This window comes from Podarcis filfolensis (assembly GCF_964270895.1).
Source record: "Podarcis filfolensis genome assembly, chromosome: 6".
Lineage (NCBI taxonomy): Eukaryota > Metazoa > Chordata > Lepidosauria > Squamata > Lacertidae > Podarcis > Podarcis filfolensis.
The window spans coordinates 7,798,937-7,943,115 of NC_139609.1; the positions used below are offsets into that span (position 1 = coordinate 7,798,937).

The 144,179-nt window shown below is 44.9% G+C and overlaps 1 protein-coding gene and 2 long non-coding RNA genes across 6 annotated transcripts; all 3 read right to left on the reverse strand.

Annotated features, from left to right (window-relative positions):
• Positions 1–3,113: 3,113 nt before the first annotated feature.
• On the reverse strand, positions 3,114–91,491 carry PRRX1 (paired related homeobox 1). Of its 4 annotated transcripts, none has more exons than XM_083621667.1 (5): positions 90,668–91,490; positions 31,908–32,083; positions 18,051–18,232; positions 9,628–9,699; positions 3,114–4,381 (listed from the first exon to the last, which is right to left on the reverse strand). In XM_083621667.1, the coding sequence occupies exons 1-4, from the start codon at positions 90,909–90,911 to the stop codon at positions 9,645–9,647; spliced, it is 657 nt and encodes a 218-aa protein (XP_083477793.1). In that variant the 5' UTR covers positions 90,912–91,490; the 3' UTR covers positions 3,114–4,381; positions 9,628–9,644. The 4 variants fall into 4 exon arrangements, with proteins under 4 accessions (XP_083477793.1, XP_083477792.1, XP_083477791.1 ...); XM_083621668.1 differs by having other exon boundaries at positions 4,243–4,378; positions 90,668–91,491; XM_083621666.1 differs by lacking the exon at positions 9,628–9,699 and having other exon boundaries at positions 3,114–4,378.
• Positions 12,597–18,044, reverse strand: LOC310766001. The gene is made up of 2 exons (XR_014549916.1): positions 13,504–18,044; positions 12,597–13,008 (listed from the first exon to the last, which is right to left on the reverse strand). It is a non-coding gene; the product is annotated as an uncharacterized lncRNA (long non-coding RNA).
• A 33,447-nt stretch (positions 91,492–124,938) lies between the features above and the next one.
• On the reverse strand, positions 124,939–135,169 carry LOC310765993. Its single transcript, XR_014549908.1, has 3 exons — positions 134,626–135,169; positions 133,614–133,798; positions 124,939–125,178 (listed from the first exon to the last, which is right to left on the reverse strand). It is a non-coding gene; the product is annotated as an uncharacterized lncRNA (long non-coding RNA).
• Between the last annotated feature and the right edge of the window lie 9,010 nt (positions 135,170–144,179).

The window sequence follows — 144,179 nt, forward strand, 5'->3', positions numbered from 1 at the left end:
AGGACACATCACCCAATAACCCAGTAAGCTTTATGACATACATATTGGACCAGTTCCTCCATCCACCAGTACCAGATAGCTGCCCATGAAAGGTGAGTCTTCTTCACTTGTTGATCCTCATGCTGCTCATTCACCAACCTCTTGGTACACTGGGCCAATCATCTGGGGTTGCTGATTTTTTAATTATTATTATTTATTTTTGATATCCCGCTTTATCACTACCGTAAGGAGTCTCAAAGCGGCTAACAATCTCCTTTCCCTTCCTCCCCCACAACAAACACTCTGTGAGGTGCGTGGAGCTGAGAGACTTCAAAGAAGTGTGACTGACCCAAGGTCACCCAGCAGCTGCATGTGGAGGAGCAGGGAAGCGAACCCGGTTCACCAGATTACGAGTCCACTGTTCCTAACCACTACACCACGCTGGCTCTCCTTTTTGATGGCATAAATATTTCCTTGCCCAGACAGGACACAAATCAGAGCCTGAGGGTACAAGGCATAGCCATAATAGAACTTGGTGGTCTGTAGGTATCTCAAAACGTGACTCAGCAGTCTCTAGTAATGCAAGGGAACCAATAAATGGAACCCTATAAATCCTCAGGGATGCGGGTGGTGCTGTGGTCTAAACCACTGAGCCTAGGGCTTGCCGATCGGAAGGTCAGTGGTTCAAATCACCGCGACGAAGTGAGCTCCCATTGCTGTGTCCCAGCTCCTGCCAACCTAGCAGTTCGAAAGTACATCAAGGTGCAAGTAGATAAATAGGTACCGCTCGGGCGGAAGATAAATGGCGTTTCCATGTGCTGCTCTGGTTTCGACAGAAGCAACTAAGTCATGCTGGCCACATGACCTGGAAAAACTGTCTGTGGACAAACGCCGGCTCCCTCGGCCAGTAAAGCAAGATGAGCGCTGCAGCCCCAGAGTTGTTTGCGACTGGATTTAACTGTCAGGGGTCCTTTACCTTTACCTTTTTATAAATCCTCAACCTCTGGCCTGTTCTGGGCAATTCAGCTTTACTGACAAGAGCATGTTGCTGTCAGAACATATTTCCCGCTTACCTGTCAGAGATTAATCTATACTTCTTTGTCTACTAAGTGAAAACCTTAATGGGTCCTCTAAAGGTAAAGGTAAAGGTAAAGGTCCAGTCACGGATGACTCTGGGGTTGTGGCGCTCATCTCGCTTTATTGGCCGAGGGAGCCGGCACACAGCTTCAGATATCTTATAAAATTCAGATAGTTGTTTATTTCCTTGACATCTGGTGGGAGGGTGTTCCACAGGGCGGGTGCCACTACCGAGAAGGCCCTCTGCCTGATTCCATGTAACCTCACTTCTCACAGTGAGGGAACCACCACAAGGCCCTCAGAGCTGGCCCTTCAGGTATACTGGGCCGAGGCCATTTCCCTTGAGTGGTCAAAATGACTATCTTAGAATTTTAGAATCATAGACTTGTAAAGTTTGGAGGGATCACGAGAGTTATCTAGTCCAACCCCCTGCAATGCAGAATTTTCTTGCCCAACGTGCACTCTAACCCACAACCCAGAAATTAGAGTCTCATGCTCTACTGACTGAACATCCTTAGTGCTGGACTGGCATGTAGCTTAGTGCTCCTGTATGCATGTTCTACCATAAGGAAATACCATGCTGGGGATACTGTGAACATCACAAACATGGGATAAATGGTGACTTCTACCTGGAAATCAAGTCAAGAGTAAACCAGCAGCCCTATATGTTAATAAATGTGCTAATTGAAAGTATAAGGGGGAAAGGAAGGCATTTCTTCCCTGGGAGATCTGATGTGACCTTCAATATTAAGAAATGTGCAATATTAAGGAATGTGACAGTGAAGATCCCTCAGGCAAGCTCCATTATAGTTGGAGTGAACTGAATGGCCCTGAAGGGGATAGCGTTTGTTTTGTCACCTTACACAGAGGGAAAGTTTAGATTCACGGAGGGACTGCAGGTGAGCAGGGAAAACGAAGGCCTGGTAGGAAAAGTCAGGAGATGCAGAAAGACAGGCAAAGTTACAGAACTGAGTAAGGCAGGGAGTCAGGGAACAAAACCTTCTAAAGGAGACAGGGGACGATGGGAGGGCTGGTGAACACAAAGACATCAAAACATAATCTGAGCCACTGGCTCCTTCGTCAACATATGAAACTGAGTTAGACCATCTGGTCTGGATTGTGCCGTGTGCTAATATGGGTTGAACTAGTGGCATTGATTTAAAACAAACAAACAAACAAACCAGCAGCAGAGCAACAGAAGGAGTGGGAGAGATTGGGTGCAATGGAAGGCAATGTTCCTTTATATAACTAAAGAAGAACAGCTGATAGCTGCACCTGCCAAAATTCCCCCTTTGGAGAACCAATAGAGGTGAAAGGTGGCTGGCTGCAGCTCATCACCCTGGAGCAGTGAATTCATTCACACCTCTGGGGAAAGAAGCCTGTCCTTCCACCAGCAGAGGAGAGGAGAGGTAAGGGAGTTCCAGAAAGTTCACTATTTGCTCTGGCCCTGCCCATCCCCAGCACGTGGCCCCTAGCAGATCATCCTGGAGGGAATGCAGCCACCCATAGAAAAAGGTTGCCAATAGCAAAGGATGGACTTAACCTGGAAGGTGGGTGGAATAAAAGTGGATCTCATGTTACAAGATGGAGTGAAGGTTGGATCTGAGAAGGCTGAAAGGGAGACTCCCCAAGGCCTTGCACAAAGACAAGGTCTTCCTTCCTGGTCCTTAAGAAGATCCTTCCTTGAAACAGATGCAAAAAAGGGACTCAGCCTGGGGGTTCCGACATATAAAGCATGTTCTCGTCCACTGAACTACAGCCCTTTCACGGTGTGGAGCGATGCACTCTCAGGTAGGTGATGAGAGCACAGCTGACCATCTCTCCTTTCTTCTTGAGGAGGGAAATCCCCAACCCTTCAGCAATGTCCTCACCTCCACCCAGGGCGAATATTCTTCCAAAATAGGCCTAAAAGGATGGGAGTGTCAATGGTCAGGGCCCTTGGGTAGAAGAAAAGTATCTGTTGATAGGAGCATGAGGGGGTTTTGGGGAGAGAGGGACAGCCTACAGAACGTCCTGCTATGTTTTGCAGTTTGCTGCATGACCACTTACAACCAGAATGCTCTCTCAGTTCATTTTATTTTGTTTAATAAAAAAAAAAGAAAACTCACAAAGCTTGCATGTATATTTTATATATATAAATATATACAGTATATATAAATCAAATGATTCTGGACAACACTGTTGAATGTGGCAAGAAACAGAAGTAGCAAGAAAGTTACGTGGGGCCACAATCCAACAGAGGTGCACACATTTAAGCCCACTGAAATCCAGGGATGCAAGCATGTGTAGCTCTGTGCCAGATTAGGCCTCCAATTTTTAAACAGAAAACTAATTCCCATGGACAGCACCTGCAAATCTGGACTCTGCTCTTCTTTGGGTTTTCCAAGAAGCTGGAAGCATACACAGGCTTTTGAGTGCCTCAAGTGCACACACTTACATTCTCATAAAATGAGTTCTATGTGACTTGAAAACTTGCATATTCCTACATCAGTAAAAATTGGTTCAAAATAACATACTTTCATATCTGGCGTTTTTAAATCTCCTGCAACCAACATAACAGTATCAAAGAGACTGTGGCAGAACAAACAGTGACACACACACAGACACACACTTCTAAATCAAGATTGGCCTCAAATTACTAACAAGAAGAAGTAAAGAAGAAAAATAATTTCCAGGCAATGGATATAAAGACTTGAACACGAAGGCACCCAGGTGTGTGCTGGCAGTCACAACTTTAAATGGTGATCCACTATTGCTTTTGAGTGATGGAAGTGATGATGAACAGTGGGGTCTTTGGTTCCAGAAATCCAATTTTTTCCCCCAAAAGGCCTATGAACAAAAGGGGTGAGTGGCTGGCACAGAAACTAATGGTCCATGGGGCAGGTGGGGGAGGAAATGGATAAGTTTAAGTGCAGTCATAAGCCTTGCATCCTTCACTGAAGAAGCTCGTGCTATATTGAGCTACAACAGACTTGCTGGTACTTTAAGTGGCAATATTTTCCAGGAGAGAGAAGAGTCACATTTGAAGCTATTTCCTTTGAATTTGGATCCTGCTGTTATTCCCAATACTGAGTCCTAGTTTGGGCTGCCTGGCTTTCTGGGCATGGATGAATTGCCAAGCAAGATGGCGGCCCTTCCTGTTGCTTTCCTTTCGGCAACGGAGGCCACACTCCACTGCTGTCTCTAATTCACTGTTGGCACCTGGTTCCTCTGTAAACTGTATTCCTTTGCCTTCAGTCTCAGGTTAGCAATGCTGTTGGCCATATTCATGCCCTGAGCAGGGCTGGCATTGGTACAGGAGGCAGAATAAGAAGCCATGGCACTGCTGGAAGAAGAAAAAAGGGGAGAAAAAGAGAGAAAAAGACATCAGAATATGGCCTTTGTAAGCCACCAGGTTGTATTAGATGTCTTCAGGTAAAGGAAAATGCGCAGCTAGCCTGATCTTGTAACTTTTAACTGCAGTTCGATTTTCAGCAGGCCCAGCTTTGCAATGCAAATAGTCATAGATTAAGCTACCGTATTTTTCGCTCCATAAGATGCACTTCCCCCCTCTTAAAATCTAAGGGGAAATGTCTGTGCGTCTTATGGAGCGAATGTGTGGTCCCTGGGGCTTGCGGGGGGGACCCGGGCTTCCCCCGCCAGCCCCACAAGCCCTGAGGAGGCTTTGCACGGCTATCCCTGGCTTTTGCGGGAGGTGGGGGAAGGGACAGAGCGAGGCTCTCTCACTTCCCCCACCTCCCGCAAAAGCCCCCAAGAGCCACGCTCCCTTTAAAGAGCCGCGCGGAGTGTGTGTGTGGCTCTTGGGGGCTTTTCCTGCTCAGGGAAAAGCCTGCAAGCGCCGCACATACGCTCCACGTGGCTCATAAAAGGGAGCGCTGAGCAGAGCCTAGGATGCATACCGGCTCTGCTCAGCACTTCCTTTAAATAATATTTTTTTCTTGAATCCCCCCCCCCCAAAAAAAGGAGATGCGCCTTATGGTCAGGTGCACCTTATGGTCAGGTGCGCCTTATGGAGCGAAAAAATATGAAAGGCTAAAGACCAGGGGCAGGTGGAAACGTTTGCAGATACTTGGCGATTGTATCTGCCAATATTTGCAAAGCTCGGAGCGGGCTCATGATTTGATGCATGGAAAGCAACCCTGGAAAAAAAGTAAATATGGTTTCTGGGACACTTTACACACACACACACACACACACACACACACACACAACTTTTCACCATGTCTGGGTCTCAAGGCAACTACCTGAGAGCAGGAATAACCGAAGTGGTCCTCTACAGGTGTGGTGGACTATAGCTTCTATCATCCCTGGACCCTGACCATTGGCCCTGTTGTCTGGGGCTGAAGGGAGTTGGGGTTCAAAGATTTGGAGGGTGCCACACTGACAACCTCTGCTTGAGAAGGTGGGGATTTCAGGAAGCCGGCTTCATATACTGGGCCTCTATATTTCTGTGTTGGATAGTCAGACCAGTGTGGGTTAGAATGGGACCACTCACTTACAGGTGTGAGGCTGCACTACCTGTGCACACCTGGAATGAGAGCTATCGGGCAGCTTCTGTCTTCACTTGCTGAAGATAAGGGCAGGTAAGTTGATTAATCTCTTTTAAGGGCTCTCTGATGCCATGGCTAGGACAACAGTAGGAACAGCACGACTCCTGAACAGGTAGGATCTAATTTAAATAACTACTGGGGGGAGGGAGGGGGAGATATCACTGAGCCTAAACAGCTGCCACTCCTTAGACTCAGTGACAGCCTTCTCCTCCCACAACACACTTCCATGTGGTAAGGAAATGCATATTGTTATAACAGTTGAGATGTTCCTTCTGCACATTCAGAAGGATAACATGGCGTCGTCTCTCTTGGGTCTGCCTGATTTGGGAATACACAATACAGGTGATAGACTCTTTTTCCTTGAAGGCTTTTAAGCTGAGGTTGGATGGCTATCCGACAGGGATGCTCTAGTTGAGATTCCTGAGTTGCAGGGAGCTGGACTACGTGACTCTTGTGTCGGGATTCACAGAATGCTGTGTGAGATAGTAAGTCTGCAGGCTTGAGTTTGCTAGCTGATGCAACTTGGCAGATGCAATCAGCCTGCAATACTTTCTATGGAAGTGCTGGGTCAAAAAGACTCAGCAGTAATGTGCTGTCAGTTGATTGGCTGTCATTAGTTTAAAGGGGAAACCTGTCCAGCAGTAAGTGGGTGGTATAGAAGAGTATAGTCAGAGAGAGAGATAGATAGAAAGGTCTTCCTATTTGCCTTAAGGTGCAACCAGGTACTCTGTTTGACTGTATGAACCGCTCGTGTATTATAGCCTGTAGATTATTGTATATATTTGTGTATATATATAGCTCACAATAAATATACTGCACTGCACTGAAGAACCTGGAACTCTGAGCAGAGAATTCGCGACAGGGTTGCGGGGTCCCTTTTAACTGTACAGTTCTATGACTCTATGTTCCACTGTTGTGTGTTGACATTGAAAATCAAGTTCTAAAGCAAAGCTTTGGTAGAGGTAATCTACCAATCAAAGAGAATAGAAGTTGCAAGTAAGTCACTGCGGAGTCCATGGATACTTATGGACTGCATTGTTTAATCCCTCCCTTGCTGATTCTGCTGCTATTATTTACTTTCTTTATTAAATTCAAAGCATGTCACGGAATCTTTCGAAACAACACTTTTAAAAATGAAAGGATCAAGCCACTAACAACAACAACAAAATTAAACCAAGCACTAAGTATCACCTTTAACCATGGGCACTGATTACAGTCATACCTTGGAAGTTGAACAGAATCCGTTCCGGAAGTCCGTTTGACTTCCAAAACGTTCGAAAACCAAAGTGCGGCTTCTGATTGGCTGAAGGAAGGTCTTGCAGCCAATCAGAAGCTGCAGAAGCCCCATCGGACATTCGGCTTCCAAAAAGAGTTCGCAAACTGGAACAGTCACTTCTGGGTTTGCGACGTTCGGAGGCCCAAACATTCGGGAAATAAGCTGTTCAACTTCCAAGGTACGACTGTACTAGGAAAATCGCTTCTTTCAGTTTGTACATGGAGTTTGGCTAGGTATTCTTCAAAATAGCCCTATTATTCAAATTTTATAGATCAGATAAGCTGAGTAATGATGACTTGCACCTGGCTATTATAAGACGGGAAGACAGATATCACATATTCGTAATATTCAGAGTTTCACTCAAGCCCCTGCATGTTAATGCATACCGTATTTTTTGCTCTATAAGACTCACTTTTTCCCTCCTAAAAAGTAAGGGGAAATGTGTGTGCGTCTTATGGAGCGAATGCAGGCTGTGCAGCTATCCCAGAAGCCAGAACAGCAAGAGGGATTGCTGCTTTTACTGCGGAGCGATCCCTCTTGTTGTTCTGGCTTCTGAGATTCAGAATATATTTTTTTTCTTGTTTTCCTCCTCCAAAAACTAGGTGTGTCTTGTGGTCTGGTGCATCTTATAGAGCGAAAAATACGGTAGTTCTTTAGAGCGCCCCCACCTGCTCAAAAAAAAAAGGAAAGAAGGTGGGAGTTACATTCTTGGCTCTAGATCAGGCATCTCCAACCGCGGCCCTCCAGATGTTTTGGCCTACAACTCCCATGATCCCTAGCTAACAGGACCAGTGGTCAGGGATGATGGGAATTGTAGTCCAAAACATCTGGAGGGCCAAAGCTTGAAGATGCCTGCTCTAGGTCTTTCCCAATAAATTTATATCTACAATGCATTTAGCCAGGGTAGCCCTAAGGAACAGGTGAGAGTTGATGAATCTGGGGTGATATCAAACACGGTTGATGAGGATATAGAGAGATTCCACATGGCAACAATCTGCAGTTTGGATTAATGATGTAATAAAACGTTTGGAACTAAATTGGAAGGTATTGGAAAAAGCAGGTGTCTTCCTTTTCTCCTGAAGCAGCCTTCATCAATGTTCTGCAAAGTGTACAGACCCATAACTGCTGTCTTCAAATGTGTGGATTGGTATATGTTACAAATCAACACTCGCTGCAAAGTTGGAGACGAACTAGGTGTACACATCAGCCCTGTGCAGGTGTTGGAAGATAATTGTCTTATAACCGGATGTCTGATGGTGTTTCTAACTGGATGTCGGATGGTGTCTATATTTTAGACCAGGAATGAGGAATCTGTTCCCCCCCCAAGTTTTTGGACTCTGGTTCCCATCATCCCTGACCATTGTCCATGATGACTGGGGCTGATGGGAGCTGGAATTTCAGAAGCAGTGCTTTTTTCTGGGGGGACGCATACCTCTAAACATTTTGTGAATCTTTGTACTTTTGTCCATTTACTGTATTTATTTTTCCCAATTTGAACTATAAAATGGTGATTTTCTTGAGTCAAAATGAGAGCACCCCTAAACATTTTTTTTAAAGAAAAAAGCACTGATCAGAAGGGTCTAAGGTTTGCCACTCCTGCTTTGGATGGTAGAAGGTTCTGATGGTATCTAACTCAATCAGAGGTCCCTTCCCCTTGCTCATTGCAAAACTGTTTTTGGAATACACAACATCTTTGGGTAAGAGTGGCCATTAAGCTGTGATGCTATCTGAAGCCAAATATATATGGAGCTGGCCCACACATTCATAATATAATCACTCGGTTGCCTTTCTCTGAATTCCACAATGACTGGCAAGTTGAACATGTCAGCTGTCTCCATTTTGAAAAGCACAAAGTCTTGAACTGATATAAAACGTCTATTGCCTGTTTGTTCTGTGATGACTCAAACAAGAATCTTAACTCCACAAGTCTCTTAAAATGTTCTGGGAAGGCTTCAGTAACTGAGTAGCATTTTGCAAGGCTGAATTTAGGCAGCCATCATTGGAGGATAGGGTTTTGACCAGGGTGTGGATAGAGAACGCTTTGACTGCCACCGCTGCCATAATCCTTTCATATTCCACAAAGCAGGGGAATCAAAGTATGAAGAGGTGAAGGCTGCTTCTACAAAGTTCTCAGAAAACCGAGCTAAGCCTACTGCCATTGATCTAGATAGGAACTTTGACGCAGTCTAAGGACTCAGCTAGATTGGTTTTATATGCATTGTATATGCATATACACCACCAGATGGCACTGTGGAGTCTTGTCTTTCCCTACTGGATTCCCCTGTATGAGTTTACAATGCTTCTAACTGAATCACTTCTTTGACATGTCTAGATCCAGCCTAAGAGACTAGCAATTTGTAACGTAAACTGGAGTTAATGTCTTCACATACATGCATGAAGGACCTAACTAGTGAGTTAGAAGCTTGCTGGTGGTCTGGGCAGGACAAGGGGGGAATCGTTCACTAAACCCACCCTCAGGGGTCATTTTATTAGGCTTTTTCCTGCTTTTATCATTATTGTGCGTTCTGTTGCGGTGATTCATTGGAGGCTAAGGCAAAGAGAAGGTAAGCTTGAGGCTTCTGTTACACACTCCTCTTTTGTATCTCCTCATCCTGTCTAGCACCTGACAGAGTCGAGAGACCCTACAAAATTGGCCTGGGAGTGGAGTTGGCACCCTTTTCCCAGAAGAACTCCAGGCGACTATGGACAGCCCCACAACCATGACACTTCTGCCCAGAAAGTTACCTTTGTAGAGTCTTCGCTTAGAATCCATTAGGGACCCCCTCGTGCAAACAACATCTTAGGAGGGATGAGGAGCTATTTTAGAAAGTGTGAAAGGAGGGAGAAATAATAAGGCAAGTGAGTTCATCAGATACCTTGTACTTGAGGGCTCACCCACCGTGACATTAAGGTGCCCTTGCAAGATGGTGGCACAGTCCAATGGCATTAAAGTATGATGATGTCACCCGCCACTTCTCAGTATGACTTGGGAGCAGCCAACATGGCGCTCTTTAGATGTTGTTTCCCATCATCCTTGACTATTGACCATGCTGGCTGGGGAGGGTGGGAGTTTGGTATCCAGGAACTTCTGGGGGGCACCAAGCTGGCTATTCCTGGTCTAGCAAGAGAGTGCTGGAACTATATGTGTTATGTACTGAGTTGAATAGGATCCAAAATGCAGCAGTCTGATTGGTCCTGGAACAATAGGATTCAGAATGCAGCAGTCTGATTGGTCCTAGAACAATAGGATTCAGAATGCAGCAGTCTGATTGGTCCTAGAACAATAGGATCCAGAATGCAGCAGTCTGATTGGTCCACAGGAGCCACCCAGTCCAGCTCCAGGTGGAAGTGAATCCGCAACCTGATTGGCCTACAGGAGAATCCTGGAATTAGCCAATCACGTGGGGCCCATTGTGTAAATAATGTATATAAAGCAGACAGTCTGGGGGGACTTCCATTCCTCCTCACCACTATGAGCTGAATAAAGAGCATGAAATCCACTCTTGACTCCGAGTACCGTATTTTTCGCCCCATAGGGCGCACCAGCCCATAGGGCGCACCTAGTTTTAGGGGGGGGAATAAAGGGAAAAAAATATTTCCCCCCCCAGGCACGGGGCTGGGGTGGGGGAAGCCCGAGCTTCCCCTGACCCCAGCCCCCAGAACAGGCTGCTATCCGCAAGCCTAGGGAGCCCGGCGGGAAGTCGTGCCGGTCTCCCCAGGCTTGCGGAGAGCTGCCCGAAGCCTGGAGAGCAAGAGGGTTCAGTGCACACCGACCCCTCTCACTCTCCAGGCTTCAGCAAAAGCCTGCATTCGCCCCATAGGACGCACACACATTTCCCCTTCATTTTTGGAGGGGAAAAAGTGTGTCCGATAGGGCGAAAAATACGGTATATTTCAATATGGGAGGGAGGTACTGAACTGGGGCTCTGCAGAGGGTAGACTTTAAATGAATTGGCCGTGCTTCTCTCTTGGCCCAAATTAAGGCCAGGGCCGTTTCACACCAGCTTGCTATCAAGGGCTTCAAAGTTAGGACGTAGCTTGTTGAAAATAAGCAAAAGTGAGCGAAATCAACATAGCACACAGGAGCCTTTTGCTAGCAGAAGCAATGAGGAGAGCTGACAACAGTTTAAATGAAATCAGATGAGTCTGTTTGAGCTGAATGACTGTTGAGTCATTCTGTCACTCCGCAATGCTAAGCAGGACCCCAAGGCTTCTTCACTAGGAGCAAATGAGGCCCTGCAGCCCACGGCCTCCCTGTGTTACTCACCCCGGTCACTTTTCCCTACATCAGCCCAAAGGTGGATGGAGGGCTCCTGTAATTGCCACTGAACGTCAACAGAAACTTTACTAAGTTCCACTGTTCTTTCCAACACACAAGCTAAGCCACTAGCAAGTGGAAGTGAGAAGCTGAGAGGCACAAAGGGAGAGCTTCTCTGAAGTCTCTTGCTGTGGTTCGCACTTAGAAGAAGGAGGTTATTTCACCATCTTGGCTCATACCGAAGTGAGGGGATGGAGCCAATATTGAAGGCTTTTCGGTCATTGCTCAGCTCTAATTATGGCCTCTCTCAGATATTAGTTGCTCACCAGGATGGTGTCTCTTTTGCAAAATACCGTATTTTTTGCTCTATAAGACTCACTTTTTCCCTCCTAAAAAGTAAGGGGGAATGTGTGTGCGTCTTATGGAGCGAATGCAGGCTGCACAGCTATCCCAGAAGCCAGAACAGCAAGAGGGATTGCTGCTTTCACTGCGCAGCGATCCCTCTTGCTGTTCTGGCTTCTGGGATTCAGAATATTTTTTTTCTTATTTTCCTCCTCCAAAAACTAGGTGCATCTTGTCGTCTGGTGCGTCTTATAGAGCGAAAAATACGGTAGCTATTCGCGACTTCCGGGTCAGCGCCATCGATTAATGGCGGATTCCCTCTGAGGAATATACCTTCCTGAAGAAACCAGAGGCCTTCCTTCTGGGCATTGTTGGCCAATTGGTGCCAAAGAAGGACAGAACTTTTTTTATGTACGCTACAACAGCAGCAAGAATACTTATTGCAAAGTATTGGAAGACACAAGATTTACCCACTTTGGAAGAATGGCAGATGAAGGTGATGGACTATATGGGATTGGCAGAAATGACTGGCAGAATCCGAGACCAGGGAGAAGAGTCGGTGGAAGAAGATTGGAAGAAATTTAAAGACTATCTACAGAAATATTGTAAAATTAATGAATGTTAGAATGATGTTGGATAGAAATTAAGTGGTTTCCAGCTGTAATGCTTTAAGAGAATATGAAAAAAAGGGTTATAAATAGGTAAAAACATAATTAATATGATGTTGGATTGGAAATAAGTGGTATTAGCAACAAAGTTAATAAGAATATGTAAAAATGAATTGATAATGGATGAAAATACAGAGTTATAAAATGTTAAGATATAGGAGTTAAGATAAATGAAAGAGGCTAAGGATTTGCTGATTTGATTATTTAAATGGGAATACAAGAAGGGGAGGTGTGAGGAGGTCAAAGAAACAAGCAAATGAGTTTTTAGTTATGAAAAATGGAATTGTTTTTAATTTTTCTTATTTTTTCTGTGCTTTTATATGTTGTATCTTTATTTTTCTTTTTTCTTTTATTATGTGTTCTTGTATTTATGTTTTTGTAAAACTTCAATAAATATTTCTTTTTTAAAAAAATAGCTATTCGCTATCTTACTATATAATATACAACATTATAAAGATCCTTGTGAAGCATCCTGCCTGAATTTAGTTGCGGGGAAAATATTGTTACATCAAAGGAGTGTATTTTTTTGCTCTGGGACCAGGAAAATGAGGTTACCTTGTTTCTTTCTCTATTTGTGTTGGCTGCCAGGAAATTAAAAGCCAAATTTGAGGCTCAACTCTGGATGTTTTTTATCTTTGCTATGACTTACAGCTAAACAAATGAAATAATTACTACTACTAATGGTAACATTTCCTAAACTGCCCAACTCCAGCCACTCTCGCAGACCAGATTCTTGTCTGTGTGGACCATTGCTTGACTCATTAGAACATCCTTACATCCTAAGTCAGAAGCCGCTATTCATATATTGAAGATATCCCCATCCTCTTTGACCTCAGTACCCCAAATTGTACAGCACTCCTGATCATGGCCTCGGACCCTCGTACCTACGGGACCGCCTCTCCCGGTATGCCCCACGGAGGACCTTAAGGTCCATAAATAGCAACACCCTAGTGGTCCCGGGCCCTAAGGAAGTTAGATTAGCTTCAACCAGAGCCAGGGCCTTCTCAACACTGGCTTTGGCCTGGTGGAACGCTCTGTCTCATGAGACCAGGGCCCTGCGGGATCTGATTTCTTTCCGCAGGGCCTGTAGGACACAGTTGTTCCGCCTGGCCTTTGGCTTGGAGCCAATTTGATTCCCTCCCCCTCTTTCTTTTTTCCTTTCTCCTCCTGTGAAGAGGCTGCTTTTTAATATTTTAATGTTTCAATATTTTAATGTTGTATTTTAATTTTGTTTTTAAGTTGTATTCATTCAATTTGTTTTTATTATTGCTTGTTAGCTGCCCTGAGCCCGGCCTTGGCTGGGGAGGGTGGGGTATAAATAAAAATTATTATTATTATTATCCTCGACATCACAGGGCTGTTGTAAGAATAACTTGTGTTGGGCTATTGTTTAGGGGTGTTGGTTGTGGGGCAGTTGTTGCTGCTGCTGATGTCAATTTTTTGCAGCTTTGTTTTGGATCTTATTATTGATATGAAAATTGTTTTATTTGGTTGTGTACTTTTTGATGTTTTGTTTATGAATACTTTGGTTATGTTTGTAGTTATGTAATTTTTTTATACATTGCAAGCTGCCTTGAGCATGGGTTTTACTTTGGAAAGGCAGCAAAAAAAAGAAGGAAAAAAAGATTGGTTGGTTGGCTTGCAAAGTCCTTTCACTTATAGAAGTGAAAATGTGGTTTTACATCAAGTAGATGGTGGACTCATTGCCTCCTTTTCTAATGGAATTGCAAGAAGCCAGATTGGATAGAAAGCCTCAGTCTGCTTAGTTCCACAGAGCTTTGCTCCTATGCTTGAGACAGCTGTAAATGGCTAGGGGAAAGTTTCATATCTTGCAGCACAACTTGTGTCTCCTTCCCTCTCCCTCTTGCCTATGTTGTGAGGTCCCTAGGAGTCCATCGTGTTGGTTTAGATCAGGCATAGGCAAACTCCAGCCCTCCAGATGTTTGGGACTACAATTCCCATCATCCCTGACCACTGGTCCTGTTAGCTAGGGATGATGGGAATTGTAGTCCCAAACATCTGGAGAGCCGGAGTGTGCCTATGCCTGGTTTAGACCAAGCTTATACATGTGATGTCTATGCATACGGAATATCTCTGGGAAGTGGTGTACTGAACTTGAGTTTCAATGGTTCAGGGTACTTCTTTGAAGAGGAGTAGCCATTAAGTTTACAATGCCCTCAGAATAAACCATGTAATTCAAAGAGGCTGGTACAGGAGAACTGGTTTCTTTTTAAACATTTGGATCCTGTCATTCTCCAGTATAGAATACAAGAATAAATCTATGTGGTCCTTTAGCCAGTCACCCATTCCGGCACTGACAACAGCCCTGCTTTGCTTCTGCAAGACAGTGGAACCCAATGAATTTAGCCCTCTGTGTGATTGGCCCAGCCAGTGCAACTTTGGGAACACATGCCTTGTCTTTCCCCATTCTTGCTGGAAATTAAAAAAAAAAGGTAATTACGTACCAAGCAAAAGCTTTTGATTTCCCACACGGTCCACATTTGTTATGTTTCACTCAATTGTACAGGGTTTTGCCAAGAGAGTTTCCCACAAGTTTTGCGCAATTTTCCCATTGACTTTTTTTTGTGTTGTTTTTTTGGAAGAAATCAGAAAAACTATTTCAAAGGATGACCTACAATGGTGGCTGCCAGTGATGTGGGAGGAAAAAACAACAATGCTTAAGCCTGGGAACAATCTTCCTTTTGGCATGGGTTGCCCATTGCAGTGGACATAGGGAATTTGCTTATAATTTGGCAGTAATTAAAGGAGATTGTCAGATACAAATATGATACTGATGCTGGGACCAAAAGGAAGAAGGAGCCGTTTTGAAAAAAAAAAATGTTGATGTGAAATGAAAGATTGTGCTCCTCATCTTTGCAATTTGCCAAGGGTTGTTGTAAAAGTACTGAGAAACCGATTCTTAGAGTGTGCTCCAACTGGCTAAACTCTAAAAGGCTTCATTTACCCTCAGCAATGTCGGCACATAGCTAAATATTTTTAAGTGATTTATTGGTTTATCTTTTTTTGTAAACCACTTTGAGGTAGTCTACCATCAAGTGGCATATAAATTTTATGAAACCAATAAATCAATCTGACTGGTGGTGTTTGATTCAGGTTTTGAACTTCCCTTGGGCAAGCTGCTACAAGCTGCTTTTCCCACACTGAGTTGACCTCTACACGACCATTATCACCAGTTACCCCTCTTCTTGTTCCTCATCACATCTACCACCGATTGCTCGCTAGCTCAATGCAGCCAGATGATCATGAACTACAACTCCCATAATCCCTCACCAGTGGCCATGCTCACTAGGGAGGATGGGAGTTGTGGTCCAACAACATCTAGGATTCAAAACATTTAGAAAGGCTGAGCTAGAGAGTCAACAGCCAGCCAGACCGTGATGTGATCCCCTGCTTCTGCTTCTCACCACCACTGTCGTCTGGGCCAGAGCAAATGGCGGGTGAACAAGCAAGCAGGCTTCAAAGGTCCAGGAAGCTCTTGCCTGTGGCCCCCTTTGACAGCAGATACTCAACCATGCCACCCTTTGACAGCAGCTCTGCTGATCATCTACAGGGCAATGTGGTCTAGTCCTGCCCAGGATGAAATTCCTAACTGGCTGGGATGAATTGAGGGCAGATAAAATTGTGGGAATGTTCAGGGAGGCAAGAGAGGGTATATTGTTTATTAATATCCTTCCTAACTTGGCACTAGGAAGTTCCTTTACTTAGCCAAGTTTCACATTCCGCTTTTAAACACACAGCGGGTAGCTGGTTGCAGGCTTGTGTAAGCCTCTCACTATTAGGTTCCTGGTAAGTTCCCTTATATCCCTCTTAAAAGAATAAACATGCCACCATCTTGTGTAAAGTATATAAAAGTAGTTTACTCACATTCTCTTCACAGTTGGATCCCTGAAGGCAGACTTAGTTACAAAGTATATACATGTGGAGCTATCCCATATGGAGATAATTCCAGTGTCCTCTATTGGCTGAAACCCAATAGAGAGCATCTCTAGATAAGAGCTGCTTCAACGACAGAGGAAGTCAGAAAGAGAGAGGGTGCTGTGTACCTTGTCCCCTTTGTTACCTGGACAGGTAAGGACACATGCAAAGGAAGTATGTCCCAGCCAGGAGGAAACAGAAAGTTTTCAACTGGCTGGACCAAAAATTTTCCTGCATGTCCACTCTAGGAAAACAAGGAATGTTGTACTTGACTGCTACTTACGTATCACATCCCACAAAAACAGGGAAATGGCTGCCAAAGCAGCAATGGGGAAATGAGTGGCTGTGAACAGCATTCCAAATCCCCCCCCACCAAAAAAAAAGTAGGATCAGGTGTTTTTCAGACGATGGCCCCCCATTTCCCCAAACCACTACTTCTAGAGGGGGCGGAAATAAAATATGGAGAATGTATCTTAGTCTATGGCAAAGTGACACTCATAGGAGGTTATATATGTGAATAAATGTTTTTCAGCCCCTGTTATTCATCTCTAGCAGCTTCACCCTCCTCCCCTTGGTGGCTCCAATGTCTGAGGTGAAAGGGAGGATTAGCCACCTTTCCACTCTCTCCTGGATGGTAGATGCTTGACTTTGTCTCGGATGGGATTCACTGAGAGTGCGGCAGGTAGACAAACCTGTCCATTTTGGCTTCTCTCCATTTCTCATTTTTCCAACATTAGATTTCTGCACTAGTTTGTGATATACATTTTTAACAAGTCCTCACAAACCATCGGCCTTTTAGCACACATTTCTCCCAATATTCACGATTCGTTCCTAATATTTCCTAATATAATGTGTTTTTGTTCATTCTTTTCCCAAATACATGCATCTTTATGCATACTGCCTTCTAATTTGTACATTTGTATACTTTTTCTTTTCTAGGATTGCATTTCAAAATTAAGTACAAATTTTGAAGGATAGCTGTGATTTCGGTTCACATGTTAGTTTGGGACATGTGAATTAGATTGCACTGAAGTGTGGACTGAATCTGCACGACCCTGTTCTTTGTTTGTTCTCTCTCTCTTTCTGTGTATGAGAGACAAAGTGAGTCATGATGAAGTATGATCCCTTCTGAAGAAAAAGTCTCATCATCAGGAATGTGTTTATTTCATCCACAAGTAGTAAGAATGGATTAAAACAAAGTAATTTACTTAAGCAAATGCACATCATGTCAAGTATTCCACCTGAAGCTCCAGCTCTGCCACCATCTTGTCTCTGCCTTCTTGGTTTTCCAGAAAAGGCTACCAAGGCTCCTTAGGACCACATTTCTTCAGGGGTGATTCTGTCACATGCACAGAACAGATTTGGTATCTGGGATACCATCTTTTTCTAGCTGCCCCAGTTGCTTTGTTTTGAAGAAGTGCATTTCCTGGTGCTTTAACCACCACCCCAGCCCTCTGGATATAACTAATCTACAAACATATGTTGTTTTGAAGCTAGTTTGTTAGCCATGGCTTTCTCCAAAGAATCCTGGGAATTATAGTTTGGCGAGGGTGCCGAGAAGTCTATCAAAGATCCATCTTCCCCCTTCCACATGCACGTACAGAGAACAACGTCCCAGGGCTCCCTGGAGAGAGAATGAATGGCTTGAACACCAGGTTGACAATGCAATCCTATTCACACTTCAAGAAGTAAGTCCAACTGTCTTAAATAGGGTTTACTCCTGTGAGCAAGCATGGATAGGATTGCAACTTTGGTGTGTCCCTGTGTCTGCATTGCCTACTTGCTCACAGAAGAGTTAAGGAGATCATGTCTAAACCGTTCCAAATAGTTTTCTTCTGAATAGATGAGAGGCAGTGGAGAGTCTTGGCTCAGGCCTTCGTTCCATTCCCTTTCCTCCCTAGAGGAAACCGGCCAGACACGGCAAGAGAAAAACTGGCAGTGTAATATGGATGTGTTAGGGTCACCTGTAAGGAGAGGCAGTCCCCCAGGAGAGATAGTCGGTGGGCCTTGGAGCTGGTCGAGGTACAATCGGCTGCTCCACTGCGGTCACATCTCCAGAGTAGGACTTGAGGAGGGATGCGTTCTTGTTGGCCAGCATGGCTCTCTCATTCCTGCGAAACTTTGCCCGTCTGTTTTGAAACCACACCTAAGACAGGAGGACAAACACAGTAGTGTCAGCACCGCAGTCAGTGTCAGGCGGCAGGGGGACCCGACCCCCACGGCAGGTTGCCAGGAACGGAGAAGACAAGGAAAAGTCCTTACTGTTATGTACTGAAGTTCTCACCCTGGGCCAGCAGGGGGATACTGTAGATAGTTATGCAAATAAGGGATCGAAAGTGACGTTCAGTGATTGGATGGTTTTAGAAAATTGTTACAGTTACGTTGTACTGGAGCTCTATATAAGCAGGCTGACTGAACCCTTCGGTTCAGTTCTGTTCTGGCCTGTGAATAAGCAAGAGCTGTTTGAGGAATCGCTGTGTCGTCTGATATGTTCACCCACAACCTAACACTTACCATCTGCTTTTTATTCAATATCTACAGAGAGAGAGGCTTGAGAATGCAGTCGCTTGGATTAATGACGTTGTCCCAAGTAAATCTCTACCCCCCCTTTTCTCCCGCTTCCTCATTCATCAACAGCACGCACCCACCCCTACAGTTGCCTCTTATAGTCATCTGTCTCCGAGCTCTTTGCTCTCCTACTTTTATTTATATATATATATATATTATTATTATTATTATTATTTTCTTTTTTAAACATAAAATATACGAACATTGCAATAACAATTCATACACTTTTGCTCCGCCTAGCTTGTGACTTCCCTCCATCCCTTCAACTGGTTTTTTATTTCCACATAGATTATATGCGCACTTTGACTGTAAGTTCCTGACCTTCTTTACACTTGAAGATACTATTTTCACATTTCGTTCCAAGGTTTATTTCAATCCTGCTAGTGTCTTCACGTTTTTACAATGATCATTCAAATACCAAACAAATCTACTCCAGTCTCTTTGGAATTTCTGGTAACTTTGGTTCCGGATCCTGCCAGTCCGCTTGGCCAACTCCGCATAGAACATCATCTTTGTCTGCTACTCCTGCTCTCCTACTTTTAAGGCACGCCAGGTTCTGGGAGATGGAGGGGCTGGAAGGTTTTCTAGTGATAAAGTGTCAGCCAGCTGCTCCAGCTCTGCCTCCTCCTCCTCTCCCATTATTTCCCAACTTTCCCCCTCATCTTCCCCTGAGCTGTGACCTACCTCAAACCCCTGTTGTAATTCTGAACTGTCTTCCTCTTCTCTGGAAGGGTCAGGCCAGGGAGGCCATCTCTCTCTTTTTTTTAATGATATTTATTAGAAGTTTCAAAAATTACAGAAAAAAGAAGAAAAGAAAACAACAAAAGATTTAACAAAACATACATAACAATACATTAAAAAAGGGAAAAAAACATAAAAACCAATACAACAATAACAATAAAAAACACACATCTAATATTCCATATCTTTATCTTTCATTTACTTGTTTCATCGACCTCCTCACACCTCCCTTTTCGTATTCCAGTTTAGTTATTTGTTTCAGCAAATTTTTTCCATCTTACTCAATTTTTATTAAGTAATTTATCTTAACAGTCTAACCTATTAATTAGCTCAGCAAATCCTTTCCATCTTTCACTATATTCTGTCGTTCAATTTACCTTAATTTATTTTAACCTTATCTTACCATAAAATACCTTAAAGCTTAAAGCTTAATATTTATTTGTACATAACTCCTTATATCATTTCTACTAAAGCCAAATAGTTTCATTCCAACATTTTTCCTAATACTCGTTAATTTTACACTAATTCTCAAAATAAATTTTTTAAAAATTTTCTTCCAATCTTCATCCAACGTCTCTTCTTCCTGGTCTCGGGTTGTGTCAGTCCTTACTGTCCATTCCATCTAGTCCATCAACCTGGTAATCTTATGTCCGAGGCTCTTAAGTCTTTTCCATGTCCCTTCTGCAGATCTTCTTCTTGTTTATACCTGCACTTTACCTTGTCTTTTGTTGATCTCTTTCTTAATTTCTTTCCTTTCTCATTGAGGAGTAGGTCTCGGGGAGACTCCAATTCAAAAATATCTCCATCTCTCCTCAGCAGATCAGCCCATTCCCCACAGTCCCATTCCCCACAGTCAGCAGTGTAGTCCAGAGAGTATTTAAAAGCATGTTCCAAAGTCCCTCCAAAATTAAGGGCCCCCACAACTCCAGACCCCCCCTGGCCCACTCCAAATTCAGTCTTCAAGAACAGTGGCTTATGCTCCTGCAGGGCCTCGGGTCTCTCCATTTGTGTTACTTGAGGTTCAACAGCAACCTCCTCCATTATCTTCTGCATTTGCACTTGCCCTGTCAAAACAGGTTCCTGGGTTGGTTCCTGGATAGTTTCTGTATAAATATTCGCTGTTTGTCCAAAATTTTTGACTGCAACAGTCATCAAATCCATCTTCTCATGCATCTGCTCCAACAAAGCGCTTGTCTTGCAAAAAGCAAGCACCAAAACTTCTTCCAAGCACATTTTTATTCAAGGTCAGAGTCTGGTCCCACGATCCTAATCTCCACAGCTGTGAAATCCCCAGATCGACTCCAGCAACAATTTAACAAGCTCCCTCTAGAGGAGACAATTTCTATTTGTATCCATCTTTTGAAAGCAGGTCCAACAAAAGAGAATTACTTTCATTTTTCAAATTTTTTGTTTCTTTTAAATGCAAAAGGCAACATTGGAATCAATTTGTTTCTCTTCTTTAACTATCTGTCAAAAGACGTTCCATTCACAGTTAATGAACTTCCCCAAAAATCTCTGTCTCTGACACCCCGTTCCCAGGTTTGAGACGGTGGAAATTTATCTTTCTTTACTCTCTCTCCTGCAGGTTTGAACAATCAAAATTCCCCCTCTTTACTCCTGCTTCCAAGAGGGGCTTTGGTGGTTAAAACTGGAGGAATTTTAGACCTTTATATACGACTTTCCAGACTTTAGCTTGCACAATTTTTGCTTCAGTCTATTTACAAAAGCGGAAGGCAGACTTCCTGTTTAGAACCTTCCCGCTTCAGTGCCAAATTAAAATGTTGCTTAATCCAATTTTCTGTTCTACTCATGGGTACTTGTTTAGAGTCCAATTGTCCACAGGAAAAAGTCAGCGCTCTCCGGCAACGGCTGTGCAGCTTCACTCCGTAAAAATAGCGGTCGATTCAAAACACCACGCCGCTCACCCCACGTCGCTTCAGATCCCCGAAAAAGGGGTTTCCCTGCGAGTAGTGTCAGCCGAATCCCACATTCCCAGGCTTCCTCCGCCTGGGATTTTTGAAGGGTCTCCGCCTTCGCCGCGGCGGCAAGACCCGATTTTCGCGGAGCGGGTTCCTCTCAGTCAGAGGAACTCCGCCATTGGCGATGGCGCTAACCCGGAAGTCTCAGGCTGGGGAGGCCATCTCCACCATTCCTCCTCTGTCCAGTCCCTGACAGTCAGGTTCCATGACATGGGAGGGGCTTCTTTAACAGCCAGTTATTTTAATTATTTCACCCATTAGGCACAAGCAAGAGCTAACATACCAAGGCAACAATTAAAAGGCAAATAATGGCAGAACAAGAACTAATTACAGTGGTACCTCGGGTTAAGTACTTAATTCGTTCCGGAGATCCATTCTTAACCTGAAAGTGTTCTTAACCTGAAGCACCACTTTAGCTAATGGGGCCTCCCACTGCTGCCGTGCCGCAGGAGCACAATTTCTGTTCTCATCCTGAAGCAAAGTTCTTAACCCAAGGTACTATTTCTGGGTTAGCAGAGTCTGTAACCTGAAGCGTATGTAACCTGAAGCGTATGTAACCCGAGGTACCACTGTATAACAAAAACCCTGCCTAGAGACAGTGGCGTAGCTAGGTGCTCAGGTGCCTGGTGCGGGGGCGTGTCCTGCATCCGGGGCGGGGCTAGCTGTCCGTGGGGGTGGGGCGAGACTTTCTGGCACTTGGAGCCTCTCCGCTGCCTCCCCCTCAAGCTGCAGGGTGGCTGAGGGAGAGGCAGTAGGCAGACGCAAGTCCCACTTTGCCGTTTCAGGTGCCTAAGCCACCACATCACTCCTAAAAAGTTTTGTGAGACCATTTTTTAAAAAAAATTAATTTTGTCACCCCCTTCAGTGATGATACCCGGGGTGGTCCGCACCCCCCACCCCCTTCCTCCGCCACTGCCTAGAGAAGCACATCCTGCAACTGTAACTGAATTCAGTTAGCATCTAGCCACAAACGTCCAGATTGCTCTCCGCTACACACAAATCAAAACGGATCTGTTATCACTTTGAAAGTCAGCAAGGCAAAGGTAGCTTTGGTTCAAGTGGCCTCTTTGCATTCACTGGCCATAGGAAAATGCTTAATGTTGTATCTGACTAGAGGTGATGATTATTAAACGATGAGTAAAGGGATCCTGTACATTCATTGGGCGAAATTAGATGGGCATGTTCTGGCTCATGCGGCTATAAATCAGAGATGTGGCTGTGCTTCTTATATTGCACTGAGCACTCAGGGGACAGGAATGAAGCCCAGCTCCTCCCATCCTCTTCAGCAGGTCTACTCTGAATAGGGCTAGAACAGAATACAACCCAACATGGACAAATATACCAGAGGGCATGTCTTGTTTATTATGCAGGTATGCTTCTTGCCAGGGAATTGAGAGTTCGCAACACCTCGCTGTTGAATAATAATAATTTATTTAATAAATTTAATAATTTATTTATTTATACTCCACCCATCTGGCCGGGCCTCCCCAGCCACTCTGGGCAGCTTCCAACAAAATATTAAAATACAGTGTTTGCCCATCAAACATTAAAAGCTTCCCTAAACAGGGCTGCCTTCAGATGTGTTCTAAAAGTCTGGTAGTTGTTGTTCTCTTTGACATCTGGTGGGAGGGTGTTCCACAGGGCGGGTGCCACTACCGAGAAGGCCCTCTGCCTGGCTCCCTGTAACTTGGCTTCTCGCAGTGAGGGAACCTCCAGAAGGCCCTCGGCGCTGGACCCCAGTGTCCGGGTGGAACAATGGGGGTGGAGACACTCCTTCAGATATACTTGAAGTGTGTGCTAAGAGCTTAGCTACACATTGCATACAGCTGGACTCACATACAGCTGCTTATACAAAGGTCTCCCTCGTACAACTACCCCAACAAAGGGACTCATCCAGACTTCCTTTTGTTCTGCGTTTCTAGGCACAGGTCCGCATTTTAAAGCTCCGTACCCAAGCAGCTTCTTTGTTTGTTTTTGTCTGGGAAAACTCGCATTTTGCTGCTGAATTGGAGCAAATGGCGATCAAGTTCCCTGCAGATTGCTGTTTGCTCCAATTCAGTAATAAAATGTGGATTTTCCCAGGGAAAGCGCCAGGACAAAAGAAAAACCTTCTCGAGCAGAGAGCTTGTCCATGCTTTTCCGCAGGTCTTGTTGGGTTTTCTGCTTCTCTCGTGTTGTCTAGAGACAGGTCCAAGCCTTTGCCCCGGAAACCCTGCTTTGTGCCCGCTAAATCAGAACCAGCAGCAATCTGCAGAAAACCCAATTGTTTTGTTTTTTTCTGATTCAGCGCTTAAACTGCAAGTTTTCCCTGGGGGAAAGTGTTGGGACAAAAGGAAGTGTGGATGAGCACACAGCTTTAAAGTGTGGACCTGGAAAAGGTAAAGGGACCCCTGACCGTTAGGTCCAGTCGTGACCGACTCTGGGGTTGCGGCGCTCATCTCGCTTTATTGGCCGAGGGAGACAGTGTACAGCTTCCAGGTCATGTCGCCAGCATGACTAGTCCGCTTCTGGCGAACCGGAGCAGCACACGGAAATGCCGTTTTGCTTCCCGCCGGAGTGGTACCTATTTATCTACTTGCACTTTGACATGCTTTCGAACTGCTAGGTTGGCAGGAGCAGGGACTGAGCAACGGGAGCTCCCCCCGTTGCAGGGATTCGAACCGCCGACCTTCTGATCGGCAAGTCCTAGGCTCTGTGGTTTAACCCACAGCGCCACCCGCATCCCTGGACCTGGAAAGCACGGTGCAAAAAAGAAGTCTGCATGAGCCCAGGCAGGGAAGGCTAGAGTGTCTTGAAGTCTCACTCTTCACGAAGGAGAAATACTCTTGGTTAATCAAAGGAATAATAGCTCATGGCCCAAGGATTAAAGGAACTATGCAATGATATGGATGCTTGTGTGCACACACACACATCCTTACTGGGGAAGATACGCAGTTTGAGAGTTAACCACTCCTTCTCTACCAAGTTATGGAAAGCTTGACTCCTTCCCTCAAGCAAGTGCCTATTTCTGCTCTCTTAAGTTGCTGGGGCTTTTCCTGGAAAGAGAAGGAGACAGGAAAAGCATCAGGGGTGAGCCATTTCAAGCCTCTCCAGTCTCCCCTGACTGTCAGGTTAGCGGTAGGAAGGGGACTCTTGGATAAACAGTCAACCCTGTCTGCTTTATACATGAGCAACTGCAATGTGTAGCTAACTTTTGGCATACGCTCCATCCACAAGGAGGCATGGGTATTGTATTGTATTGATCTTTATTACGGCCATTGGCCCATCACACGACAGTTTCCCATACCAACATAATGTACTTAAACCTCCAAATTTAAAACCGCCAAAACTTACAAACAACAGACAAGAACCAAAGCAAAACAAAAACAAAAGACCAACATCATACATTACAGTAAATTTGTAACATAAACATCGCCCTCTGCTCATAAATTAGTAGAAGACATCAATGGTGATATCACCTAATTACAACCTAAAACATAGATCATAGTTTAAAGGGATTATCCGAGCCGCACAGGAGTCCGTTTTTCTTCTTTAAGGATAGGACGCTGATCAAGAATCTGGCAACCATGAGTGATCTTAGGGGGTCATCATCATTTAATAGATATCTCAGTTTGGCTTCATTCGTATCATCGGCAATTCCCTTTAGATATTGAGCAAGAAACTTGCTCCTGGCCGATGAGTGAAAAGCACAGTCAAAAATTATGTGATGCAACGATTCCGGTGCCCCACAATTACAAGGAGGCATGGGTAATACCTGCTCCCAGACAACTTGGACTTCCCTGCTCTCCCACTGTCACGTTAGACTTCGAACATCAGAACAGGGTTGAAGTGTGAACCAGTCAAAAATACCGATCCATGACGGGTGAGGGGTTCTGTCTCTCTCTCCACCCCCACCCCCTGCCCAGGGTAGTTAGGAAAATGCATCTCTTACCCCAGTGCATCCGTTGCTATTTTGACTGCTGTACGGATTGTTCCTCTTGGCCTCTGTCCCAATTTCCTAGCAGTTCCAGAACGTTTTCCTGCTCCTTAAGACAACCGGTATACCATTTTTCCAGCACATTCAAGAGCCATAGCTGTCAACTGTCCCTTATCTGGCGGGAAAGTCCCTTATCCCAGCACCGTGTCCTGCTGCTGTCCCTTTTTGATGATGTCCCTTAAATTTCCCAGGTTTCAAAGGAAGCAGCTCCTCTCCCTCCCTCTCTCCCTGCCGGCCAGGGAGGAGGGAGGCTCCAACTGTGTTGCTTGGCTGCGTTGCTCACCCAATAAGAAGTCTAAGAACGACTGGGGGGTGGAGCTTGCATGCCTTGTGCCGATCAAGTCGGCCGCGTTGCCTGGGGACTCGCCTTTGCTCAGCGCTTCCCAGCAGAGAGGTGACGGTGGTTTTCCTTGCTGCATCCCCTTTCCCGGGTTGCTGCGCTGTGGGAACCACCGCTTGAGGCTTCATTTGGCTGCTGGCTGGGCTTTCTGCCTTTGGTTCGGAGGGGCTCAGAAGTTGAACATACCTGTGCTGGGAAAATCCCTTATTTTGGCTGCTGATCCCTTATTTTCGAGGCTGCTGGTCCCTTATTTTCAAATCTGTGAGTTGACAGCTATGTCAAGAGCCTCTGCTACCTACTGCTACTCAGTTGAAATCTCCTAGATGAGAAGCCAGCTGTGATCTGTTCGAGTCCATGTTAACACTGCATTGACTTGGGAAGCAATTGCAATCAGGAATTATAAAGCCTTGAACGGTGCAGGGGCACAATATCTCAAGGACCCCTCACTTCAGATGAACCTCCCCAGACTTTGAGATCATCCTCAGAGACCCTTCTTCGTGTGCCTCCTCCACAAGAGGCTCGGAAGGTGGCAATACAACAGCAGGGCCATTTATGCGGTGGCTCCACACTTGGAGAATAGCCCTAATATGCATACTAAAGGACCCCTGACCATTAGGTCGAGTCGTGGCTGACTCTGGGGTTGCGGCGCTCATCTCTCTTTATTGGCCGAGGGAGCCGGCGTACAGCTTCCGAGTCATGTGGCCAGCATGACTAAGCCACTTCTGGTGAACCAGAGCAGCGCACGGAAATGCCATTTACCTTCCCGCCGGAGCGGTACCTATTTATCTACTTGCACTGGCATGCTTTCAAACTGCTAGGTTGGCAGGAGCAGGGGCCGAGCAACGGGAGCTCACCCCGTCACGGGGATTCGAACCACTGACCTTCTGATCAGCAGGTCCTAGGCTCTGTGGTTTAACCCACAGCGCCACCCGCGTCCCTAATATACATACTATGCCATTTTAAATGTGTTTGTGGGAGGGGTGGGGGTTATTGGATTGTTTTTAATTTTTAATGTATTTTTATGTTTTGAACTGCCCTGAGATCTACGGATGAAGGGCGGTGTATTATTATTATCTTGGAATAGGACGTCCCTATTTTCATTGGAGAAATGTTGGAGGGCATGCAGTTATAAAACGGTGGCTGCTGGGTCAGGATTCATGCTGCATTGGCAATCTACAGGAAATAGCTCCTGTGACCCGCAAAGATGCTCGCCTGCCCACACCTGCAGGCAGACTTTGTCCCCCTTCTTTAAAATATAGTTGACAGTCTAGGGAGGCCCCTGGCTCTCACCTTTGCAAGCATATGTTTCTATGATTAAAAATAGATAGGGCACCTCTATGGGAACTTCAGCAAAGTCCATGGCCCTACAAGATTTGTTTTGGCAGCCTTACTTGGCTTAGAACTTTGCCTATGCCGTAAATTCAACTCAAAAAAAAAAAAAGGGCATAAATTTTCTATGCATTTTTCCTATTTCCACAGAGTTTCTTCTGATTGTTAAAGCAGAGAAAACCCGCAGCTGCTTCTAGACTTTAATAGCTATCCCCCCCAACTCTGGAATTTCATATGTTAGATTTAAGTCTGCTGGAGAAAAAACACACCTCTCTGAAAAAACATCAGGATTGTCAGTTCCTGAGAACAAAGACTTGGAGCGCAATTCAGCCCAAACTAAAGACCTTTTCATTTCCAGTGGGACTGATCTAAGCATTGTTTGATTTTGCCTCACTAAAATCACAGGGGACTTGGGTTGGATTGCATCCTCTGCAAGCCTTGCCCATTTACGCATGAAACCTCCCTCCTAAATGGGTCGCCTGAATTGTTATACAAATTCTTTTTTATTATTATTAAAACAATTCTTTCTTACAAAACAATTTACATATAACATAGACAACAACAACAACACATAAACAAACATAGACACTAACTAACAACGTATCATTAAGTTCCAATTCACCTAATTGTACTTTTTACACCTTATTAATCTATATGCACTTCATTATTATTATTTTTTCTGTTACTTATCACAAGAATTTTTACTTTTATAGTTTCCTTATACTTCAAGATTCAATCTAAATGTGTCAGGAGATTTCCATTATCGTAATACTTTCTAAGGTATTCTTTAAATATTATCCAGTCTTTGTTGACTTTCTGGTTTGAGTTTCCTCTTATTCTCCCAGTCATTTTCGCGAGTTCTAAATATTCTATCATCTTGGCTTGCCGGTCAGTTTTTGTGGGGATTAAGTCTCCTTTCCAATTTTTGGTTATCAAATCCTAGCTGCCATGGTTATGTACATAAAAAGGGTTCTTTTTTTTGTATTTCAGTGGACATGATACCTAACAGAAAGGCTTTGGGTCTTTTTTTAAATGAGGATTTAAAGAGCTTTTTGAGTTCAATATATATTATATCCCAAAATTCTCTTCTCTTAACATAGTCCCAACATATGTGCATAAAGGTACCTACCCCTTTTTTACATTCCCAACAGGCATCTGAAATTTTATTGTACATCTTAGCCATTTTGGCTGGAGTCAGGTACCATCAATACAGTATTTTCATTATGTTTTCTCTCACAAGCTGTGAGCCTTATGTCTTCCCTCCACAGCCTTTCCCATTCATATACATATATATATATATATATATATATATATATATATATTCCAATGTCTTGGGCCCAACAGACGATAACCGATTTAACCTCTTCCTCCTTGACTTCCCAGTCAAGGAGCAGATTATACATCTTAGATAGATATTTTCCCTCAGGCTGTATTAGATTTTCCTCTAGTTTTGATATTTCTCCAGCAAACCCTTTTTTCTTGTCTGTACTTTATCTTTCATTCAGTTGGAAGTATTGGAGCCAGGTATACAAAATTGTTATACAAATTCATTGGTTAGGATTGGTCTGGTCTGGTATCGACAAAGTGCTATTATTTTTAAAAAGAAATTTATCCCTTCACTTCCAGGTGGCCCATCCTGCTTTGCCACTTGAGGCAAAATGAGACTTTGCCACACCATGCCCTCCCTTCCCCTCCCCCCCCCCGCCTCTCCACTTCCATCACCATCGAACTTGCCCAGGGGCCGGGAAGGTGAATGGCAATACTATGCTTCCCTCTCAGTGAAACTCACCAAAAGTGGGGCATCCCAGCAGCAGCAGAAGCGTGGGGTGGGGTGGGGTGGGGTGGGGGGAAGTACCACTTATTGCGCTTCTGCCACTGAGGCAACTTGCTTCACCTTAACCCATGGGTGGGCCGGCTGTGCTCACTTCATTTTTATTTTTTTAAATATATCTTTATTGATTTAAAATAAATACATTTATGGGCATAGCTGTCAAGTGTCCCTTATTTGGCGGGACAGTCCCTTATCCCAGCGCCATGTCCCGCTGCTGTCCCTTATTGATGATGTCCCTTAAATAAGCTACTGAAGGTAATGGGGCCCTTTCTATGTCCAGCTGTCCATTGTCAACAAAAAATTGTTGCTGTTTTTTGTGTTGAATATATGCTATATGGTAATTTATGGACCTAATAGGTATCTAAAGCCATTTGCACGCAACAAAATATGTATTTTATCAAAGTAATTGTTGATCCCTTATTTTGGCTGCTGGTCCCTTATTTTCAAATCTGTAAGTTGACAGCTATGTTTATGGGAAAACAGACAAACGAACAAATAAACAAGCATGCAATCAAACAAATAATGAAGAAGTCAAACAAACAACCACCATATAAGAAACAACAAAATTAGTATAACTAACATCATTTATACTCCCGATACTGAAATCAATTATAAAACTTATAAAGAAAGAAATTAAAAATGACTTCCAATTAATCTCACTGTACTTTATCTATCCTTATACCGCACAGTTGCATATTACTTATATAGTCTCTTTTTATCTCCCTACTAACTTAAATTTATACAATACAAGGATCAGTCCAGTTCTGCCAAGATGTTTCCTTTTATACCATAGTTTTTAAAGTATTTTTTAAAGATTCTCCACTCCTTATAGACTTTTTGTTTTGGTTGGCCTCTTAGCCTTCCTGTCGCCTTCGCTAGCTGCAGATATTCTACCATTAGGTTTTGCCAGGCTGCCGTATTGGGTATTGTTGTATTTTTCCAATTTCTTGCTACTAATATTCTGGCTGCCGTTATCCCATGCATGAACAATGTTCTTTTCAGTTTCCCTATTTCTTTTGACAGGATGCTTAATAAAAATATTTCCGGCATTTTTTAATGTAAATTTAAATTTTTTTTAAGTTCTTCATATATATTATTCCAAAATACACAAATATCTGTACACTTCCACCACATATGCAAATAAGACCCAATTTCTCTGTTACATCTCCAGCATATCACTTCAATAACTATTCTGTTTGAGAAGAACATTGGCACGATTATTGTAATAACCTGCAGTTTTGTAAGAGTATGTATTTAAAGTAGATGAATAAATGAGGAAATTAAGTTAATTTGGATATGCACAAAAAAAATTTAAAAAACAAATTTAAGGAACTACAGAAAGAGGGGGAAGGAAGTCAAGTTTTGAATTGTTAAAATGATTGTGGAATTATTCAAATGTATAAAATTGAAAATAATGAAAAGAAGAAGGAGGAGGAGGAGGAGGAGGAGGAGGGAGAGAATTTTTTAAAAGACAAAGAGTTCCAAAGCTAAGTGTCCTTTTGAAAGAGTGGCTTTTCATCTGTGACAGAGGGAGGGAGGGAGGGAGGGAGGGAGAAAGAAAGGAAGGAAGGAAGGAAGGAAGGAAGGAAGGAAGGAAGGAAGGAAGAAAGAAAGAAAGAAAGAAAGAAAGAAAGAAAGAAAGAAAGAAAGAAAGACTGGGGAGAATAAGATCCATCAGATATGTTACTTTCCAGCCTCACAGTCCAGTTTTAAAGCAAACCCAGAAAATTACCATCAACAGCAACCTTGAGTAGAGAAACTAAAATTATTTTTATCCTTTCTTTTCTAAATTGCCATATCTGTAGCTCAGGGCTTGTCCGCACTTCCACTTCCCCTGGGGAAAGCCGCTTTTTGCCGCTGAATCAGAGTAAATGTCCATCGGGTTTCCAGTGAACTGGAATTTTCTCCAATTCAGCGGTAACTAGCAGGTTTCCTGGGGGGGGGGGGACAGAAAACCTCTCGGCAGTGGCGGAGGAACTTTCTTCAGCACCTGGGGTGGGGCAAACCACCTGGTGATGCACAATGGACGTCCGTACAGACTGCGCATGTGCGGCATCCCATACGGTCGCCATGTAAGCAGCAGCCCATACGGACGCTGCTCGAACCACGCCCATACTGACTGTGCGTGCCCTTGGCTGCTCTACAGCTGGGGAGAGCCAGGGGCCACCTTGTCACCCCCCAGAGTGGCACCCGGGACAGACCGCCCCCTCCGCCCCCCACTTCATACACCCAAGTCTCTCGGACCTGTGCTTTCTAGGCATGGGACAAGTGTGGATGAGCCCTCAGTTGCCAGGAGAAGAGCCCTACTAGAACGGATCAAAAGCACACTCGGTCCAGCATCTTGTTCTTCCAGCGACCAATCAGATGCCTCTAGGAAGCCCAAAAGCAGGACCTGGGTACCACAGCCTTTCTTCCCTCTTCTGATTCTCAGAAACTGGTATTGGGAGACACAGTGCTTCCAAGAGTGGGGGCATTGCAGCCAGTACCAATGGACAGCTTTATCCTCTCCTTAACACATCCACATATATAAAGGCAAAGGGACCCCTGACCATTAGGTCCAGTTGTGGCCGACTCTGGGGTTGCAGCGCTCATCTTGCTTTACTGGCCGAGGGAGCCGGCGTACAGCTTCCAGGTCATGTGGCCAACATGACTAAGCCGCTTCTGGGGAACCAGAGCAGCGCACGGAAATGCCGTTTACCTTCCCACCGGAGCGGTACCTATTTAGCTACTTGCACTTTGACGTGCTTCCGAACTGCTAGGTTGGCAGGAGCAGGGACCAAGCAAAGAGAGCTCACCCCTTCGAGGGGATTTGAAGCGCCGACCTTCTGATCGGCAAGTCCTAGGCCCTGTGGTTTAACCCACAGCGCCACCCGCATCCATCTACATATATGAAATTGTTCAAATATGATACTAAATTAAATGCAAAACATTTGTAGTTATTAACAGCATCCCCCTGAGGGTTCTTTATCTATGTTACCACAACTGTTCCTATAGCCTATCACCCTGATAAGCTATCTCTTGGGTCATGTGTGTTGAAATCAAGGCTAGATTAATTACCTGGACCCTGGCTTCAGTGAGGTTGACCCGGCGTGCAAGGTCTTCTCGTACAAAGGCATCCGGATAGTGTGTCCGCTCAAAAACTCTCTCCAGGGCCTGCAGCTGACTGCTGTTGAAGGTAGTTCGGTTCCTTCTCTGCTTTCTCTTCTTCTTCTCTTCAGAATTTAGCTGGTCACCTGGCAAAACAGAGAGCAGAGAAGATGGTTATCCTGGAGGGGATTTTACAGGTCAAAGGGTCTGTCTTCATTGGGAGCAGATGGTTCATCATCCCTCTTAATTACCTTATTTTTCGCTCTATAAGACGCACCAGACCACAAGACGCACCTAGTTTTTGGAGGAGGAAAACGAGGAAAAAAATATTCTGAATCTTAGAAGCCAGAACAGCAAGAGGGATCGCTGTGCAGTGAAAGCAGCAATCCCTCTTGCTGTTCTGGCTTCTGGGATAGCTGCACAGCCTGCATTCGCTCCATAAGACGCACAAACATTTCCCCTTACTTTTTAGGAGAGGAAAAGTGAGTCTTATAGAGCAAAAAATACGGTACTTCTATTTAAATACATTTGCCTGTGGCTTGAATAGATACAACAGCTCTTTATTTCTCTACAGCCTTCTTTATCTGAAGAAGTATGCATGCACACAAAAGCTCATACCAATAACTAACTTAACCAATCTCTAAGGTGCTACCGGAAGGAATTTTATTATTATTATTATTATTTATTCTATTTTATTTTATTTTGACTACAGCAGACCAACACGGCTACCGACCTGTAACTTTCTCTACATTTGTTAAATATCCTAGCATTGGGAAGACAATTGCATGTTGAATGGACACCGCAGCAATGTTTATGACATTATTACAGGCTGGACTTTTTGCATTGCCCTCTAACCTCACTGCTGTCAGTGTTCTGCCCCCACAACCTTGTATAGATATTTGTACCAATTTGGGCAACACATGTATCTCATAAAGCAGACTGTTCTCCACCCAGCAGCGGGGGAAGCCTCTCAGGCAACTGGGGTGGCACGCCCAGGGGCGGGGCAAACCGCCCACAGGGACAGCCCATCCCTATGGGCACCATGTGCCCCATCCCATCCACTGTCCACCTGCCGCCTCCCCCCAGCTGTAGGGCGGCTGAGGGTCCACGGCGCACCCTAACTCTATGGGCGTCGCACTTCCCGTCCCTATGGGCATCCCTATCGTCCCACTGGCGATCTGCCCGGGGGGGATTTTGTCAAAAACCCCTCAGGGATGACACCCAGGGTGGACCGCACCCACCACACACCCCTTTCTCCGCCACTGTCTCCACCAAAGCTGGTTAGACTTCAGGGTGCTGCAGAACTTTTTGCTCTTTGTACGTGCATTTAGGATCTCTGCTTTTTGCATGTTCCCTGACTGCAGCCAAGCTGGTGCCAAATGTATTGCTCTGCTTTCCTTTGGACCACATCAGCCAGGCCAAGAGTCTTGTCATCTGGGCAGCCCAGGATCTCCATACATATTGGCAAAACCTATTGATGTTTCGCAACTTTCTGACTAGTTGCAGGACCTTAGCCAGACCTAGCAGAGTCAACGCAGAATCCACGGAAGCAATTGGCAACTTGGCTGCAGGACAGATGAAGCAGGAACGAGGAACTTGTAGTTAGGTGTTTATCATATACAGTGGACTAGTTGCAGGAACAGAACACGGATATTTAGCTTACTCTCCTATACAGTGGTACCTCAGGTTAAGTACTTAATTCGTTCCGGAGGTCCGTACTTAACCTGAAACTGTTCTTAACCTGAAGCACCACTTTAGCTAATGGGTCCTCCTGCTGCTGCCGCCGCGCCACCAGAGCCCGATTTCTGTTCTCATCCTGAAGCAAAGTTCTTAACCTGAAGCACTATTTCTGGGTTAGCGGAGTCTGTAACCTGAAGCGTATGTAACCTGAAGTGTATGTAACCTGAGGTACCACTGTACACAACTCACAACTCCTACAGTGACACAGAACTCTGAACGCTGAACTCCAAACACTAAACTAACACATTCCAGTTAGTAGGCCGTTAATTATCACTCCCTTGAGAGAGCTTGACCAATCAGGGAGCTGTCTCCATGCCTCTGTTATCACCAGGCAGACTAACTCCTTCACATGGCTGGCTGCCAAACCTTAATTGACTCTGTGTGAGTAGCTGCACGTACACAGTTTCCCAACAATACATACTGCCCAGGCTTGTGCCCCAGGGAGGTCACTTCAGTGCTGCTAGCCCAATGGTTTGACTTCACCCTCAGAGGTGCACTCCATTGTCTTTTGAGATAGATGGATGCCAACAACTCAACAGGCCAGTAATGCAGCCTAAGATTTGGCTGATTTTTCAAGTCATTGTGTCAGCTTGAACCTTCTGTCGGCATGCAGAGGGCTGGGAGGCCAGCTGGCTAGCCCCGGCTGGGCCGTCTCCTTCCAGCGGCCCTGTGAGAAGACCATCACCTCTGCTCCGACGTAAATCAGCAACCCAGGCTTACTCAGTCAGGGCACACTATCAGCAGATCAAAATGCGCACACAGAATAGGCGTGAGGCTTATGGAAGGATACTACAACTACAGATTTATTAATCATAAATCAGGACAAATAAACATGTCATCTCTCTCTCATGTCGTCTCAGAGAGAACAGCTAAAGCAAAAGCTATACACACAACAGAAGTTCCCAGCATACCGTGCTGGAATGTAAACAGACATGTGACACATAACAATCCCATGTCTGTTCCTTAAGGTGCAACGGAATTCTCAACATCTTCCTCCCCACTCAATCCTTTTCCCTCTGTCCATTCTCCCTCCCATGGCTAATTTCTCACCCATGACTGCATTGTAGATTTGCCCTTAGAAGTCATGAGGAATGCACTGACAGCCAGATTTTATACTTTGAGCAACATCATTGCTATTTTCTCGGATACTCATGCTTTGTGTACTGTAGTCTGACATAAGGGACCACGAACATTTATGACAGGGGAGAATGCCTAGAGAGGGCAAGAATTAAGACACGAAAAGGTAGTGATAAAAATATATATGTGATGCTTATTTAAGCAAGTGCCTTTGCCTCCCCACCTCCCATAGTTAATTCCTTATTCTGTTGAGATGCGGGTGGCGCTGTGGTCTAAACCACTGAGCCCTGGGCTTGCCAATTGGAAGGTCGGCGGTTTGAATGCCTGTGATGGGGTGAGCTCCTGTTGCTCGGTCCCTGCTCCTGCCAACCTAGCAGTTCGAAAGCACATCAAAGTGCGAGTAGATAAATAGGTACCGCTCTGGCGGAAGGTAAATGGCGTTTCCGTGTGCTGCTCTGGTTTCGCCAGAAGCGGCTTAGTCATGCTGGCCACATGACCAGCTGTACGCCGGCTCCCTCAGTCAGTAAAGCAAGATGAGCACCGCAACCCCAGAGTCGTTTGCGACTGGACCTAACGGTCAGGGGTCCTTTACCTTTGAAAGGAAAAAAAGGCTCTCTGATACAGACACCAGCTGATCTCAGAGGGAAAGCAGAATCCATTCATTCTTCTGTTTGCCAGTCAACTAAGAGCAGATATCAAAGCACGTCGTTGTGGGTTATCAGTCGCAAATAGCATTTCCTGGCTCACAGCTATACTGTACATCTTGCACTAACACCTGGGAATTTTGATGCATGCAACATGTGAAACAGTCTTATATAAAGGTCACTGGTTCTTTCTTGTTCAATACTGTGTACTCAGACTGGCGGTGACTTTCCTTCCCAGTCTTATCATGCAAGATCCTTTAACTGGAAAATATGGGTTCAACCCAAGGCTTTTGACTTGGAAAGTTTCCTAACCAATGCAAATACAGTGGTACCTCTGGTTAAGAACTTAATTCGTTCCAGAGGTCCGTTCTTAACCTGAAACTGTTCGTAACCTGAGGTACTACTTTAGCTAGTGGGGCCTGCTGCCGCCGTGCGATTTCTGTTCTCATCCTGAAGCAAAGTTCTTAACGCGAGGTACTATTTCTTGGTTAGCGGAGTCTGTAACCTGAAGCGTCTGTAACCTGAGATACCACTGTACTAGCTTCAGAGGAAGAATTTTCTTCAGGACCAAAGCAGAGGAGGAAAAGGTTAAATTTATTCTCCATGCCTGTTCTCATCCTGCTATCAGCCACCCAGCCCAGATCCTGCCACTGATGAAATTTGCAGTTTTAAAAAACAAAACAAAAAAGAACACCTGCATGTGAAATGCAAAGATGCAGATTTAGTGTCATGTCTAGTTTGGTCTTGAATCATACTCTGTAAGTCTCAGGTTGTCTTTTGCTGAATTGAGTTTTCAAATTCTTCCAAAGAGGAAGACAGCAGAGGGATGAAAATAAATTTTAAAAACACAGAGAATCCCTGCCTTGGAAGGGTCGCCAAAATTCTCCAGCTGTTAATAAGCTTTGGTTTTGTTTTTTTAAAAAAAAAAATTAAAATCAACTGCAGCTTCTGGGGAAAGTATCATGTTAAAAAGGCACAGCTCCCTGAACTGATCAAAGCCTTATGTGACTAAAAGAAATTACTAAGAAGCAAAATATAGTCAATTGGCCCCACATTTGCTAGCAGAGAGGTGTCTCATCTATTAGGCAAATGGGACATTTGTCCTTGGCATCTGTTTCATACCCGCAAGTCAAATCCAAGTTTCAAACTGCAGAGACATGTTCTGCAAGCTGCTAAATAAAATACGAAAATTATACAGTTCATGCAAGTGTTTGGTCTTTTAATCTAATAAAACTACCACAGTTGATTTTTCCAGACATTTTTTTTACTTTCATCGTCAACATTGCTGGAGTGAATGGAAGTGTTTGAAAATCATTTGGGTGGCTTTCCTTTCCTTTCCTGTTAGAATTTTTCACATGGATACTCTCTCTGGGAGGGGAATAGCTCTAAGGGAGAAAGTTTGACTAAGAAGGCAAGCAACTAGGCACATTATGTAAGCCAGCTGTTTGTTTCCCTATACATCTGACACTGGGATGCGGGTGGCACTGTGGGTTAAACCACAGAGCCTAGGACTTGCCGATCAGAAGGCTGGCGGTTCGAATCCCTGCAACGGGGTGAGCTCCTGTTGCTCAGTCCCTGCTCCTGCCAACCTAGCAGTTCGAAAGCACGTCAAAGTGCAAGTACGGTAGATAAATAGGTACCACTCTGGCGGGAAGGTAAACGGTGTTTCCATGCACTGCTCTGGTTCGCCAGAAGCGGCTTAGTCATGCTGTCCACATGACCCGGAAGCTGTACGCCAGCTCCCTTGGCCAATAAAGCGAGATGAGCGCCGCAACCCCAAAGTCGGCCATGACTGGACCTAATGGTCAGGGGTCCCTTTACCTTTACCTTTACCTTACATCTGACACTGCCTATGCCGCTCAGCTCCACTGGACAGTAAGCCCGCTCAGCTAGAATAACTGGAAGAAATATATGAACTATTTGAAGAGCAACTGTAATCAACCAATTGCACTAGTAGGACTACAAGAAGTTTTGTAAGGAGAAATATATGAAATTTTGCAAGGTAGAGAAAGAATAGAGATATTAGTTATGAGACTTAAAGGTAATAGTGAAAGTAAGAAATGTATATTAAGTGAATAGATTGGAAAATTTTCAGATGTGATTGATGGAAGTCAAAAAATTGTATGAGATGTAACAGTATGTTTAACTATTGTTGAAAATGATACGTTTAAAAAAACTAATAAAAAATTATATTTTTAAAAAAAGAATAATTTCATTGAAATGGTGGCTTTCACATTCTAAGGGACTTAAATCCGACCACCACACAACTTTATCACTTCCCAAGACAGGCCAACAAACCTTTGATCAATCTTCCCATTTACCCCCCATCCCCACCACTGCTATGTCCCAGACACACGTTTATTTGCGGTTTTCTTAAACTTTGATTGGATTTTATTTTATTTTGAAAATTATCATTTAAAGATTTGACTTTATCAGGTAGGGCAGAGTGTGACTTGCGAAATGGGAGGTGTTATGTACTGAGGTTCTCACCCTGGGCCAGCAGGGGGATACTGTAGATAGTTTTTTACTCAGGTCCACATATGCAAATAAGGGATCGAAAGTGACGTTCAGGGATTGGATAGTTACAGAAAGTTGTTACAGTTACGTTGTACTGGAGCTCTATATAAGCAGGCTGGCTGAACCCTTCAGTTCAGTTCTGTTCTGGCCTGTGAATAAACAAGAGCTGTTTGAAGAATCGCTGTGTCGTCTGATATGTTCACCCACAACTTAACAGGAGGAAAAATACAGAAAATGGTTGAGAATATTGGAACACCATAACCAGCAAAGGGGGTAATAAAGATTATCCCAGGAAAAATTATACAGGTATCCGGAAGTTGGGGAGGGATGCAGCAGTTCAAGGACTGATTTATTGATGAGTCTAACTTCCAAATCAAGGGTGGGAAAACTTCCTTTCTGAACTACAGGTCCCATCATCTCTGGCCACTGGCCATGCCTGCTGGGGCTGATGGGAGTTGTAGTTCAACAACATCGAAAAGGCCAAAGGCTCCCCACAAACCTGTACTAAAACAGGCTTTGCTGGAACTTCTGGTTTCCTCTGGTGATGCTATTTGAGTTGTATATTTTGTCGGAAGCACTGACATTCATTTTTCTTGCTGTCAGTTTAGGATATTTTTTCACGGATTAGGAACAGTGATCATATGCATATAGAGTCATACCTCTTGTTACGTTCGGTTCAGGTTACGTCTTTTCAGGTTGAGTCCCGCGGCAACCCGGAAGTAACGGAATGGGTTACTTCCGGGTTTTGCCGCTCGCACATGCGCAGACGCTCAGAATGACGTCACACACATGCGCAGAAGCGGCAAATTGCGACCCACACAGATGCAAGTTGCGTTCTGCTCATGATGTGAACAGGGCTCCGGAACGGATCCCGTTCGCAACCAGAGGTAGCACTGTAATTTGCTCTGAAAAAAATCTCAAGTACACTTTTTCACAAGATTAACTTTTTAAAAAGTTCTATCAGAAAAAGGGAGGCGGAGATGGGTGCATCTTTCAAAATGGAGTGAATGTTGGGGGAGCAGTGGATGGTTTGCTTTTTGTGGATACAGATGTTGCTCTTTCCCAACTTACGGAATACAGTGGTATCTCAGGTTACAAACGCTTCGGGTTACAAACACTTTGGGTTACAAACTCTGCTAACCTGGAAGTAGTACCTCGGTTTGAGAACTTTGCCCCAGGATGAGAATGGAAATTGCGTGCCATTAGCAAAAGCACGCCTCAGATTAAGAACAGTTTTGGGTTAAGAACGGACCTCCAGAACAAATTAAGTTTGTAACCCGAGGCACCACTGAATACAGAAATGGCTAAACTTACTGGAAAAAGAAGAAATCAAGATAACAAACTTTTTATAAAAGAATGGCAGTGGTTCATGGAGTATTTACAAATAATCTGTAAACAGATAAGAACATTGGCAGGATTATTGTAATAACCTGTGGTTTTATAAGAGTATATATTTAAACTAGATGAATAAATGAGCAAATTAAGTTAACTTGGATATGCAGAAAACATTAAAAATAAATTTGAGGAACCGCCGAGCTTTGAAATGTTAAAATGATTGTAAAATTATTGAAATGTATAAAACTGAAAATCATAAATAAAATATAAAAAGGACATTGCTCTTTCCCTGTAAAATCCCCCCCAGCAGTTGTTACAAAATGAATGTGCTTCCTTTGCCCCAGGAAATGGAAAAAAAAGACTCTGTAACTACTAGAAACGGCTGGCTATAAACCTTTGTGCATTCCTTGATCATTATAATGCAATTTCCCTGTTTTCCAAAATCTTGCTTGCTTTATTCAGGTTGCAACAAAGTAATTTGTATCATTTAGGCTGATATCGATCTATTCAGTATCTCTGCTTTTTCTAAACTCAACATCAGCTTTTTTGATAGCCATATTGATTCGTCCTCCAGATTTTTTCGCCTCCGAGTAATGGGTTATGTCTTTAGCACTTGGATTTTTTGTTCTCCAGGCATCATAGAAATTAAAATTCTCAATTAAGTGGAAAAAGGCGAGTGGTAATCTACCTGAACTCAACATTTTGTCTCTTAGCAAAGTATTGGAAGACACAAGAACTACCCACACTGGAAGAATGGCAGACCAAGGTGATCGACTACATGGGACTGGCGGAGATGACTGGCAGAATCCATGACCAAGGGAAAGAGACGGTGGAAGAAGATTGGAAGAAATTTAAAGTTTGTCTTAAGAATTGTTGTAAAATTAATGAATGTTAAAATGTCTTGGGTAATGCAAAAATAGAATTGCAGTGACAAACAATTGGATATGAGAAAAAAGATTTAAAGAAAGTGCTATAAGAAATTGAAATTAGGGGTTGCTGGATTGATTTAAAACAGGGATGCAGAAAGGGGAGGTATGGGGAAGTCGCTGAAAGAAGGTTTAAGGAAAGAAAGGTCAAGAAATTATACGTGTTTATATGTTTGTTTGTTTATGTATTGTGTTGTTTTGTCTTTTAATATGTGTTGAAAAACCAATAAAAAATTTATAAAAAAAAAACAACATTTTGTCTCTTTACGTTCTGTCCATTTCTATCGATGTCACCCCATTAAAATCTCCCATAATTACTATATTTTCGTCCACATTATCCCATAATCTCTCTTCCAATTTTCTAAAAAATTCATCTTTTTTACTATTCAGAGCATATATTCCCACCACTATGATTTCCCCTTCTTTTGTTTGTATTTCTACTCCAAGTACTCTACCTTCATCATCTTGGAATAACATTTGAGATTTCAACACTGTATTTACATAGATGATCACTCCCCTCTTTCTTTCCGGTCCAGATGCTATATATTCCTGTCCTAGTCTCATATTTTTTAACACCCTTACATGTGTTTTGGATATATGTGTTTCTTGTATACATATGACACCCCATTTTTTCTTCTTTAATATACATTCTAACTTAGGGTGATTTGGGCAAATGAGGTTTGGTTCACAGGCAGTGATAGACGGACAGATGGAGAGACTAGCGAGCGCATGGAACATGCCACCATGGGCGTCTAAGGGCTGTTCACAAAGCCCCATTGTGGCATCCCATGTGTTCATTACAGCTGCCAACTTCTGCTGGCCCTGTAGAACACTCTGCACCAGATGATCCACATGGCTCATCCCACATCACAGGACTGAACACAGTGCCCCTGCTTCCAGAAGGATGCCCTTGATTTACTGGCTGTTTTAAGGCTAGGGCAAACTGCAGTGACAGAGATATGATAAAAGCAGCAATATGAGAGTGGAGTGGGGATGAACTGAGAGGAATCTGGCAGTCGGTCATGGTCAAAGTCCAGATGTGCAATGCTGTGCCTGAAAAGATTCACTCACAAACTACAGAAAGATCTGTTAAATTCCTTCACCCAGCGAATTTCCTCCCATAGCTTCCTCCTTTGCGGCAATTGTTGTGGTCGTCACAATTTTCCAAGGGGCAGCATCCCATTCCTATTAAAGCCGTTATAAAACGTGAAGTACGGAGCATATAAAGAATTCTGGCGAATACCGCACACATGATTTTACAATCTGCAAGATATGCGCAAATAAATTATGACATTCTGGGAACACGGTGACCTCATAACCCAGAAGGAAATCTCTGTAGAAAAGCAAGGCTTAAGATGTAGGATGGAAGCAAAGTCGAGGGACACATAATGCTAATCAAGCTTCGGCTGAGGGGTGGGGGGTGGGGGCAACCACGTCAAGTCATAATTTCAAATCATAATGGGTGGAAATGATTAATTGCCAAGCAAAATTCTCCAGCTGAGCTGCCAACTTTTTTCTGGCAGGGCTCCTGTGCTTTTAATAGCTACAAGACTGACAGTAACTGGAACAGGTCCCTATATTCAGGTTTTGGTAATATGTACATTTATTTAATCAATCAGTTAACTGATTAATTAGTTAAAATGCTTTAAAATCTTAAGATGAGAGCCCTGTCTTGTATATAGGTTTTCTATCCAGTCATCTTATGACAGGTACTACCAGATTTTGCAACTACATCTGACAGGCACATGACTAAATTAGTCCATGGAAACCAAAATGCTTTTTTACAAAGCTATTGTACTACCAACCTTACTATATGCTTGTGAAACTTGGACCACTTATAAACGACATCTCCAACTCCTCGAAAGATTCCATCAACGGTGTCTCCAAAAAATTTTACACATCACTTGGGAAGACAGGCAAACTAATATCAGTGCACTGGAAGAAGCAAAGATCACCAGTGTTGAAGCAATGTTTCTTCAACATCAACTTCATTGGACTGGTCATGCTGTGCGGATACCTGATGATCGTCTTCCAAAGCAACTACTCTACCATGAACTTAAAATTGGAAAGCGTAATGCTGGTGGTCAACAAAAGAGGTTTAAAGATTGTCTCAAGGCAAATCTAAAAAAATGTAGTATAAACACTGACAACTGGGAAAGGTTGGCCTGCGAGCGCTCCAATTGGAGAACAGCCTTTACCAAAGGTGTCATGGGCTTTGAAGACACTCAAACTCAGGACGCAAGGGAGAAACGTGCTAAGAGGAAGGTATGCTTGGCAAATCCACACCGTGATCAACTCCCACCCGGAAGCCAATGTCCCCACTGTGGAAGGACGTGTGGATCCAGAATTGGCCTCCACAGTCACTTATGGACTCATTGCTAAAACTGTGTTTATAGAAGACAATCTTACTCGGCTACAAGTGATCGCCAAAGAAGAAGAAGAAATGCCTTTGGTCATTTCATCCTAGATCTGCTTTTGGGGTGTTCCCTTATTACTTAAACCTGGGTTAACTGTAGCTGGAAATTCATTTTGACTTGTTTTGTAGGAACTACCAGGAACTTGCATGTGTCATACAGAAAGCAGTCTTTGGAATGCCATTGCCAGCTGGATTCGCAGATAAACAAAAACAAAATCTCATCTTAATAAAGATTCCATCTGTATGTCATTCAAATGCTCAGTTCACAAATGCAAGAATGTTTGGCTACAGATCACCTTCCTTGCCAGCTCTGCAAATAGCCAGGAAGAGAGCAGCAATGCTGTAATTCACCAGCACTGATTGGGTGTTACAGGGTAATGAAAGACATAAATACGAGCTGGAGCAAAGGGTCAGGCCACCAAAGGCAACACTCTTATTATATAAAAGAACAGAAATGAATCTTATTTGCTTAAATGAGGCAGGTTCCCAGGATAATACCAAGATCTTGTTGGAACCATAAGCGGATTTTCATTTAGAAAGTGAGCTCTGAACCACTAATATGCTTTATGGGTCCCTTTGGCAAAATCTGTCTTGACTAGGACTCAAGAAATGAAGGCACGAGATCCAATAACAACACAACCTGAGACTGCTTATTGCATTCCAGGCTCCATTAGTCTTTCAATGCAGACAAGCAGCTCAACACATTCCACGGATGAAGAATAAAGACTCTTTCATCTCGTGCTGGTATGGTGGATCTCTTTGGTTTCTTTGAAATTAGAGTGTTCAGGGCAAAATCCTATTTGTTGCTTTCCTGCAGCTTAATGGCCTTGCCATTTTCAGATAAATAGTTCTGAAACTAGATGGAGACCATTCTGCCCTTTGCTGCCAAGGTCTCCCGTTCCCCCCTCCCACATCTGCAGATCTGGAGTCAAGGACACTTGGAAATCGTTTGACTAGTCCCAAAATAGCTCTCTGAAATTTGTGTGGTGAATGAGATATGCGGAGATTATTAGCCTGGTGTCAATGGGTATGACCAGTGGGGTTTTTTCTGGGGGGACGCAGGGGTACGCAAACCCCTAAACATTTTGTGAATCTTTGTACAGTCGTACCTTTCATCCCAAACGCCCTGGAACTCAGACATTTTGGCTCCCGAACACCGCAAATCCGGAAGTGATTGTTCTGGTTTGCAAACGTTCTTTTGGAACCTGAACGTCCAATGGGGCTTCTATGGCCTCTGATTGGCTGCAGGAGCTTCCTGAAGCCAATCAGAAGCCACGATTTGGTTTCCAAATGTTTTGGAAGTCAAACGGACTTCCGGAACAGATTCCGTTCAACTTCCAAGGTACGACTGTACTTTTGTCCATTTGCTATATTTATTTTTCCCGATTTGAACTATAAAATTGTGGTTTTCTTGAGTCAAAATGAGAGTACCCCTAAACATTTTTTTTAAGGGGGAAAACGCACTGGATATGACTACGCCTAAGGCTGCAATCTTACACACATTTCAGTACACTAACTCAGACATAATAAGCAATTCTGGGCTGCATCAATCGGAGTATAGCATCTAGATCAAGGGAAGTAATAGTGCCACTGTATTCTGCTCTGGTCAGACCTCACCTGGAGTACTGTGTCCAGTTCTGGGCACCACAGTTCAAGAAGGACACTGACAAACTGGAACGTGTCCAGAGGAGGGCAACCAAAATGGTCAAAGGCCTGGAAACGATGCCTTATGAGGAACGGCTAAGGGAGCTGGGCATGTTTAGCCTGGAGAAGAGGAGGTTAAGGGGTGATATGATAGCCATGTTCAAATATATAAAAGGATGTCACATAGAGGAAGGAGAAAGGTTGTTTTCTGCTGCTCCAGAGAAGCGGACACGGAGCAATGGATCCAAACTACAAGAAAGAAGATTCCACCTAAACATTAGGAAGAACTTCCTGACAGTAAGAGCTGTTCGACAGTGGAATTTGCTGCCAAGGAGTGTGGTGGAGTCTCCTTCTTTGGAGGTCTTTAAGCAGAGGCTTGACAACCATATGTCAGGAGTGCTCTGATGGTGTTTCCTGCTTGGCAGGGGGTTGGACTCGATGGCCCTTGTGGTCTCTTCCAACTCTATGATTCTATGATTCTATGATTCTATAAGCCCCACGGAACTGGACAGGCTTCCTTCTGAGCAAAATCACTCAGCTTTATCAGCTGATATTTGGAGGGGAGGGAAACTTCTAACATAATAGTGTCATGGCCTGGAAGACCACGGTTCCAATCCCCACTTGACCCTGAAGCTCATTGGGTGACCTTGGGCTAGTCCCTCGCTCTCATCTCAACCTACCTCACAGGGTGGTTGTGGGGATTAAGAGAGGAGGGGGTAGAACCATGTAAACCATCCTGAGCTCCATGGAGAAAAATGAGGGAAATAAATGCAATCAATCAATCAATCAATCACATTGAGGAGAGGCGAAAGTCACATGGCAAAGGTAAAGGGATGATTCAGAGACCTCAATATTGATGGAATACTGAGTGAATTTGGAAAGTGTAAATTCCAGAAAGAAAGAAAAACACAGAGAAATGATATGCGTAGATATGAAAATTAATCATGTCAGCTAGTGGCGAAAGCCAAGCCAAACCTGAACATGAAGCCCTCCACAGATATGAAAGCCGTTTTTCTCTCAGAGGCAGGAATTAATGACAGTCCAAGGTCAAGACCACAACTAATCCTGGATTATTTGAGTCAAATGTTAAGGTTGCCCCTTGCCGCCACTGCCACCGCCAACACACCAAGATAGTGGTTGGTCCAGCGGTTGTAGACTGAGCAGATCAATTGGCAAGTGAAGCTATCAGAATACAGTGGTATCTCAGGTTAAGAACTTAATTCATTCTGGAGGTCCGTTCTTAACCTGAAACTGTTCTTAACCTGAGGTACCACTTTAGCTAATGGGGCCTCCCGCTGCCGCTGCACCACCGCCACACGATTTCTGTTCTCATCCTGAAGCAAAGTTCTTAACCCAAGGTACTATTTCTGGGTTAGCGGAGTCTGTAACCTGAGGTACCACTGTATACCACAACCATTGGTTTATTGATGTGTGCGCCAGCAAGTAAGTTCCCCACCCAAAACCATGTGCGCACTAATTTTGGGAAAGGCAGGCTGGGGCTGCCATGTGGAGTGCATCAGCTGGGCCCCACAGAGCTGTGGCATTGTTTGGGTTCCCATCAACACATGCTCTCCCACTTACGCACGTGTCAAAAATGGCGCTGGAAAAGGGGCGGGGCAGAAAGGGGCAGGGGCGGAACAGGCAAATCCCCACTTACGCACGTCCTTTACTGGAACCCCAGGGTAAGTGGTTTCCACAGGGGAGCCGCAGAAATAATGTGGTCAGTCAAGGGAGCTGTGGGCTCGGAAAAGTTGAAAACCACTGGGAGAGAGCACAGCAACTGCTGTGTCCAAGTAACATGGCACATTATTGTGGTGTGGCAAACATTCATTACTCCAGCATTGCAATCTAAGAAGTTCTGTACAGATGAGTAAGACTGGAGTGAAACTTAACATCTTTTTGAAGTCAATGTAATTCCTTGGGAGTAAGCAAACAGAGGCTTTGCAAAGCACTTTCTCTGGAATGTTACCCCAGAGATGGAAACTTTAACCCATCATGAACAACAAATGGATTTCACATTTAGCTAATACACTCACATCTCACATCTCTTAACCTTTTGGTATGACGAATATTTGGAACGTATTGTTCCTGGGTTCCTGCCAGAAATCTAATGACCATCTTGAGATTCTAAATCTCAAGGATGAGTAATATAGCCCTGTATACATTTCCAAAGACTGCTGTAGAAAAATAGACGGAGTAATTATTATTTGTATTAATTTAATTTAATTTGTATGTTTCATTTATTTCATAGATTTATATGCTCCCCTTCAGTATGAGTATTTCCAGAATGGCTCGTAATATTAGTACTGTTGAGAATGGTCTGTTCTTTATCTATGCAATTCCACAAACAACTGAGGAATAATTTCAGAGTAAAAAGTGGGGGCATCATCCAGTCAAAGCAGAGCACATTCTGAGTCCCATTAATTTCAATAGCAGAAGTTGGCATGCACACATCTCTTCCTCTGGAATTTGTGGCACTTAAAAGTTGGATAGTGCCCTCTTTGATATAACTGCATCTTGCCACCTTGCAGAAGGGCCAAACATCACCACAGATTGTGAGGATTACGAAACTGGCATTGAATTTATATCTGCATTTCATCGACCATTTCCACACAAGGGCTTCAAGCTATTGCACTTTACATATAGATCTCCCTCCCTGTCTGAGTGATCCATACCATTTAAAAAAATAAAAAACCCAACCTTTGGCAACCAATTCATTAGTAAAAGCAATCATCTTCTAATCTGTTCCCTGGATATCTTTCCATTGAATCACATATATACTGCAGAATTGTGTGGGGTTTTTATGCCTGTGTATTGCCTTTTCTGTGGAAGAATAAAAGCATTAGCCCTGATAAGAGTGCTGGTAGCTTGAGAACAGGGACGAGGGTGACGCAGTGGGTTAAACCACAGAGCCAAGAACTTGCCGATCAGAAGGTCGGCGGTTCGAAACCCTGCGATGGGGTGAGCTCCCGTTGTTCGGTCCCTGCTCCTGCCAACCTAGCAATTCGAAAGCACGTCAAAGTGCAAGTAGATCAATAGGTACCACTCCAGCAGTAAGGTAAACGGCGTTTTCGTGTGCTGCTCTAGTTCACCAGAAGCGGCTTAGTCATGCTGGCGACATGACCTGGAAGCTGTACGCCGGCTCCCTCAGCCAATAAAGCGAGATGAGCGCCGCAACCCCAGAGTCGGTCACGACTGGACCTAATGGTTAGGGGTCCCTTTACCTTTAGCTTGAGAACTGAGAAATAAATGAGGGGAGATGATGAAACTCATCACTCCTTATTGCAACAGTTTCTCCTAGCTTACCATACAATTCAGAGGGAATGAGGGGAGAAACAAGCACGTGAAAAGATTTTTCAGTGTGCTGGAGTCAGGGAGCACATGTTATTCTTAAAGGAAAAATGTATTTAAAAAAAAAGAAAATGGGGTCTATAAGAATTCTGATGGGAATCACCAATTGCAGGGGTTGGGGTGGAGAGATGTAATATTATTGCAGAAAGGAGACCTGGAAGAATAAGAACAGAATAAAGAGATCACTTTGACACTAACTGCAAGTCCACACTATACATTTAAAACATATTCTATATACAGTGGTATCTCAGGTTAAGAACTTAATTCGTTCCAGAGGTCCGTTCTTAACCTGAAACTGTTCTTAACCTGAGGTACCACTTTAGCTAATGGGGCCTCCCGCTGCCGCCGCATAATTTCTGTTCTCATCCTGAAGCAAAGTTCTTAACCCAAGGTACTATTTCTGGGTTAGTGGAGTCTGTAGCCCGAAGCATCTGTAACCTGAAGCGTCTGTAGCCCAAGGTACCACTGTACATTTAAAATGTATTACATCCCCCAAAGCATCCTGGGAACTGTAATTTTCCCCTCACAGAACTACCGTTTCCAGCAGCCTTAGCAAACTGCAGTTGCCACCACCGTTCGGGCAAAGTTGTGTGCTTTAAACGTGCATCATGAATCGCCTGGGTCTGCTCCTGAGTGGGTCAAGGGACGAGACGAGCCGTGCCTGGTGCCTCTGGGGCAAGGCTGGCCCAATACATTTTGGCACCAGGGCAAACCACAAAATGGTGCCCCTCTCTGCCAGTGAAGATCTACATTGGGAATGAGGGTGGAATAAAGATCTACCATACATCAGGAACAAGGATGTGGAGGAAAGCAGTGACTCCTATTTGCCAGGAGGCCACTGTAGAGGTGGCATTGAGGGGGGAGCTACAGCAGATCCAGCCTCCAATGAGCGAGCCTCAGCTGCTCATGTGGATCTGCTGCTCATGTGGATCCTGCCGCCCAAGGCAGTTGCCTCACCTTGCCTCATGGGTGGGCCAGCCCTGCCTCAGGGAGAACATGAGGGACACTGCAGAGGCAGGAGAGAGAGAAAAGCAAAATATTTCCAGCCCAAGCAGACCATAGCCTGCACCCTCACATTTCCGACTCCTTGTTTACTCCTTTCCCTGGATTTCCCTGAGGAGGAGACTGAAAACCCGAAACTTCTATTCACACATCCCAAGGCCTGGCAGCCCCAGCCCCCTACTCTGTGCCCACTGGCATGTAGCCCATCCTTCTGCACCAAAATATCAGCACTACTGGAAGTAGTGGCAGCAGTAGAGAGAACAGAACTGGGTGGTACTTGGGGTGTATCTTGCTGATATCAGGACAGTTCCCTTCTCTGACGTACAAGCACAACAAAACTATAAATCTGTGATGAAAATTTCAAGCTTCTGCTTTCCTCTCAGATTCATGAGTATCCTGGGTGTCCTTGTTTTCTCGGCTATCTGGGAACGTCCATCAAACTTATCCCCACACTCTCGTATTCCCTTGGTCAAGAACACAGAGGTCCAGATTCTGGCTGAAACAATAACCAATATTCTCACTTGAAACTTGTTGCAATCCCAATTCTCTCTCTCAATTCTCTTCCTTCTCACATTGTTTTTAGCTAAGGGTTTCAAAGTCATAAAACAAAATTACTCTTGTCTACATATTCCTATCTCCTGCCAACCTAGCAGTTCAAAAGCACGCAGTCCAAGTAGATAAATAGGTACCACTCCAGCGGGAAGGTAAACGGCGTTTCTGTGCGCTGCTCTGGTTCGCCAGAAGCAGCTTAGTCATGCTGGCCACATGATCCGGAAGCTGTACGTCGGCTCCCTCGGCCAGTAAAGTGAGATGAGCGCCGCAACCCCAGAGTCGTCCACGACTGGACCTAATGGCCAGGGGCCCCTTTACCTTTATCTTACATATCCCTGTAGCACATTTCTAAACTTAGGAAAAATAATGTATGGACCTGTTGATTTGCCAGGTGTCGTGGTTAACCTAGAACAAGAAGACTGAACTTTTTTGCCCTAAGTTCTTGTACCACACTGGCCCCAGATCAAGATGATACTGGGCCTAGAAACTAAAAGAAAGGGTTTCCAGTTATTGCCTATAATTAAAAGTATTGTTTTGAAAGGAAAGATATTAGAGGATGAAGAGGGAAAGGACTTCTTGTGTAACAGCTCACTCACACACCGGAAAACAGTACAAATATAGATGCTTTTGCGTAATAATTTATGCCCTCCCAATCTAGATCTCCCTACGTTTGCGTCAGGAAAACTCCTTACTGGTGTATCTCATCTTCCTCCCTTCTCTACTGGGACAGCTCAGAGAGACTATTTGGGCAAGACACCGTAAAGCAAAACAACACACCTTGTGAAATTCTAAGGAAGTTTTTGAAACATGTCTTGGCCTAGTGCAGGGGTAGGCAAACGAAGGCCCGGGGGCCGGATGTGGCCCAATCGTCTTCTCTATCCAGCCTGCGGACGGTCCGGGAATCAGTGTGTTTTTACATGATTAGAATGTGTCCTTTTATTTAAAATGCATTTCTGGGTTATTTGTGGGGCATAGGAATTCATTCAAAAAAAATTTTAAAAAAATATAGTCCGGCCCCCCACAAGGTCTGAGGGACAGTGGACCTTGCTGACCCCTGCTGAAAAAGTTTGCTGACCCCTGGCCTAGTGCAACCATCTCTAATGCTCTAATCTCTGCTCTCGTACTGTATCTTGTTATTACATAAATATTGTTTGATAGTAGCTTTTTAAATAAATTAGTTGATAACCTAGCAGAGGTGCCTTGAATAAAATATTGGGGGGCAGATAAGCCCTCCCCTGCATAATTGACATGACAATGTGATAAATTGATGGGCAATGCCCATCAACTTTGGCAAGGCCTGGCCCTCTCAAATATTTTATTGGGGGGGGGGAATGGACCTCAGCCCCTAGAAGTTGGCTCCTATGTAACCTAGAGTTATCAAAATACTGGGGATATGAAGCATTCCTCAGAGGAATGGCACTGCGACAAAGCAAAATGTGATCTGCTGCAGTTGCTGTTGTTGTTATCCTAAACTTTTATGGTCATTGTACAGCTGTGTTGCATAAACAAAACAAATAAATGTGGATATATTCTTTACCCTTGTGATACTATCAATTCCCGCACAATAATGGCAGATGTGTCTATAAATAGGAAATGTTGTGGGGGGTGGGGATCTAACACATGTAGAGCTTTTTAGTTTTTTTTAAAAAAAACAGATGGCAATGGGATAAACACGTACAAAATGTCACATGGAGTGGCAATCGTTTCTGGCTCTGCTGGCTTTTAAGGGAGCTATTAGATCAGTCTATCATTGGTTACTGGACATGACAGTCAATAATAATAATAATAATAATAATAAAATAATAATAATAATAATAATAATAATAATAATAATAATAATAATTTATTATTTATACCCCACCCATCTGGCTGGGCTACCCCAGCCACTCTGGGCGGCTTCCAACAAAATATTAAAATACCGTAATACATCAAACATTAAAAGCTTCCCTAAACAGGGCTGCCTTCAGATGTCTTCTAAAAGTCTGGTAGTTGTTGTTCTCTTTGACATCTGGTGGGAGGGAGTTCCACAGGGCGGGTGCCACTACCGAGAAGTTCCCTGTAACTTGGTTTCTCACAGTGAGGGAACCTCCAGAAGGCCCTCGGCGCTGGACCTCAGTGTCCAGGCAGAACAATGGGGGTGGAGACGCTCCTTCAGGTATACTGGACCGAGGCCGTTTAGGGCTTTAAAGGTCAGCACCAACACTTTGAATTGTGCCCGGAAACGTACTGGGAGCCAATGTAGGTCTTTCAAGACCGGTGTTATGTGGTCTCAGCAGCCGCTCCCAGTCACCAGTCTAGCTGCCGCATTCTGGATTAGTTGTAGTTTCCGGGTCACCTTCAAAGGTAGCCCCACGTAGAGCGCATTGCAGTAGTCCAAGTCAAGCAGAGCCTCAATGTTCAGTGACAATATAGCACTGAATGCCCGGTGCTGAGTGCAAACAACAGCTTGGCTTCATGTTCTCCTTACAGACTTCCTGCAAGCATCCAAATGACTAGATCAGGGGTCAGCAAGATTTACCTCGCCTGGGCCGGTTCACTCCAGCAGAGATCCCTCCATGGGCCAGATCATGTGCATACCTGAGCAAGCATGCCCACGATTTCTGGCATCTACGCACATGTGATTTCCTGCGTTTGCGCATGTGCAGACACGATTTCCAGTGCCACGGAAGGAAGTCCCCATGCCGCGCTGTGCCAGTTTAGCACAGTGCGCTGGGACTCGCCAAGCGGCCAGCTTGGTTCGGGGGTGGCTCATGGGCCGGTTAAACGACCCCATGGACCGCTTGTGGCCCATGGGCCTTAGGTTGCTTACCCCTGGACTAGATGGACCTTCGGTCTAACCTGGCCCTGCTGCTCTTACGGTCTGTAATAGCCAGATGTTGCTTACACTCTCCCTGTGAAAAATGTATCATTTTCAATAGTTTGTGACATAGATCAGGACAGAAAGAGAGATGTTTCAAATGCCTTAGGGCCAGTTTAAGACAGCCCTTCTAATAGGTTTGTAAAACACAGCTCATTAAATGTTTGCTGGGGGAATGAAAACAGGAAAGATTTTTCCACCCTGAAAAGAATGTCGAAGAAAAGGCCCTTTTCAGTGAACTTGGCAGGCTACTTGGAGACATTTATCTTCCCTGCCGAATGCTTTCTGTCACTCAGCCTGTAACTAACAATATGCTGACAACTGCACCACAGACTTACTCTGTATTTTATTTGGCATGGAGGGATTATTCCTTAGCACCAAGTACTTGCAACTGGCATTGGTTAAATGAGGAATTACAGCCTTTCAAAAGCTCTGCGTATTATTGGCAGCAAATTTGCCTTTGACTTCAAAAAATGGTATTATGTACCTTCACACACTCATAAGCTATAATGTGTTTGGCACCAGGCAGTTAATTTAGGACGGAAAATTGAATGTCTCATGGTTAGTCTCTCCTCCAGAGAGATTTTAATTTGTTACATGTTATACAACTAGGGTTCTCTTTCATCTTTCAAACCAAAGGAGCTCTTAAGCACTCTAAATGAAACAAATAATGGGATAAGTTCATTAGTTACACATGCTGTACATTTGTCATTCCCACGTTGATTTATGTGAGAGTAACATGTACAGCCTGCGAAATGAGTGGCCTTATACTAATACACGCTCAACATTTATACAGCAGTTAAGAATGCTCAGAGTGCTTCAGATATATTATCTCAGCAGCTCGCAGATCCACAACAACCCTTTGAGGTTGTACGTCATATTGCATATAGTCATATACTGCAGAGGCTGAGGTGGAAAGACGATGGCTCACCTAAAGCCACCTGGTGAATTCATGACTGGGGTGAGGTTTTGAACTGCGAACACCTTGGTACAAAAGCTCAGTCTCTTAGTCACTAGCAACACAGGTATTTGATAACAGGATGGTCATGTGAGGGTAACGAGTTCAAGAGTTGTTGCAAGTCCACGAACCAATTGCTGAGATGGGTTTCAGTCATCTGGGAAGCTCTGCAATTTAAATTTGAAAGGAACCAGTGGCAAGAGTCTCACAGCAGACCATGACCTTAGTGAAACCTGGCCTCAAAGAAACTGCAGCACCATGTCCCGTTTCTGAAGGCCAAGTTCAAGCAGCAGAATAATTTGTCTCTGTTCATTTCCATGGGAGACTTGGATCTACACAAGTGCCTGTTGGATGTCAGTGTGATATATTTTGGCTTGCTACTGCAAATGCAGGTTATAGAACTCCCCAAGATTTTTATTAGGGAGACATAAGGCAGGAAAGGGACACAAGCACAGGAATTAAAAAACAATGACTAAAGCATAGAGAATTGTTGTTGAATTAATCCAAGAGAACGATACAAAATGTACTGTGATATCTCCTGCTTGATCAGCGGATACTTGACTGGGTAACGCAAAAATCTTACTGGGTAGTTTTCCAGCAACAACAACAACTTTGCAACTCAATAGCTTGCCTTCTCTTACACCAAGCTTTCTATTTCCAAAACCTTCCTACGCTCCAACCAGGAACTTGGAATACAATTTTATTTTTTTAATCAGATACTATACATTTTGCTCCATCTATCTTTCTGTCTGTGTAGATTCATCTTTTTCCCCTTTCGATTTGTCTTCTGTTTTCTTGTTATGCTTTCTCTATCTCCTTCAGTCTCCAGAAGATTAACATAGTATCACCAGCACAACTCAAATTAAGTAAGTTGTGGGTCAAAGCCTATCAGTTGCAAGCCAACATCTTACACCTACAAACAAAACATGACCTGAACCACAACTCAAAAGCATGTATCATTTTTTTAGTGTAATCTGCACATCAATGCAAGATTTCAGTTACATGCCTTTTCTGTTACGGTAAAAAACAGTCACTATTTGTACTAAGTGAAGAGCTGTGAGAAGGCAGAAATAGTCTAAAATCTGAGCTAAAATAGGGATCCCTCTGGCTTGGTGTGAACTTGACTTTCTCCATGTTAGCAGACCTTGCAGCTTGAGTGAATTAGAGCAGAATAATCACTTACAATTTATAGAGTTCAAAGGCTTTATTCATGCAGGAAATATTTACAGGGTGAATAGTAATGAAAGCAGACACGTTGTCTCAACAAGTTGGAAGAGAACAATAAACAAAATGGCTCAGCTTCTAGGGGTGGAGTTAACTTAGACAGAGGCTTACAAACAAGTGTTGGCTCGATTGCTACACAAGGATTGCCCTCTGGTGGTTTAAAGCAACACATGCATTTACTAGAAACTTCAGAGAAGGAAATATATTTGCTTTTCTCCAACACTCCAAACTTCACAGTTGAAATGTCAGATGTGCATACCAGTGAATCAAATGCTAACTCGGCCAACAAACTTGCATTAGTGAAGACTAATAGCTGAACCTGCATTCTCATTCTTTGTTGTTGATGTTGTGTGTTTTTAAATGTCATATGTATGTGTACAACTTATTTGCTTGTCTTGATGGTGCTGATTAGAACAATAATAAATGGAAACTTTCTTTTTTTAGAAGGAGATTTTGTGATGGCAACAGGGTTGCCAGCCAATCAACACCATGCAGAACTCTTTCTTTCTTTCTTTCCTTCTTTCTTTCTTTCTTTCTTTCTTTCTTTCTTTCTTTCTTTCTTTCTTTCTTTCCTCAACTCTGGAGAGGAAACATTGGAGTAAAAACAATGATAATTCTTCCAAAACACCCTGCTGCTGGGAATTTATTGTGTCTGTTTTCAGCCTAGTTTTCTAATAGACTTTGAAGGCTGGGGTGACTACCTCCAAGCTAAATGAAATGGTCATGTTCAGAGTATTTGGAGATGATTATGTATCAAAGGGCAGGAGAGAAGAAAAAGTGGAAGGGCTGAGTATTGTGTTTGCTTCAGATCCTAGAAACCTGTGGAGACAGGCAAGAAGGGAAGAGCCAAGTTCCTTCTCTCTTCCAGCACTTTTTACTATAAAAGGTTTTATTGAAGAGTCCAGAAACAGCTCACCATGGAGATTCTGCTTCCTGTATTTCCATGGGGTACCCGCACAACTGTTGAACATCTGTAGATGTACTTGTGACTGGCTTGAGATTGCCATTTCTCACTATCCATGACAGACAAAAATAGCAAAGCTACTTAAGGCCTGGAGGGTGTGAATCTGTTTAATTGGAAAACAAAACCCTGACAAAATTCCTTGCCAAGAAGGCCAAAAATAGCTTTGAAAAAGCAGCAGGATGGAGTGAAATCAATGGAATGCTTGAATGGGGGAAGACTATAAATATGTCCTCTTCTCTGTCTCTCTCTCTTTCCTGTGTGTGAGAGAGAGAACTTTATGATTTTCCTCCTCTGCTGGAGTTTGCCCTGAGATGTAGAGAAAGCAGCTCATAGCCAAACTGGAGCAACTAGTTTCATTGGACAGCTCCTTTCTGTTTTACCTCCTCCCTTGGTGGGATACTGAAATCTCCACAGGGTTCCTTCCGTAAGCAGTAAAGACCATTGTGCGACATTCCATCCCCAACCCCACACACTTAGGACCTAAGTACACATTACATGATGGTGTGGTTTCCAATCACAATGAGGATTAAAAAAAAAAATTAAACACCAAGATTTTTAGGACGGATACATTATCCTAAGCAATGCATCACATGGAACAAGGAGATTCACAGCTTCCCTCCCAAGTTGAAATACTGGTGAAAATCTCCTAGTTCCCCCCCCTCCCATGGCAATTAGTGCACGCGCACGCACACACAAAGAGAGAGACAGAGAGAGAGAGAGAGGCAGGCAGGCAGGCAGTATTTAAAACCTACGACATGATTTCAAATCATGTTGTTAACTACAGCAGAAAACCCTTTTTCCGGCAGTAGGAAGTGGCTTCATAGAGGGAGGTAGTTCAGGGAAACACTGGCAGAAAATTGAAATTTAGGGCAGCTGCCACGCTCAGTACAATTGTAGTAAGAGGTCCACAGTTTTGTGTAAAGTTCACTTCCTGTTTCATCATTTTATAAAGTTTGCAATAGCAAACTGTAATGGTTCTAGGGGTTGCTCGTGCGTAAGTTGCCGCCACTCCTGGCTAGGTTACCTGGTTGAACCCTTTCTGTCTGGACAGCCTCTAGCTTCGTGGCTGTCTCAGTCGCTGGCAGAATCCGTCAGTGGGCGTTTCTTGAACTTCTTCCAGCAAAGAAGTTCTTTGACGCCAAGTCTCCTCCTACTCTCCCTGCGCGGAAGTCTTCTGCGCAGGGAGGGTGTGGGCAGCGGAGTACCCGTACTCTCTCCGCTGGTCTCCGGCGATGAGTCTTGGAGCCTCCTCTCCGATTCCCCCATCTGCCCCCCTTCTCCACTGGTGTTACGCTGATTTCCTTCCCCAGCAGATGGGCTGCCTCTCTCCCTACTGGGACCCTCTCCGGCATCCCTCTGGAGCCTTCCCTCCACCTCTAGCTCCGATGGCAGTTCCCTGACACAAACGTTTCAACTCTGAACACTCCTGTGATGACCAGAAACAACTTACTTAATTAGATTGAGAGATGGATGGAAGGATTTGTGTGATGGTAAAGGACCCTGGGCAGTTAAGTCCAGTCGAAATTGACCCTAACTACCTCTGGCTCCATCTACCACTGGCAGGGTCCCCTGACATGGCACTTCTGAGTGTATGTGGTCTTGGGAAGTGGGATGTTCCAAACCCCTAGTAGAACTTTGTGGGTCGTAAATCTCCTTGACTGCAGCAGGAGTTATTTATGAGTAGACATGTGCAGGATGCTACAGCGTAAATTACTTTCCGTTTATTTATTTATTTTTAAGCGCCAAGAGCACGAGTACTTCTCGCTCCTTCTGCCGCCAGTCCGGGGTGGCACAAGAGGTTTTGCTGCCTGAGGCGAAAAACAAAATGGCGCCCTCTCGTGGGTCCACGTGGAGAAGCTGACTTAGCTGGTAGTCGAATGTGTGACACCGAAAAGACGGCATTCTCCACCCCCACCCCCAGACAGAAGTTGGCTAGTTTAGAGTGCACAGAGCTGGTGGCATGGTGCCCCCAGTTCTGTCCTCCAATGGGGAGGAATGGCAGGAGGGGGCTGCTACTGCTGGCCCTCAGCGCTGCTGCTTGAGGTATCTACCTCACTCTGCTCAATGATAGAGCCAGCCTTGTTGCACTGGCATTCACTGCCCCCAAACTTGGAAGGTGTAAATGTCCTGTTTCCTGGGAAATCGGGCTGAATGCTGGCTGTATGTTTCCCCTTATATTCCCGTCTGTAAAGGGACTGAAAACCTTATTTTTAAAAATAAAAGAAATTGGAATATTCAAGGAAGAGGCCTGGCCCAACTTAGGGCAGGTTAGGACCTGCAGACAATTCTCCTGAATGGCTTATATAGCCCCCTGGCTCCGTTCAGCCTCATCCCACCCTCTCCTTTCCTATTGCCTTGAGGATATTTTTCTCCATCCTTGTTAGGTAAGGAAGGAGAGGGGCTGGAGGAAACCAAAGCTAACCATTCCTATAAGAAACTGTTACACAGGAACAGCACATAATTGCTTAGGGAGTTGTTGCAAAGGACCATTCCTGTATAAACTGGAGCGGCTTTGAAAGGTTGGCAAGAACGCGGACAATGTATCCTTTCTCTGGTATGTTCAGTTTAAAAGATCTGTCAAAAACTCAGCTTAGGCAAACACTCTGGTTGTTTTGCTAAGCTTCGCCACTTCCGTTTTCCTGCAATGATCCCACTCTGTTCCATAATGCCCATTTAGCGACAACTTCTGATATCCGAGCCTCAGCCCTGTTCTCTTTTCAGAACATATCAGTTGAGAGACAAGCTGTGGACTTTTCCCACTCACCTTTCACTCAAAAACCCTGACATTGTTTTTGCTCAGCCTTTTCCCCAATGTTCATCTTTAAACCAGGCAACGGGGGTCTGGGAAATTTCAGTGTAATTGGTAGATAAATGTTTCAGAAAGGCAAGGAGCTGAAAACACTAGGTATTAAACGGAACCCTTTGGGTGACGAGTATGTAACAGCTCCTTCTTCCTATTGGGAGGAAATAAACTCTCTATTTAAAGGGGGGGAATATTTCAAGAGTGTACTGAGCAAATACTGAGCAATGCAAAAAAAGTTATCTATTTCTCCCTTCTACTGTACACCCTTGTGCAAATTAATTGAGACAAAGCATGTTTTCTATCTTACTCGTAATCCTGTACTCAAAACAAACACAAAAAGTCAGCTGATCATTATAGTGTCGGAAGTCTGCAGCCAATAGAAGGAATGATGCGCTCGCCACAATATATTGAGGTTCAATGAAAGAGAGTTATTCCAGAGCTGGGACATTGCAGCAGGACCTAGCCCCCTATCACACATCGAAAGTGGTGAAGAAATTCATGACAGAGCAGCAAATACAGGTACTTGATTGGCCAGGGAATTCCCAGGACATAAATGCCATTTATGCCCAGGATAGAAAATGCTAGGGTTTTAAATTAGATGAAAACAAGAGGAAAGGGAAAAATAATTGTGAGCTTGTTTAATACTATATCACTGTAATATCTGTACTTGTTAATATCTATATAAAAGGCCAAGTTTCTCTATCCAGCACATTGAATTAAAACCTGTATTTTATATGAGCCAGGAGCAACAAACATTGCTTTGGAGTCCAACAATGCTATGATCAAAATCTCTGCAGCTACTTTAAATGGTTTTTAATTATTGCTCTATCTTCTCCCCTCCCCCCCCATGTTTTTAGCTGTTCTTGTATTTATCTGTGAGTCCCTGTCAGGGAAAAAGCCAGGGTATAAATAAATATGTAATAATAATTTAAAGTGAAGAGGGGGTGAAGAATCTAGAGAGCCAGTCACTGAACCTTCATATCATATCTGTTTTAGCCCTCCATTGAGTCCAGAAAAAAATTGCTTTAAGGGCCAAATCAGACTCCTAGTCTAGGAGATTAAAAAAGGTAAAGGTAAAGAGACCTCTGACCATTAGGTCCAGTCGTGGCTGACTCTGGGGTTGCAGCACTCATCTCACTTTATTGGCCGAGGGAGCCAGCATACAGCTTCCGGGTCATGTGGCCAGCATGACTAAGCCGCTTCTGGCGAGCCAGAGCAGTGCACAGAAACCCCGTTTACCTTCCCGCCGGAGCAGTCCCTATTTATCTACTTGCACTTTGACATGCTTTTGAACTGCTAGGTTGGCAGGAGCTGGGACCGAGCAACGGGAGCTCACCCCGTCGCGGGGATTCAAACCGCCAACCTTCTGATCGGCAAGTCCTAGGCTCTGTGGTTTAACCCACAGCGCCACCCACGTCCCTAGTCTAGGAGATTAGCTGCCCTTTATTTAAAGCATCTGTAGGGACTCTGGTATTGTTTGAAGCTATGATGTTGATGTATAATGTCTGTTTCAGCTCTCGGTGTCAACAAAACAATGTGGCCATTTCCTTTCTCCATGACAGAGAAGCACTCTTGTGCTCTGCAACTACCAGTCTTTGCTTTTACAAAGTTCTGGGTAATTAGTCTTCAAACAAGTGATATTATCTCCTGCCTTGTGTGCGTTTATAGACAGACAAACAGATATGCTGAATTTCACAATTGCTCCCCTAGGAACAATATACAGATTATACAGAGCAGACGTTATTCAGGTCTCATGACCAGAGTTTTGGTTCTATGGTCCTGTGTCCTGGAAAAGCTCTGTATAGTTGCAAAGAGATAAGGTTTCGTTATTATTGCAATCAATTAGCTTGTTCAGGAAAATACGAACTAGAAAGCTGAGAAGCATACACAACAGTGCTGAAAGAAGTCATCTGAGAATGTGGCAAGCACTTTGCAACAGGGCATAGGATGTAAATCAGATCAACCAAAGGCTTGGTTAAAAAGGAACGTTTTTTGCCTGACACCTAAAGGTGTATAATGAAGGCGCCAGGCGAACTTCCCTGGGGAGAGCATTCCACAGACAGGGAGCCACTGCAAAGAAGGCCCCGTTCTCATGTTGCTACTCTCCGGACCTCTCAAGGAGGAGGCACACAAAGGAGGGCTTCCAAAGATGATCTCAGGGTCAAGGTAGGTTCATATGGAAAGAGGAATCGCTGTCCTGAGCCATTTAAGGATTTATAGGTCAAAACCAGCACTTTGAATTAGGCCCGGAAACTAATTGGTAGCCAGTGCAGTCGGACCAGGATCGGTGTAATATGCTCAAACCGTCTTGCTGCTGAATTCTGTACCAGCTGAAGTTTCCGAACCGTCTTCAGAGGCAGCCCTACGTATGACCCATTGCAGTAAACATAACCTTGACAGATCATGCAGAAGAGACAGGAACAGATGCACTGTGGCAAGCCTCTAAAGAGTAGCATCACCTATTGGCCCTCTTCTTTGTGGGGTGATCATATTCAAGGTTTTGAGTTATATAGAATGCTTCATTCTATATATGTGAGCCAGCGTGGTGTAGTGGTTAAGAGCGGTGGACTCGTGATCTGGTGAACCGGGTTCGCGTCTCCACTCCTCCACATGCAGCTGCTGGGTGACCTTGGGCTAGTCACACTTCTCTGAAGTCTCTCAGCCCCACTCACCTCACAGAGTGTTTGTTGTGGGGGAGGAAGGGAAAGGAGAATGTTAGCTGCTTTGAGATTCCTTAGGGTAGTGATAAAGCGGGATATCAAATCCAAACTCTTCTTCTTCTTCTTGGCAGTTCGAATCCGCGCCACAGGGTGAGCTCCTGTTGCTCTTTCCCAGCTCCTGCCAACCTAGCAGTTCGAAAGCACACCAGTGCAAGTAGATAAATAGGTATCACTGCAGCGGGTGACAAGTGACTGAGGGGACTCAAGAAAGCCACTTTTTTTCAGCCTCGCCCCCCTACCCCCACCTTGCAATATGAAGTTAATAAAAGCGATCTACACGAGAAGGATGCTGTAGTGTAAACGACTACTAACACAGGATAGCTGGATAGCTCAGTTTGTTAGAGTGTGGCGCTGACAACATCAAGGTTGCAGGTCCAGTCCCCATAAGGGACTGCTGTATATTCCTGCAGTGCAAAGGGTTGGACTAGATGGTCCAACTCTGTGATTCCATATGAAGTCCACCGGACACTCTGAGCACTGTTTGAATGCTGAACGTTACTTCCGCAGCAACAATAGTGAGCCCAGTGAAAGAAAAAGCTGGACTTTTTCTGCATCCCTTGTTCCCTGGGATCCAGCTGAAAATGAGCACAACTGTTTCGCATGCAGACTGTTTTGGATCCAGCTGCTGCCGCTCTATTCCTCTTCTCCGACTCTTCCCCGAATTTTGCCGTCTTCTTCTTCTCTCTCTCCTCCTCCCCCTCCCCCTTTCCTTATGCTTCATTGTGTTCCATCATGACATCATGCAACCCTGGAGCCTCCCGGGCGCCTTGCTTCATGCCACATTGCAGCCTCTGCTGTGTCCAAAAGGGAAAGAAAAATATTCCATGCTGGGAAAAGAGCTCTGAGATTTTGCTGGAGAGAGCACTTGGAGGCAAACAGTTTGTGCAATTTGCTTGCTAAGGAGGAATCCGATCACAGGCCTCAGCGCAAACATGGAAAACCGCAGCGATCAGGGAGCTGCTCTGTCACCACTCCCTGAGATATGGTCTCTCAGCTCTAGCAAATCCCCTTAATAACCCCACCGTCTCTGCCCAGTGCTAAATAAACAGGCTTTGGGCCAGGGCTGGAGGCCAAAAGGACATGACCCACCATTCCCAGACAGGAAAGAGCTCCCGGGGAGCTCAGGAACTTCAACAGTGGGTTAGACTAGCCCCAGACATGGACTCAGACCCCTTCCACCAAATATTCAGTAGCTGCAGCTCATAATTTTATTTCATTATCCTGTGAACCGCCTGGAGACCTGTGGGTATTGGGCAGTATATTTATTATTATTAGTAGTAGTAGTAGTAAAAGGTAAAGGTAAAGGGACCCCTGACCATTAGATCCAGTCGTGGCCGACTCTGGGGTTGCGGCGCTCATCTCACTTTACTGGCTGAGGGAGCCGGCGTACAGCTTCCGGGTCATGTGGCCAGCATGACTAAGCCGCTTCTGGCAAACCAGAGCAGCACACAGAAACGCCGTTACCTTCCCGCCAGAGCAGTACCTATTTATCTACTTGCACTTTGGTGTGCTTTCGAACTGCTAGGTTGGCGGGAGCTGAGACAGAGCAACAGGAGCTCACCCCGTTGCGGGGATTCGAACCACCGACCTTCTGATCGGCAAGCCCTAGGCTCTGTGGTTTAGACCACAGCACCACCCACGTCCCTATTATTATTGGTAGCTCTCGCTTTTTTTCCGTCATGTAACATGAAACATTTTGCCCCAGCTTTGCTACTGGATTCCCAGGTGGCAGCTGTGGCCGTGAGCTACTGTGTCCCCCCCCAACCATACATCTGCATGTTGGCATTGCTATTGCTGTGGCACACCTTAGATCAGGCCATGACCAGGTAGCAGGTCCTGACCCTACAGATGGTAAGGTAAAGGTAAAGGACCCCTGGACGGTTAAGTCCAGTCAAAGGCAGCTATGGGGTTGTGGCACTCATCTTGCTTTCAAGCCAAGGAAGCCGGGCATTTGTCCTCAGACAGCTTTCCAGGTCATGTGGCAGGCAGGACTAGACTGCCTCTGGTGCAACGGGACACCGTGATGGAAGCCAGAGCACACGGACATGCCATTTACCTTCTTGCCTCAGTGGTACCTATTGATCTAAACTGCTAGGTTGGCAGGAGCTGGGACAGAGCAGAGCAACGGGAGCTCACGCCATCATGTAGATTCGAACCGCCGACCTTCTGATCGGCAAGCCCAAGAGGCTCAGTGGTTTAGACCTCAGTGCCCCCCGTGCTGCTAGACTTTGCTCCAGAGAATGTCATCTTATTGGTGGTTCCAGCGGAACGGTTTCAAGGATCAGTTCAAAGTATTAAATCATATTTTTTTAAAGGAAGATTTTATTGTTTTTCATTTTGATGCTAGCCACCTTGAACATATTTGCAGAAATGGAAAGGTGGGATAAAAATACTCTTGCAAATATAAATAAATATTTTCTCGCCCGTTCCTTTGTTAGCATAGTTGCTGGACAATAGTATCCCAGAATGATAAATGAAGGTTTCAGCAGGAGATGTTCTCCTGATCAGTGGAGAATTTATCTTCAGCTTTTGGAATGCATTGCCCACCCAACTTGAGCAAGGTGATAGCCCTCTGGCTGAGGAAAAGGTGCAGAAAGATTTCATAGAGCACGTATGTTCTCTGTATTCATCTGGGTTTGTCAGGATTCAACAGATGATTTTTTTAGAATACAGTATGGATGAAAGCAAGACAGATGGACAGAATGTTCAGCTGGACTTGGCTAGATAAAGGTGGCATATTTGAGTAGATGACACAAGGTCCCTTCTGAGAATCTGAGGCAGGCAGACATGCCATCTGCTTAGAAAAGTCTTGGTTTGCTCCTTCTCTGCTTGCAAATTGCAAAGCAAAGCAAATATTACAAAGGTACATAAGACTCTTGTCCAAAAATCAACTTGGGCCACACTTGCAGGGCAATCCTAACCACCTACTCATAATTAAGCACTATTGAATTCAGATAAGAAGGGTCAGGATTGCTGCCTTGGCCAGGAGTAAGCCCCACTGAATGCAATAGAATTTATGTCTTACGATGTCAAGCTGCAGAGGAACCAACCCCCATGGCAGGTCACCAGGAACGGAGGAGTCATGGAAAAGTCTTTACCATCTGCTTTTTATTCAATATTCACAGAGAAAGGCTTCGGAATGCAGCTTCTTGGAATAATGGCATTTTCCCAAGTGAGTCTCCACCCCCTCCGTCTCTCCCAATCCCTCAGGCGTCATCACTATGCATGATGAAAAGTGCCCTCTGCCTTTGAGCTCTTTGCTCTCCTACTTTCAGTACTCACCAGGTTCTGGGAGAGGGGAGGTCTGGAATGCTTTCTAAAAACACTGTGTCCATCAGCTGTTGCCCTCCTGGTGCTTCTTCTTCCTCCTCCTCCTCCTCTCCCATTATTTCCTAGCTTTTCCCATCTGCCTCTGAGCTGTGATCTCCCTCAAACCCCTGTTGTAATTCTGAACTGTCTTCTTCTCTGCCCAGTCCCTGACATATTAATTATTATTATTATTATTATTATTATTATTATTATTATTATTATTATTATTTATACCCCCCCAGTCAGGGCCAGGCTCAGGGCGGCTAAAAGCAATAATAAAAACAAGTTGAATGAATACAACTTAAAAACAAGATTAAAATACAACATTAAAATATTGAAACATTAAAATATTAAAATGCAGCCTCATCACAGGAGGAGAAAGGAAAAAGAAAAAAGAAAGAGGGGGAGAGAATCAAATTGGCTCCAAGCCAAAGGCCAGGCGGAACAACTCTGTCTTACAGGCCCTGCGGAAAGAAATCAGATCCTGCAGGGCCCTGGTCTCATGAGGCAGAGCGTTCCACCAGGCTGGAGCCAGTGTTGAAAAGGCCCTGGCTCTGGTTGAAGCTAATCTAACTTCCTTAGGGCCTGGGACCACTAGGGTGTTGCTATTTATGGACCTTGAGGCTCTCCGTGGGGCATACTGGGAGAGGCGATCCCGTAGGTACGAGGGTCCTAGCCGTGAAGGAGCCATATTGTGCTGTTAACCTCCTAATGTTGTCTCTGGAACTTCCCAGTACCCGAGGAAGCAGGGAGCACAGAACAATATGATGCCAGCTTTTTAAACCAGACATTCGTGCATATAACAAAACAAAACAAAAAATGCTATCTATAGGAGATGAATAATACTAGTAATATTTTCTCCCATTGTTAGCATATACCACATTCACCCGGTGCTATACCAGCTGCACTGGTTCCCGGTGGAGTACAGGATCAGGTTTAAGGTGCTGGTTTTAACCTTTAAAGCCCTATACGGCCTAGGACCCTCGTACCCACGGGACCGCCTCTCCTGGTATTCCCCACGGAGGACCTTACGGTCTTCAAATAAAAACATCTTGGAGATCCCGGGCCACAGGGAGGTTAGGCAGGCCTCAACCAGAGCCAGGGCTTTTTCGGCCGTGGCCCCAATCTGATGGAACGCTCTGTCCCAAGAGACCAGGGCCCTGTGGGACTTGACTTCTTTCTGCAGGGCCTGCAAGACAGAGCTGTTCCACCAGGCCTTTGGCCAAGGCACAGTCTGACCCCTTCTGTAAACCTCATAGAACTCTAGCCCAATGGCTGCCATTAATTTGATTCTGAATTGATTTTAGAATGAATTGATTTTAGAATGTATTTTAATTAATTGACTGTGGTTTTATGTAAACTGTGCTATTTTTACTGTTGTTATCTGCTCTGAACCTGGCTTTGGCTGGGGAGTGCGGGCTATAAATTAAAAATTATTATTATTATTATTATTATTATTATTATTATTATATGTTATAGTGATTTGCATGAAATTTGGTGAATTTTTAAATTCATCTGCAACTCCTTCCAATCCCAGATGAATGCTGATGAAGGTCAAAAGTAGGTGTATATTTCCCCACATTTTGGACATGTACATCAGTGATGAAGCAGCCCTAAGTGGCTGTTCAGCAGGCATTGCTGGATCTCAGAGCCTGGGGTTGTCAACATTTGTTTGAAATCAAATTCAGGCATGCACTGTAAGGCACGCACTTCATGTGAAGTTAGTGAAGAGAATAAGAATTCACACCAAATAATATTCCACCAGAGGCACATCGCCACAATAATAAACCAGATGTCTATATCTGACTCCTTCATTACATAAGATAAGCTCACTTCTAAACAAATTTATCTGAAAGCAAATTCCAGGGGATTTTAAACGAATTCACTTCTGAGCAAGTGTATTAAAAACTGTAGTAATAATTCCAAATGCTTCACTCGGAGGTCAATAGCCTGAGGTCAGGGCTGCAATTTCCTCTCCCTTTCGCCCCTCCTAAACCATTTGTATAGTTCTTGCTGCTGTTGAAAGAAAGAAACCATTGGTGTAGGACTCAGTGGTGTCCAAACTTTTTTCAAAGAGGCCCAGATTTGATGAAGTGAAGGGCCGTGAGGGCCGACCGAAGTTATTAACCTTTTTTTAGGATTGAAGTTGTTGAGGTTTTTTAGGGATTTTACCCCAGGAAATAAACTGCCACAGGGGCCGAATTAGGCCCCCGAAACGGACTTTGGACATCCCTATTGTAGGTGGTGTTTGGCAGAGCAACACAAGCAAAGAAAAGAGAATATCTGAAGAACTTAGGAAATTTAGATTTTGACAGTAAGAAAAGTAGATGGCGAGCAAAAGCCCAGATTTGGCTAAATTTCAGTTGGGAGAAGAAGACATCCCGGCCAAAAAATCCACAGAAAATACAAACTCTGAAAAGGGAAGGTGAGTCATTGGGACAGTGGACCCGTGACTTAACCTACCCCAAACGCTTTCTGCCTCTTAACTAACAAGTTGCTTTGGTGTGTTTGGTTCTCTGCAGTCAGTATTTGCCTCTGAAACCTGCTATGTATTTCAGAAAAAGGAAAATGCCTGGTTTGTTGACTGAGTAATGGTTACACAACTTAGCTTTTTTAAAAGGACATTCCCATGGGCTCCAATCAGGGTTTCATACCTCATTAAATTACACCATTTGGAATGAAAATTCAGTGCAAATGACAGACTGTTGATGGTCGTGAAAGGCAATCTGTCAAGTCACGTCGACCCAAAGTTTTATCTTCCGAAACCTGATGTGTTAACAGACATTTATTCATTTGCGCTCTTATTTTAAATAGCGATGGTACAGTCTACTTGATGCCACACTAAAGGCAAGCAAAGTAGACTTAAGAATCCTACAGTTTGCAAAACTAAAAAGGCCATCAAATTCTCTCTGTGTGTTTGTCTCTCCCCATCATATGTTGAAGCAAAAAGATGGAAATGGGGAAATATCCTTTATTGAAGACAGAATTCACTGGCATTTTAAGACAAAGTATAGCAGTATAAATATTTATAAGTAACATAAACAATCTTTTAGAGAGAGAAAAATAGGCTTCTCTATCTCACTAAATATAGTGATTAAGGAAAATTTATTCAGGTCAGGAGTGCCAACTTGGCCCCACAACTGGGTGCCCAGGGCCATGGGTGCCAAGCAGCATGCATGGCCCTGGCACCAAATTTTGTGGGTGCCCAACCCCTTCATGGGGAATTTTATGGGTGCTCAGGCACCCAGGGAGTTGGCAGGTTATGTTTCAGGATATGTACCAATAATATTACGGTAAATCCCTGCACCTCTTTTTTTAAAAAGATGGGTTGATATTCAACTGCCCCTTACTCAGAGTAGACCCATTGAAATCTATAGGCTTAAATTACTGAGGTTGATTGGTTTTAATGGCTCTACTCTGGGTGTGATTGACATTGGATATCTGCCTTTGTCAAGAATATTTCTGTTGCTGGAGATGTAAATCTTTTACATCAGATTTTATACATATCTGGTGGACAAAATAGAAAATGGTGCAATGGTTAGGAACAGAGGTTTCGATTTCCTGCCCATGGGAGTATGGAAAATTCAGTTTGCCAATGATGCCCATCAACTCATCTGTCTTTTGATAGGTTACCTTTTAAAATAAGCTTCGATGGTGAAAATGATGTGCCGGTGGTATTTGACTCCTAGTAAGCTAGCAAAAATCTATAAAACAAGTACAAATACTTGCTGGAAATGTGAAGAAGAAGAAGAAGAAGAAGAAGAAGGAGGAGGAGGAGGAGGAGGAGGAGGAGGAGGAGGAGGAGGAGGTACCTTTTATCATGTCATTTTAAAAATCCTATGAGTACAAATACTCATAGGAGGACAAAGTACAGTGGTACCTCAGGTTAAGAACAGTTTCAGGTTAAGAACGGACCTTCAGAACGAATTAAGTACTTAACCTGAGGTACCACTGTAAATGGTGTTACTGGCCTACTGCTGGCACTGGTCTCTCAAATTGGCTATGGCACTTGGAAGACCACATCCAAGTTTGAGCCTGGAGCCTCACGTATGCTAAATATGTGGTGTGTCTCCATATTCAGGTCCCACAGTCCTGGTCTATATGCCTGGATCTATTGGCTGGACCCCTAAAACTGAATGTGCAATGAGTCATTTCCATTCTGTCCAACGCAACCCCAAGATCTCTCCCTTGGTTGCCCCGGCCATTCCAGACCCTGTCACTTTATCAAGTGAAGTAGGAGGGAACATTAAATTAGAGAGCTACATGGTACCTTTAATGGAGCTCAGCCATAGGTAAACATGTGTATTCAAAGATACACACTTTCAGCAGTGGGGCTGCCTTGGGAATGCACTCACTGGATTTTGTCCGTACATATAGAATTGGCCCAAGCAGTGAGCTTAAGGAAAACTGATGTGGGGGTTGGGGTGGGGACAGAGGCCAGCCCCCTCTCTCACTGGCCCTTTTGAAATTAGGTGGTGGGGGTGTTAAATAGGATAAACTTGCAATCAGAGCTCCTTTTTTAATTTAAAAGATGGTCAGCGTACCTGCAGAGCACAGGGATAGTGGGATATGTGACTCGATAACTGTTTGATCGGCTGATAAAAGCACTGAAAATGTGAAGACGCTGGGCCTGCTCAGTGGAAGAAAAGTCATGGTTTGTCTTCTTTTTAAGGCATTTCTTTTAGGGGTAGGGCTGTCAGTAGGAGAACACCTATTTTGCATGCAGATGCTTTAAGGCAGGGACGCAGGTGGCGCTGTGGTCTAAACCACAGTGCCTAGGGCTTGCCGATCAGAAGGTCGGCGGTTCGAATCCCCGTGACGGGGTAGGCTCCCATTGTTCGGTCCCAGCCAACCTAGCAGTTCGAAAGCACGTCAAAGTGCAAGAAGATAAATAGGTACCGCTCAGGCAGGAAGGTAAACGGCGTTTCCGTGTGCTGCTCTGGTTCGCCAGAAGCGGCTTGGTCATGCTGGCCACATGACCTGGAAGCTGTACGCCGGCTCCCTCGGCCAATAAAGCGAAATGAGTGCCGCAACCCATCTCCACGACTGGACCTAACGGTCAGGGGTCCCTTTACCTAGGCAACCTAAGGCCCAGGGGCTGGATGCGGCCCAATCGCCTTCTCAATCCAGCCCGCGGACGGTCTGGGAATCAGTGTGTTTTTACATGAGTAGAATGTGTCCTTTTATTTAAAATGCATCTCTGAGTTATTTGTGGGGCATAGGCATTCGTTCATTTCCCCCCCAAAAAATATAGTCCAGCCCACCACATGGCCTGAGGGACGGTGGACTGGCCCACAGCTGAAAAAGGTTGCTGACCCCTGCTTTAAGTTTCGCTCCCTGACATCTGCAGGAAAGGATGAGAACAGGCATAGGCAAACTCGGCCCTCCAGAAGTTTTGGGACTACAACTCCCATCATCCCTAGCTAACAGGACCAGTGGTCAGGGATGATGGGAATTGTAGTCTCAAAACATCTGGAGGGCAGAGTTTGCCTATGGCTGGATGGGAATGTCCCCTAACTGGGCCAAAGTCAACTTCCTGTGCTCTTCCTGTGTATCTATGCAAACAGTAACATTATAACAGGTGAGAGCTTGCTGATCAACCCCTCCCAGGAAGTCTGCTGAAAGCCCAGTGTAAGAGGAAGATGCAAATTGAATCAATGTTTTAAAAAGAAAGGAAACTTGCTGTACAACCAATGCACCTCTGTTTCATAAAGCTGGCCAATAAACATTTGTCCTTTCTACACCGTTCCAATTTAGAAGCACAGTTTTACCTTTAAAACGTATTTCATTATAAGGGATCTCACCATCAACACCCAATAAAATTTTACTACAAACTGAAGTAACAGATTTCAGTTACCATATTTTACAAAGAGACTCCAGGAAAACAAATCAGGCACTAACAGCCTTGATACCTGCAATTATTTGTCAAAGTCTTCACTGGTCTTAAGATAATGCCTTTAAAAGCCCAGCCATGGATTTTTACAAAATGTTCGCTGATAAATGAGCTTCCTCGAGCCGTTACAAATGAATCTGGATTTTATGAGTTTGTTTACAAGATGCATAAAGCATTTTCTGATTAAGTTCCTGTAACAGCAGCTTTCCTTCAACTGCTTTTGGGCACAGTTCCCACTTCTTATCAAGTTCATCAATCCAATTCAATAATTTCATAAAGGATGTTTCCTGTTGGTAAGTCCTGCATCTAACTCTACTATCTGTACTTTGTCAAAGCGATTAAATTTGGCTTCTAAATGTCTAGCTTGCTGTCAACATTTTCTCCTCCCATCTCCTGCTTCCTTGTCCAAAATGTCAATTTTTTTAATCTATGATGCGCAACCCTTTTCATTTTGGAAATAAATGTTATACTATGCAGGAGTTTAATAATGCTGATCTTAATCCGCCAGAGTTTTCATAAGCTAAAAGAGGAATGGAATTTTGGGAATAATCTTTTTTATGATTCTGAGCTATGTCAAATAGTAGCTAAGACTGAAATCTTTTGGGTGCAAACTTGAGAATTAAGACTCGTGTGATCAGTAAGATTTACTGATCTGAGTAAACATGCATAAGAACAGGCTGAACACCATGAACTAGGCGGTTCCTTGTTCAAATCTTGGGCTTAACTCACTTAGAGACCTTAGGCACAGCGCTATCTTGCAGACTCAGCTCCCATTCCTATCTGCATTATATAAATACTCTGGTCTGAACCTAATTGGATACTATACATTTCATTTATATATTTAGAAATGTATATGGCACTTTTCACCCAAAGGCCACAGGGCAGTTTACAGCATGCATGCATAGACAGATAGACAGATATAGATAGATGATAGATGATAGATGATAGATGATAGATGATAGATAGATAGATAGATGATAGATAGATAGATAGATAGATAGATAGATAGATAGATAGATAGAGATAGATAGATAGATAGATAGATAGATAGATAGATAGATGATATAGACAGACAGAGATAGATAGATAGATGATAGATAGACAGATAGATAGATGATAGAGATAGATAGATGATGATGATAGATATAGATAGATAGATAGATATAGATAGATAGATGATAGATAGATAGATAGATAGATAGATAGATGATATAGACAGACAGAGATAGATAGATAGATGATAGATAGACAGATAGATAGATGATAGATAGATAGATAGATAGATAGATAGATAGATAGATATAGATAGAGATAGATAGATAGATAGATAGATAGATAGATAGATAGATAGATAGATATAGATAGATAGATATAGATTTTATATACCGCCCCATACCCGAAGGTCTCAGGGCAGTTCAAACAACAAAATCAAAACATAAAACCACAAAATACATGATCAAAAATAGCCAGACACTGGAGAGACCTGTCAGGAGTAAGCATGGACCAATATTATCAAATAGTATGGGAAACAGCCTTATTAGAAAAACTAACCAATAAACTGAAACTGACACGGGGACAAATAGAAGAAGACGCCTTCACCCTGGTATGGCTCCTCTTTATCACATACACAGCCCAACAAGACAACAGTAAGAATCCGCCGACAGCATACAAATCAATCTGGCTAACCTGATTCAAACACACACACACACACACACACATTCACACACCCCACACAAAACAAATCTCACTACAGCTAACCAAAGACAGCCAGCCACACTCTAGGCCACCCCCTAACCTCTCTCACCACCAAAGGAACACAAGCGGATAGTGAAGAGAACAAGCGACACTGACACAAAACCCCACACATACACTAAGTAGAATAGAAAGATTGCCACCCCACCCCACCCCACTCAACATTCCCCCTCCACCTCTTTCCCCCTTTTCTTCTTAAAGCAACACCAATGTCTCAGCACGTGAAACTGACTGTAGAAAACGTAACTTGAAAAAAGAGACATTGCACATACTTTTGTTAACCAATAAAATTTTAATAAAAATATGTTAAACAAATAAAAACAACGACCCAATAATGGCCACCCCAAAAAAACACACATAAGAAATATAAACCAACATAAGAAATATTCCTAATATAATACGCATGCCGTACAAAAAAAAAACCCCATTTATTTCAGCGCAATTAATAATAAGCAACAGAGTCTAATTATTCGTAAATTATTTCAGACCCTGAAAACCTGGCAGAAGAGGCAGAGGCAGATATTAAGAGCTTAGTGTGCTATTCAAATGCTAAGTGTGTGTGCACACGTGTTTATGGGGACATGCATATGTGTGAATCAGAAAAAGAAATAGGTTGGAGGCTTGGGTGGTTTTAGAGAGAGCCAGAACATCATAGAAAAGCATCAATGGTTACAGTGTAGCAGAAATGTCCAATGAGATCTATTATCATCAACGTGCCCACCCTTCTATCGGATGTCGCCAACAGATAAACAACTAGATTCAGGTAGGTAGCCGTGTTGGTCTGCCGTAGTTGAAACAAAATTTTAAAAACATTCCTTCCAGTAGCACCTTAGAGACCAACTAAGTTTGTTATTGGTATGAGCTTTTGTGTACATGCACACTTCTTCAGATAGATTCAGGTAGGTAGCCATGTTGGTCTGACGCAGTCGAAATAAATTTAAAAATCAAAAAATTGTCCAGGAGCACCTTAGAGACCAACTAAGTTTGTTCTGGATATAAGCTTTCTGGTATACCCAGAACAAACTTAGTTGGTCTCTAAGGTGCTACTGGACAATTTTTTAATTTTTTTGTTTATTTTGTTTATTTAGATATGACTTTTAGAAGACGTCTGAAGACAATCCCGTAGAGGAAAGTGTTTAATGATGGTGTTTTTATATTTTGCTGGAAGCCTCCCAGAGGGCCAGAAGCAACCCAGTCAGATGGGGGGCATACAAATAATAAAAGTATTATTAATAATAATAATAATAATTATTATTATTATTATTATTAACATTCTCCAACTGCAGAATTGCTTACTCAAAAGCACTATGAGGAATGTAAGGTTTCACCCAACCAAGCCAGTGGAAACAGTTAGAAGATGTGAAGTATTGAATGCTGGCCAAACATTGTGGATATATTGTGTATCTGAAGAAGTGTGCATGCACACGAAAGCTCATACCAAGAACTAACTTAGTTGGTCTTTAAGGTGCTACTGGAAGAAAAAAATTTTTTTTGTTTTGATTGTGGATATAATTCAGGCAACATTAGTCACTTTGGAGTCCCATTGATTTCAATGGCAGAATTAAGCATGTGCGGTACTTAAAATCTCTCCCAATGAACAAAGGGAATCTAAACTTTTGCTGGATGGGGTGGGTGGGTGCACTCCACTGTCATTACCGAGATGAACCCCTAATGATAATCAGATGCAAATACACAGTTTGCTCCCCAGCTATGGCTCTTAGCAGATGTAGATGGTAACAGTACTGAATGAAACTGAATGGGCATTCTGCCTCAGAATCCTCTGGAAGTTCTCCCACTCAATAACTCCCATATTGGGGTTAAAAGAAGCCTTGCAAGTACACAGCTATGTGTTCCTGCCTGTGGTCACATCTCTGGTCAGAGAGGAAAGAGCTGGATGGAAAAGTTAACTCATAGACACAGAGTTCTGCTTTGGCCAAGGAGGGCCAGTTCAGGCAAATGAATGGGTGCTCACCTTCATGTAAGCATGTATAGTATGCTGAATACCTAAGACGTAGTCACCGAGTCATACTCGGAACCAATGGATTTTGAAATGGGCTTCAGTTGGCCATGAATAACCAGGTCCATTGATTCTGATTTAGCTGAATACCATCGAGAATGACAAATTACTATACACACATCTGAATTCTAATCATATTTGCTGGAAGTAAACCCCTCTGGCAACTGCCAGATGTTAATTACTAAGGAACAGGTTCACTGTCATGCCGGCTCAGATAGAGTAAAGTGTAAAATACAATATAAAATTAATTTGAATATCAAACTTTATATCCCACCTAGCAAATACTGTCAAAAATTGCACTTCCAAACAAAGCGAAAAACTGTTAAATTCAATTGAAGCATTCAGCGCATACTTAAATATGTCCCTTTTGAATCGATGTAACTTTTAAAGTGTTTAACTTTTGGCTGTATCGCACACAAAAATGTTGAATCAAGCATCAAGGTAACATTTTACTCATCAAATCAAATAAAAAGTAAATATCCAGAAAATTACCCAGTGGGTATTCAGCAGCCAGGAGACTTTTACAAAGCAAATTCATTTTAGCTGTAAAATACTGTAGTTTGGCTTCCGTTGTGGAAAGATATTTGGGCTCTAATACTGATGAAGATTATGATGATATACTGCATGCAACACTAATGTCTCACCCCAAATAAAATTGATCTGTCAAAAACACAACATGACGATGTTCATTATTTATGTAGCATCATCAGTGTGCATGTTTACATTAACTTTTTAAGAGTTTAAACCTATGGCATATTTGGGATGCAAGAATGGACTTTTTCTCCAGTGTATGGAAGAAATGGAATGTGCCATAAGTGGGTGATTTTCAACTGAGAGATAAAGGCCTCTTTCAAGAGACACATTAATTTTTATACAGCAAAATGCATCATAATTAATTCTTCATGAATATATGATTCTTAAATATTCTGTCTTAACTGACGGTGACCTTTTCTGGGAATTAAATCTTTCTGTGCTTGCAGGCATGCTACAGACAGGGCACACACATTTGCCTTGATTATTCCCGAGAGTTGCTTTCTAGATAGAAAACCCCACAGATCTAAGGCTACAAGAGATTTCACACTTACTGCCTCGGTTTAGGAAGCAAAGCCCAAGTCATTATTCGAGCAAAACCTCTCTTTGTGTCGCGGCAGAAGGACAGGAAATTATTTCCAAAACTCCACACATTTGCAAATATTGCCTGCCAGAACTCTGGAGGGAAACAAACTGCAGCTCTGTGAAGGCTCCGTTGCAAACCCTGAGCAATGAGTAGATTAAAGGCAAGCAGTGGTCCTTTTCAACATAATATAGACGCCGTATGTAGCATCTTTGTGGATCTTTCTGGATGTTTACCAAATATTGTAAAGCAGTACATTCTTATTTATTTATTTTTTTTGAGGAAAAAGTCTCCAGATTGAGGCGACCTGCTCTCCAGATTAAGAGTCGGACCACAAGCGAAGGCATGAGCGTAGGGTAGTAAATAAATCAAGGACATAAATAAAAATAGTTAACTGCGTCGCGGATACCTTTGTTCTGCCCCCCCCCCCCCACAAAAAAAATCCTGGCTACGCCCATGGTCGAGGGGTTGACGTCTTCAGGCTACCGGGGAGCCCTGCTGCCCCTGGCTTTCAACGAATGGGGCTCTCGCACGGCTCTCCTTCGGGTCCGCGCGGGCTTCTCGCGTGCCCTACATTTACGCATATACTGATTGCGTCAGTGGCACTGCCTCCTAAACAGCGATTGTCGATTGTCGGATTGCAAAGATGCAGGATTGTCTCACGCCCTAATCCTTTCCGGCACACCTCCACGCCCTTGGGGGATTTCACAGCATAGGTCGTGCGGTGATTTAGCATTTTAAACCGGTTTAAGGAAGCAATCCGATTAAGCCGCCCGCTCCTATGCGTGCTTGCTCACGGAGCTCAACGAGGTTTACTTTCAAGTAAATGTGCGCAGAATTTCAGCCTTACTTGGAAGTAAATTGGTTCTACTAAAATCACACTTATTTCTCAGCAGTGTCGCGAATGCTGTGGTGCTAAACAAAGTTTACTTGTAAGTAAACTTATTAGGGAACAGAGCTGTACCGGGAAGAAGGCTTCACTGACTGATTTCCAGGAAACGTGATTCTAAAAATGATGAGCCCGACTTGGTCGGACTAAATTTTTAATTTTAAAAAACGTGCAAACATTCCAAAGTAAATAAATTCCCCCACTCTCTTCTTTAGAATTATCCAGCCCATTTTAAAGTCTCTTTAAGACCGGTTGCCTTTATTGGGGAAGAGGTGCGCGCTTGACTCTCCCACTGAAACAGGTGAGACTTTCCCTTTGGTGGACGTGCCCAAGAATCAAGGCTTTCTGGGAGATGGTATATAATGAAATGAAAAAGGTATTTAAATATACCTTCCTGAAGAAACCAGAGGCCTTCCTTCTGGGCATTGTCGGCCAATTGGTGCCAAAGAAGGACAGAACTTTTTTTATGTACGCTACAACAGCAGCAAGAATACTTATTGCAAAGTATTGGAAGACACAAGATTTACCCACTTTGGAAGAATGGCAGATGAAGGTGATGGACTATATGGGATTGGCAGAAATGACTGGCAGAATCCGAGACCAGGGAGAAGAGTCGGTGGAAGAAGATTGGAAGAAATTTAAAGACTATCTACAGAAATATTGTAAAATTAATGAATGTTAGAATGATGTTGGATAGAAATTAAGTGGTTTCCAGCTGTAATGCTTTAAGAGAATATGAAAAAAGGGTTATAAATAGGTAAAAACATAATTCAAATGATGTTGGATTGGAAATAAGTGGTATTAGCAACAAAGTTAATAAGAATATGCAAAAATGAATTGATAATGGATGAAAATACAGAGTTATAAAATGTTAAGATATAGAGTTAAGATAAATGAAAGAGGGTAAGGATTTGCTGATTTGATTATTTAAATGGGAATACAAGAAGGGGAGGTGTGAGGAGGTCAAAGAAACAAGCAAATGAGTTTTAAGGTATGAAAAATGGAGTTGTTTTTAATTTTTCTTATTTTTTCTGTGTTTTTATATGTTGTATCTTTATTTTTCTTTTTTCTTTTATTATGTGTTTTTGTATATGTGTTTTTGTAAAACTTCAATAAATATTTCTTTAAAAAAAAGAAAAGAAAAGAAACAGGTGAGACTTTCATGTCCTTTGTGGTTGGTCCTGTGTGGTTCAGATAATCATAGGTGCCAACTCCCTAGGTGCCCGAGCACCTACAAAATTCGCCATGAAGGGGCCGAAGGGGCTGGGCACCCACGAATTTTGGTGCCAGGGCCATGCATGCTGCATGACACCCACAGCCTCGGGCCGGGCAGCCACGGTCGCCACTCCTGCAGAAAATTCACATTGGCTGTCCAACTGATATGATCTTTATGACCATGGAACCCGATGAAGTCAATTCTGGAAGCGCCTTAGGGCATTTATCTGGTGGGACTTACTCCCTGGTAAGTGTGTTTAGGACTTCAGCCTTGTATCTCTAGGATTTTGCTGCCAGACACTTCGAACTCCTGCAATATATCGGCAAATTGGCAAGAGACACGGAGGGAACCTGGAAAAGCCCAGATAACGACCTCGCTTTTTAAGCCACCCTAGGAAACTAAGTGAGCGCACACTGGAAGGACAGATCGTAAAGCTGAGGCTCCAATACTTTGGCCACCTCATGAGAAGAGAAGACTCCCTGGAAAAGACCCTGATGTTGGGAAAGATGGAGGGCACAAGGAGAAGGGGACGACAGAGGACGAGATGGTTGGACAGTGCTCTCGAAGCTACCAGCATGAGTCTGACCAAACTGCGGGAGGCAGTGGAAGACAGGAGTGCCTGGCGCGCTCTGGTCCATGGGGTCACGAAGAGTCGGACACGACTAAACGACTAAACAACAACAGGAAACTAAGTGGAGACGGGGGTTGGTGGTCCCGGCAAAGAGGTTTCCGATCTTGCGTCTGAACTCTTTTGCTAAAGAGATGCTAATGGATCCAGCTGAGGACCTTGATGCGCCACAAGAAGCCAAAAGGATGCGAATTGGGGGAACGCCGCCGCCGCCGCCACCCACGTGAAACAAATGGGATTTCCAAATGGAATGGGATGAGAAAATGGTTTGCGCTTTGAGCGAAGCACAGACTCACAGTCGGGTTCATTTTGCGTTCACTGCCATTAACAAGCTTGTGGCGAGCCTACGGTGTGAAAATCGAATTGCAAATAAATTATCTCTCTTTAAAGCAACAGCAACAACAGCGCTCGAGCCTTACGCAGGACTCTCTTGCTGTCATCTTCTGACTGACATGGCATCGGTTTATATCACCATGACATTATAGTGGTTTCATTGGATTTCACTGGACTTTTTAAAACAACAACAATTTCTAGGACGACCTGTTCGCGTTTCTTTTTAAAAAATTAAAAAGAGCACTAGAGAAACACCGCCTGTCGAAATTCTCCTAGGAAAAACGACATGTAAAATTTATCCAGATTTTATTTTATATTTTAAGAAGGGCTGGAGCCACTGCGTTTTAACCGGCTTCCCTTGTTTGGGCTGAGTGAGAAGCCAATACAGTCAGCTTTCAGGAGATGGCCTGTTGAGGAAGTTCCGGTGAAGGGGAACTTCTCTTTCTACTGCAGACATAGGCCAACTCCGGCCCTCCAGAGGTTTAGGACTACAATTCCCATCATCCCTGACCACTGGTCCTGTTAGCTAGGGATTATGGGAATTGTAGTCCCAAACATCTGGAGGGCCGGAGTTTGCCTATGCCTGTTCTACTGGGTCTTGCAAGTCCTCCTATAGACACTTCCCTGGGAGGGAGGGAGGTCCAGGCCACTGAGCCCCGTGGCACTTCCTGCCAGGCGAGCGTGCCCGAGATCAGGCGGCCCGTCCTCGAGGTACCGAACAAGGACTCGGTATAATTTGGGCACGTCTTGACTGTGCGCAGCACGATCTCGAGCTTCTTCTCCATTTCTGGAGAGCAGCGGAGGGGCAGGATATGACTCTCTTAACTGACAGCTTCCCATGGCTGCTAGCTTTCCCTTAAGCACACTTCACAGACTCATAACAGATTTGTAAGAGATGGAAAGAATTCAAATCCTTGCCTCCTCTCTTCAGAAGTACAGTGGTACCTCGGGTTAAGAACTTAATTCGTTCCGGAGGTCCGTTCTTAACCTGAAACTGTTCTTAACCTGAGGTACCACTTTAGCTAATGGGACCTCCCTCTGCCGCCGGAGCCCGATTTCTGTTCTCATCCTGAAGCAAAGTTCTTAACCCGAGGTACTATTTTTGGGTTAGCGGAGTCTGTAACCTGAAGCGTCTGTAACCTGAGGTACCGCTGCAAGCGCTATTGAATTCCACGGGACTTACAGGTAAGCGGGGTTTTAGGACTGCAGCCTAACTTTGATGGATTGTAGCCCTGCAAGTAGAGACCTGACGCAGAGGCTTTTAAGCAGAGGTTGGATGGCTATCTGTCATGGATGCCTTTGTTGCGATTTCTGCAGGGGGTTGGACTAGAGAACCCTAGGGGGGTCCCTTCCAACTCCGCAGTTCTGTGATTCCACCGGCCTCACATTTATTCCAGGCTATTTAGCAATCTCTGAGGTGACAACAGCCCTGTGAGGTGGCTCCCACACACACACACACACACACACACACACACACACACAGAGCGGATGAAGTCCCTTTATTGCCAAGATTCTAGGTGCGTAGCCTATGGCCGTCATGGAGCTGGGACTAAAACCGCTTGCAATCCCTCGGCTGAGAGATCCTTCTTGGCCACCCATTCTCAGAAGCTTCTCCCACTCGTTTTCAGCGGGCCGTCCCCACATCAGAATTCTTAGGGCGAGTGGTGGGTGGGTGTGCTCTTTATTTGTTAACCTCGATTTACCTGTCCAGCTTCGCCAACGTTGCTCTTTAACGCCATCTACACCCTGAGCCCCCTCACCGGATTCGTTTTTGACGCACCTGTCCGGAGGAAGTGGGCTGGAGAGCGTATTTCCTTTGCGCGCAGCCCTTCGCGCGGCCAAGTCTATTTTGTCCGGCAAACAACGACAAGTTGGAAAGCGGGAGAGGGGATTCACCGGCAAAAACACTCTTCTCCCAGGCTTCTGGCTAATTAAACCATCTACAAGCTTTTTAATTGTAGGGTGTTTTTTATTGCTTTTGTTGTGTGTGTTTTTTGTGCTTCTGTATTGTGAACCTACAGAATGGGCTGTTCTCCCGCGCAAAACGTCGTTGCGCGGAAGGGAGATGCGCAAGAGCAGGATCAGGCCTCGGCGAGCCGAGCTGGTTCGAGGATCTAGCTCTCCTAAAGGAGCGAAAGATCCGCAGAGTCACAGAGCCGTGGAGTTGGCAGTGGATCAAGGGAAGAAGCGCGCCTGAATGCCCAGAGACCATTCTGACCCTGCGATTATTCCGAACATGTTGACAATAATAATGTTGGAACATCCAGAGTTGGCCCGTTGCGTTTTCAAAGGAATAGTGCTTAGGTCTCATAAGACGTCGGCGATCTTGCGTCAGACCACATTTGGTACCCATCGAGGAAAGTCCCAGATTCAGCGTCACCTCGGACCTCTTTCCCCCACCCCTGCCCAGGCTGTAGCGCGAGAATAATAACCCTGGCCTAGGTGTTTCATGGATTGCTGAGGTCTCTGAGCCCGGTAGTACTTGTATTGTGTCGCTGTTTTTCTTTTAAAAAGCGCTTTAATCCTTCCTTCCCAAAGTTCCCAACGCGCTGTGCGCACAAGCCCTCCTAATCCGCATTCAGTGCGCTTCCATCGCTGGTTTGGGAAACGGGTAGGCACGAAGCTAACCAGGATCGTTATCTGTCTTGTCCTTTCTGAGGACATCCTGCGTTCCCATGCGTTCTCCCCAAAGCCGGTTTAGATCCGAATTGGGGGGGGGGGGCGAGGCCGGCCTAGCTGCATTTTTAAGCCGGGAATGGGAACGCGCCCTAAGACTGCCGCCCGAAATAAGCTTACTAAACTAGAGAGAATTCCCATTGAACACAATAGAATTTACTGCTAGGTATAATACGTGCGCTACATGATAAGATAATACGATTCAACACAGGATTTCAAAGGAATTTCGATTTTAAAACATCTCCATGGTCACCATGTTTGGGATTCAGTACTATGCCACCGGGACAGAGGGTTTAGGAAAGGGGTGGAGAGTTTAGGAAAGGGGTGGAGAACCCTTCTGGGGCCTCCAGCTCCCACCTGTCCCAGGGTCCATACAAGGCACACACACACACACACACACACACACACACACACCTTTTTTTTTTAATCGCGCTATCGCGACAATCTTTGCTGGGCAGGCTATCTGTGAAGTTCTACAACTCCTGCTTTCAATTCTGCTTCCACCTGCAAACGTTTCCAATCAGAGCATATCCTTTTCCAAGACCACAAATGGGTTTTTTTTTGAGGGGGGGGTTGTGTGCGTCCCACTTTTGTTGCGCTGCAGCCTCTCCGCACAGCTGTAACATGGTAGTACAGTGGTACCTCAGGTTAAGTACTTAATTCGTTCCGGAGGTCCGTACTTAACCTGAAACTGTTCTTAACCTGAAGCACCACTTTAGCTAATGGGGCCTCCCGCTGCTGCCGCGCCGCTGGAGCCCGATTTCTGTTCTCATCCTGAAGCAAAGTTCTTAACCTGAAGCACTATTTCTGGGTTAGCGGAGTCTGTAACCTGAAGCGTATGTAACCTGAGGTACCACTGTATTGGGGAAGCATCGCAGAACAACTAATAAAGCGGAATAAATCCACCACCAGCCGGGGGTGCTGCTTCCAGACGACCTATTTATGGCGCGTTTGCCCTGATTTGTCTGGGAGGGGAATGTGAGATGGTGCTGGGTCAAAGCAAATGTTTTCCCACACTCTTCACACCGTTTTCCTGTTCCTTTCCCTATCATAAAACGTCTGGTGGGGGGAGGGGAGCGGTTTGTTGTGCAAGAGCCCCAAACCAGCTTGTGAATTGGAACCCACCCGAAAATAACATCAGTCTGAATTGGCAATACAATACCGGCCATCATAGCCAAAGATCAGGAATGAGGTGAACTGGAAGCTACTGGTGGAAGCTACTGGTCATCAAAGTCCAGGGCCCGACAGCCAAAGACTCACCCCAAGTCACCACCTAGAGGGACCCCGCTTCAGCATTGGGGGCCACCAGGATGGACGCTGGGACCCCGCCTCACTCGTCCTACTTACTTGCTTGCTTTTATATTTAAAAACCATTTTTAAAGCAAGGGCCCACAAGCCAGCGTGCAGGAGGTTAGAGATGCTCATGTTATTATTTATTTTATTATTACTCTAGTTTTACTTTAAAGCATGTGATCCTTTTAAAAAAAAACAAAACAAAACACTGTTTTTATTCCCCCCAAAAAATGTCTCGCAGCAGAAGCAAACCCCGGTTTATTCCTGTAGTCGTGGTAGTGTCATAATTAAAGTAATTCAAATTATGTAATCTGAGTAATTTTAAATAATTATCTACCCTGCTTAAAATATCCCATTCACTCTCTTTCCCCCTCCTTCCTCCCGCCCCACCCCGAGTTATCGGGATTCTAGAAGCAGAGAAAAGAAACGTGTTAATTAGCGTGTTAATTGTCTGCTTCACAAAGGAAACGATACCTCTTCCATCCGAAGGCGGGGACCCGTCATATGAAGAAGACAATGGTCTGGCCACATAGGAGCCAACTGCTAGAGGCGAGGGGTCTGTGCCCCCCGTGCCCCCCAAATATTTAAGGGGGCAGTGCCCTCCTAAAGTTGATGGGCATTGCCATTCAAACACTGTGCGCGCGCCGCATCATGTGATCGATTATTTTTTTCAAGCTCGCACCCCTGCCTGCCGCGCCACCACATTCTGCCGCAAATGCTCTTACTGACAGCCCAATCCAATGTATCCTCAAATCTCCCTTGAGGCAACGAGGAGCCGTCCGAAGGGCGCGCAGTTAGATCCTGCCCATGTCCACTTGCCCACAAATGAGGCAAGCAGTCAGAAACCCACAGGTTTCCGCGCAGGCGTGCGCGCCTTCAGCGGCAACCCTTTGTTAAGGGTTAACTCGAGAGTAGTAGAACCCTCGCAACTCTTTTGAGTAACAATTCACAAGATCGGGCTGGATCTCTCTTATATTTAAATAAAGCGGAGCTGAGTAGGGTCTATTATTCTCTGCAACAGCTTCTCCTACTGACGCACGTGAATCCTCGTTCGTACATTTCCAGGAGGTAGGCCTTTGAGAGCGCACAGATGGAGAGGTTGGCATGACCCCCACCATCATGGGGCAAGACCCCAAGCAGGGAGTTTCTCCTCTCCCCTTTTGGACACCGAACCCGTGCCAATTCACTTTTTCGGATCCCAGCACCCATACTAACTGCATTGTGAATCGGACTCTAGAGGCGCCCCCCCCCTCCATTAAAAAACTAAAAAAAGAAGCCAGAGTCACAATTCCTTTTTGGACAATTAAAAAAACAAACAAATAAAAAACGAGCGCTTAAGGCTGCGTCCCCGATTCGGAAAGATTATGCGGCGCCGGGAACCTTTCACGTCTGAAAGCGCACGTTGTTCGCAATCCTAGGCTGTCGGAATCAAAGGAGGCGAGTCCCCATTGATCCGCCTTTGGAAAAGGAACAACATGCGTAGACGTGGAGCGCTTGGCTTTCCTGTGCTTGAGTGAGAAATGCGCGGCTGCGGAGCGCACACGTGCCGTGGCCGAGAGTGGGCTCTGCGGCGTCTCCCGCTGTCCCTTCGCTCCCGGAGGCTCAACAAAAACGCCCCGGCCTTGCAGAGTTCTCTGGAAGGAGAAGGCGCCTCTTGAACCACTGGAAACCTCCTGAGGAAGGGACCGCCGCAATGCCAAGCGAAACGAAGCCATTCATAAATTTTCAGGTGGGAGCAATTGGCTTTGTAGACAGCCCCACTGATGAATGAATGGCACTGGCTTTCAAGGAACTCCGTAGTTTTAACGCGAAGGAAGCCCAGTTCAAATGGATGGCGTTGTCAAACAAATTTAGGGTAGGGTAGTCATGTTTTATTCGAAGCCTAACTGAGCGACCCAAGCCAGGCTTAAGCACTTTTAAGGCGCGCTCGTTTTAAAAGAAGAACTGTGCAGATGCTTAAGACAAAAATCTTATCCGTTTTTCCTTTGGAAGAAGCCCCATCGGAACTCCTTTATTTACCTTGCTTGGCAAGGAAGCAGGCATCGGCTGCATCTGTCCCCTGTTGGAATCTGTGGAATTTCGAGGTGCTTAATTCAGGCTGCGTTTATGTTTAAATCTAGGTGCTGATGCGTTAGGGGTTAGTTATGTCAGCTGCAGAGGCATTCAGAAAAGAGAAGAAAAGGCAGGAAATCCTCTCTAAGTTTAACCAGACAGCAAAGAAACTTTCGAAACATCCGTGACGGCATGCCAGTTGGTAACCAAACATTCGTGGGCCACGAGGAGACATTTTGGAATCAAATGATTTCGCTTCGTGCCCTAACTGCTTGCAGGGACCCTACCCCCCAAAAAATCACAGGACCTGCTGCAGTTCCAGTTCCCCTTTTCTAAGCTCACTTCAGAGCAAAATTCACAGTAGAATAAATTCCTGAATAGGAGCAACCTATGCTCACAAGGTGGGGCGCAAACTTTCGAGTTACACAGAACTCTTCTTCAAATCGGATACTCAATAACGTTTCGATTTCTGAGGAAGGAAAAGAGACTAGTGTTTGGACAAAGCAGAGTGAGACGCCTTGCTGATCTTTGTCTGCAGACTGTTAGACCCCTAAGATGGGAAAAGAAGAAGCTCTTGCGAATTGCAGTATCCTCCTGGCCCCTTTCCTATTGTGGATAGATTTATGCAGATCGCCCTTGAGTTGCCTTTTATATTTCGAGGGTTCCCTCTAAATGTGTTCTCTTCCTTTGGATTTGTACCCAAGGTGTATCCTCATCTCACTGTAGTCTCACAATTATGCCAGTACAGGCAAGCTTTCGAACTAGACAGAATTTTTCATCAGGCACCACTGAAAAAGCAAGTTCTTTTCTTCACTTCTGTATGCCTTGCCCAACCCCCACAGCGAGCGCTGAGACGCAGGGGGGCTTACTTGCCCCCTCCCAGCCCCCCAACTGCATCGCAGCGTGGTTGCACCAGGGTTCTCTACCGCCACCCACCCGAGGGACATAAAATAAGCTCGGATAAATTGATTTTCTGTCAGTCTCGAAACTTATATGCCCTATCTCTTTTATCCGACCAAGGGTGAGAGAGCAGGCAAGCTTTGGGGCAAGACAGAATTCTTCGTCAGACAAAATGGGAAGGGAAGGTCCTTCCTCAAGCAGAGTTATTATTGAGCACTCAACGGATGGTTGCCACAAAACCATGCAGTTTCTTTAAGAGGAAGGCGTCGTTTGCCAACAACTTCTTTTTCACCACAGTTGGGAATTCGCTGCTTTTCCATCTCAGCCTCGTGACGAATTCTGTGCAAGTGGAAAACTTGCAGCCCAAAGTGGTTAATGAAACCGAACAGCTTGGGGAGGGGGGGTCCCCGCATCTTACGTTTGGGGACAACCAGTTGTGCATTTTCCTGGTCATTAAAGTCTGTGGGGATTGAAGTTTACATCTCCTTGGTGAAATGTCTCCCGGACTTCTACATGAAAGTAAGTCACAGTGAAATGGACAGGTCTTCTTCTTCCCAGGCACTTGTGCTTGTGGTGCAAATTTTTGCTCGGGCCTACCTCTCCTTACCTTCGCTGTCTCTCCCTTCCCCGCCCTCTCCACAACTTTTCAGGGTGAAGGGAGCTACGAAGCTCAGCCCGACACCCGTTCATACTCTCTCTATGCTCTTGGCCAAGGCGGACAGAGTCAGCTTTCGCTAGCGGGCTAACCCACCTACAGAGGGGCCTGGAGCAAAGGCACATTTCAGAAAGAACCAAACGCTTTAAAGACATACGCACGCAGCATCGTCTCCTCCCTGCCCTCGGCAGCTCTTGGAGGAGCTCTGTGGGTTAGTTCCGAGCCCGGCGCCCCCTTCTGCATTGCCGGGGGAGGGGGGGGCGGTCATTGTGATGAAGGGAGAGAATCGCCTGCCCGGGACTTGGACGGGCGCAAGAAGTGCGCGCGTGTTAACGGCTCCCCTGTGCAAAGCAGAATCCGTTTTAGACAAACTGCCCGAACGAGGGAAGCGCGCGAGGGTTTCCTGTTCACCGCGCGCTTGAACGCAAGGGAAAGACGCGGAGGGTAAACCCACACCCACCCACTGAATTCAGCAGAGCTTAGTAGACGTGGCTAGGATGGCCTGCAAACGCGATCCCTGTAAACGCGATTTCTTTCTGCCAGAAAACTGCTCACTTTAAATTCCTCGCCTCCCCAAAGCGGCCTGGTTCACAGTTGCAATTGCAAAGCCATTTGATTTTTCTTGTGGGGGTAAAAGTGTGGCCAAGGTGGCTGTTGTTGTTTTAAAAACAAGGACAACCACGGCCTGATTTCCCTACGAAAAACACACACCCATGTGGGGGGGGGGGTTTGTAGGCGGACGGCACAGCTATAGGGGAACACGGAATGCGTAAATATCGCGCGCCTTCTCTCCCGCGTTGGAGCCACTTCTCCGCTCCAACAGCACCAGCGAACACCCAAGAGATGCCTGCGTCGCAGAGGGTTGCACTACATGGCCCTCTTGGTCCCTTCCAACTCTACAAGGGCCCTCGTGATGCTCCGAAGAGGGTTCAGAGCCCCGGGAAAAGACTCCCGGCGGCCCTGACTCTCCCGCACACACCCTTTCTTCCTCGGCGGGCACGGGAAGGAGTCGGGTCCGGAAAAGAAGGCTCCCCTTCGCCTTCAAGGGACCCCCTTCCACACCTTCAAGCCACCCCCTTGAAAATGCACCCCGCTCCTCCCCGGGACAGCTCTGCTCCCTGTCGCTCTAAGCAAGAAGCTGTGTCTTCCGAGAGGAGTCTCCCCACTCATTGGGGCCCGATTTCCACGCCACATCGGATGGCAGGGGGAGAGAGTAGAAGCCCGCCCTTGTGGAAGGGAGCAGCGAACCAAAGCGGAGGAGTTGAGGAGCTTGAACCTGCATTCCGCCTGTTAGCTAGGGGTGATGGGAGTTGTAGTCCAGCAACGGCTGGGGAGTCAGGGTTGAGAAACATTGGAACCCGTTGGTACCCAGCCTGGTGAAATCCCGCAGGCTGCCCTTCCCAAGGGCAATCCGGGCCTGGCTCGTTTTACGGAGGACCCTCGGGGAAGGATGACTTGCTGTTTCGCCCCTTTTAGCCGCGACGCTGTGCTTATAAGGCTACCAGGCTGAGCGCACTTCCTTGGAAGTCAGTCCCACAAGCGCATTTACTTCCTAGGGGTTAGACTCCAAAAGAGGACGAGAGGGCGCGACATGGGAATAATCTGAATTTAAGCTCGCCTGCAGCCAGGCAGGCCTCTGGCCGAGCAGCTCCACGCCAGGAGCAGGGAACTCGGGGCCAACGCCATTGCCCGTTGGAGAGCGCGCCCCAAATGCTCGCCAAGGTCTGCGCCCTTTCCGCGACAGAAGCATTATTTCCCCGGGTAGGAGGCTCAGGATGCAGCTCAAGGTCCTGCCCTCAGCGCTTTTCTCTTTCTCAGGAGTCCTGTACACGCGCTCGCGGGATTTCTTTAGCTCTTCCGGCAACTTCTGGCGTGAAAGGAGCGGGGCAGGCGAGGGAGGTTTGGCTACGGATGGAGCCAAGAAGGGACCCCGCAGCTTCAATGGCTTGCTGGTGCGACGACCGATTTCACACGTGCAGATGAAAGGCAGGCCGACTCGGAAGTCCGTCCCGCTGTATCCAAATGGTTTTGTTTTCAAGGAAGCGGATACATGACTCGTCGGGCCTAAACTGCAAAGGAATAGATCCGGGCTTCCTCGGAAGGTGCTTAGAACCTGGGCGAAATGCTTTAGAAAGCGGTTAGAGCTAGCAAGTCGGGTGACCTTTACTTCTGGGCTGAGCGTGGGCTCCAATAGCCCGAGATAAAGTGGTTTGGAGAGGTCAACGAGCAACTCCAGTCAGATGCAGAAAACCCTTAACGCATCCATGGGCGTAGCCAGGATCGGCGGGGCAGGCTTTTGTAAGGGGGGCCAGAACCTCAGATTTGTATTGATTAAGGGGGCAGCTGCCCCTTGCCCCCCCCCCTTTGCTACGCCCATGAACGCATCTTTCCTCCTCGGCAAGCTGCATTTGAAAAAGGGGAGACTTAACTTCTGAGTCCGTGTTTCAAGGCTGCGCTCCCAAAGCAGTCTTAATCGGATGATGTCCTTTGGCCTGACTGATTGAGGGCTCTCTTCGATCGTGTTTCCGATCCACGACATATTTACTCACCAGTATACCCAACCGACTTGCTCCTAGCCCTAAACCGCTGTAAATTAGACTGGCTATAAATTGATGGTCCCGAAAAGTTTCGGGACGATTTTCATACTTGAGCAATTCTGATCAAATATGAGCCAATATGTCTTGGATCGGAATCGAAGAGAGCGAGGCGATCCTAAATCCAGTGAATAACATCGGAATGCGTCTGCATTGGGATGCCAGCTTGTTGCGGCCCTGTTTTTCTTGTATTATACTGGAATAGCTCGTTTGATTTCCTAGGCAAAGTGAGAGTCTGGGTCCGAAGGAAACGGACCCTTTTCCGCCCTGCGTGAATTCTGCATAGGCCGGCGGAGACCCGGGGTAGGAAGAGGGGCGGGTTCTACAGCGTCGATCCTCGCTCGGCTCCTACAGTTCGCAATCCGGAGCGAATTATTTCAAGTGAAGCTGGACTCCTAAATAATCGGGCTTTGGATAGCAGCTCGAAGCAAAGTCCAAAAGCTTTTAGTCAAAAAAGCTTCGGGGGAATTGCATGAGATGCAACAGCCACCAACCAACCAAACAAACAAACAAACAACCAACGGGTACACTCCAGTCCAAGCCGAGCAATTTTGAGTCCCATTGCCTCCAATGCAACGAATGAGACGGGAAGCCTTTGAACGCCGGCTAGATCTCGCAGACCAAGTCCCCCACATCCCTAGCAACGGGCTGCAACCTCCAGCCTATGGGGAGTCAGGCCCCGTCGGAAGGATGGGGGAGAAAAGGCGCACCTGAGAATCTGTACCTGATGCAAAGGTTTAAAGCAAAGGGGGTCCCGCTAAGTTCTACGGGACTTGCTTCGGAGTAAACCTGCCTAGCACGCCTCCCTACAGAGCCCCTGGGTGTGGCTGGCCCAGCAATCTTTCCCCAAGACTCATTCCTGGAGACAGACTTAAGCAGTTGCTGTTGTTATTTATCGATCCCAATATTAGAAAAATTATGCAAGGCCCTCTTTCTTTCGGAAAGATGCGCAACCTGCTACCTCCCCCGCCCCGCGCGTCCCCCACAACGGATGAGGAGGGGAGCCTGGGTCTCGGCTGTACAACTCCAAACTGCAGGAGGGGCCCCACGTGACTGACTGTTCCTCTTTTATAAAATAACTTACCATCCCTAGAGAACTAGGAGAATTCCCTGCGGAAGGAGTATTCAATCCGGTGGCATTCTGAAGCCCGACACAGTTTAGCTATTGTTTGTGAGAATTAGGCCTAGGATTTTGTGGTGTTTAAACGTGTTTGACCAGTGAGGGACCGAAGGATAAAAGGAGCATAATGCAGAAGGATTCCTACATGACGCTACTTTCAGTTATCTTTAAAACGAGTGTCTGTATTTAGCTTAAAATAAACCAGACTTCTAAGTATCTTCTTGGCTCAGACACGGGCATCACCGGCTGGTTCTTCTGCAGTTATGGAAGGATCCATAACTTCCAGAGCTAACTCTTCCAACCAGGGGGTGGGGGAACTGAAAAGCATTTATACTATTATATTGTGCATTTTATTCAGACGTCCTTAAAGCGCACGCACACAACAGGAATCTGTGTTCTTTCTGAACTGAAAATACCGGTAATCACAGCAGTGACGCTGGTAAGTTTGGAACAACCCGGACTGCGGAAAATTAAAATCCAAATCGCAGAAACCTCTCCGGGAGGGAAGACGCCGGCTGGGGATTGCGGTGCTCTCAGTTTTGCTTGCGTGCGCGTCTCTGTGTTGGAAAGTCGCTTAGAGAATTAGACGCGAGGGCTAGAGGCTTTGATCGACGGACGGCTCAACAACCCACGCCTGCTTTCTCAGAAGCCGATGCTGACATCAACAGGACCTCTTCTCAAAAAAGTGTCCGCAGGATTTCAGCTCTGGAGCAGCTCTAGGGAGATCTCCTGCGTAAGTAAGCCCCGTGGAAACCGCGCATATCTGCCCTGCTGTTCGTTTCAGCAGGACTCGAGCAGCGGAACTTTTTGGTGGATTCTGCGCGGAGCAGCGACGCTTTTTCCCCTGCTACCCTATGATGGCAGCAGAGATGCTCGCAGAGATACACCACCTAGACACAGCTCAACCGGAGGCCTCGCCAGCTCCCGGGACCCGCTTCCCGGTCTCTGGCAGTGCTCGCTCCCTTTGCATCTCATTAACCCGGGCATCCGAAGACGACCCGCCTCAGCCGCACGTGTTGACCTTCCCTGCTCTTTACCCAAAATGTAGTAAAAGGAGGCGGTGGGGATTCTAATTTGCACCGACAACTCGTCTACGGGAGGCTGATAATATGAATTAAACTGATCTGGATTAGTGGGTCCGGAATAAAGCTGAGTAGGACCGGTTCGATAAGTGTTAAACTTAGTTATGGGTGTGATGCGACCATGACTTGACAACTGGCACAGATCTTCCCCTGCATTAACGTACATTATTCCTCCGCCGTGTGTTTTACTTTACTTATTATTTTACCCATGTTTATCTTTGCACGTGACTTTCAGAAACCGAGGGCCCACGAGGTTGTTTTTTTAAAAAAGCGCTGGGTGTGTTTAGAAGGCGCCTAAGTCTTCTAAACTAGCCCCCTTGAACGGGGCTATTTCACACCCGTCCTAGTTCCCCACTCCGACTTACTCTCGGGGAAGGCGAGGGCTGACCCTTCAGAAAAGACCAGTCCAAGTCTCGGCGACTCGCAAGTCGAGAGCCTGGGTAGGAGGAAGCCGCTGCTTCGCAGCGCGCCACTTACCGTCCTGCTGCTGCGTGTCGCTGCCGCTGGTCAGGCCCGGCGATTCCAGGAGGCTGCGGCCGCTCTCCCCGACGCCCTCGTCGGTCTGCGCTGCCACCAAGTCTCCGGCTTCCTCCAGATCCAACAGGTGGCTGACTGAGAAGTTCTTTTTCGCCTGGAGGCTGTCGAGGTTCCCGGGGCTCTCCAGACGCGTGGGCAGGACGGCCGGTTGCCTCTCCAGAACGTGCACGTAGCTGGAAGTCATGGCTCTGGGCCCCCAGGCCAGGGACGGGGTGGGGTGGGGTGGGGAGAGGAAGGGAGCCAAGGAAGAAGAGCAGAGCCTGAAGGGGGTCCCCGCCTAAGCACGTTCCCCCAAACCCCGCAGCAGCTGCCGCCTGTTCTCCGAAGTGCCGTCGAGTAAAACTCCAGAGGGGAAAATCCACACCAAGCGCGCAAAGCGGCCCAAACCAGGGAGGCGGCAGGACCTGGCCGGCGATCCAAAGGGTGCCTTCTCTTGCTGAATCGCAGGGCGCCTCCAATGGGACTCCCGGTGGCTCTCGCGACCCTCTCGCGTTTCCCTGACTGGGCGCGCTCCTTCGACGGCGCGCTTAGAAGTGAAGGCGGGCCGTCGGGAGGGGCTGAGGTCTTGCAGATGGAGTGCTCCGACCGGCCGACAGACGGACGCAGGAGCGCCACTCCAGACCCCCTCTCTCTCTGCTGCCTGCCTGGTGAAGGAAGAGGAGGAGGAGGAGGCTGGTTGGGGAGCTCGAGCGAGTTTCTTTTTCGCTTGCTGCGCACCCGCCCCTCCCTCTCCCGATCGAGCGGCTCTCTGGCACTTCAAAAGGCTCAGCCTGGCATGTGGGTGGGTGGGGCTGGGGGAGCTGGAGGGACCCTGGGGAGGGCAGACCCAGACTTAATAGGAGCCTCTAATTACGTGGCAAAGGCTTTGTGCTGTTTCTGACGTTTTACAGACCTCCTTCCTCCACCCACCCCGGGCAGGCTCTCTCTCTCCCCCCCACACCCCCACTTTCTCCTACCAATCCAGACTCACCAAACCCACACTCGGATTTAGAGACCCACTTCCCCACCCGCTCGCAAGCATCTGATCCCAGAGAGCGCACGCGAGAGGCTTTTTCTTCAATAAAGATTGAAGTTTTGCGCCCCCCTCTCCAAACGTCGGGTCGAAAGTTGGGAAGCACAGGCGGACGCAGGCGGTGACTCCCAACACGGTCTGCTTATTTGTTTTTCCAATTAACTGCTGCGGATTAGTTTAAGGTCCTGCTGGAGAATCTCATTTGCATGGGGGGGAGGTTGCAGAAGCACTTTAGGAAACGGGGCACGTCCAGCCTCATCAGCTCAGCTTCTGCTGAACGTTACCAAAAAAAAAAAAAAAAAGAAGAAGAAGTTTCCTGCAGTTGCAACAGTTTTGGTTCAGACGCGCATATCCTATGCATTATTCCTATTGCTGTGCATCAATTTGAATAAAACACGTTTGATTAAGCTCTCTGTCCATCACTTGGTTACTCAGCAGTTGATGAGTGAATCAGCTCCAAGGGACGATCTTGTGCTCGTTAGGAAAGCTTTATAGTGGGGTTGTTGCAATTGTTCATTGACATATGCAAGCCTCACTAGATGATGATGAACCTACATCCACGAGCCAGGTCTTGTGTTTGTTTGCTTTGCATATTTTCTTTTTGCTGCTTCCATATTTCAGTATGCAGATATTTCAATAGTTACATAAGGTAGACAATAAAATTCAGTATTTTTATTTATGCTGGGTTTATGATTTAGGTGGGGGGGGGGCTGGTGTCAGAGAGAGAAGGGTAGCCACACTACAGCTCCTGTGCATTCCCAGAGGGCTGGCCAAGAGTGGATGCAGTCTTTGGGATGAGAAAGAGGTAGCCACCGCCAAATTAAAGAGAATCAGCATGAGCATTTTAAAGCCCTGTAAATATCGGTGGGAGGGTTAAGTGTGCTTTAAATCTCCCATGGAAACCAATTGGACATCACCATTCTTAACCGTTGCTGCATCAACCATAAAAAACACTATTTTTCTGTCCACCTAGAAAGCTAAGAGGCAATGGGCAACCTATTTAAGGCTCATTGTTTCCAGTATGAGAAAATGAAGGAAATGGTTAACTCAGGCTTCCTCAACCTCGGCCCTCCAGGTGTTTTGGGCCTACAACTCCCATGATCCCTAGCTAGCAGGACCAGTGGTCAGGGATGATGGGAACTGTAGTCTCAAAACATCTGGAGGGCCGAGGTTGAGGAAGCCTGGTTTAACTCTTCCATTAGAATCAACAGAAGTAAAAATCTCCCAACTTTGGCTGGATCATAAGCTGATGTGAGATACCATTTCAGGCACTGTGATTTCCTAGCAGTTTGGCTTCACCTCCAGAGGCGCACTCCATTGTCTCCAAAGACAGATATCCGTGTGTGGTGTGTGTGAATTTTCTCTCACTGCTTTGCACACATACAATATATAAATGCAAATACATAACGTGCATGCACCTTACACAATACAACATTGCATGATGGCTTGCTTAGTACTTCTTCCTTCTCAGGAGACCTTCAGAGGGAAAACTTGGGAAGGTTTGCTCAGGAGTGAGGAGCAGATGGCCCTTCAGATGTTGTATTCATCAGCCCAGTCAGTGTGGGCAAAGGCCAGGGGCAGCAGGGATGTAGTTAACCACTCCTGATCTAGACCATGGGTAGGCAAACTAAGGCCTTGAGGATGAATTCAGCCCAATCACCTTCTAAATCCAGCCCACGGACGGTCCAGGAATCAGCGTGTTTTTACACGAGTAGAATATGTCCTTTTATTTAAAATGCATCTCTGAGTTATTTGTGGGGCCTGCCTGGTGTTTTGACATGAGTAGAATGTGTGCTTTTATTAAAAATGCATCTCTGGGTTATTTGTGGTTCATTCCCCCCCCCAATATAGTCCGACCCCCCCACAAGGTCTGAGGGACAGTGGACCAGCCCCCTGCTGAAAAAGTTTGCTGATCCCTGATAGACATTTGCCTAAAGCCATTCAAAGAGAGATGGTCTCAGCCTCTGTAATACAAGCTAAAAAAAGTCACTAAAACAAAACAAAGACATTTGCGCAGTTTGAGGAAACTGTTTATCAAAGAAAACTTCATAAATGAGACACGTTTTCTGCTGTGGAAATCCAAAAGTTGGGAACATCACAGTCCTTTGCATCACAGAGATGTCTGTTGCTCCCATGATATCTGACTAGGCCGTCATAAATGTAACACCACAGGCAGGGAGAACTTGACATTTCAGCTTCTAGGACTTCAAACTCCTCTTGCACTTTTAGCTGCCAGTTATCACCTGAATGACAAAGGTGCATGTCTCCGTTGGGTTACATTTTACATTTTAAGGTCTGAACACTTTTTAGTGTGGATGAAGAAAACGTTCCATTTAACATTTGTTAAAAAACCCGAGGCATTTTTGTTGGGGATTGTAGGGAAAGACCTGCCAAAAAAATTGAAAAACATTTTCATGTATGCGACAACGGCCACAAGAGTTCTGGTTGCACAAGGATGGAAGACTGAAGAAACCCCAACTAAAGAATCATGGCAAGAAAAATTGATGGACTATGCAGAACTGGCAAAATTGACATATAAGCTACGGGACATGGATAACTGTGACTTTAAGGATGAATGGGAACCTTTCACAAAGTATCTGAAGATGCAACAAAGCGAACTGGACTCCTTGGCAGGTTTTGAATGAACATTCACAATTTTTTTTACTGATAATAATCAGCTAAACAGTTTGAGGATCTATACAACTTTGTAACATGCAGAAAACAGCATTGTTGGAGAAACCAGAGAGTGGAACTGAGGGAAGTCGGGTTGGGTTCGGGGGGGGGAGGGGGGAGGGAGGAAAAATGGGGGGGCGGAATAAGGATATGTTTTTGGATAATATGTCTTGTTATAACTTTGAATTAAAAAAAAAGCACTTTTTAGTGCGGCTGAAAAAGTTTGTGTGAATTATCCCATGGCCTCGCTGGAGAGAAAAGAGTGGAGGTGAAGCAGGCAAAACATGAAGCGCTTGTTCACAAGACCCGTGTGCCTCTCTGAGTGGGGGAAATAACAGGACCGAAGCGGGGGTGGGGGTGGGGCTGAGTGTGGTGCAGGGGTCAGCCGACAGCAGGGAAGGAGAAGGGCCCCTGGGGTTCAGTGACAGGAGCCAGCCTGGGCTCCAAGCTGCCACAGACAGGCCAGAATTTCCACACACCCTCCGTTAGGGAAAAGAACATCTGATGCCATCAAAGGGCCTGTGCAGATTGAAACCAGATGTGCTTCTCCCGGTTCTTGCCATGCATTTAATTAAGGAGCTGGGACTTGGGAGGAGGCCGTTTTATCCTGACTTCTCCTTCTCTCACACACAAGCAGCTGTGCGGGATGGTGCCAGGGTCTTTTACCATGCTGGAGACAAAAGTTCTGGAGACCAAGCAAAAGCAAGAGCCTTGCAACTCTCTTGTCTGCCAGAGTGTTCGGCAGAAGAATGTTCTTGCAGACAGGCCCGCTCATTCAGCCCTGCACCCTCTGACTATGAACCTTCTTTGAAAACACCAACCCAACCCAGAAAAGTAGGAAATAAACATACTTCTGGGTGTGCATGGGGTGTCTTGTCCTCGCTAGGGCTCTGCAGCTTGCGCCTCCACACATAGCAGTCAAACAAAAGCTTCTTTCCAGAGCAGATGCAGGGCTTTACACACAACCGGTTAAGGGTGAGTGTAGAATGTCAGAGCATGCCTGCTTGATGGTGCATCCAGCAAGGAACATCCTAGTTCATGCTCCTTAATTTGTAAAGGTAAAGGGACCCCTGACCATTAGGTCCAGTCGTGACCGACTCTGGGGTTGCGGCGCTCATCTCACTTTATTGGCTGAGGGAGCCGGCGTACAGCTTCCGGGTCATGTGGCCAGCATGACTAATCCGCTTCTGGCGAACCAGAGCAGCACATGAAAACACCATTTACCTTCCTGCCTGAGTGGTACCTATTTATCTACTTGCACTTTGACGTGCTTTCAAACTGCTAGGTTGGAGCTGGGACCGAGCAACGGGAGCTCACCCCATCGTGGGGATTCGAACCGCTGACCTTCTGATCGGCAAGTCCTAGGCTCTATGGTTTAACCCACAGCGCCACCCTTAATTTGTATCTTCTCCTTATTGCTGGATTAGGTGGGACTTGGTATGGTCCCACATGGCCCTTATTGTGTTCTTAAACATCCAAGTGTCATCAAGATCACTTAACACAGGTTCAGTCTGAGGAGAAGAGTGACTGATCATCTGTCCAACCATTCAGGAAGTTTCTGGACTGATTCCTGTCTCTTGTCCTAAAATCCAAGTCTTACCCTTCCGTCTGCAACATGGGGGTGATAATCACATTAACCTACCTGAGAGTGTTTCTGTAAGGAGTACAGCAAAATAATGCATGCTGGCAATTCAAAATTGTTATATAAAATGCTAAGTGTTTCTAATCTGCCATAAGAGCCATCAATGGCTTGGGGCCAGTTTACTTTGCCACAGGCAACCCCTCTTTGAATATTTTGATCTGTGGATCTATTGCTTCTATAAATGCCACATCATGTTGACTCTAGGTTTGCAAGGAGTTGATCTTTTAGTGTGGTAGGATACGTCCTTTGGAACTCCCTGCCAATTGACATTAGAAAAGTGTTCTCATTACGTTTTAGATGACTGCTGAAAACTTGTTTTATTCCAGCAAGCTTACCCAGGCATTTAGTTTGCTGTATTTTTTTGAAATGTTTTGCTGTTTCCATATGTGGTTTAAAGATAATTATTTGATGTATATTCGTTTTTTAAAGAGTTTTGTGGATTTCAGCTTGTGTTTTATCTACAATTTTTTAATGTGCATTGTGTGGAGAACTCTTTGACTGGCTTCTAAATCTTCTAAATCTAAATCTTCTACATCTAAATAGAGAGAGCAATCCCAGGCATTTGCTATTGCTTTGTACATTTCCAACCACACAGCCCTTCACTTTGGCAACTTTCTTTTAAAGAAATTAACTACAACTTATGCCTCCCGTGACCCGCATTCTGAGAACTGCCAGAATGTTAAAAGAGGCTAGTATCTCGCACCAGCGCTCTGACTGCTCTTGTTTGTTGTCATCCCTGGGTGCCAAAGACACAGCAGACTCCTGGCACTCTATGCCAACCCTTACCTTTTTAAAGGTATTAGCAGGGTACTGGCACACAGTTCCATAAGCCCTTCAAAAGGATGTGTGCACATATAAACAGACACAGGTAAACGTAGAGAGAGGCCCGGTCTCATAAACACAGACATGACGGATGTGTCTTTGCACATTACATTCAAGATAAGGATAACCATAGCTAGATCAAGGGAAACCCGGTGGTTTCTGCCACAATTGGGGGTGACTCACACATTACTGATAGCCATGCGAGAGCTTTTTCCTGCAGCGTGCCAATTCTATTTGGAATATACCATTTTAGACTGTAGGTGAGGTTTGTGCAATTGAACTCTTGCCCACAAACATCTAGGCTCCTGAAACCAGTGCATTCAGAAGAAGGTTAAGCTAGCACCCCTCTTCCTGGTACCCTGGATTTTCAAAGCATGGAGTATTTGATGTGAAATAGCATATAATAATTTGATTCTTCCCAAAGCTGGTTTAAGGGATGCGGGTGGCGCTCTGGTCTAAACCACAGAGCCTAGGGCTTGCCGATCGGAAGGTCGGCGGTTCGAATCCCCGCGATGGAGTGAGCTCCTGTTGCTCAGTCCCAGCTCCTGCCAACCTAGCAGTTCGAAAGGATGTCAAAGTGCAAGTAGATACTAGCAGTAGTAGGTACTGCTTCAGCAGGAAGGTAAACGGCATTTCCATGCACTGCTCTGGTTTTGCAGAAACGGCTTAGTCATGCTGGCCACATGACCCAGAAAAACTGACTGTGGACAAACGCCGGCTCCGTCGGCCAGTAAAGCGAGATGAGCGTCGCAACCCCAGAGTGGTCCGCAACTGGACTTAATGGTCAGGGGTCCTTTACCTTTACAGATGGTTTAACCACAAGGTGGCCACTTAGGGCAGCTCAATTCTAGGGGTGGCAAAATTAGAAGGGCAGAATAATTCAAAAGGACCCCCAAAATGTGACCTTCTCAAAGGCCTCTCCCCACTCATCACTCATGTGCAATGTATCCTGCATTTCTCACAAGTGCCTTCCTCATTTTGTCAGCTTCAAAGAGCTACAAAAAGCGGCAAAAACTGTTTGTATACTGAGGCCAGGAATCAATGCCCTCAGTCGATTTCATGATTTCATCATGGAACCAAGGCATCATGGCTATGACTTGAGTTGTGATTGGCTGGGATTGCTCACTGGGGAAAAGGAAGTCTGAAAGCCTTCTGCAGCCAATCAGAATTCGCGGAAGCCTTTTTGGATGTTCGGGTTCCCAAAGAACGTTCGCAAACCAGAACAATCACTTCCGGATTTGGGGCATTCAGAAGCCAAAGCATCCGAGTTCCAGGACATTTGACTTCCAAGGTACAACTGTATTTGGTACAGCTCCATAAAATTCCATATTTCCCACAGCTGACAGAACTGCTAACTCTAATTGTTTTGTATTATTATTATTATTATTATTATTATTATTATTATTATTATTCCTCCTGAGCAGACCCTATGAACATGATCACATGTGAACAATCCACTGCGTTTACATTTTAAACATGTAGAGTCAAGCATGTGTTTACACGGAAATAAGGCAAGGCTCCCACCAAGGCTAATGCGGACTTCTTCCATCTTGCCCTTATTTGAAGGTTCTTTGGGGCTTAGGTAGCCTGCATTAACTTTCCACTGTAAATTCAACTTTAAAAAAAACACACGAAAAATCCAAACATCTTGATATCATCTAGAAATGCCACAAGCAGTTTAGAATTAGGCTTTAGAGCACCGAATACCTCAGACAGCTTTAGGGTGAGCAGACCATCAGAGTCCAATCAAGTCTGCAACAGGGCAGCAACTTGAAACCAAAGTTTATTCTCTCTCTCCAAAACATTAAAAACTCATGTTTGAGTTCATGTCTCATGCAGTCATGTCAGTTTTAGCATTCAGCACTCACTGCATCTTATTACAAGACTGATTGAGAACATGAGAGTAAGTCGGCAATGTTAATTAAAATATTGCTTTTGGAAGAGGTATTCAAAGATTGGTATACGGAGGGTTGTTCCAGACAAAGAGGTTATGTATTCTGGACCCAGGCTAATATGGGTGGTTCTGCACTAGACTTTTCTCTATCTTATTTCTCAGAATCTACAGGACCCAATTCCCAACTTGTTGCCTTCTCATGGTTACCCCCTCTTTATTTTGTGTCTTTTTTGATCTGATTTATGTCAGTAGTTATCTCTGGTGCAATCGTGGCATGAGCTTTGTCAGGTTTGGGGGAAGGGTTGTAGCTCAGAGGTGGTATGTCTGCTCTGTGTGGAGCAGGTTTTGTCCCTGGTTTCTCCACATAGGGCTGGGAAAGAGTCTGGCCTGAAACTCTGGAGACCTATTACCAGTTACAAGTTGAGAATAGTGAGGCAGATGTACCTCAGTACAGTCATACCTTGGGTTACAGATACTTCAGGTTGCATTGTTTCAGGTTACGGACGCGCCGAAACCCAGAAGTACCAGAACAGGTTCCTTCCGGGTTTCAGTGGTCGCGCATGCGCAGAAGCACTAGATTGTGCTCTGCGCATGCGCAGAAGTGCTGAATCACAACCCGCGCGTGCGCAGATGCAGCGCTGCGGGTTGAGAACGTGCATCCCGCACGGATCACGTTCGCAACCCGAGCGTCCACTGTATATATATCACTCATTATAAAAGCTGCTTCCTATGTCATTGTTTTGGCAACTTCACACTATTGTCACTTGCCAGGTGTGATTCTGTCATTCAGCCGCTGGCCTCAAGAAACCACAGAAAGCCCTCTTCCTCCCCTCCCATTAACCAAAACCTGAAATAGTGCTGTTCCATGGATTAGGCAGCCTTTGTGATATTTGGCATCAGCCATACGGACAGTCAGGGATCATTCCAGCATGGATACTGTGTGACTTGTGGGGACTGGATCTGAACATGGCTAGATTATAACAGAACAACTGGAGCACTGGTACCAGGGCCCATGCTGGCAACGGGTCCCAGACTCTATCATTTAAAAAAGTCAGTTTATTAGCCTCCTTTAAAGAAAGTTAGGAAGCAAAATGTGCAGGCAGGTAAGCTCAGAGGTTTGTGTGTTGTTTTTGTAGCCCGCAAAAGCTCATGCCATAATGAAAGTGCTGGTCTTTAAGATGCCATAAGACTTATTTTGTGGTTCTTTGTTTCATTTGGTTGTTTCTGGGAGGAAGGAGGCTCTGTTTTGAGAACTGCACCAGGGCCCACAACCACCTTAACCAGACCTTGGATATGACGAATTCATTGCCTGGCAAACACGCAGATGCTTCTCCACTCCTCTCCACAAGCCTTTAGACAGTGAGGTGCTATTCTGTGGGTTACGAGGAGGAACCATATTCCAAATTAGCATTTCCTCTTTCCAGCTCATCGGCTCTTTAACATAGTCCTCCCTGCCTGGGAACCGAACAGTCTCAGACTCTGCACAGCAAAAGCCCGGACTTTGGCTGAAGCAGTAGTTAAAACAACTTTTATAACCAGCCAGCGCAAGGAAAGCTCTTTGGGGTCATCTTGAAACTTTAATCAGTGCCAGGGGTCATTGGATAGCACTTCTAGACAGGAGACAGGGGCAGTCAGGAGGGAGAATAAGTAAATAAATAAATACACATTAACCCCCTCCTTTTTTTAAAGTATCAATATTTTTTCATCCCTGAAAGGGGGAATCAGTGTTTTGAATCCGAAATACTAAAACAGACATAATTGCCCATCGGAAATAACAGATCTCCTGCTAAGTTTGCAACAAATATTTTTTTTGAAAAAACAAACAAACCCATTGACCATTCTCCCCACACCCACCCACCCTTCTCTGCAGTCTGAGACAAAACTTTGTCCTTCTGGCTGCACTTAGAATGGATATCAGATATCTCTAGCCCTGAAGGGAGAAACCTTCCCCCCACAGCCTCTCTCCTTTACAAAAAAAAAAAGCATCCAATAATCAGAACAGGGGCAGACAAATTGGCACCACTGATCTCCCCCTTCACCCCTGCAAAAGGGGGGCAGGGAGAGACTTCAATGTTTAGTCACAACTTACAAATATTTGGGGTATTATATTGCAGCAGGAAAAAGCACCGTAAGGTAACTCTTAAAAGCTCAGGCTCCACCTCATGGAAACCAAGTTTATGTGTTTCCATAAATCTCCCTAGTAAGTACCCATTAAAGTACCATTTAATTTAATTAAAATCTCATTGACTTCTAAACTCGTCTTTAATCTTTAAAAAAGAATTCTGTCATTTGCATACCCTTCACTCATTTAAGTATCTTTTTAAGTGCATGTTGTGTTGTTTTTTGGGGGGAAACTGTAATAAATGAGAATGTTTGGAATGGCTGTTATAGAATTTGCAGTTTGGACACTGGCTGTGCAAAATGTTGCATTTGTGAATAAAGTTATATGAATCCCGCCAAAAAAAAAAGGTCAGCAGGATAATCAGCATCAAGTCCAGAATTTATCTGGGCTAAAATATTTTTATTTTTTTAAACACTTTCCCTGGACTACTGTTAAATGTTTCCATTAAAATGGAAACATCAATCTACATGAGTTTTCAGAAAGCAATGGTTATGTCTCTTGCTACAGTGTATATGCATCCTTCCTCTTCTTTGGTGATCACTCATAGCTAAGTAAGATTGTCTCCTGTGAACATGGTCTCAGCAGAGTGTCCGTAAGTGACTGTGGAGGCAAATTCTGGATCCACACGTCTTTCCACAGTGGGGACATAGGTTTCCGGGCAGGAGTTGATCATGGTGAGGATTTGCCACACGTGGCTTCCTCTTAGCATGTTTCTCCCTTTCTCCTGTGTTTGAGCGTCTTCAAAGCCCATGACACCTTTGGTAAAGGCTGTTTTCCAACTGGAGCGCTCGCAGGCCAGTGTTTCCCAGTTGTCGGTGTTTATACTACATTATTTTTAGATTTTCCTTTAGAACGTCTTTCACAACCTCTTTTTTTGTCCACCAGTATTTTGCTTTCCATTCTTAAGTTGGGAATAGAGTAGTTGCTTTGGGAGACGATAATCAGCCATCTGCACAACATGACCAGACCAACAAAGTTGATGTTGAAGAATCATTGCTTCGACATTGGTGATCTTTGCTTCTTCCAGTACACTGGCATTAGTTTGCCTGTTTTCCCAAGTGATGTGTAAAATTTTTCAGAGACACCGTTGATGGAATATTTTGAGGAGTTGGAGATGGCATTTGTAAGTGATCCACATTTCACAAGCATACAGTAAGGTTGGTAGTAGAATAGCTTTGTAAACAAGCATTTTGGTTTCCCTGTGAATGTCCTGGTCCTCAAACACTCTGCACTTCAATTGGGAGACAGCTGCACTCATAGAGCTCAGGTGATGCTGAATTTCAGCATCAGTGTCTGCCCTTCTGGAAAGATAACTGCCCAGGTAGGAGAAGCGACCAACATTTTTCAGTGTTACACCATTAAGTTGGATTTGTGGCGCTGCAGAGGGTTTGTTTTGTGCTTGTTGGTGCAGCACTTTGGTTTTTTGGATGTTGAGTGATAGACTAAGCTTTCCATAACCTTCTGCGAAGATATTTAGGATGGTTTGGAAGTCGTCCTGTGAGTGTGCACATACTACATTGTCATCAACATACTGAAGCTCCATGATGGAAGTTACGGTAACCTTACTCTTTGCTTTCAGCCTACCCAGATTAAAGAGCTTTCCATCTGTTTGATATATATCAAATTTCTACCCCAGTGGGAAGTTTCCCTTCAACAATGTGTAGGATCATGGCGATGAAGATAACTAGAGTTGGGGCGATAACACATCCCTGTTTAATGCTTGATTCCACTGTGAATGGTTCACTGTTATCTGTGATTGTTGCCATCATATTATCATGGAGGAGCCTAAGGATGTTCACAAATTTATCTGGGCAGCTGATTTTCAGCAGGGCAGTGCAATTTACAGTGTCAAAGGCCTTATTCAGATCAATAAACACCATATATAGGGGTTGGTTTAGCTCCCTGCATTTTTCTTGAAGATGCTGAGCGGTGAAAATCATGTCCACTGTCCCCCTAAAAGGTCAAAAACCATTTTGGGATCCAGGAAGGGTATCCTAGGATATAGTTAGGAGATGGTTTGCTAAGATCTTTGCAAGAATTTTGCCAGCCGCTGTTAATAGAGAGATGCCTCGATAGTTTCCACAACCTGTTCTATCACCCTTTTAAAAAAGATGGATAATTGTGGCATCCCTAAAGTCTGCTGGGAGGAGGAGAAGGGAGGCATATATGTATATTTATTTGTGAAATAAGTAAACCCCACTGAATTCATTCAGACCGGTGCGGTTACAGCTGAAGATATACAGGACAGGGCTGTACAACTGATAAAATAATGTAACCAACTGCATTGCTGGTGATTCTAGGCATCAGAGTAAAACAGGACTGCATTCTTGTAAGGATTAATGAGATGATAGAGGTGAAACAATTGTGTGGAGTTTGGCAACTGTGCTTGGCCCAGGGGCCGCCTGTCAAAGGGGCTTCCCCTTAGCACGAGTAGATTTTTGAACAGAAGTCACAGACACGTCTTGCTTTGGTTTCAAAGTGCTAGAAAGCATAAGCTGTTTTGAAACATTTAGAAGAATGACAGTGCAGACTTTGGGTGCAGAATAAGCTTGATGTCTAAACCACTGAGCCTAGGGCTTGCCGATCAGAAGGTTGGCGGTTCGAATCCCCGCAACAGGGTGAGCTCCCGTTGCTCGGTCCCTGCTCCTGCCAACCTAGCAGTTCAAAAGCACGTCAAAGTGCAAGTAGATAAATAGGTACCGCTCCGGCAGGAAGGTAAACGGTGTTTCCATGTGCTGCTCTGGTTTTGCCAGAAGCAGCTTAGTTATGCTGGCCACATGACCCGGAAAAACTGTCTGCGGACAAACGTTGGCTCCATTGGCCAGAAAAATGAAATGGGCGCTGCAACCCCAGAGTCGCTTGCGACTGGACTTAACTGTCAGGGGTCCTTTACCTTTTTTAAGCTTGATGCTCCATAGGAAAACAGTGCTAGCTAGGCTGCTACAAAGCACAGCAGACACACTCAGCCAGTTCAGGGGGAAACAAGAATCGGTGAACTGCTCTTGAACAGTACTTGTGGTCACTATGCAAGCAAAGTTGAAGCTGACATCAGCACATGGGAGAATAAGTATTCCAAACCAAATGAATGTGTAAGCACATCCTGGAAGGGAATGTTTGGTTGACCTAATTGTCAACCACTTTTGAAACAAATCGCAAGGAATCATGCAGCACCTTCAAGAGTGACATCTTTATTGTGGCATAAACATTTATGGAGGTCTAGAACCTACTGCCACAGATGCCACAAGAAATCTGTTCATTTCTTTAAAAGTCTACACAGTGCTTTGCTGGTTTCGCCACAGCAAACTATCATAGCTATCCTTCTGAAATTTGTTTCAACTTTTGATCTCGGAAGCTCTACCCCATGGGTAGGCAAACTAAGGCCCAGGGGCCGGATCCGGCCCAATCGCCTTCTAAATCTGGCCTGCAGACGGTCCAGGAATCAGTGTGTTTTTACATGAGTAGAATGTGTCCTTTTATTTAAAATGCATCTGTGGGTTATTTGTGGGGCCTGTCTGGTGTTTTGACATGAGTAGAATGTGTAGGCCTCCCCTTATGTTATTTTATGCTAATACCATTCTTTATTTCTGAGATAAACTATGTTACCCCAAAGTTTAAGGCAACAGGTCCTAACAGTGGTATAAGTTGTATGTTTCAGAGCACTGCTTCTTCCAGGCTGAAGACTTGCTTGCAGTACAGTGGTACCTCGGATTACAGACGCTTCAGGTTATAGATGCTTCAGGTTACAGACTCCACTAACCCAGAAATAGTACCTCTGGTTAAGAACTTTACTTCAGGATGAGAACAGAAATCACGCGGCGGCGGCGGCCGAAGGAGGCCCCATTAGCTAATGTGGTACCTCAGGTTAAGAACAGTTTCAGGTTAAGAATGGACCTCCAGAACGAATTAAGTTCTTAACCCGAGGTACCACCGTACAGCCAAGCCCAGGTTATTTGTGAGTAGCTTGTTTGTTTTTAAAGAAGAGAGCTTTTATTGCATTTCCCCTGCTAGAAATATTCCCAGGGACCCATAGTTCACAAACAGGTTCTTGGAAATAAGCTAAGCCACTTACCAAAGAAAAAAGGGGTTTCTGTTCAAATTAGCAAGCACAACACAACTTTAATTATGCTACAAGCATCTTTGCAGGAGAACATCTAAGCATGCGTGTCAGAAACTGATAGAGACCTTCAAGATGGGAACCATGCCCTGAGAGGACACAAGTCAGTTTGCTGAGGTGATCAAAGCTGTGCTGACTGAGAAGATCCAGATGCTTGCAGATAACATTCCCATCCAACTTCAGCAGCAGTTCAAAGAGGTGGCAGTTATCTGATTTGTAGGCAATCACTTGGAATCAGCCATCCATCCCTGTTGATACATCTCCCATGGAGCCAGCACTTCTTATCCCCCCTCCCTAGAGCAAGATGGATTCCGTATGGCTTGCAAGGGCCAGAGGTGGAGGCACATGATCATATCATCAAAGTTGGATCATCAAAGTTGGCCATCCTCATAGAACTCTAGCCCAATGGTTGCCATTCATTTGACTCTGAATTGGTTTTAGAATGTATTACAATTAATTGATTGTGATTTTATGTAAACTGTGTTATTTTTACTGTTGTTAGCCTCAACCAGAGCCAGGGCCTTTTCAACTCTGGCTCCGCCCTGGTGGAACGCTCTGCCTCATGAGACCAGGGTCCTGCAGGATCTGATTTCTTTCCGCAGAGCCTGTAAGACAGAGTTGTTCCGCCTGGCCTTTGGCTTGGAGCCAGTTTGATTCCCTCCCTCTCTTTCTTTTTTCTTTTCCTTTCTCCTCCTGCGATGAGGCTACATTTTAATATTTTAATGTTTCAATATTTTAAGTGTTGTATTTTAATTTTGTTTTTAAGTTGTAATCATTCAACTTGTTTTTATTATTGCTTGTTAGCCGCCCTGAGCCCGGCCTTGGCTGAGGAGGGCAGGGTATAAATAAAAATTATTATTATTATTATTATTATTATTATTATTATTATTAGCCGCTCTGAGCCCGGCTTCAGCTGGGGAGGGCGGGATATAAATTATTATTATTATTATTATTATTATTATTATTATTATTATCATCATCATCATCATCATCACCATGGGCATTATCACCCATGATACTTCGAGCCCTTTACTAATCTCTCAGGTCTGCTGTTGAAGCAGGAGTGCACATTATACATTAGGCAGAATGTACATTGCTTCAGAACTGCTTTAGCAAAGGTTTCAATCTGGATTTCCAACCAGAGACATATTTGCTCATTTGTAAGACTTTGCATTTTAATTTTTTATTTATTTTTAATGCATCCTCTCGGGGACAGTGGTTAATGCTTAATGTGTCATGCTTAATAACATGCCACTCCCATGGCATCATCAGGTCTCAAGTTTGAAATCTCAGGGTCTGGGACGCTCCTGACCTAGCAATCCACCTGCAGCAGTGGAATGAGAACATAGCTATCATGCATAATTGTCATCTCCTGGAAAGCTGTCTGTGGACAAACGCCTTTCAGGAGTGTGTGCAGGAGCCAGGCCCTGTGACCAGTAGGGCTTCGCAGGACTGGGGCCTTCCTAAGTTTGTTCTGGAGAGGCAAGGCACGGCCGCACAGGTGAGGCTGCTTGGTAACTCACAGCACCTGGTGGCAAGAGCCGGGAAGGGCTATAAGGTCAGCATTTGCCTTTGGCTCTTTTCCACAGCAACACGTTCCCTGCCTTGCTGCGTTTGGCTCCTTGACTCCTGATCCTTGAACCTTGGCTTCTTGACTCCTTGCTTCTTGATCCTCGGACCCTTGACTTCGTGACTCCTTGCTTCTTGATCCTCGGACCCTTGACTTCGTGACTCCTTGCTTCTTGATCCTCGGACCCTTGACTTCGTGACTCCTTGCTTCTTGACCCTCGGACCCTTGACTTCATAACTCCTTGCTTCTTGACCCTCAGACCCTTGACTTCGTGACTCCCTTCTTCCTGACCTTCAGACCCCTGGCTTCTGGACTCTCGTTCCTTTTCCCACCCCGCCATCTTGCCCCCGGTCCCGACGTCCTCAGCCGGGACTTCGATCACCCGGAGACCAGACCGTGACAACGCTGGGTCCCTCGGCCTGAAAAGCAAGATGAGCGCCACAACCCCACAGCCACCTTTGACTGGACTTAACTGCCCAGGGGTCCTTTACCTTTTTTTACCTTTACTATCAACCCATTCTCACTTTCCACTATCACATCTGTTTGGTGTCCTGTTCTTTTAGTCCTCTGAAAAGCCCCCAGAGCTCCACTTTCTTTATTCCACCATCATTTATCTGTTGATATGCTCCCCCATCTCTTCCCATTTGTGTATGTCTCATCAAACTCTATTGTACATTTTAATATAATAATAATTTATTAATAATAAGAATTTATTAATAATTATAATTTAATATCATTTTAATATAATACATTTTAATAAAGCCAAACATGCACTTTGACCCAAGAAGGCACATGATCCGCACAGCAAATATAAATGGTTTTTAATTTTTAAAACTGCTGATTTGTACATAACTGCTCTTGAGCAAAACAGCTGCATTTGAAATAAAAATAAAATTGGCCCTTGCAGATACAGGAGGCAGGAAAGGAAAAAGAAATGCCCTGTCTCCAAGTCCCTTTCCCCCATCCTGCTATGCTTGGTTCCCCAAGCTGCACCTTGGTTTTTTGGTTTCAGGGTGGGGCCTGGCGCCTGAAGGTACCTGGACTTCCACCTGCTTGGCCATTCTTTGCTCTGACAAGGTGCCCCTTGGTGGACTGCTGATTCTCTAACTGATGGGGCTGGCTGTATGACACAAATCAATTTTTATTGTTGAAGCAGCTGTTTTGTGCAAATTTGGTAAATCAAGAAAACATATATTTAATCATCTTCTTCTGGAAAATGACCTTTTTCTACAAGTACCTTTGATGAAGTGACCTTGGTATAGGTGTGAGTTAATCTATAGTGGGGAAATATACTCGGAGTCGAGTGTGAATTTCATGCTCTTTATTCAGCTCATAGTAGCAATCTAGCTATATATACATTATTTACACAATGGTCCCCCGTGTGATTGGCTAATTCCAGGTTGCTCCTGTAGGCCAATCAGGTTGCTGATTCACTGCATCCAGGAGCCTGATTGGCTGCTCCTGAAGGCCAATCAGGTCACTGATTCACTTCCACCTGGAGCTGGATTGGGTGGCTCCTGCGGACCAATCAGACTGCTGCATTCTGGATCTTATTGTTCTAGGATTCAGCTCAGTACATAACAAGGGGGATGATGATGACTCACTGCGTGGTAGAGATGAGCAGGGTAGTGCCCACTGGTGCCAACTATAGGGGGTCCTGGAGGCCCGAGTGAGGGGCAGATGGGGCTCATCAACCTGGGAAGGTAGTCCATCTCAGAGAAGGAAAACTCTGATTCTAAACCTCAGCTGCCTTGGGAAAATAAGCGGCTAAGGAGTAAACCCTAAATAAATATTGAGTGGAGTCCTGAAGATGGTTGGATAGCACCTTGCATGTCTCTTTCTGGCAACTCCTGGAGCCCAGCTGGTGCCAAGTGTATAGGCCTTCCTTCCTTTGGGCCACACATCAGTGAAGCTGAGAGGTGGGCTTTGTCATCTGGGCAGCCCAGGATCTCCATACACACTGCCTAGGCTTGCACCCGGCACTTGAGTGCTGCTAAAGCAGTGGTTTGATTTTGTGGGGATGTTCAGGGATGCAGGAGAGGATATATTGTTTGATTATAGCCTTTCCAACTTGTGTTAACAAGTTCACAATTTTAGCAGAGTAACATTCCCCTTTTTAAACTCAGTGGATGCATTTGCTCAGGCTCGCTAAAGCCTTTATAATAGCTGTTCTGGTATTTCCCCCTTATTCCCTCATAAAAAATAAGACACGACACAGTCTTCTATAAAAGTATAAAAAAAGTTTACTCACATTCTGTTCACAATCGGATCCCAGAAGGCAGACTTAGCTTAGAAAAGTAACAGACACCCGGAAACTATCTCATAAGGAGACAGTCCCTTTGTCCTCTCTTGGCTTCCAGCATCTTTGGCTAAGCAGATGTTGCTTCTTCGATGCATGTTATGTACTGAGTTGAATAGGATCCAAACTGCAGCAGTCTGATTGGTCCTAGAACAATAGGATCCAAAAGGCAGCAGTCTGATTGGTCCTAGAACAATAGGATTCAGAATGCAGCAGTCTGATTGGTCCTAGGACAATGCAGCAGTATGATTGGTTGGCAGGAACCACCCAATCATGCTCCAGATAGAAGTGAATCCACAACCTGATTGGCTTACTGTAGAATTCCGGAATTAGCCAATCATGTGCAGCCCATTGTGTAAATAATGTATATAAAGCAGATACTTTGAGGGGACATTCATTCATTCCTCCTCACCACTATGAGCTGAATAAAGAGCATGAAATCACTTTGCGACTCTGAGTAGATTTCAATGCATGTAGTCAAAAAGAGAGAGATGGCTGCCCTGCCCTGTGCTTTTGGCGTTACCTGCACAGGTGAGGCCATGCCCACCTCTAGTCACATGCAGAGGAAGTCTGTCCCAGCCCAGAAGGAAACAGGAAGTTTACCTTCTGGCTGGACAAACATTCCTCCCCATGTGTAAACATGTTCACTCTAGGAATGTTGTACTTGACTGCTCTTGTGTTTCACATCCCGCAGACTTCAGCTCCAGAGGTGCACTCCATTGTCTCTCGAGACAGATGGATGCCACCAAAATAGATGAGAGATGTGTGGGATCCTTCTTTAGTTGGACTGAATGATCCTCAGAATGCTCCCAGCCTTTCTATTCTGCGGTCTGGATGTTCTCTGTGTCGGGTAGTGCTAATTACACACTAATGATTGCACTTGCACAGATGGAAAAAATGGAAAAATCAAAGCTTGGTATGTTAACAGAACTTTGGGACAGATCTGGGGCTTTTGCAGGGCTGAGGCTATTCAATCTGTCCCATACCAGTTAAGCAGCTCATTACTGTAGATTTATGTTCAGTTAATTGAGAAAATGACTGTAGCTACACAATCTGCTCCCTAATTCACATAAGCTTTAGTGCTTTAAATAACTTTTTAAAATATGATTTGTTTTATACCCTTTAACAAGTAGACTGCGAAATACAAAGAGGAGAACCAACAAGAATTACTCCAACCCCCCCCTCCGCTAGGTGTATAAATAATGCCTCCCTTCTCTCTTTACAGTCCCTCCCAAACTGTTTAGTTAGGGTGCTCTTGGGGAATAAATCAGAGGGGATATGCACTGAAAACCTGCAGCCAACTTGATGGAGTTAGAAGAACCCGATACTTAACAGTTCACTGAGGCACTTTAAAAGCCATTAGGCCAAGAAAGATGGCTACAAAATCCTTTCCTGGTTGGAGAGGCAGTGAGAAGGGTTGGGCAAGGCTCATAAACTTAGAAACTTCCTTAACATTATTTTTACTAAGTCAAGAGAAGAGTCCACATGGATCAGACCTTTTACCTAAAACTTGACAGTTGGTGAAAGTCTGACCCAGCTGTTGTTCAGAATGAATTTTTTGATCACAGTTCATTTTTAGTTAAAGCTGTTCTCTGCGAAAGGGTGTGTGAGAATACGACAACAGAAAAGAGACACTGAGCAGAACGATTTTGCAAAGCAAACTCTTCTGTGGTTATTACTCAAAATAGGATTTGCAGTGAAATGTTTTCAGTTATTTTAAAGGGGGGGTGCCAGCCCCAGTGGCTGAGGAGGCTGCACCTCTCTGCACAGTCTTTTCTGTCTTTTAACAGCCTAATTAAACAGAAGGCCATAGCGTGCTTAGCCAGTAGGAACTGTATCACCTAGCCTAGCCCCCCAAAAGCAAATAATGGAGAAGATTCCTATTTAAGTGCTAGGGCACATCGTTCTCACACCAAAGGTACCAAACTCAATCCCCTGTTTGTCTAATGAAACAGCTGGCAAAAGCCCTCTGCTGAGGCCCTTGGAGAGACCCCACTTGAGAGAATATACAATACTCTGCGATATAAACCAATGATCTAACTCAGCTATGTGGCAGCAGCATGTCTTCACAATTCACAGAATTCTCTCAGACACATTACATCAACGGTTGTGTAACGAGGAAGTCAAGCAACACAGCCATTGGTAAAATAAATTAGTTGTAGCACCTTTTGCGATTAAGGGGATCATGAACCACACGGCGCTTGTTATATAACCTAACAGCTGTTAGGGACCCAAGTAAGTCAACTCACCCTTCCCATTTCAACCCATTTTATTTTCAAACACCAAAGCACCACAATTCAAGGAGGATCTCAGCAAGCTGGAATGTGCAGAGGAGGGGGACCAAAATCATTAAGGGTCTGGAAACCAAGCCTTATGAGGAAAGGTTGAAGGAACTGTGTATGTTTAGCATGGAGAAGAGGAGACACAGAGGAGATAGGGTAAAAAAGCTAAAGGTACCCCAACTGTTAGGTCCAGTCGTGGACGACTCTGGGGTTGTGGCGCTCATCTTGCTCTATAGGCCAAGGGAGCCAGCATTTGTCCGCAGACAGCTTCCGGGTCATGTGGCCAGCATGACTAAGCTGCTTCTGGCGAACCAGAGCAGTGCACAGAAACGCAGTTTACCTTCCCGCTGGAGCGGTACCTATTTATCTACATGCACTGGCGTGCTTTCGAATTGCTAGGTGGGCAGTAAGATTGTCTTCCAAGAACACGGTTTTAACAGTGAGTCCGTAAGTGACTGTGAGGGCCAATTCTGGATCCACATGTTCTTCCACAGTGGGAACATTGGTTTCCAAGTGGGAATTGATCACAGTGAGTGTTTGCCAAGCGTGCCTTCCTCCTAGCATGTTTCTCCCTTTCGTCCTGAGTTCGAGTATCTTCAAAGCCCACGACACCTTTGGTAAAGGCTGTTCTCCAATTGGAGCACTTGCAGGCCAGTGTTTCCCAGTCGTCGGTGCTCATACTACAGTTTTTTAGATTTGTCTTCAAACCTCTTTTGTTGACCACCGGCATTACGCTTTCCATTTTTAAGTTGGGAATAGAAGTAGTTGCTTTGGAAGACAATAACCAGGAATCCACACAACATGACCAGTCCAACGAAGTCAGTGTTGAAGAATCATTGCTTTGACACTGGTGACCTTTGCTTCTTCCAGTACACTGGCATTAGTTCACCTGTCTTCCCAAGTGATGTGTATAATTTTTCGGAGACACAGTTGATGGACCTAGAGATGATATCCCACCAAGGTTATCAGAGCAGAGCTACATATATGCTGTATTCTAAAGACTGATTTTTCATACGGTGACTGCACTGGATATCCTACAGCACTTCTCACTGGGAAAACACATGTCTCAAGGTCTTTACAGCCCCATACACTTCCCCCTACCAATAATTTTAGAACCTCCACCTCATTTATTAATTTATTTTCATCACTTGATTGTAAAACAAAACCGAACCTCAAAGCAGTTTGCAAAAAGATAAATCAAGAAAATCAAGAAGAAAATCACAAGCTTACTTTAAAACATACGCAGCACAAGGCAACTGAGCATAAGCAAACCGTCTTTGAGATATCAAAACCAGATTGATTTTGAGCATTTTTTAAAATAACTTTTTTATTCAAAATTAAAACAAAACATAGTATCCAGAAACATATCATCCTTATTCCCCCCCCCCATTTTTCCTCCCTCCCCCCACAGAAACCCGACTTCCCTCAGTTCCAGTCTTTGCTTTCTCTAAAAATGCTGTTTTCTGTATGTTACACAGTTGTATAGATCCTCAAACTATTTAGCTGATTATTATCAATAAAAAGTTTGTGAATGTTTATTCAAAGCCAGCCAAGGATTTTGAGCACTGATCCACTCTTTGAAACAGCCCATTCAAAAGCAATCACCTTTCCCATCTCAATACAGTGGTACCTCAGGTTACAGATGTTTCAGGTTACATACGCTTCAGGTTACAGACTCCGCTAACCCAGAAATAGTGCTTCAGGTTAAGAACTTTGCTTCAGGATGAGAACAGAAATCGTGCTCCGGCAGCGCAGCGGCAGCGGGAGGCCCCATTAGCTAAAGTGGTGCTTCAGGTTAAGAACAGTTTCAGGTTAAGTATGGACCTCCAGAACGAATTAAGTACGTAACCCGAGGTAACACTGTAGAAGGATCTTCTGTAATATAGGGAATAGCGCTAGAAACAGGGAGCATCTGCACTAGACCAAGAAAGGAAAGGGGGAAAACCACTGGATTTTATTTATAAACAAACCCAATGCATTTCAGCCTCTGTGAATTTTAAGCCTTTATAAGGGTCTGTCAGCTCCCCGCCCCCGAGCTTAAAAACAACAATTTTATGTCCTTACATACTCAAAAAGCAAAGTTGAAACAAACAGGAGATATCTCTGATATCTCTGCACTTTGTCCTCTCTCTCTCATATATATATATATATAGTTTTCAATTTATGTAATAGCAACATATTGAGTTCTGTGAGTACAGCTCTTGTCACATAAAGTCAAGAAACGGCTGCCAAGTGTTGTAGAATTTAAATGGGTTTGATTTCCCTTTGGCTGCATGTATCTCGACACGTCAATTTTTTCATTCAAGCCAATTGGCCATATTTGTGCCTACCGAGAGTCAATGTTCAACCCATCAGTCATGCGACAATGTGAGGCTTTCTCCAAATGCGCCACGGCTAAAGGGAAAGTCGGAAGCTCCTTGTGCGAAATCTGAGACACGGAAGCAGCAAAGATCAAGTTGAATTTAATGTTCGAGTGAACACGCAAACCTTTCTCTCCTTTTTATAGCCCATGAGGAAGGCCTAAAATGTACATAGGCTGAAATGTGTTTGGCTTTTAAGAAATAAAATCCTTTACAACCTTTTGACATTTTTATCTTTTCCCTCCCCCCGCCCCCCACTTATGCAATCATCAGACTCTGGAAGATGTTAAGAACACAGAAGTAGACCTGTCTGACTTGACTTGTACCACTTTAAACTACAGGTGAGTACATGCATGTATGAATAGTTGTTGTTGTTGTTGTTTAGTCATTTAGTCGTGTCCGACTCTTCGTGACCCCATGGACCTGAGCACGCCAGGCACTCCTGTCTTCCACTGCCTCCCGCAGTTTGGTCAGACTCATGCTGGTAGCTTTGAGAACACTATCCAACCATCTCGTCCTCGTCGTCCCCTTCTCCTTGCGCCCTCCATCTTTCCCAACATCAGGGTCTTTTCCAGGGAGTCTTCTCTTCTCATGAGATGGCCAAAGTATTGGAGCCTCAGCTTCAGGATCTGTCCTTCCAGTGAGCACTCAGGGCTGATTTCCTTCGGAATGGATAGGTTTGTTCTTCTTGCAGTCCATGGGACTTTCAAGAGTCTCCTCCAGCACCGTAATTCAAAAGTATGAATAGTATTTCATACATAAGAATTCCTGGCTTGTAGAGATCCTTGCCTTCTCAGCATGCCTGTTGTTTTTTTTTTCTTCAAGCAACTTCATTGTCTGGAAGAGCATTCATCCCTGTGTGTCCCCACCTGTTGAAAATTTACTCGCTCAGTGAGGGCTCCGCCTAGGATACGCACTGTGTAATTGTGGGAAGACATTGATGTTATTAGCCAATAAGACTACCCAACATCATGTGCAAGCCCAAGTCTACCCACCAATATGTCATCGTGTGCCCTGCACTCATTTGATCTTTCCATCTGGAATAGCTTTGAAGGCATTGTTTTGGGTTCAGAGTGGGAATCAACCGCTCACGGAACGTTGAAGGCTGATATATGTCTTGCTTTACTGAAATATCCAAGTTGTACTACTATCCAATAGCTGAGCAGCATGAAGAAGGCAGCTTATGTTTTAGAGCTGCAGTCTTTTAACTTTTACCCTTTTGAAAAAACAACAACATATTTTTATTAAAGATTTCTTAGTTTACAAAAGTTTGTGCGATGTCTCTTATTTCAAGTTACATTTTCTACAGATCAGTTTCATTTGTTGAGACATTAGTGTTACACAGTGGACGCTTGGGTTATGTTAACTTCTGGAGACGTAGCTTTCGGGTCACGAACGTGGCAAACCCAGAAGTGTAATCTTTTGGGTTTCACCGCACGCGCATGTGAAGAAATGCTCTATTGCGCCGTGCGTATGTGCAGAAGCAGCACCTCTGCTTATGGAATTTTTGAGGTGCATACGGACCCCCAGAATGAATTCCATTCATATCCAGAGGGCCCACTGTATTAGGAAGAAAAGGGGGGAAGAGGTGGAGGGGGCATGGTGAGTGGGAGTGGGGTCAGGTGGCAATGCTTCTATTCTGCTTAATGTATGTGTGGGCTTTTGTGTCAGCGTTGCTTGTGTGGGTTCTCTTTACTATTTGCTTGTGTTCCTTTGGTGGTGAGAGAGGTTGGGGTTGGCCTCAGGTGCGGTTGTTTGTTTGTGATTGGCTGTGGTGAACTTTGTTTTTGTGGGAATGTTCAGGGAAGCAGGAGAAGATATATTATTTATTAATATCCTTCCTAACTTGACTTAGCAAGTCCCTTTACTTAGCAGAGTGCATTCCCCTTTTAACACACAGCGGCTAGCTGTTTGCAGGCTTGTTTAAGCCTCTCACTATCACCGTTGTTATTGTTTAGTCGTTTAGTCGTGTCTGACTCTTCGTGACCCCATGGACCAGAGCACGCCAGGCACTCCTGTCTTCCACTGCCTCCCGCAGTTTGGTCAAACTCATGCTGGTAGCTTCGAGAACACTGTCCAACCATCTCATCCTCTGTCGTCCCCTTCTCCTTGTGCCCTCAATCTTTCCCAACATCAGGGTCTTTTCCAGGGAGTCTCATGAGGTGGCCAAGGTATTGGAGCCTCAGCTTCAGGATCTGTCCACTCAGGGCTGATTTCCTTAAGAATGGCTCACTATCATACAATTGATTATTGTATTGTATGTTCCTGGTAAGTCCCCTTTTTATCCCTCTCAAAAGAATAAACACACAACAATCTTATTTAAAATCAATAAAAGAAGTTTACTCACAACACCATCAGTTCACAGTTGGATCCCTGAAGTCAGGCTTAGTTACAAAGTATATACATGTGGAATTATCCCATATGGGAATAATCCCAGTTTCCTCTATTGGCTGAAAGCCAATAGAGCATCTCTAGCTAAAAAGCTGTTGCACCTATGATGGAGGAGGTCAAAGAGAGAGAGAGACTGCTGTGTGCCTTGTGCTTCTGTTACCTGCACAGATAAGGTCATACCCACCTCTAGTCGCATACAAAGGAAGTATGTCCCAGCCCAGGAGGAAAGAGGAAGTTCCAACTGGCTGGACCAAACATCCCCTTGCATGTCCACTCTAGGAAAACAAGGAATGTTGTATTTGACTGCTACTTATGTATCACATCCCACAGTTTTCATGTGTGAGTGGGGTGGGTGGGTGTTTATGAATCAGGTTAGCCAGATTGATTTGTATGCTGTTGGCGGATTCTTGTTGTTGTCTTGTTGGGATGTGTATGTGATAAAGGGGATCCATACTGGGGTGAAGGCATCTTCTTCTATGTGCACCCTTCACTAAAGAAAAGAGCCCAGCTCCCATTATTTTGTGGCATTTTAATTTATTTTAATCAAGGCATGGTGATTTCCCCCCCCCCCTTTCCAAGATTTTTGGCTTGCATTGCTTTTAGCGGACTTCAGAACAGATTTCTATTTCAATACGAAACAAGGAATAGAGGGGGGAGGGGAGAGAGAAAGAGAAATGCAGCTTTCCTTTACAGATATGTGAGGAATATAGTTCTGTAGAAAGACTGTAGAAAAGCCAAAGAGGTTGGTTTAAAACAGGGGTCAGCAAACTTTTTCAGCAGGAGGCCAGTCCACTGTCCCTCAGAACTTGTGGGGGGCCGGACTATATGGGGGGGGGATGAACGAATTCCTATGCCCCACAAATAACCCAGAGGTGCATTTAAAATAAAAGGACACATTCTACTCATGTAAAAACACGCTGATTCCTGGACCGTCCGTGGGCCAGATTGAGAAGGCAATTGGGCCGGATCTGGCCGCCGGGCTTTAGTTTGCCTTTTGTTGTTTGTTGTTGTTTAGTCGTTTAGTCGTGTCCGACTCTTCGTGACCCCATGGACCAGAGCACGCCAGGCACTTCTGTCTTCCACTGCCTCCCGCAGTTTAGTCAGACTCATGTTTGTAGCTTCGAAGACACTATCCAACCATCTCGTCCTCTGTCGTCCCCTTCTCCTTGTGCCCTCCATCTTTCCCAACATCAGGGTCTTTTCCAGGGAGTCTTCTCTTCTCATGAGGTGGCCAAAGTATTGGAGCCTCAGCTTCACGATCTGTCCTTCCAGTGAGCACTCAGGGCTGATTTCCTTAAGAATGGATAGGTTTGATCTTCTTGCAGTCCATGGGACTCTCAAGAGTCTCCTCCAGCACCAAGAGTCTCCTCCAGCACCATTAGTTTGCCTACCCATGGTTTAAAATCAAACAGATGGTAACCCTAGGGGAGGCTAATCCAAATCCTAGCTAAGCATATAGATAAAGGAGGCCTTGCTGCAGCGGAGCCGGCATAGCTTCTGCAATGACAAGTCTTGTTTCACAAACCTATTACAGTTCTTAGAAAGTGTCAACAAGCATATAGCCTGAGGACCCAAAAACATGCTATGCTGACATTGCACATGGCAGTGGGGGACCCATCTGATTGCAGCATCCTCTCACCCAGAGCTATCGTTTGTAATGTCCTGAATGCATAAGATGCTTCCAGTACCAAAGTGTAGCAGCGCCTGCTGAAATGGAGAAGCACATAGTCTTCATGCTCCGTTTATTTTTCTCCTCTTCTAAAGGGTGGCATACGGGACGTGGGTGGCACTGTGGGTTAAACCACAGAGCCTAGGATTTGCCGATCAGAAGGTTGGCGGTTCGAATCCCCGTGACGGGGTGAGCTCCTGTTGCTCGGTCCCAGCTCCTGCCAACCTTGCAGTTCGAAAGCATGTCAAAGTGCAAGTAGATAAATAGGTACAGCTCCGGCGGGAAGGTAAATGGCGTTTCCGTGCGCTGCTCTGGTTCGCCAGAAGTGGCTTAGTCATGCTGGCCACATGACCCGGAAGCTGTACGCCGGCTCCCTTGGCCAATAAAGCGAGATATAATAATAATAATAATAATAATAATAATAATAATAATAATAATTTATTATTTATACCCCACCCATCTGGCTGAGTTTCCCCAGCCACTCTGGGCGGCTTCCAATCAAGTGTTAAAAACAATACAGCATTAAATATTAAAAACTTCCCTAAACAGGGCTGCCTTCAGATGTCTTTTAAAAAGAAGATAGCTGCTTATTTCCTTCACATCTGAAGGGAGGGTGTTCCACAGGGCAGGCGCCACTACCGAGAAGGCCCTCTGTCTGGTTCCCTGTAACCTCACTTCTCGCAATGAGGGAACCGCCAGAAGGCCCTTGGTGCTGGATCTCAATGTCCGGGCTGAACGATGGGGGTGGAGACGCTCCTTCAGGTATACTGGACCGAGGCCGTATAGGGCTTTAAAAGTCATGAGCGCCGCAACCCCAGAGTCGGCCACAACTGGACCTAATGGTCAGGGGTCCCTTTACCTTTAAAGGGTGGCATGCAAGATGTCGAAGGAACTGAGGCAGCTCTGAGACCATGTCAACAGCATCCTCTGCGGAGGGGGGGAAACATGGAGTTTGCTCTGCAAGCTGAGCTCAGTTTCATTTTGGAAAACAAAAATGCCCAGATTTTGGCTCCACTGCTGGAAAGCTATTAGCAGGAAAGCGAGTGACAGCGGTTCAAGGTTAGAGAACTCCAGACGAGACCCTCAGGGCAGCGCAGCACCGAGGCGCCTCATAGACTTTTAACTGTTAATTTGCTGGACACTCACACAGCCCAGCCCTACAGCCTCCTTTAGATTGCAGCTGAGTGGAACCCATTAGCATTTTAAAATACTTGCAGAAATCAGAAGGGGAAACCGGTATTTGTGGAGGCCCATTACTCAGTGTACTTTCATGTGTGCCAAAGTTTGCTGGCATGGCTCGGAGTTTGATAGGGAACATCTGGGCAGCTGCTACAACATGGAGATTGGCTCAGAGCAGCGAACAAAAGGAGCTTGTGCAGAGAATGTGTGATGGGGGAAATGAATCCGAAGAGGGAAAGATCCTTAGGAAGAGAGCCCAGTGCCATGCCTGTGCTTTTCCTCTCAAAGGAACACCACTAAAGCAGAGAGTTTAGTCTCAAGGATTTATTTTGTGTTTTTTGTTTAGCGCTATGGCTTTGTAGGGACGCGGGTGGCACTGTGAGTTAAACCACAGAGCCTAGGGCTTGCCGATCAGAAGGTCGGCAGTTCGAATCCCCGCGATGGGGTGAGCTCCCGTTGCTCGGTCCCTGCTCCTGCCAACCTAGCAGTTCGAAAGCACATCAAATTGCAAGTAGATAAATAGGTACCACACCAGTGGGAAGGTAAACAGCGTTTCCGTGCGCTGCTCTGGTTCGCCAGAAGCGGCTTAGTCATGCTGGCCACATGACCCGGAAGCTGTACGCTGGCTCCCTCGGCCAATAAAGTGAGATGAGCGCCACAACCCCAGAGTCAGTCACGACTGGACCTGATGGTCAGGGGTCCCTTTACCTTTACCTTATAGCTTTGCAAAATGATTCAAAGGGACTGTGCTAAGCAACAATTGCATATATTAAAGAAATAACCATTTCTCCAATGCAAGGAATCACAAAATTTGTAATGAACGCACAGGTAAAGGACCCCTGGACGGTTAAGTCCTGTCAAAGGTGACTATGGGACTGCGGTGCTCATCTTGCTTTCAGGCCGAGGGAGCCGGCGTTTGTCCACAGTCAACTTTCCGGGTCATGTGGCCAGCAGGACTAAACCACTTTCACCTAGCTGTGAGTGTGCTGTGTCCGATATCCAAAACAGTAACAAAACCAGATTCATGTTTTTTTTTAAATAAAAACTCATGTCTTCTTTGCATGCTGGGGCAAAATGGTCCCTCTTCTGTTTAAATAAGCACTTAACAATTTACTCTAGCAGGAAAATATTATTATACTCATAAAGGTAAAAAGGTAAAGGACCCCTGGATGGTTAAGGCCAGTCAGTCAACTATGGGGTGCAGCGCTCACCTCGCTTTCAGGCTGAGGGAGCTGGCGTTTGTCCACAGAATTGCCGCTGTTTTTTGTGTTGAATATATGCTATATGGTAATTTATGGACCTAATAGGTATGCAAAGCCACTTGCACATAACAAAATATTTATTTTATCAAAGTTATTGTTGAACTGAAATACAATTAAGAAGAATTATATTAATAAAGGTAAAGGTAAAGGGACCCCTGACCATTAGGTCCAGTCGTGACTGACTCTGGGGTTGCAGCGCTCATCTCGCTTTATTGGCCGAGGGAGCCGGCATACAGCTTCCGGGTCATGCGGCCAGCATGACTAAACCGCTTCTGGTGCAACAGGACAGCAGGATGGAAACCAGAGCACATGGAAACGCCATTTACCTTCCCACCACAACAGTACCTATTTATCTACTTGCACTGGTGTGCTTTGAAGTGCTAGGCTGGCAGGAGCTGGGACCGAGCAACGGGAGCTCACCCCATCACGGGGATTCGAACCGCCAACCTTCTGATGAGCAAGCCCAAGAGACTCAGTGGTTTAGACCACAGCTCCATCTTTGTGTATGTGGAGAGGGTGGCGGAGTTAGCACTCTGGCCAATAAACTGTGGGTCACATCAGCCCTCAGAATAGCCCTGTGTTGTTAATACCCGTATTGTTGGGAGCGGGACTGACAAGAGAGTATTGCATGATAATCCTGCAATGTTGTCAAAGTGTTGTCGCCCCGTATCCTGAAGTGTTAAGTTGTTTAGGGCTCATGCAGTGGGGGGACAGTGAAGTTGTAGCAGTACTGTCGTAGCAGCACTGTGGGGAGGAGGTTATTATTTGCCTTCCCACCCTTTGGGTGGGGCGAACAGGGAGACTCTGGCAAGTAGGTTCGATTGGTTCACAAAAACAGTCTGAAAGCTATCAGGCTTACAGCCTCTCCCCTCGGAAGGCCAGATGCAGAAAAGGACCGAGAGGAAACGTTCTTTCATATGTGGTGGACTTGAAAAAGGGTAAAAGAGTATTGGGAAATGATTCATAATGAATTGGAAAAAATGTTTAAAAGTACTTTCCCCAAAAAACCAGAGTCCTTTCTGTTGGGGGTAAATTCCCAGGTGTATGCTACTGCTGTGCCCCATGTTTTGCTAGCCCCAAAATGGAAAACAAGTGAGGTCCCAACTAAAGAAGAATGGAAACTTGACAGAATATGTACAACTTGCAGGCTTAACATATAGAATAAGAGAACAAGAAGAACATACGTTTAAATAAGATTGGAAAACGTTTATTGACTATAAGGGAAATAACTGTGTACAGCTGAAAACGCTGGCAGAATTAATAATATTAATAATTTATTATTTGTACCCCACTCATCTGGCTGGGTCCCCCCAGCCACTTGGGTGGCTTCCACAAAGACCAAAAATACACTAATATGTCATACATTAAAAACTTCCCCGAACAGGGCTGCCTTAAGATGTCTTAAGTTAAATTCAACAGTGTAAACAAGTTTTGATGGATGCAATAATGGAATATGGAATGGTATAGTTTTTGTAAAATATGCAGGGATTTATGATATGTAAAATGAACCATGGAAAGAGAAGAAGGGAATCCACGGATATCTTAAGGATGTTTAAATGAGTATTTTAAATTGCAAAACAGAAAATTTAATAAAAATTATATACCGGTATATAAAAAACAAAAGAGGACAGGGCCCCTGCTTCTCGGATGGTTGTGCGGAAGAGGGGATTTCAGCAGGTGTAGCTTGCAAGTCACTACTGAAACTTTGGGGTTCAGATACGGTTCACAGTGCCGTGGGGTGAGGAGGGAGTGACTCTGCTGAAAGAGAGACAGAGATTCCAGCTGTGCACAGTCACTCTCCTCCTGTCGATGTGCAAATGGGCTTCCTGGACCATAGCCACTGGCCAAATAAAGATTAAGGAAGAGATTGAACGAAGGAAGAAATGAGTTTTGTTTTTGTTTTTTGTAAAAAAAAGGAAAAGCGGTGAGGCCAAAAGAACAAGAAATGGGTTAGCAGGGGGGATGTGATTTGGGGGTTGTGGCGAAATGGTCCCTTGGGAAGAGATGAGGCAACCTGAAGGACTAATTTAAAAGATGGCTATAAAGCTGAGGGAACACAACGAAAAGAATGGGTCGGGAGTGGGAAGACAAATAACGAGGAGTGTGTGCGGAGTGAGAAAGTCTGGGGGGAACGATAAAGGAAAGTCAGGAAAGATAGGCTTGAGGAAAACCAGTCGGTTTCATTCCAATCCGCCTAATGGTGGAGCGGATTCCACCATCTGCTCCAGACTTTGCACTGGTGAGTGTTTTTGTGCACTCCCCAAGGCTTCTGCTGTACCAGGGACATTTGAAAGCAATGCAAAAGGTAGGAGGGATGCTCCTGTGTGCCAATGTGGTGTAGTGGTTAAGAGCGGTGGACTCGTAATCTGGGGAACCGGGTTCACGTCTCCGCTCCTCCACATGCAGCTGGTGGGTGACCTTGGGCTAGTCATACTTCTCTGAAGTCTCTCAGCCCCACGCATCTCACAGAGTGTTTGTGGTGGGGGAGGAAGGGAAAGGAGAATGTTAGCCGCTTTGAGACTCCTTCAGGTAGTGATAAAGCAGGATATCAAATCCAAACAACTCCTCCTCCTCCTCCTCTTCTTCTTCTTTCTTCTTCTTCCTCTTCTTCTTCTTCTTCTTCTTCTTCTTCTTCTTCTTCTTCTTCCCAAACCAGCTCAACCTAAGAGGAGGTCTGCTGGGTCAGACCAAAGGTCTGTCTCGTTGTCGGACAGGTCTACAATACCTCAAGGACCACCTCCTTCCATATGAACCTACCCAGACCCTGAGATCATCTTCGGCGGCCCTCCTTTGTGTTCTTCCTCCTCAAGAGGTCCAGAGGGTGGCAACATGAGAACGGGGCCTTCTCTGCAGTGGCTCCCCATCTGTGGAATGCTCTCACCTTTAGGCACCAGGCAAAAACATTCCTTTTAAACCAGGCCTTTGGTTGATCTGATTGACATCCTATACCCATATAAAATGTGGGTGTTTTTTGGGGGGGTGTTACTGGGTTGTTGTTTTCATTTTGATTATATATATTGTGGTTTTTATGTTGATCTTGTTCTGTGAACTGCCTTGAGACCTCTGGGTATAGGGTAGTATATAAATTCAATAAAGAAATAATAATAATAAGAATACTGTCAAACTAATGAAGCTTAAGCTTCACAGCCCCTAATCCTGGAGAGCCCCAGAAGTGATTTTAGTCCTCATTACTTATCAAAATGGGGACGCGGGTGGCGCTGTGGGTTAAACCACAGAGCCTAGGGCTTGCCGATCAGAAGGTCGGTGGTTCGAATCCCCGTGACGGAGTGAGCTCCCGTTGCTCTGTCCCTGCTCCTGCCAATCTAGCAGTTCGAAAGCACATCAAGTGCAAGTAGATAAATAGGTACCACTCCGGCAGGAAGGTAAACGGCGTTTCCGTGCGCTGCTCTGGTTCGCCAGAAGCGGCTTAGTCATGCTGGCCACATGACCTGGAAGCTGTACGCCGGCTCCCTCGGCCAATAAAGCGAGATGAGCACCGCAACCCCAGAGTCGGTCACGACTGGACCTAATGGTCAGGGGTCCCTTTACTTTACTTTTCTTTACTTATCAAAACTGGGTCAAGTAGACCCAATTGGAGTCGCGTGGCTCAAACTGATTTTTGTTGTCTAAGTTTGAGGGTCAGTAGTACAGATGCTGTAAAGGTAGATTGTCACAATAAGTTGGCTGTTCCGCTGAAGAGCGCTTAAATTCTGCATGCGTATTGTCTCTAGAAAATGACATTGCAAGTGAGCTCTCATAGGATGAAACTGTACATGAAAGCTCTGAGTTTGATAAAATCCCTTCCAGGTCAGAATGGTTACAAAAATTAATTGAATGTGCAGAGCTAGCCAGATTAACTGAAAAAATGAAAGATAATTCAAAACAAGTATTTACTGCAAAATGGGAAGTTTTCAAAACATATCTTAAGAACATTTGCTGTAGCATGATCTCGGTCGCTGCCTTCAAATAACTTCTGTAGCTGTACTAAGTAGGAAACAAGGACACAGGAGAAATAATACTTTATTATAAAATGAATGGATAGGTTTTTGCAATAAGTTAGTAAATACTAAATGAAGTATAGAGACGGCGGGAAGTTAGATGTACTTTAAGAAGATTTATTGTCAGAACATATGAGTTTATTTTTTTGTTAACTTCATATCTTTTGTAACAAATGATGTAAATGCATGGGGTTTTTTTGTTGGTGCTTAAGCATAATAAAACATATTGAAAAATAAGTAGAAAAATAAAGCTCTGGGATTTCTAAATTGTTTTCTGTAGGCAGCAACCACTTTCCACCAGGGAAGACTAAAAGAAGAAGATTCAAAGTGAACCTTACGCTACTCCACCAAATGTCAGTCATGCTTATGACTTCATTCACTAGCTAACAGTACTGAAAGGTGGCAGTGGGGTTGTTTTTCACAAAACGATTGGGCAGAAAAGTGCTTGCACACTTGCCCTGTACAGTGACAGACCTGGGGGCATGGGCAATAAAAACACATCGCTAACTGAGGTTCTGGTCCCCCTAACCAAAGGCTTGACCCCCCCCCAACAAAAATCCTGGCTACGCCCATGCCTGAGGGTCTCAAATTTCAGCGGCCTCTGTGCAGCATGAAAAATCTGTGCCCCCCCCCCATTTATCATGCTCCAGTCTAAATCTAACATCCCCTGAGGTGCCCCCGAGGTTCGGCATCCATGGGGCCAGAGCAGTTTCTTTTTTAAAAAAAAAAAATTTTTTTTGCTCAATTTCCACATAACAAATTATCAAACCATATAATCACTTACATAATTTCCCTCCTTTTTTATTCCCCCCACCCTCCTCCCCACCAAGCACTTCCCTCAGCTCCTCTCCATGATTTCGCTGCACATATTTTCTCTGCATATTATAAAATTGTATATATCCTTACATATCTGTCCGTCATGTTATCAGCAATAAATTTGTGTATGTTTATTCAAAACCTGCCAAGGAGTCCAGTTCGTTTTGTTGTGTTTTTAAATCATTTGTATAAAGTTCCCATTCCCCCTTGAAATCACAGTTGTCCTTGTCTCGCAGTTTGTATGACAATTTAGCCAGTTCTGTGTAGTTCATCAATTTCTCTTGACACTGTTCTTTTGTCGGGGTTCCCTCATTCTTCCATCCTCGTGCTATCAAGACTCTTGCCGCTGTTGTAGCATACTGAAATATACTCAGAGTCGCAAAGTGATTTCATGCTCTTTATTCAGCTCATAGTGGTGAGGAGGAATGAATGAAAGTCCCCTCAAAGTATCTGCTTTATATACATTATTTACACAATGGGCTGCACATGATTGGCTAATTCCGGAATTCTACTGTAAGCCAATCAGGTTGTGGATTCACTTCTATCTGGAGCATGATTGGGTGGTTCCTGCCAACCAATCATACTGCTGCATTGTTCTAGGACCAATCAGACTGCTGCATTCTGAATCCTATTGTTCTAGGACCAATCAGACTGCTGCCTTTTGGATCCTATTGTTCTAGGACCAATCAGACTGCTGCAGTTTGGATCCTATTCAACTCAGTACATAACGCATACATAAATAAGTTCCTTATTTTCCGTGGCAGGTCTTGTCCTACAATCCCTAGCAAAAATGCTTCTGGTTTTTTTTACAAATGTCATTTTAAACATTTTCTTCAGTTCATTATATATCATTTCCCAAAAAGTTCTTTACATTCCCACAACATATGATAAAAATCCCTTCTTTTTCTTGACATTTCCAATAAGTGTTAGAGCCGGTTTTATACATTTTTGCTATCTGTGCTGGTGTTATATACCATCTATACATCATTTTCATATAAATTTGGGGACCAGAGCAGTTTCACTCCCCTATATCTGCCTCTGCCTGTTACCTGTGTCCTATAAGGGCTACCTAAACTGTACTGAAGGGACATGGGTGGCGCTGTGGGTTAAACCACAGAGCCTAGGACTAGCTGATCAGAAGGTCGGCGGTTCGAATCCCTGTGTCAGGGTGAGCTCCCGTTGCTTGGTCCCAGCTCCTGCCAACCTAGCAGTTTGAAAGCACGTCAAAGTGCAAGTAGATAAATAGGAACCACTCCAGTGGAAAGATAAACGGGGTTTCTGTGCGCTGCTCTGGTTCGCCAGAAGCGGCTTGGTCATGCTGGCCACATGACCTGGAAGCTGTACGCCGGCTCCCTTGGCCAATAAAGCGAGATGAGTGCCGCAACCCCAGAGTCAGTCACGACTGGGCCTAATGGTCAGGGGTCCCTTTACCCTTTAAACTGTACTGACTCTTGCATTGAATCCAGACCAGCTCATGGTTCCAAAGGACTACAATGTGGAAGGGAAGGGAAGGATCCAAATCACTTTGGATTCCTGCCCTATGTGGCCCTCAAGCGATGACTTCCAAGAGAAAGAGGTTGTCCCTCAACAGAAACAGATTGCCCATCCCTGCCTCAGAATAATGGAGTCGAACTACGAACCCTTTCCCCAAAAGACTGCAGCTGTGTCATGTTCCAAGCTGCAAGAGGCAGGAAATGTTCCTGTTACACTCAGAGTACTTGAGGTTTTATGATATCATTATGCAAAAGTGTTTCTTTTTGTCCCTTTTACTTTCTCATAATTCAAAAGGGGGCGAAAGGGGTCAAACTCCCCCCCTCCCCTGATGAACATTGGGCAGGGGCCAAGCATGCAAAGCAAATGTTTCAAGTTATGGGCTTGTGAAAATGGCAGTTATAATGGAAACTGTTTTACAACATTCATTATATCAGCACGAAGCATGCCCGTTGTAACACGCGACATAATCAAGAACTTGTCATCATTGAGCTGAGCTGTTAATTAACTACAGGGAACGCTGCAATCAATTCTTTGCAAGCAAGCTACATGCATGCTTTTAAGGGCATTTCATAATATCTGTTTCAAAGGGAGTTTTGAAGATGTTCTGGAATAAGATAAACACCAGGCAGAATAGTAATGCTTGCTGGCGTAGTTCACTGGCACAATTCACTTCTTGAAAAGGAGGAAAGGAACTTTGTGTAATCAGGCAACAGTGATAATATTTGATTTGGATCGAATCCAGCAAATTTGGAATTGGAGTTCATACCTTAAAAACTGAATGGGTGCATATAATCTGTGTACAGTATGTCATTCAGGCACAAAAAATAGAGAGAGCACAATTAACAGCGCTCTTCCTTTCCTAACTGTCCAGTCCAAACTCCTCTTGACATTTTTCTTTTCTTTTTAAAATAAAGGACATGCATCCTTGCACACCTGCCATCCAGCAAAACTCTACAAGTCATGTGATTCTATGGTTCTTTGATTTGGGGTGGGGGGGATGTGATACATAGATAGCAGTCAAGTACAACATTCCTTGTTTTCCTAGAGTGGACATATAAGGGAATACTTGGTCCAGCCAGTCGGAACTTCCTGTTTCCTCCTGGGCTGGGACATACTTCCTTTTGCATGTGACTAAAGGTGGGTGTGACCTTACCTGTGCAGGTAACAAAAGCACAAGGCACGCAGCCCTCCTCCCTCTCTCTTTGACTTCCTCCATCATTGGACCGGCAGCTTTTTAGCTAGAGATGCTTCCAGCCAAAAGAGGACAAAGGGATTATCTCCATATGGTATAGACCCAGATGTACATACTTTGTAACTAAGACTGCCTTCAGGGATCCAACTGTGAACTGATGATGTGAGTAAACTTCTTTTATATTCTTTAAACAAGATTGTGGCGTGTTCATTCTTTTAAGTGGGATATAAGGGGACTTACCAGGAATCTAATAGTAAGAGGTTTAAACAAGCCTGCATCCAGCTTTCAGCTGTGCTTTTAAAAGGGGAATATAAAACTCTGCTAAGTTATAGAACTTGCTAGCACAAGTTAGGAAGGATATTAATAAACAATATATCCTCTCCTGCCTCCCTGAACATTCCGACAGGGGGTAGGGTAATCCTGATGTATATTTTGCTCTAGGAGTCTTAATTTGGTCAGAATTGAGTATACACTTGCAAAGTTAATGCTAAATACATTACTTCTGGTAAATGAGCCACCATAGCCGATAGAGGGCCATGAAAATTTGTGTCCTGGGCTTTTTAGACATGTCTACCCATGTGCTATCTGAAACCAAAATTGCACATTGGTTGCCAGATGTGAATTTTTTTCAGCTCTCCCACCCCACTAATATGACTGAACAATCTCACGACTGGCACATTCCTACTAAAAAGGAGTTTATTTGGCAACATTCATGAAGATTTGGTAAAAATATGCACCTTGTATTGCACGATGGAATATAATATATTTTACAGCATTTGTTCTTCTTAAGCTTTCTATTATTGTGATTATAATTATTTTATTATCTTGTAATTTATTCAGGGCCGTCTTTAGCCGGGGGTGCAAGGGGTGCAGGGCACCCAGGTGCCAAATTCTAGGGGGCACCAAATATATTCTGGGGGGCATCTACTGTATACCGGTCCCTCTCGATCGGCGGCAGTGAAAAGCAATGGAGCGAAAGTCTCCGCCCCCCCTCCTCCATCGCCCTGTTACTCCGTAGCGTCAAATATTCCTGACGAGTCAGTAAACAAAAGCAGCTATTTTCGCTGCGTCGTTGTTACAGGTGAGCAATTCTCCTCCCCCAAAACTCAATAACCTTGAGTTTAACCCCCCCCTAAAAAAATTTGGGGCGGCTAAACTAAATTTGTTGGTGCTGGGCAGGTCTTTGTACCCAGGTGGCGCATATGCTAACGACGGCCCTGAATTTAATTCTTTCTGTTTTATGGTTGTTTTTAAGTAAAGAGAGGGTGAACCTATGGAATCAGCAGCTTGCCACAATCAACCCCTTGGAACTTTCTTCTCTATTAGGGCTGGTGCTGTGATGTTATTATTGCAACAATCAGTATGTAATCTTTTATATGTATCTCTTGTCTATGTATATGCATATATTAAAAGGGGGAAAATACAAACCCTTCATTACAATAAAATTATATGTGTGGGTGGATCTACGCACAGGAAAAAACCGCTATAAATAAGTCAGAAATAAAATTGCTGTAACAGAAGAAGAAAAAACCTATGTAAAAACTCTATAGAAAAGTTTTGATCTTTCTGGTGCCATCTGGTGTTGCATGTTTATAACACATTGAAATCACTCTTTTTTTTACTAATGTAGCTGAGTCCTGTGTGTTTGTAGGTAAGGAATGCCCTGTGAATATCATTCGGCTCCTCCCTGATAATATGACAGCAACAATTGCAAGTAACAATGGCTCTCACCGTGGGATCAGGTGTTAAACAGGGTTGCATTATCGCCCCAACTTTATTCATTATTTTCATCGCCATGATCCTACACTTTGTCAAAGGGAAACTCCCCTCCGGAGCAGATATCATATATCGAACAGATGGAAAGCTCTTTAATCTGAGCAGGCTGAAAGCAAAGAGTAAGTTTACCGTAACTTCCGTCTTAGAGCTTCAGCATGCTGATGACAACATAGTGTGTGAACGCTACGCAGAGGATGACCTCCAAACCATCCTAAATATCTTTGCAGAAGCCTATGAAAGCTTGGCCTATCAGTCAACTTCCAAAAAAAGCCAAAGTGCTGCACCAACAAGCACAAAACAAACCCTCTGCACTGCCACAAATCCAACTCAGTGGTGTAACACTGGAAAATGTTGGTCACTTCTCCTACCTGGGCAGTTATTTTTCAACACTGATGCCAAAATCCAGCATTACCTTAGCTCTGCAAGTGCAGCTGTCTCCCAATTGAAGTGCAGAGTTTTTGCGGACCGGGACATTCGCAGGGAAACCACAATGCTTGTTTACAAAGCTATTGTACTACCAACCTTACTGTAGGCTTGTGAAACGTGGACCACTTATAAATGCCATCTCCAGCTCCTTGAAAGATGCCATCAATGGTGTCTCTGAAAATTTTTACACATCACTTGGGAAGACAGGTGAACTAATGCCAGTGTACTGGAAGAAGCAAAGGTCATCAGTGTTGAAACGATGATTCTTCAACATCAACTTCATTAGACTGGTCACGTTGTTCAGATGCCTGATTATCATCTTCCAAAGCAACTGCTCTAGTCCGAACTTAAAAATGGAAAGCGTAATGCTGGTGGTCAGCAAAAGAGGTTTAAAGACTCTCAGAGGGAAAAAAAGTATAAACACCGACAACTGGGCAACACTGGCCTGTGAGCGCTCCAACTGGAGAACAGCCTTTACCAAAAGGTATCATAGGCTTTGAAGACACTTGAACTCAGGACGCAAGGGAGGAACGTGCTAAGGCACACTTGGCAAACCCTCACCGTGATCAACTCCTGCCCAGAAACCTATGTCCCCACTGTAGAAGGACATGTGGATCCAGAATTGGCCTCCACAGTCACTTACGGAAGAAGAAGAAGAAGAAGAAGAAGAAGAAGAAGAAGAAGAAGAAGAAGAAGAAGAAGAAGAGTTTGGATTTGATATCCCGCTTTATCACTACCTGAAGGAGTCTCAAAGCAGCTAACATTCTCCTTTCCCTTCCTCCCCCACAACAAGCACTCTGTGAGGTGAGTGGGGCTGAGAGACTTCAAAGAAGTGTGACTAGCCCAAGGTCACCCAGCAGCTGCATGTGGAGGAGCGGGGAAGCGAACCCAGTTCACCAGATTACGAGTCTACCGCTCTTAACCACTACACCACACTGACTCACTGTTAAAAGCATGTTCATGGAAGACAATCTTACTCGGCTACGAGGGATCGCCAAAGAAGAAAAAGAACCAGTACAGACATAACTTACTTGGAGGCACAAACTGTATTTTTCACTCCATAAAACGCACTTTTCCCCTCCTAAAAAGTAAGGGGAAATGTCTGTGCGTCTTATGGAGAGAATGCAGAGGGGAGGCAGGCAGGAAAAGCCCCCAAGAGCCGCACACAACCTCCGCGTGGCTCTTGCGGGCTTTTCCCCAGGAGAGAAAGGGGACTGAAGCAGCCAGTCAGTCCCTTCTCCCTCCTCGTAGAAAAGCCTGCAGGAGCCGTGTGCTCCTTAAAGGGTGTGCGGCTCCTGTGGGCTTTTGCAGGAGGTGGGGGAATTGCCATAGCTGAGTGCAGCTTCTCCCGGCCGGAGAGGCTGCGCGCGACTAAAGAGGAAGCCAGGAAAGCGAGCGGGATCCTTCTGGGTTTGCTCTTTGGGGCTGGGGGGGGGGGACCTGGGCTTCCCCCAGCAGCCCTGAGAAGCTTTGGGAGAAGCGGAAAGGCTAATATATTTTTTCTTGATTTCCCCCTCTAAAAACTAGGTGCGCCTTATGGTCAGGTGCACCTTATGGAGCGAAAAATATGGTATATAGAAAAAGTGAAATATTTCCAGTGGGGTCGAAATTCAGTTACTCTTATCTTCCCCTCATTGCTTAGAGTGGAAGAGCAGTGACTGGCTTGTGCTAGGATCCCACTTATAGGGAAGCAGACTCCAAGCCAATAGCTTAACGTTAAGCAACTTTTGCACATGGCTTCAGGCGCTTGTTCTGCTGAATGCTCACTATGCATGTTCACAATCTTATTCAGCATTCTGAGCTAAATTCCCCTCTCTGGGAAATGACACTCTGTTTGAAATACAGCTGAGTAGCACAAGAGAATAGCTCTGCATTAGGATGCTTTAGCTGAGATTCTTACCTTGCGAGGGGTTAAGTTAGATGGCCCTCAAGGATCCCTCCAACTCTAGATTTCTATGATTCGAGGTTTTGCATTCCCAACAAAAGAACTGTCAACTTTGATGAGGTCACTAATTTATGCAAGGTTACCGAATTTAGGTCCACTTCAGAATTTGGGTCCACTTAAGCCTCTCCTCTTTCCAGAGGGGAGGAGTTGTGAGCGGGAGCCATTTCCCGCGTCTGCAGGGGGCATTCCAGCCCCTGCTCAGCTGACTCGGCTGCCGTGCCTCGCCCCCTGGCAGCCAGCCAATCAGGCGGAGGCTTGGGGGCGGGGTTTAGCTGCTCAAATGTGGCCACGGCAGCACTTCCCTCTCATTGTGTTACTGGGTTTCGTCGGATCACCCACCCACCCACCCTCCTTTTAGTTCATTGCTTTGTTATTGACCTTGCTATGGACCTGTGGTTGGTTGCCTTGGTTGTCCAAGGGGCCTGGTAGGAATTTTTATCCAACTGGCAAATTGGCACCAGCCACTTGGTTTTATGCCTAAAACTAAAAGGTAAAGGGACCCCTGACCATTAGGTTCAGTTGTGGCCGACTCTGGGGTTGCGGCGCTCATCTCGCTTTATAGGCTGAGGGAGCCGACGTACAGCTTCCGGGTCACGTGGCCAGCATGACTAAGCCGCTTCTGGCGAACCAGAGCAGCGCACGGAAACGCCGTTTACCTTCCCGCCGGAGTGGTACCTATTTATCTGCTTGCACTTTGACGTGCTTTCGAACTGCTAGGTTGGCAGGAGCAGGGACCGAGCAATGGGAGCTCACCCCGTCACGGGGATTCGAACCGCCGACCTTCTGATCGGCAAGTCCTAGTCTCTGTGGCTTAACCCACAGCGCCACCCGCGTCCCGGTTTTTTCGCCTACCTCGTTGCAAATCATCACAACTTTTTAGGTATTGGCAGTTAGGCATTGGAATATGTTTGTGTATTGGAGGGCAGGGTGTGGCCATCGCCTACCCCTCCACTTTATGGGTATTCCGTTAAAGGAATCTGGCGGTCTTGGATTCTGTCCGACGCCCTTGCTGGTGGCTAGGGCCATGGCACAACCCACCCCCCCGGTGACATGAGGGGGAGCTTACAGTTGTATTTGCATCAACAGGCTCCTCCTACTGGTGGTTAACCCTTGTTAGACTCTCCCCTTCCTGAAGGGGTGGAGTCATGCTCTGTTGTTTTATCCAGTGCCTAAGCCAATACCTCTCACATGCTATAATCAATAAAGTCATGGCCTTTTTTAGCCCATTAACCTAATATACTGCGTCCATGTGTCTTTCTTATCCTTGTGATGGCCTGGGATTCAGACTCGGAGGCTGAACCTGAGGAATCCCAGCCTGCACAGGAGTCCCCGCCTCCAGAACCAGCTGAGCCGGGGCTGGGGCTTGAGCCTGAAGGGTCCTCACCTATGCTGGATCCTCAGGTGCAGGCACCAGCTGAGTCTGCTCTGGCCCCTGAGGTGATGGAGGACCCATTGCCTGCAGCTGCTCCACTCTCAGCCCCGTCAGAGGAAGCTGAGGTTGCCTCTGGGTCCGGTAACCCTCCAGCCTCTCCTGAGCTGCGGAGGCTCAGGGCAGAGAGGCGGAGGGAACTAAGTTCCCACAGGAGGAGTGCTCGCCTCCAGGCCAGGAGAGGCGGGTCACCTGTGGACTGGGGCCGCCCTATGCCTCGGGGCAGATAAAAGCCAGCCAGCCCCAGTCCCAAGTTGCGGGAACAACATTGGTGGTAGCCTGTTCCTGCCTGCACCCTGTCCTGTTCTTCTGCCAGAGTTCCTGACCTCACCCGACTCCCTGCCTTGGACTCCCTGCTTCATCTTTGACAGACAGCCTCCATACCGCACCCTCGACCTCGGACTGGACTCAGACCTCGCCGCACAGTTTGCCCTCGGGACCAGCACAATTCACAAGCGGGTCCTCGAATCACAAATTGTGTTTATGCACCCAATCCTGGGGCATAAGTTTTTGGCCTACCTACATATTGAAGATTATGCCTCAGCTGTGACATAATCTGCTTTGACTCTCCCTTTATATTTGTATATTTGCTTCTGCAGTGTAAATTGCCTCTCAGCTGCCTTTTCTCTTCCTCTCTTCAGAGGTTAGTTTGTTTTCTTAGCACAATTATTGCCACGTGGCTTGCCTTTCTGCCTGGATCAAATCTGGAGAGAGAGAGGGAGATAAAGGACTGATAAAATCTAGCTGCGCTATGAAATAAAGAGCAGGCTCTCTTGGCTGCAGTGTAATCCCATCTGCTGCAAGAGGAGGTGGGTTGTACAGACTTATTTAGTATTTGAGCAAGCTTATTCGTTGCTTGGCTCTGCCTCTGAAAATATGTGCAGTTATCAATTAGAGCATAAATTCTTATAAGGCAGAGAGACTGCCAATCACTTAACAGGGTCTAGATTCCAAGCTGAAGTACAAAGCATGTTTTTATGTTGTGTCTTTCTTTAACGCACTTTGACTATTTCTAAGAAAAACAGGATATGAATAAATCAACAATAATGACAACAGGTACATGCATTTTGCAAAGGGCATTCCTCTTGCCACGATGCAGAAAAACTTGCCCTTTTCCCAATGTAAAGTTGAGTACATCCAAGAGTGAGCCTCTAAATCTTGCTAAGAATCTTTTCCCAAACACCAAACTCATTTTACCACACCCACGTTGGAATCTGAAAAGTTTGCCCTGGTTAGCCCCAAAATGGAAAACAAGTGCTATCTTTCTTTCTTTTTTTCCTGTGGGTGATTTGTTTATATATATATATATATATATATATATATATATATATATATATATACACGATAATATTTTATTAAGTTTTTGAAAAATTATATATATTAAAAAAAAAAACATTTCAAACATTAAAATACAGAGTTCTTTCGAACCCTTAGACCTCCTCCCTCCCTCCATGGTTCTTTAAGATTAATCTTTAAGATTAAATTTACTGCATCTTTTACCCTTATCTATCTATTATATAACCATAATTACCATTACAAAATTCACATTACAAGTGTCTTTACTTCGGATCTTCCCCATCAGTTTCTCCATCTCCTCATACTCCATCAGTTTCACCTGCCATTCTTCTTTTGTTGGTACTTCTCCCTCTTTCCATCTCTGGGCAAGTAGCATTCTCGCTACCGTCATTGCATACATAAAAAGTTTTTTATCTTCTCTTGGAAAGTCTTCACCTGTTATACCTAGTAAAAAGGCTTCTGGTTTTTTGACAAATGTATTTTTAAATATTTTCTTTAACTCATTATATATCATTTCCCAGAAAGCCTTTAGCAATGTGCATGTCCACCACATATGGTAGAAAGTGCCCTCTTTCTCTTTACATTTCCAACACATCTAAAAAATTGTTTTGTACATTTTAGCAATTTTGCTCGGTGTTACGTAGATACCAACGATACATCATTTTCATATAATTTTCTTTCAACAAACAGCATGGCAGTAAATTTTATTTCTTCTTTCCATAACTTTTCCCAAGACGAAAGTTGGATATTATACCCAAAATCTCTAGCCCAATGTCTTAACTTCTTCGTCTTTCGTATGCCATTCTATTTTTTTAAAAAAATATTTTTATTAATTTTAACATATAAATTATAAAATGTACCACAAAACTTTTCACTTATACAATCTTTTTAGACTTCCATCAGCACCTCTGATGATCCACCGTTTTAACCACTTCTTATGCATTTCTTAACTTTATATTGCCTTTACATCTCTTAACAAATCATCCTCCCCCTTGTCCATTTTTACAATACTTCTAATAATACTCCTCACAAAACGTCTTGCAACCCTACAAACATCGTCTGTCCGTAAATTTACTCCAGTCTTCCATGAATTTCTGGTCTCGCCGGTTTCGAATCCTTCCTGTTAGTTTATCTAATTCTGCATAGTCCATTAACTTCATCCTCCATTCTTCAATCGACGGTAACTCTTCTTGCTTCCATTTTTGGGCCAATAATATTCTTACTGCTGTTATTGCATATAAAAAGAACTTACATTACTTTCTATTTATGTCACTCCCCACAATGCCCAACAGAAATGCTTCTGGTTTCTTTATAAATGTATATTTCAACATTTTTTCCAACTCATTATATATCATCTCCCAGAAGCATTTCACCTTTTTACATTCCCACCACATGTGATAAAATGTTCCCTCTTTTTCTTTACATTTCCAACATTTATCACTGACTTTATACATTTTCGCTAACTTAACAGGTGTAATATACCACCTATACATCATTTTCATCACATTTTCTTTTAGGGCATTGCATGCAGTAAATTTTAAACCTTCCTTCCATAATTTCACCCAATCATTCAGCTGTATATTATACCCAAAATCTTTGGCCCAGTGAATCATAACCGTTTGGTGTGCCATTCTAAAAGTAATTTTGTACATCTTTGATAACACTTTCACATTATTTTCCAGCAGATCTATTTCAAACCTCGATCTCATTGTATCAAAACCCTTCTTTTTGTCAACCTTAAAAACATCATTTAATTGGTGGTACTGAAGCCCCTCTGTGCCCCCTGCTGCCACCGGACCAGCGCTGGTCTGCCAGGTGGGGGCGGGATACACTGGCAGAGGAAGGGGGTGCAATGGGGGCGGTCCGCCCTGGATGTCATCCCTGAGGGGGGTGACATTGCCGCGCCACCCCTGGGATGCTTGCCGCAGGCAGCGCCCCCCTGGGACGCTCCATGCTTGACGTGGGTAGCGCCCCCATGAGATGCTTGCCCCGCCCCCATGGGCAGCTAGCACCGCCCCTGAGTGCACAGCATGTGTGCCAATCTGGGTGCCAGAGCAGCTAGCTCCACCTCTGGCAGGACAGGTCACATGACACCGGGTCCCCTCAATGGGGGTTTGTAGCACTGCTACTCAGTGTTCTCCTGCCACAAGCCAACTAATTTCACTTCATTTCCCGAACTCCTGTCATGCCAGCTTTCAATCACTTTTCACAGGGCAAAGAGTGGGAAACTGAAGGTACATTCTTCCACCTTTGGTGGACGTGCCCAAGAATTAAGGCTTTCGGGAAATGATCTATAATGAAATGAAAAAGGTATTTAAATATACCTTCCTGAAGAAACTAGAGGCCTTCCTTCTGGGCATGGTCGGCCAATTGGTGCCAAAGAAGGACAGAACTTTCTTTATGTATGCCACAACAGCAGCAAGAATACTTACTGCAAAGCATTGGAAGACACAAGATTTACCCACTTTGGAAGAATGGCAGATGAAGGTGATGGACTATATGGGATTGGCAGAAATGACTGGCAGAATCCGAGACCAGGGAGAAGAGACGGTGGAAGAAGATTGGAAGAAATTTAAAGACTATCTACAGAAATATTGTAAAATTAATGAATGTTAGAATGATGTTGGATAGAAATTAAGTGGTTTCCAGCTGTAATGCTTCAAGAATATGGAAAAAGGGTATAAATAGGTTAAAACATAATTAAAATGATGTTGGATTGGAAATAAGTGGTATTTGTAACAAAGTTAATAAGAATATGCAAAAATGAATTGATAATGGATGAAAATACTGAGTTATAAAATGTTAAGTTATAGAGATAAGATAAATGAAAGAGGGTAAGGATTTGCTGATTTGATTATTTAAATGGGAATACAAGAAGGGGAGGTGTGAGGAAGTCAAAGAAACAAGCAAATGAGTTTTAAGTTATGAAAAAGAATTGTTTTTAATTTTTTGTATTTTTTCTGTGTGTTTATTCTTATTTTTTTGTTTTTTATTATGTGTTTTTGTATATCTGTTTTTGTAAAATCTTAATAAATATTTCTTTAAAAAAAAAAGAGTGGGAATTCCATCTCGAAACAATTGGCATAGATCAGGAGTCCCCAAACTAAGGCCCGCGGGCCGGATAAGGCCCGAGGGACTCATTTATCCGGCCTAAGGCGACCCCTGCTGCCCGCTGCCGCCGCCCGCTCTTCCCGGCACTGTGCTGCGCAGCTTCCCCCTTCCAGGTTGGAGGAGCACCGGAAATAGCTTGTGCGCATGCGCAAGCATTATTATTAGGGACGCGGGTGGCTCTGTGGGTTAAACCACAGAGCCTAGGACTTGCCGATCAGAAGGTCAGTGGTTCGAATCCCCGCGACGGGGTGAGCTCCCGTTGCTCGGTCCCTGCTCCAGCCCACCTAGCAGTTCGAAAGCACGTCAAAGTGCAAATAGATAAATAGGTACCGCTCCAGCAGGAAGGTAAACGGCGTTTCCGTGTGCTGCTCTGTTTCACCAGAAGCGGCTTAGTCATGCTAGCCACATGACCCGGAAGCTGTACGCCGGCTCCCTCGGCTAATAAAGCGAGATGAGCACCGCAACCCCAGAGTAGGCCACGACTGGACCTAATGGTCAGGGGTCCCTTTACCTTTACCTTTAGGCATTATTTCCGCTGCACATCCGGGTCGGAGGAGGCCCATGCACATGCGCACCAGCTATTTCTGGTGCTCCTCCGACCCGGAAGTGCGTCGGAAATAGTGTGTGCACACGCATATGGGCATGCGCTCCCCCGCACTCCGGCCTACCACGCAATCAGCGCAGGAGACACCGGCCCGAGGCGCGGTAAGTTTGCTGACCCCTGGCATAGAGGGACCCTCAGGAGAGTAACTGCCTTGCCTTTCAGATCCCTGCCAGCGTTGACCAAAAGTGCTTCTCTCTTGTTCCGACTGTTCACAAAAGACCCCGTTTCCCCCAGTAAGAAACAGCCCCCACAAATCAGTCTGGGGGAAAGGGTTTGTGAGAACCTAGTTGTACAGACAGACAACAGCCGTCGCCAGATGTATCCCATAAAGCCGCTGGTGCTTTGTTCTAATGCTAAGTTCTAGTGTATTAATAATTAAACCCCACCCCCCACCCCCTCAATAATCTGGGATCTATTTCCTCTTTAATGGACGGGGCTGTGGGAATTTGGAAACTGCTGTGTTGCAGCTATTTAACTTTAATTTTACAAGAATCAAAAATAGACAACTGAAAAATACACAAGCTTGCTGTTTCCAATTAAGAAGGGATTTCTGTGAATTCTCTTGCCACTGGCAATCTTCGTTAGAGAAAGAGCAAACAGTAAGATGAACAAAAATCAGCTAGGAATAGGGGTAGTAAGCCCCCCCCCCCCGTTTTGTCCAAGATAGTGTATAGATAGAGATGCATAGATAGTGTGTGTTTGTGTGTCTACACAATATAGTGTTAGTGTATATATATGTGTGTGTGTGTATATATAAAGCTATGGGTTTCCCAGTAGTGATATATGGAAAAACAAAACAAAAAAATTTCTTCCAGTAGCACCTTAAAGACCAACTAAGTTAGTTCTTGGTATGAGCTTTCGTGTGCATGCACACTTCTTCAGATACACTGAAACAGAAGTTGCCAGATCCTTCTATATAGTGAGAAGGTGGGGAGGGGTATTACTCAGAAGGGTGGTGGGAATGGGTGATTGGCAGATAGCTGTGATGAGCCTGTTGACGACTCTTAACAACTGCAATAGGTCTTACAGGAAAAAGCAAGGGGTGAGAAGGTGAAAAATGGCTTTGTCATGTATAATGAGATAAGAATCCAATGTCTTTGTTCAGACCAGGTCTCTCCATGGTTTTAAGTTTGGTAATGAGTTGCAATTCAGCAGCTTCTCTTTCCAGTCTATTTCTGAAATTCCTTTGTAGTAATACAGCTACTTTGAGATCTTGTATAGAATGTCCTGGGAGATTGAAGTGTTCTCCTACTGGTTTCTCTGTCTTGTGATTCTTGATGTCCGATTTATGTCCGTTTATTCTTTGGCGTAAGGTTTGGCCTGTTTGTCCAATATAGAGAGCTGAAGGACACTGTTGGCATTTGATGGCATATACAATGTTAGACGATGAGCAATTAAATAGTCACCCCTTGCTTTTTCCTGTAAGACCTATTGCAGTCGTTAAGAGTCGTCAACAGGCTCATCACAGCTATCTGCCAATCACCCATTCCCACCACCCTTCTGAGTAATACCCCTCCCCACCTTCTCACTGTATAGAAGGATCTGGCAACTTCTGTTTCAGTGTATCTGAAGAAGTGTGCATGCACACGAAAGCTCATACCAAGAACTAACTTAGTTGGTCTTTAAGGTGCTACTGGAAGAAAAAAATTTTTTTTGTTTTGACTATGGCAGACCAACACGGCTACCTATCTGTAACTGATATATGGAAGTGAGAGCTGGACCATCAAGAAGGCTAATCGCCGAAGAATAGGTACTTTTGAATTATGGTGCTGGAGGAGACTCTTGAGAGTCCCATGGACTGCAAGAAGATCAAACCTATCCATTCTTAAGGAAATCAGCCCTGAGTGCTCACTGGAAGGACAGATCCTGAAGCTGAGGCTCCAATACTTTGGCCACCTCATGAGAAGAGAAGACTCCCTGGAAAAGACCCTGATGTTGGGGAAATGGAGGGCACAAGGAGAAGGGGGCGACAGAGGAGAAGATGGTTGGACAGTGTTCTCGAAGCTACCAGCATGAGTTTGCCCAAACTGCGGGAGGCAGTGGAAGACAGGAGTGCCTGGTGTGCTCTGGTCCATGGGGTCACGAAGAGTCGGACACGACTAAATGACTAAACAACAACACTTTTTGTACAGCAAAAAGGATGTGTAGGTGAAAGGAACTGGGGGAAGAACCTACCTGCATCTTGGCTTCCCATGCTCGGCAACTTTCGGCTCCTTTTTCCCCAACACAGTTTCAGTGCTGAAAATGACCCAAGCCAGAGAGGAAAGTGCTTGTTAAAGTTTCTATGGCGCACTGGGCAATAGATATAGGACATAATATAGATTTGGGCCTCTGTGGAAAACTTTGGAAGAGCGATCTGAAGTTCACAGCATGTTATTTTTTTGAAGAAGAACTACCTGAAAATGATTTATACGGTGGTACCTCTAGTTGTGGACACGATCCGCTCCGGGGTGCCGTTCGAACCCCGAAAAGTCTGCAACCAGAGCGGCGCTTCTGTGCAAGCGTGGAGCGCAATAGAGCGCTTCTGTGCATGTGCGAAGCACGCAGAACACTTCTATGTGTGCATGCATGGCGAAACTCGGAAGTATACACTTCCAGGTTTGCCGCGTTCACAAGCCAAAAAGACGCAAAATGAACCTAACGCAACCCAAGGTATGACTGTAGATGGTATTTAACTCTGAGCAGACTTGCTAAAATGTATAAGTCCGAATCAGATAAGTGCTGGAGATGTAATAAGGTTGAGGGTACGTTTTATCACACGTGGTGGACTTTTAAAAAGGTAAAAGAGTATTGGGAAATAATTTATAATGAATTGAAAAAAATGTTTAAAAGTACCTTTCATAAAAAAACACCTCAGAGTCCTTTTTGTTGGGGATAATTCAGAGGGAAATTCCCAGGTGTCCAAAAAGACTACTTATGTATGCGTACCGTGTTTTGTCAGCCCCCAAATGGAAAACGAGCGAGTTCCCAACCAAAGAAGAATGGCAACTTAGACGGATGGAATATGTGCAGCTTGCAGATTTAACATATAGAATAAGAGAACAAGAAGAGTGTACGTTTAAAGAGGACTGGAAAATGTTTACTGAATATATGGGTGAAAATTGTGTTCATTTAAAAATGCTGGGAGCATTAAGATAAATTCAACAGTGTAAACAAGTTTTGATGGATGTAACGATGGATTACTGAATGGTTTCGTTCATGTAAAATATGCAGGGATGTATAGTATGCAAAATGAACCATGGAAAGAGAAGAAGGAAGTCATTGATTTAAGGTTGTTTAAATGAACATTTTGGAAGGTAAATTAGAAAAATTAATAAAAATGATATATATACATATACATACCGATTTCTCTCTCTATAGGACGCACCCGACCATAGGACGCACCTTGTTTTAGAGGGGGAGAACAAGAAAAAAAATTCTCCCCTCTCTGCTCAGCGACCCTTCAGCGAAGCAGCAGGAGAAACGGAGCCCCTTCCATTTCTCCACCTGCTTCGCTGAAGGGCGCTTCGCAGCTCTCCCTCTCTGCTGAAGCCAGGAGAGTCTTGCTCTCCTGGCTTCAGCGAAAGGAACCCGAAGCCTTCAGAGCGCAGTGCGAGTTCCCGCTGCGCTCCAAAGGCTTCGGGTTGCACTGACCCCTCTCACTCTCCAGGCTTCAGCGAAAGCAACACGAAGCCTCCGGAGCACGGAGGGAGCGCTCCCTCTGCGCTTTGGAGGCTTCACGTTGCTATCGCTGAAGCCAAGGAGCCTGCATTTGCTCAATAGGATGCACACACATTTCCCCTTCATTTTTGGAGGGGGGAAAAGTGTGTCCTATAGAGCGAAAAATACGGTACATATATATATAGTGCTTGAAGCACAGATAGGAAAAGGGCAGCAGGAGGCCGCCTCTGGCTTTGCGCGTGCGCACGCACACACACACTTTTTGGTGGACCTCCCTGCTTTACGCAAGAACAGGGCAGGTACAAGGATGTGACGTATACTGGATGTCCGCAGCAGCGAGACTAGCTATGTGTTTTCTCAATCCCTGTCCATCACAGCTGGTAAAATCCAAATTGGGGGCGGACTGAGGGAGGTATGCAAATCTTCTTGAAAGAGGCAGTGGTGTGGCTCCTCTTGAAGAGGTGCTTCCTACATCCAGTAGTTTTAGGAAACTACCATCCAGTCTCTACTATTCTCTTCCAGGGCAAGGTGATTGAGAATGTCAGCCGCATGGTTTGCCAGGAAGAAGACCATCTAGATAGAACCACTGCAGTCTGGTTTCTAGCCCAGTTTTGGCACCAAAACAGCTTTGTTCGCCCCAGTTGATGACCCCCAATGGGAGAGGGGGGGAGTGTAACCCTATTGCTTCATTATTACCTCTCAGTGGCTTTTGACACCACTGACCCCAGGATTCTTCTGTAGCTACCAGAAGGTGGACAGTGGAGGTTCAGTATTACAGTGGTTGTGCTTGGGTCCATGGCCTTTTGGGTGTGGGATCCCACAAGGGTGCATTCTGTCTCCTACGCTATTGAACATCCATTATCCATCACATTTCCCAGGTTCTCTAGTAGTTGGGACATTGGCGGCAAGACAAGTATAGCAATTTAATTCACTGAAATTGTAAATGCTTGAATGCATTACTATGTTTAAACTCGATTGGTTGGTAACTGAATTCTAGTAGTACTCATGTGATTGGCTAGCATTGGTCACTTGGGGGGTATCGAGTGAAGGAGAGGCTCCATTTTAGGTAAAGCAAGATGCATTATGTAAAGTAAAGGCTGCATTTTGGAATCCACTGTGAACACTGCTAAGTTGAATAGAGTGTTGGAGTGCTTCTCCACTTGAAAGAGAGAAAAGCAAGTGGAAATCTCTCATAGGAGCTGCAAGGAATGGCCTAATTGAGATAAAGAAGTCTCGAGTGCTGAGCTCTGGAAAGGGAGGAAAATATAGTTGTTTGAAAGTTAGACGAAGAGACCATAAGCCCAGGCTTGGATAAGCATCTGACTGTAAATATTATGTTTTGATTCACCTATAAGTTTCTGCAAGTAAAGTTTTTGAATGTCAAAATCTGGACATTGGTTTAATTTCCAAAGAAGGGTTTTCGGTCATATATATATGATTTGAGCTTCTTAACTGCAATTTCATTCCTCTTAAACAAGACTTCCCTATCGCTATTGCTGCAGGCACCATCAACACCAGGTAAGTTGGAACAGGTGTGGAGTGACGCAGGTTCCGGGAGCGTGATGCTTTCTGAATTTCAGAATTAAGAGAAAATGTATATTTCGCAAGTTTGTGAAAAATACCTCAGTTTGCCAAGCTTAGCTCCATCTCTACACACCAACCCTGGTTCTGTTGTTTTTTAAAATGAAGGGGGGGAGCAGAAAAGGGATGCACCGAGTAATGTATATAGGAGCAGTATATATAATGTATCTATGGTGTGGCATAGTGGTTAGAGTGGACCTGGGATACCAGGGTTTGAATCCGCACTCGGCCATGAAGCTCACTGGGTGACCTTGGACCAATCACTGACTCTCAGCCGAATCTGCCTCACAGGGCTGTCATCAAGGAGAGAGACAGAAAACCATATCTGCCCCTTTGAGAAAAAGGAGGGCTATATAAATGGACTGGGGACGTGAAGGAGCTATACTGTTCATGTCCCATCGTGAAAAGTACCTCTGATCTCTACATATCAGCTGCCCAGATGCGCTCAGAACCAGGAAGGCTATAGGAACTTGCTTTTTTTTTTTTTAAGGAAACCTCAAATTCTCTGTACAGTGGTATCTCAGGTTACAGACGCTTCAGGTTACAGACACTTCAGGTTACAGACTCCACTAACCCGGACGTAGTACCTCAGGTTAAGAACTTTGCTTCTTGAGGAGAAGAGAAATCGTGCTCCGGCGGCACGGCGGCAGCGGGAGGCCCCATTAGCTAAAGTGGTACCTCAGGTTAAGAAAAGTTTCAGGTTAAGAACGGACCTCCAGAACGAATTAAGTTCTTAACCCGAGGTACCACTGTACTTTGCAGTAACCGTTAGTTTTGCTAAAACCCACCACACCAGCAGACTGCCTTTTGTATGCCCAGCGATTCCAAAAGTT

What these genes read in the sequence shown, in the direction of transcription:
- PRRX1 (XM_083621665.1), bottom strand. Translation starts at nt 90,911, where the DNA reads ATGACTTCCAGCTACGTGCACGTTCTGGAGAGGCAACCGGCCGTCCTG. An exon ending in TCACTGAAGCCAGGGTCCAG is followed by an intron (nt 18,233 to 31,907) that starts GTAATTAATCTA and finishes CTCCTGTCTTAG; the next exon opens with GTGTGGTTTCAAAACAGACG. An exon ending in GGGACTGCCTCTCCTTACAG is followed by an intron (nt 4,382 to 18,050) that starts GTGACCCTAACA and finishes TTCTTCTTCCAG; the next exon opens with CAGTGCCATGGCTTCTTATT.